This window comes from Bacillus rossius, chromosome 7 (assembly GCF_032445375.1).
Source record: "Bacillus rossius redtenbacheri isolate Brsri chromosome 7, Brsri_v3, whole genome shotgun sequence".
In the NCBI taxonomy this organism is placed as follows: Eukaryota; Metazoa; Arthropoda; class Insecta; order Phasmatodea; family Bacillidae; genus Bacillus; species Bacillus rossius.
Window position 1 is genome coordinate 72579770 of NC_086335.1, and position 114433 is coordinate 72694202.

The 114433-nt window shown below is 45.1% G+C and overlaps 2 protein-coding genes and 1 long non-coding RNA gene across 3 annotated transcripts; 1 reads left to right on the top strand and 2 right to left on the bottom strand.

The window, feature by feature from the left end:
* Positions 1 to 11158: 11158 nt before the first annotated feature.
* Positions 11159 to 43507, bottom strand: LOC134534504 (uncharacterized). The gene is made up of 7 exons (XM_063372982.1): positions 43430 to 43507; positions 42549 to 42738; positions 20032 to 20176; positions 19006 to 19119; positions 18147 to 18251; positions 14310 to 14391; positions 11159 to 11753 (listed from the first exon to the last, which is right to left on the bottom strand). Exons 2-7 carry the CDS (start codon positions 42686 to 42688, stop codon positions 11647 to 11649), a joined length of 693 nt encoding a protein of 230 aa, XP_063229052.1. The 5' UTR covers positions 42689 to 42738; positions 43430 to 43507; the 3' UTR covers positions 11159 to 11646.
* Positions 43508 to 46234: 2727 nt separating this feature from the next.
* LOC134534505 (uncharacterized) lies at positions 46235 to 51564 on the bottom strand. The gene is made up of 3 exons (XR_010075502.1): positions 51456 to 51564; positions 51077 to 51190; positions 46235 to 46300 (listed from the first exon to the last, which is right to left on the bottom strand). It is a non-coding gene; the product is annotated as an uncharacterized LOC134534505 (long non-coding RNA).
* A 2488-nt stretch (positions 51565 to 54052) lies between these two features.
* LOC134534506 (thrombospondin type-1 domain-containing protein 7B-like) lies at positions 54053 to 95111 on the top strand. Its single transcript, XM_063372983.1, has 12 exons — positions 54053 to 54167; positions 66826 to 67005; positions 69260 to 69427; positions 72345 to 72496; positions 75120 to 75338; positions 78932 to 79097; positions 80713 to 80851; positions 83794 to 83929; positions 86846 to 86976; positions 90937 to 91128; positions 92242 to 92384; positions 94137 to 95111. The coding sequence occupies exons 2-12, from the start codon at positions 66900 to 66902 to the stop codon at positions 94370 to 94372; spliced, it is 1788 nt and encodes a 595-aa protein (XP_063229053.1). The 5' UTR covers positions 54053 to 54167; positions 66826 to 66899; the 3' UTR covers positions 94373 to 95111.
* The last annotated feature ends 19322 nt before the right edge of the window (positions 95112 to 114433 follow it).

Consider the following 114433-nt stretch of genomic DNA (forward strand, 5'->3'; position numbering starts at 1 on the left):
CAATCCTTCCCCACACTAGGGGTGAACTTTCACAGTTGCCTCTATCACCAGCTGCCACGTCCGGGCCTTAATTGGCTATAAGCCCGCCAGGCCGAGATGCGGCATTTTGGAGGATCATCCAAAGAGACAAGGTCGATTCAGTGAAGGGACTCCGAAATACAGGTGGTTGGCTAGCTGTAGGCGAATAGTTTATGCCCAATATATACACCGAATTGGGTAGTAGTACGGGAAGGATCCGGGAAAGTGAAAGGATTCCTGTCGAGATTTCCTCAAAGGACCTGCATCTGTTTGGGTAGGACTCGTACTTGGTGGTGGTGCTTTGATAGCTTGGAGCAGTCTCTGTGGGTTCCCTAACCCTCTGATAATTCGATGCAGTGAGTGGCAACACAACTATGGTTACTAGCCTGGATATCTAGGAGAGGTTAGATAGGCCTTCACAAAACTATGGGTTCACTGAGTGATTGAAGGGTCTCAGTGTGATGTGGTGGATCGGGGTAGGCGCCAGCAGTACTGATAAAGTATAAGAGCCTAGGACACAGCCAACTGTATCGTTAGCTGTGTGAGTTAGGGGGCCGAGGTCGTGACTTGCTGGGATAGGTAGTCTCTGGTCATAGCCAAAGCCCTAACGTCTTTTTCGATGGCTTATATGGTGTTACCATATCCGCTCCCATGGGGGACCCGGGGCTGCACTTGCAGGGCTTTACGACTAAGAGCGCTGGGATAACAAAGTAAAGGGGGAGTAATCTCTGAATGGGTCTATGTCACCAGCAATCATCATTTGCGCTCATCGCCTTAGTTGTGTCACCCATTAGATAATAATATTCTACGTCTCCTCCACTAGGTGGTGGTAGGCCTCCCCTACACTGGTGCTGGGCTTTTCTCAGCTGCTGTACTTCAGCAACCACCAGTTCCGCTCTTGTTCTTCATTCACGGAGCGTAAGTTTGTAATATCTTTGTTGCTTCTTTCAGTGTGCTCTTGTTTTCGCATGAAACTCTAGATATTTAAAGATATTTCGTATAATTTGTAAATTCTTTTTATCAGTCTGCACTTTCAATATTTTATCAGGTGACCACTAAAAACAATATTTGCACAGTCGTCAACTATTCCTTAGTAAACTTGATAAATACTATGATGCAAGATGATTTCTTCCTCCTTGACACCAAGCTAAGCCCCTCTTCTTTTGAGAATGTGATAGAGCATTCCACATCCTGCATAAAACAGGGTATTCTAATACAGTCTGCTGTTACAACTGCTGCTGAGATTGTATTTGTATACTATTGTATCCCATAATATCCAATTGTTTTCCATAGTGTCCCATCGTATAACATTGATCGTATTCCCGTGATCGTATCCCATCGTAAGCCAATCCGAGCTGATTGTTTTCTTGGATGAACCAACCACTATAATAGTTCTGTAAAGTATTGGTTGATTCAACTATGAATAATATGTCGAGATAATTAAAAAAATGGAGTTTAATGTATTATGATGAAGAAATCAGAATTTTAAGTGGACGCTCGTTGATGTACTACGATGATCCCGAAGATGAATGATAATTTACGAAGATGCTTGGTAATATTTAGGTTTATGCTCGTTGATGTACTGTGAGGAGTTCGAAGATGACAAACCGTTTACAAAGATGCATGGAAGATTTGCAACGATTTGAGATTATGATTGTGAAGATTTCCATGGATGCTCATTAATGTATGTACTATGATGAGATCGAAGATTTACGAATATTTGCAAGAATTGTTGGGGTCGATTTACCAGATCGTCGTTGATGTACTATATAGCAAGGAAATATTTGGATGCTTATTGATGTAATATGATGTGTTTGAGATTAAATAAGATTTATGAAGATGATTATAAAGTTTTCATATATTTACAAGAATAATTACGAAGTTTTACATGGCCTTACAAAGATTATTGTAAAGCTTTGCATTTTTAAAATAAAGATGATTAAAAATATGAGCCACAATGACGGTTGATGCGCGTAGAAATGTTAGTCAAAATATGTATTTTTTTATGAATGTACATCCCAATGTGCATAATGTTTTATGAATGCATGTCGAAATCGGTATCCTAAATGATAAATATTCAAACGTTTGAGGAATTTGCGTCCAAATGTGTCCCATGTATTGAATGTACGTCCAATGCACATCCTTTATAGTGAATGTCCATCCAAATGTGCGTTTTTTTTATAAAAGTGTGTCTCAATATGTGTCCTAGGTGGTGATAGTGAGCCCAAATGTGAATCGTTTAGAATAGTGATTTTTATGAATTTTCATCCAGTATGCATCTTTTTTTATTAATGTGCGTTCAGTGCACATCATAAGTTATGAACGTGCATCTTTTTAATGGCTGTGCGTAAAAATGAGCCTTCTCTTAAATGCATATGCGTCGAATGTGCGTCCTATATGGTGCATGTGCATCCAAATGTGAGTCTTTCTATAAACTTTTTTGTCCCAATGTGTCTCTAAGATGGAGATTGTGAGTACAAATGTGAATATTTTTTATGAATATCCCAATGTGCGTTATTTGTAATCAAAATGCATACTAATGTGCAATATTTTTTTGTGAATGTGCATCCTACTATGCTGCCTTGTTAATGAATAAAATGAATTTGAGTAGCTAAGTCTGTAGTTATGACTGAATATTCGATAGTTTAGTTTCAATATCCTTTAGTAAACATTGTTGAGTATAATTACTGCAGGTTTGACAGTCTTACAAACTGGACATTGATCATAAAGCATTTCATGATCTGTGAGGAGATTTTCATGATTCAGAGATCCTAGTTTATATGTTTTTATTGGCAGTATGCATTGTGCGGTATACAAAGTGCGGTGTACAGAATGCAGTGTGCCGGGTGCAGGGAGTAGTGTGCATGGTGTAATGTGCAGGGTGTAATGTGAAGGATGTAGTGTGCAGGGTGTAGAGAGCAGGGTGCAGTGTGAATAGTACAGGGTGCAATGGGCAGTATGTAGGGTGCAGTGTGTAATATGAGGGGTACAGGTTGCATTGCGCGGTGTGTAATGTGCAGTAGGCACTGTACAGGATGTGTGTGCAGCGTACAGGGCTCAGTGTGCAATGCACATGGTGCTGTGTGTAGCATGCAGATATCAGGGTACAGGTTGCAGGGTAAAGTGTGCATTGTGAATTGAGTAGGTTGCAGGGTGAGGTGTGCAATATGTACTGTGCAGTGTGTAGTATGCAGGGTGCAGGGTGAAGTGTACGAGACGAATTGTGCAATGTTTAGAGTGCAGGTGTGTGGCGTACAGTGTGCAGGGTGCGGTGTGCAGGGTGAAATGTGCAGTGTGCACCATGCAGGGTGAAATGTGCAGCGTGAGGTGTGCAGGGTTCAGTGTCCAGGGTGCACTTTGCAAGTTGCAAGGCTTTAGTGTGCAGAGTGAAGTGTGCGGGTGTGCGGTGTAGTGTGTAGTGTGTGGTGTGCAGTGTGTGGTGTGCAGTGTGCAATGTGTAGTACGCAGTGTGCAATGTGCGGTGGTGGGCTCCAGCTCGTGGGACCCTGACCCACTTCGGAGGCGAACTTGAGCTGCGGTGAAAGTGAGGGTGGGCGAGGAGAAAACACCCTCAGCTGCTCCATCCTTTCCCCTCGGAGCCCCATGGCACACGAGGCGGTACCGGTACCGCTGAGGGCCGTGGTACATGTGGCGACAATACCTCTTCAAGCTCCTCGCAAGTAGTTTGCTAATTTTTATAAGTTCAAACGGAATTCTTAAGTAATAACAGACGATATTGATGTATCGATATGATATCCATTGTTTTTTTTCGCACAACAAGTAATCACAAAACTCAAATGGAAATTCATCCTTTGACGATTAGTTCTTATAAATTATATTAACTATAGTGAAGCTCATGTATAAACGGATTTATTGAGTGATAAATTACCAATTACGAAAATATTATTTTCAAAAAATATTAATTAAATATCTACAAGTTAAATAGTAATATATAAAAAAAATATTAACGAAATGTTTCAGAGTATTCAAATTAATAACTACGATAAAATCTATACGGAAAATTTAATGAAAGTTATAAAAATATAACTCAACTTTGACACAAGAGCGTGTGTGCTTCAGCAGGTGGAGTGTAGGTTCTTACCATTCGCAGCCTCATGCTCTTACCAACAGTTTAGTAAAACATCACTTTATAATCTCCGTCTTCAGGCAAGTAGCTTTTTGCAACACTTAAATAACTGTAATTGACATCTTCAGTCACTAGAAAAATAGTTTTTAAATTGTAACATAAACCAAATTGGTTGCAAAAGCTGGTCAACACCATCCAACTCACCGTTTCAGACTGCTGAGAAAAACGTTAGTGGACTTTTATAGGTCACTGCAACGCCAGCAGTGGCTGCAGTGGCACCTGAGTGGCACTGTGGCCCTACTGCCAAGCCACAAAAATACAGCAGTGGCTGCAGTGGCACCTGAGCCACACTATGGCCCCACTGCCACGCCACATAGTCACAGCTGTGGCTGCAGTGGCACCTGAGCGGCACTGTGGCTCTACTGCCGCTCCACATCGCCACAGCTGTGTCTGCAGTGACAACTGAGCAGGAAAGGTTTGTCGCCACCTTAGCTGACTGTCGCTCTGCTGGGAGCACGATATGAAATTTTACCATCATTGGTTTTTATACGTATATTATTATTCATCCGAATGTTTTATCTTCATTCATGTATATGCTGTAGCATTGATATTCCGATGTATCAGTTATAAAGAATCTGTATTATATAGTTATGTAAAATATTTCCGTGGATTTAGTTTGTAGAGTTAATGCGTTAACAAGTGAAAACTCAATTTGCTTTGGAAAATTAAGCACGAACAATTTTCTGGGAGGAGGAATGAAATGTTTCGAAAGAAATATTATTGTTAATGCTTTTTACCTTAGTAACTACATATTTATCACTACACCTTGAACATCTAACTTCTTCATATTGGAATGTGGGAGTCATGTTGTAGTATCTGTTCTAATGAGACGCCATGGCCTCGTGTGACTTGGGCTGCCTCAGTGTGCGTGTGGGTACGAGTGCTGTGTGAACCTTGTTCTCACCAACTCCAGACCTGCGAAGCGCTGAGCCGATGTACGACTCACACAGTCCGTGCGCCAATCACAGCCCAGGACACAGGCATATCTCTGCTTTGGAACATCTTAAACTGCAACAGCGATAAGAATAGCTTTGGTTTGTAATACCACGTACGCCCCAATATGCATCAGGCTGGCGGTCAGCATTATCTCATAATGGTAGAAGACCTAGCCTCACTTGTGCTGACGTCATTGTGGTTTAGTTACCAAGTGAAGCATGTGAGTGTCTTCCTTGCATGGACACGAGATATGGTGTTTCAGAGCAACTTACAAATACATCTTCAAAAGGAAGCATCTAGAATGTGTAAGGTGGGTTGAGCCATTGACTTAAAGTTGGATGAATTGAAGTGAATTATCTGAAATCCTAGCTGTGCTGCTGGAGTACAGTCAAGGGAAGGTGGAAGTGGAGCCCAGTTGCTGCACTTGGAGATGAAGTGACACTGGAGTTTGCAATTCAGTGACCTCGGAGGACTTGAGAGTGTACAAAGACTTTAAACAACAGCATTTTGTCTAACTATGCTTAAAAGTTCGTTACCAATTTTATTCAATCTGTCGAATGTCTGAAACTCAACCTAAACTAATTTTCTTTAAATGTAGGACATTGCCAACAAACTGTTTATAAAAAGAATAGAAAATTTATGTGTATGGCTTTTTATGAGTTTGTATATCTAGACATTAGTTACTGAATGATGTCGTTAATACTATAAAGATTTCGATGATGTTTTGAACAGAAGTAAAAAGTGAAAAATTGAAATATATAATTCCAAAATCCCGCCCCTAAGCGGGTTGAGTTAGTGTTTGTTGTGCCCTCCGGTCACAGGGTTTCCTTGAATTTTTAAATATTAAATTATGGGTAACTAAGAAATTTTAACTTCTGTTCATTTGCTGGCAACTTTAATAATTTAATTTTGTTTCTAAAATAGTTTCCATTCTATGATCTTTAGTATTGCAGTCAAATTCATTATCATTTCATTTATTTTTTAACTTAAAGCAGATAAATATTTAATAATTTGTATGATTCTTAAACTTTTTTTTTGCATTTTAAACCATTTATTTATTTTTGCCATGGGAAATATTTAAAAAAAAAAGAGGTTTGCAAAAGAAACACTGCTGTGAAAGTCGGCTGCAGCGAGGTTCGCACCACGGTGGTGCGGAATCGCGCTGAGATATATCAGAGGCTGAGAAAAGTCAAAAACAGGTTTTTTCCCCTTCATTTCAAAGTAATCAGCTGATAATGAGTGCAGTAAAATGCTTGCATTAGCTGAGCAAATGTTGAGCCTATCCGATCCCAGGCTCAAACCTGACTCAGAAAAAATTAATAATATGACTGTGTTATTAGAACCAGATTATCTGGTGTTACTCGAGTATTAAAAATAAAGTTTGAAGAAACTGAAGGGGGGAAAAACCTTGCTATATTGTTTCGGTTTATACGGTATTTTTTAAAAATCATTGAAGAGGAATAACGTAATCCAGTTTTAAATGAAATTTTTTTTCAAGGACGTATGAGTATACCAAGTTTTTTACAATTGTATTTTACATCAAGTATGGTAATTATAAACATGTCATATTTTACCATTAAAGTAACGTGTCTTAGATTTTGAAATATGTATTTGTATATATTATTGGCTGTGTAATAATTGTTGGTAATTTTTATAATTTTGTAATTTTATTAATTAATTGGGAATCAGGCTGTAAAGAAATGTTCTACAAAGAAAGCAAAGAAACAAAATTTACGTTTATTTTATGAGGTTTTTTTAGTTTTTTAGTTATCGTTTTCATGAAGTGTCTTATTTGCAACTATGTTTTTTCTTCAATAATATTGCAATTACATTGCAACTACAAGCTCTTATTAAAGGAATCGTTAATAATTATTTTCAATTTTTGAATGAGGGATTTACAGCATGTGACATAAAGTGTTGAAAAACCTATTGTTTCCATACAGAGACTTTGTAGCTACGCGTACTAATCCCTTTGAATGGTAAACATACATCTCCGGACATGTAAGAGATTTTCAGTGATTGTGATGGTGGTTGTCCGCAAAAAACCTTGCAAAATAAATGATATTTTATCTGACCCTTTAGCAGCTTTGAAATTTAAATTTACAACTATTAAGTGTAAAATAAAAATACAAATTTAGGGTTGATTTTACTGCAGTACTGTGCAGAGTACATAAAATACCTGCACATGAATACCTGCAACTGCCGAACTAAGAGATTTCGCAGAGTGATTTTATCTATCGCACATAGTCATTCTCGTTGAAATAAAGTCACTGACTTATCTTGCAATAATCCATAATATTTTATAAAATGTTTAAATGAATTCCGAGAAACAAACTGGTATGAGACAACAAGCGTGTCTTTCAAACGCGTGGATAAATGACTCGCCTCGCCTCAAGCAATGATGACTTCAACAAAGAGATAGACACTTTGTGATTAAATAGATTTAATTACTAAATTTTCTTTTAAAGTTATAAAATGTGGTGGTCTCTTCATTTGAATAAAATAAACGCGTGTTTTTAACCATATTTTTAAGTTCTAAGCGGTCTTCAAGTACAGTAGGTAAAAAAGAAATGTTCATGAACACCTAACTCTCACCAACACTAACGGAATAGTTCAATGCGGCGCGTGCATATTCATGATAACCCCACACTTTGCCTTTTAAATGAGCCTCAACCAGCCTTCGTTAGTTCCAGATGGAAGAACTGCCTGAACCAAAAGCCACTAAAGTGCAACCAGTTTCATATGAATCTCCCTCCGTGTGTGAGAGTGGAAAAGGCCGACTTTTTGTTCCAGCTCCTAACAATTGCATTTTAAGAGCATTCCAGTTTGGCAAAACGTTGATGGAGGAGGGACGACGAGAGTGTGGAGGTTATAAGACTTGTGCTTATTTTATTTAATGGCCAGTAATTTTGCTGTCTGAAAGTCTACTGTTGTAAAATAATATTGTATTTTTCACTAATGTTTCTGACACATTTTAACTCGGACATTTAGTGTATGTTATTTTATGGTACTCATAATACTAGTCTGTTTTCTCTCTGCACTTGTTTACACATTCTGTATCTACTGTGCTATTTACTTATGGTGGCAATATAATTGTTTCAGAGAAGTAAAAATAATTTAACACTTCAAAGCTTTGGAATTATTGTAATGTGTAAAATTTATTGTGTTAGTGTTCGGAGATAAAGAACTTATCACTCTCACCTCAAAACATTGGTTATAAAGTAAAAATGTGATATTAAAATGAAAGTGAACGTTGTTTTGAGATACATATTTTGTTTAGTAAAAAATAATAATTTCATTGTACCTGAAACTAGTTTTGTCTTGTTTATGTTCTTCCACCTTCTAAATTTTTCAGCATTTAGGTTATTTCCTCTGAAAGTTTTTCATTTAATATGCAGGTTAGGCCCCATCTGGGCAAGCAAGTGTTTACCTTGTGAGTTGGTAATAAAGATGGTGCTAGCAGCGAGTGTTTGGGACCAAAGGAGACCGGCTTCAAATTTACCAGAAAAATATAAATAAATACATTCATAAAAAGCTTTTTTTCTTTCCTCTTAAATAACACCTGAGACTTTTTATGCAAAAAAAAATTCGGAAGAGTAGCGATACTGCCCACTCTGATTTTGACGTGAAACGTCTTTCAGTTCGGTAAGAAGGAGGTCACTTGCTAAAACCGCATGCAACGAAAACATGTCGCCTCGGTGAAGACTATAGATCTGTGACTACATGCCAAGCGCTTTTCATTTATATATCGTTGAGTAGAGCAGTGTAGCCATTACTCACGGCTTCTGACTCATGCAATTAATGGTGCCAGTGCCGCGGGACACACGTCGCAGTTTAGGCTCAACATTGACGCTTACAAGGCTTCATTTGCCTAAACTAGACAGTATGTGTACAGATTAAGACGAAAGTGGTCGAGTTAGTTTGAATTCGTAAAATATAAAGATAATTAGTGATGTGCCCATCAATAGTAATAGTGGATTTTACTTTAATTTTATTGAAAATTTCAGATAACTTCAGCTATGGCGCCTCCTATACGTACCATAGTGCGTCAGAAACAGCGGGAAGCGACTAAGAAGAGAAGACAGGAGACCGAACAGTCCCGAAGACAGAGAGCTCGCCAGATGGAGGCAGCGCAGGAGCCACCAGAACTGAGTCAGCCGTGGCGCCTGCAGCTAGAGGTAGACGAGCCCTCCAGCCCACAGTGGCACCCCCTCTAGCCACACCTGCTACCGCCACCTGCCGCTGGCCACAGCGATAAGAATAGCTTTGGTTCGTAAAGACCCATGGCTTCGTGTTAACACTTGCGCCCCAAGATGCCACTAAAACAGGACATTTTTTCCTCGAAAAGTGTCGTTTTTAGTCTTTTGAGTGGCTGTTCAGCCATTTTGGGTGGCTTTTTAGACGACGTCTTCCTTCTCTTCGCTAATCAGCATAACCCTTACCCCGCACTCCTTCAAGTATATATTTTAAAGCTAATCAAGCACAAGTAAAGATAATAGGTATTAAAAATAAGCATACAAATCTACCTACGACAATTTTAGCAGATTTTGAAACTTAAACCCTAAGGTTGTAAGAAGGGTATGAATGATTTTAAAAAATGCACACTTCCGAATTTATTATAACTTAAGTTAAGAAACTAAGAAAATCAATATCAATTTATATTTACATATTGTCTGTTTATTTTAATTTATCTAAATTCATTTTACAATGTTGGGAAAGGGAGGAAAGTATGATTTTAAAAAAATGTATCACAACTTTACCATTATATAATAATAATCGAAAAATATACAAGTCATTATAACTGTATAATTTTGAGAGATTCAGTACTAAGGGGTGTAAAAGACGTAAGATAAGTTTAAGAAAATAAAATGCATACTTCTGAATAACCTACATCTAAAGTAAGAAACTTCGAATAACCAATATGAGTATAAAGTAACTAATTATGTTAAATCATTTTTTCAAAATTTGAACTTAAATGAGTTAAAATGGGGTAAATATGTTTTCAGATAGTTATAATATGTAGCCAGTGCGTACTGGCACACATTATAATTTACTATTTTGTTAATGATTTTCTGAGATTTTTTTAAATTGATACTATTTTTAGTTTTGTGTTTTCATTTAAATGGTTTCAATTTTGTTAATTTTTTAATTTTTCTATAAACTTCATTTTAATAATTCCAAGTGTTTATTTTCCGTGTATTATTTTAGCAGTTGTTTACAAAGTTTTTATATACTATATTTTAAAGGCTTAGTTTGAATAAAGTGGGCTTAAGAACTGAGACTTTTAACGTGAGATTGTTGGGTGGCGTCGAAAGAGCAGTGGAGTGCAACTGGTAGCTGTTTTAAACGACTGAGCGAGCAGGGCTAGAGCGAAGTGAGCGCCAGTGTTTGGTGCGTGTGTGTTCGCCTAGAGACCGTGAGTCAGGTGCCAATACACTTGCCATCGGTGTATTTACATTGCTGCATTAACACTTCGCCATTTATGTTGCTGAATTACAAGCCTAAATGTTTTAGGCATTTTGAGTGGACGCCTCTCCGGCTATACTAGTAAGTGACACAGAACCAAAATATTGAACCACTTATGCTCCACGGGTGGGAATTTTTTATCATGTTGGTGAAGAGTTTTTTATGGAACTTTTTAATAAAAACTTACAATCGGGCATTTTAAATGGGGTTTACTGCACAGGTACCTGCAATTAGTTAGGTGTACGGAATATAGATAAAATTTATTTATGCTCGGAAAGAGGTGTAAAAAGGACAAATTTAGCAGTTTAATTGGAGACTAGTTCCGAAATTTTTGAAATCACGGCTTTTAAACATAAAACGTTATGCCACGTCCCCAAATTAATACAATACAATATCAGCATTTTAGATAAAATGTAGTTTACTGAGCTCGGAAAGGCACTTGTAAAGAAACATTTAAGTATTTTTGTTTTATTTTGATTTACGAGTGGTTAAATAATTTGCAATCAATATTTTCGCTTTAAAATGTACATTTTATATCAGTATGTATTTTACGCTTTGTATTTTGTAAGATTTTATTTGATATCTCTTTAATTTGTAGTATTGTTATTTTAGTAGGTTTTTAGATTTATAGTAGTGTCAGTTCGCTGTTAGTAAATTTTTGGGCGAAAGAATTGAAGAATGTTTTAAAAAGAAAAAAATTTGTGTTATATAGTGTAGTGTATAGTATAGTGTGTAGTATTTGGAGCCCACTTTGGTATTTTATATGAAAATATGTGGAATGTCATTAACAAACATATAAAAATATCAACCATAATTTTGCCATTTTGCTCTACTCAAAACTAAGAAGTGTAAAATAGTAAGGAACAGTTTTATAAAGTTAATAGTTCCATGTATATTATAACTAGGGATAAAAATAAAGATAAACAACAAATAAACAAAATAAAAACAAGCAGTCTATACTACTAAGGCGACACACTGTGTAGCTGCGAGTGGCTACTGTGCAGACGCCACATCTTGAGATGAAGCAGTCCTTGCAGTATTAACTGCCGCATCGTGGTCACAGCTGCGTCACAGCTGCGTCACAGCTGCTGCAGTGCTGCGTCGGGCTGGGGCACCACCAGCGTCTTGCACGAGCGGAACAACAGCTCGTGGTCAAGTCGCCTTGCGCCGGCAGCCTGATGCTCTTCTGCACACATTTCAATTGGTTTCTTAATAGGCATATATCCTGTGAGAGCTTTGTGACATAAAGTTCTTAAAAAAAGGGGGTTGTCTGTAATGTTGGTTTACGGACGATAATTTTACGTGATAACGTCATAAGAAAACATTGATGAAAAATTGCATACTTTTTAATTTTCAAATATTATTTATAGTTTTTGCAAATTTAATTTAAATTAATTGTTTAAATATAATCATGAACAATTAGTTAAAAAGCCCGCCTTAACCTGTTTGATATTATAGAAGATTTTCTCGCACGGTGGCTGGCCGGTTCTTGCACGCTCGGCTCAGGCGGAACGTGACAAATGGGTCATGCTTTTTCGTGCGTGCAGCTAGCGTTCATCGATTTATAAGACGTTATCACGTAAAAAAAAATAATTTTTAGCTGCCTTATGTCTTTATTGAAGAAAAATTATTTTGATATTTGTATTTTCACAGGTATGGGGGGTTCTGTTATAATTAAGATTATTGACAGACTTGTGTTTTTATCTGGAAATAGTGTGAGTAATTTGATAGATATTAATACCTTAAATGTTTTTTTTGTTTCATACCGCTTTTTGTCTTTTATACTAATTGATGATTATTTGCCAATATTTTTTTTTGTTTTATTATCTGTTAAGGAATAACCCCCTGGCAGTTGTCTGCGATAAAAAAAATCAAATACACCATAATTTTTCCAATCGTTAAATTTTTGAAACTGTTACTGTCTTAGGGAAGGTGGTCAGCGATTTCCAAGTGTAAAATCAAATAAAAGTGAAAAGATCCCTGCATTCTAAGGTTACATGACACGAACACACATACCGGTTCAAACTGAATTCAACCAATGTACTTCGGCTACAGGTTGATCACGACAAAATAAGTGGAAAATCTCAGTTGAATATATTAGCCAGTGCGGCTACTGGGTGCTGGGTGAAGTTTGGAAATATTATCCGCAATCTTTGATTATGATGTCATTGTGACCAATGGGGCAGCAGCGAACTCTAGGAAACAAAAATAAAATTGCGGGTTCAAGATTGTTATCAAGTCATACTGGTTAGCATAATATAAATATCAATTGATATTAGTGGTGTGGGAAAGTATACTGGTAGCCTCTGTAGAGAAAGAACCCCTCACAATTATTTGCCCTCATCAGATTTGAACCGATGACTCTAAGCTCAATGATGTAAGTGCGTTTTTGTAAATTTTATTAATATTAACATTAAATAAAGTTTTATTAATTTTATTTTTTCTAATTTTTTGGATAGTAAGTAAGAAATTTCAAGATGGCAGATGTGACATACTATTTAAAGATGGCGGAATTCAAGATATCGTAAATTTCTTTTAATGGGGAAATGTTCTCGAAAACAAAAACAAGATTATGTCCTACAAGCCATAGAAAACTGCAACATTTGTGAGTGAGACACTCGATGGCGGTGCCATCTTAAAACAAAGTACAACACAAATGAGTGGATCACTCGATAACAATGTAACCATAACGAAAAGTGCATCATTCAGGAGTAGCACTCGTTAACAATGACAACTTATTGAAAAGTGCCACATTTTGGAGAAGAGCATTGGATTCTAAGATGACGGAATTCACATCGCGATTCAAAACGGTGGAGTGATCTAGAAAACTAAATGGCGGAATTTAACATGGCCGCCAAAGTTGATGTCTGGGTAAGTAGTAAAATATCCCAAATATATGTGGAAAATTAAGAAGTTATTACCCATTATTTCAATGAAATAATTAAGCTATAGCCACTAAATTCGTGGTTATTGTAGAATATCATTAAATTATAAATAATGAAGACGCCCGGTGTTTCATCTTAATTACTTTATCTATTATTTACAATAAATATGGGTTTCAACACCAACTTCAACTTGACCTTTGAACTTACCCATACTTTGACCCTGGCGGCCATATTGAAATTGAAATTGAAATTTTGAATCGCGATATCAAGTCAGCCATCTTAGAATCGAGTGCCCCATTCTGAAATTTAGCACTTTTCATTAAGATGTCATTGTTAACGAGTGCCCCACTCATTTACACTTTTCGTTATGGTGACATCGTTATCGAGTGTACCACAGGTTCGTATTAGGTTTTCAATTTATTTTATAATAATGAGCCTGCAACGGAGGTTTATTGGTCGATTTCCTATTTAGACTAGATATACATATATACATACACAAATTTATATTATATATTCAGTAACAAAAAAAAGATGGAGAATGAAGAAACATTCCATAGGTTCTTTAAAGAGAAATATTTTTTATGAGCATGTTGCTAGGATGTAGAACAATTCTTGTGTAACTAGTTTGCTAAGTAAGAATACCCTTAATGTTTCAAAGTTCAGTCTTAAAGTGGCATAAATTTAAACATGTATTTTTTTCTTTAAGTGTGCTTGTTATAGAGTTAATTGTGTGCATTTATTTAGGTTAAAAAAAGATAAGTATTAGTTCACTGAAGGCTTTGCACAATGGTTCAGAAGATAAACTATTAGATTACAATAGCCACGAATAAATCTATGCAATATATATCTAAACTAACTTTGTACATCGTCCATTGTTATACTGCCCAGTGACTTCCTCGATAACAACCTCTCGAACAGTTCCAGATCTCCTGGTGACATCTGGAAATGACATATGGACACTTTTTAGAATTAGCATTCGAAAGTTGCTATGTACAAATAATTTTACAAAAAAAACATTTTGTCATTTTTGTAATTAATTGTTTGACAGTAAAAATAGCATTAAGTGGATTTTTTATATGCGCCCCATTGTCGCATGTGTATATCCCGTTACCAACACACCACTGTAAAAAGTAAATTTTCTTCATTTTTAACCCTGAAAAAAAGTAATTCTGAAACACCCAGTACACAGCAGAGTTCCGCAGCACGCGGATTCAAAAGTAGGCAGTAACATTCTTCTGGTGATATGAAGACGAAGTCAAGGCCTTTAACCCATAGCGGGTAGTATCAAAATATTTACGTCCAACTCTCTCCAATTCTAACATTATAATTGCATATGAACAATCTGGATTGTTCTGCACAACTAGCTCCGAGCGTAAAGTAGGTTGTTGCAAAGTCTACAGCCCCTTTCCATTATTAATATTTGCTAAGTGTTGGAGTTATAGGTTTTTGAGAAAAAGCCTTGTTAGTACCTACTACCAAAACTAGTAAATTAATTTGCTATTGATAACTTTTGGTATTACAAATCTGAAAGGTTATTTTTTAAAATTATTTTTGAAATAAAATATATTACAATATATTAGAAAAGATAGGACTGCAACCAATTGTAATATATATAGTAATTTACAAAGTATATTAAATTAATATCATTTCTGTTCCAAATAAGAAAGTTTTAATCAGAGGATATATTATGGCTAAAAAAAAAAAAATAAAAAAAAAACTGTTTGGGTAGCAAGCCACAACGAGGCGCTGGAATCTGAGGTGTAAACTATTTAGAAAGAGAAACATAATACAACACAAAGAATAAGAGGAAAAACTGTGGTGCGGGTTAAAGAGGATGGATCCACAATCCTTAAGAAAAGGAGTAAGAGGTGAGACTGTGGAGCAGGCTAAAGAGGATGGAATCACATTCCTCCAGAAAGAGGATAAGAGGTTAAACTGTGGTGCGGGCTAACAAGGATGGATCCGCACTCCTTGAGTCAGAGCGTAAGAGGCGAGAGATTGGTGCGGGCTAAAGACAATGGATCCGCATTCCTTGAGTAAGAGCGTAAGAGGTGAGAGATTGGTGCGGGCTAAAGACAATGGATCCGCATTCCTTGAGTAAGAGCGTAAGAGGTGAGAGATTGGTGCGGGCTAACGACAATGGATCCGCACTCCTTGAGTAAGAGCGTAAGATGTGAGAGATTGGTGCGGGCTAAAGACAATGGATCCGCACTCCTTGAGTAAGAGCGTAAGAGGCGAGAGATTGGTGCGGGCTAAAGACAATGGATCCGCATTCCTTGAGTAAGAGCGTAAGAGGCGAGAGATTGGTGCGGGCTAAAGACAATGGATCCGCATTCCTTGAGTAAGAGCGTAAGAGGTGAGAGATTGGTGCGGGCTAAAGACAATGGATCCGCATTCCTTGAGTAAGAGCGTAAGAGGTGAGAGATTGGTGCGGGCTAACGACAATGGATCCGCACTCCTTGAGTAAGAGCGTAAGATGTGAGAGATTGGTGCGGGCTAAAGACAATGGATCCGCACTCCTTGAGAAAGAGGGTAGTGTAGTGCTGGATGAATAGGATTGAGCGGCACTTGTTGTTAAAGAGGCCTCGATGCGAGACTGGGGTGCGGAAAGTCGAGGGAGGAGTTTTACCGCCTGACAGAGAGACAGAGAAGGGAGTATTGATCGGAGTGGTGAGGAAGTAGTGACACCACCTGTGGCAAAGAGAAAGAGGAGTGTTCATAATGTCGACCGGCAAGGAAGTAGCTGCACCACCTAAGACAGAGAAGTGATATGAGATAAATGGTGTGGAACAGTGAGAAAGGAGTTATACACTCTGAAATAGAGAGTGGGATATGAGAGAGCTGTGTGGAGGGGCGAGGAAATAGCATCGCCCCCTGAGACAGAGAGTACGAGGTGGGACAGTTGTGTGAACCTGTTTGGAAGGTGTCTTACGATTTATTACGGATGCATGGAATCCCACATCCATGTTTGCGATGGACGATTGACGTAGCGATGACTGAGGCGAGGGCGGTGCCGATTTTTTGGCCACTATTTCAACATGAACTTCTGCAAGGGAGGAGCTAGTTAACCTCGACTGTAAACTATTTTGGGCTTTTATGGCACCCCTACCCTTTTACAGTTTTCAACATGATGTGCACAAAAATCTTTTTTAATTTTAACTAGCAATGTGTTGGAACCAATAGTTTACCATGAATTTAGGATATAGTACTGCGACTTTCGGAAAATTTTGAAACTACAATTTCGTAGTAGACTTTTTTGAGCTTGCTATAAATATAGTCCCATTTTTTGTGAACATCCATTAGCAAAAGTCTTCCTGGAAAATTTCTATTTTGTGTGGACAAGTAAATACAACCAGATAACTTTGGGTTTGCACTTAAAACTTTATTCTCTATTGCAAAACTTACATTCCAAGCAGAAAATTTTTCGAGCCAGACCCGTATTTTCCTGCACTGTTAATAATATATTTTTTCTTGCAGTTTCATATGAAATACTATTGTGAGAATTTTTCACAACAAAGGATCTTTACGACACTTTAAAGTAGTCTTACTGCATGACATTTACATGATGATTACAAAAATAAATGTTTAGGCTTAATTTTTTTTGTTAGTAAACTAAACTCTACTTAAAAGGACATTTCGGTAATTTGTGCCATTGGAAATATCAGTATTACAGAAATTAGATTTGTACAGCAATAACTTTAAACTTTATACAATTTTAGTGCAATATTCTTTCTTCGCAGTGAGTTTCATAACTATAAGTGACACCATGCAAAATGGCAGAATATATTATAAACACCTACCGAAGAACTATGGAACTATTGATTAGAGGTGGTGGTGATGTTGTGTGGTATCCAGTATACAATACTACCTACTGGCCAAGATAAACTGAACATTAATGTTAACACTAAAAATATCACAGGAAACAAGTCTCAAAATAATTCTACATAAAAATAATTTAAAATAAGATGTAGTAAAACCAATGACTCATAACAATAAAATAATATATATGTAAAGCGGGTAATATAACTCCAAAACATTTCATTAGCCTTACAACTGGTTATATTGTTAAAGGACAGCCCTAGAAAGTATTTTTAATGAACATACTCGTCACATTCAGGGAGGCATCACAACTAGCTCTAGAAATTATGCTCAGTGTAAAGAGCGGAATCAATAATTACAACGAAGCTATATATGATCTTAAACTGCGTTTTCCAAAATAATTTGTGTTGGAAAATATTATAAAGCATAGTAAAGTGTTATTCGAACCCATACTCGGCGAGCGAGTAATTACTCGCGAAAGAAACTGAATCATCCTGGAACTCTTAATATCATAATACTATTGGGTATAAAACTATATTGGCATTTGATTTTAAGCAACGTCGAATTGGTTGAAAGTAGTAATGTTTTATCCTACATTAAAACAAGCATATTCCGGGTTTAGAAATCAACTAACATTTAGAAGGTGGTAAGGCTATATTTATACATTCGTACGGTCTTTCTTTAGGCTGCGTATCACAAGAAAACTTTCTTTGTGGCTCAGGTGTCAGCTAATCGGCAGAAGGTATTCCGGCCACTGGCTTCAGTTGGTGGCAGGAAAAAACTAATGACATTTAAATAATTTAATGGCGATCGCTGTGTGTCCACTATATTAGTAAAATGTTTCCTCAGTCTTGTCTGGGCTTTATCTCACGCACCTGAGCCCTAATAAGCGCAAGCCTCAGGTGGTGGAGACGCTCAGCTAGGGAGACCAGCTGCGCCTGAGCCTCGCTCAGTGCCGGCATCAGGCTGGAGTCCACGGTCTGTGCAGAAAACATAACGATGCCTCATCACCTGACGCTCCTGCCGCCAACGTTAACTTCGGAACACCTGCTCTGTTTTGAGACGTGGTACTTTACTTTATCCTGATTTCTAATTTCGCCGCGGCCAATGCCATGGCCAACTATTTTCCTAATACTGCTTACTTAATTTAGTTACATTTTTGTATAAAACATGTTTATGAAATGTAAACAACAAATTTATGATAGCTTAATTTCACACTTGGTGATGTTTCTTCTTGCAGGGCAGAGCTGGGCCAATCACTTGTCTCCAAAAGAGAACAACTATGATGTTGTTTCAAATGGGTGACAATAACAATACTCTCACACTGACTACTAAATGTTCCTTGTAATCCATGACTTTCCACATGAAAGTCCCGCATGGCACTCTTTACGTAAAAACTGTGACATGTTGACATCATACTCAGTATAACTAATATCAACTGATATATTTACATGGAATAATTTTAATATAAATGCCACTTGTTAATCAAAAAACATATCTTGTAACTGTTTGCTATTCCATTGGTGTTTACATATGCATTGGTTTTAAAAGTAAAATACAAACTTACACTTTATTAAACCAAACAACTGATGTAACATTTATTTTTACTTTAAATTGTAACCAAACATATGTAGGTCTTAATTTTTAAACATTTTTTTTTTAAATGTTTCAACTCTTTAGTTGGTTATAAGCTAGTGTTCTGTGTTGCAAGAGGGATTTTGAGGCAGCTGTTACCTCATGGAGCCATTTGTGCAACAAGTTGGCGCTGTCGCGGTACGAGGAGAGAACACGTAGTGTCTGGTCGCTTCTCTCAGAGTCCTGCATGTCGGTCATCAGATACACCACCACCTGCGAACACCACCCAGTCATCAAGCACATACTTCAGAATAGCAAAGCTTACATTAACATATTAGACTAAAGTCTATTTCCACATTAATAAAGTTTTAACTTAGAATAGTTAGTTTAATATAAAACTGTATGTGCAACATTACACATATATAAAAAAGCTTAGCTTTGTTTGCCAACTATTTAATCAAACATGATAATATTATAACAATTAAAATCAACACTGCACACGTCTAACAATAAGTGAAAATAAACCTGATTAATTCAATAAACTCTATGCTCATAAATATAATTCCCAAAGCTCATATATTAAAAAGTTTACACCAAATGTAGAAATTTATTTTCATAACAATGATTCCAGACACAAATGTAGAAATATGTGGGTGTGGTCCAGGTAAGGTTGGAACCTAGGGGCGTTTGAGACCAAAAACAGAAAGACTTGTGAAGCTGGTTTCTAATCAGCTAAGGAATATTAAAGGTGGGGCATGGCAGCTTTTACAGTTCGCCTTTGAAGGTAACATACAAAGAAAATGTTACTTCCAAGGAAAACAAGATTGGGTTAAAAGCATATAGTTATACTTGTTATAACATTCTACATCTATAACCGCAGAATACCTACTAAAAAATGAGCTGGCTTTACATCACAAAGTTATTTTATTGTTAGGAAAAGGTTTCTTAAAACTGTATCATGTAGACTTTAATAATATACTTCGAATTACATTAAACTAAAAAGAAATAAAACATAATTTACTGAACGACAGTACAGCATAGATATAAATACAGAAAGAACATGTGAATAGACTAATGGCAAAATTATTCCGAGGACACAAGTCTTTTGATATACCTTATCGTGAATTGTTTAATGCGCCTGAATTGTGCATATACTCCCCAAGGACAACTATAATGTGGTCAAACCTGCAGCATCATGGTGGTCTGCCTGGCGGTGCAGTGAGGAAACTCGACACTAGGCAGCAGCACCTGAGCCAGTCGCACGTTTAGCGCCGCCTCTTGCATGCAGTTCCTCACCTCCGTCGCCAGATGGAACCGGCTGTCTCCTGTCCTGCACACACATCAGCTCAAAATGGCACGGTCCATCAGCTGCAGCGCCGAGTGAGCAAGAGAGGCCGCTCCCCTCCACTCCAGCTCGCTACTCGCCAGCTCAGCACAATGAGGAGTGAGTAATAAGCAGTGAGCAGGAAGGTGGAACAGGGAGTTACTCACTGGGACTGAGTCTTGTTCCAGCTCTGCACGGCACGGTCCATCAGCTGCAGCGCCAAATGAGCAAGAGAGGCCGCTCCCCTCCACTCCAGCTCGCTACACACCAGCTCAGCACAATGAGGAGTGAGTAATAAGCAGTGAGCAGGAAGGTGGAACAGGGAGTTACTCACTGGGACTGGGCCTTGTTCCAGCTCTGCACGGCACGGTCCATCAGCTGCAGCGCCGAGTGAGCAAGAGAGGCCGCTCCCCTACACTCCAGCTCGCTACACACCAGCTCAGCACAATGAGGAGTGAGTAATAAGCAGTGAGCAGGAAGGTGGAACAGGGAGTTACTCACTGGGACTGGGCCTTGTTCCAGCTCTGCACGGCACGGTCCATCAGCTGCAGCGCCGAGTGAGCAAGAGAGGCCGCTCCCCTACACTCCAGCTCGCTACACACCAGCTCAGCACAATGAGGAGTGAGTAATAAGCAGTGAGCAGGAAGGTGGAACAGGGAGTTACTCACTGGGACTGGGCCTTGTTCCAGCTCTGCACGGCACGGTCCATCAGCTGCAGCGACGAGTGAGCAAGAGAGGCCGCTCCCCTCCACTCCAGCTCGCTACACACCAGCTCAGCACAATGAGGAGTGAGTAATAAGCAGTGAGCAGGAAGGTGGAACAGGGAGTTACTCACTGGGACTGAGTCTTGTTCCAGCTCTGCACGGCACGGTCCATCAGCTGCAGTGCCGAGTGAGCAAGAGAGGCCCCTCCCCTCCACTCCAGCTCGCTACACACCAGCTCAGCACAATGAGGAGTGAGTAATAAGCAGTGAGCAGGAAGGTGGAACAGGGAGTTACTCACTGGGACTGAGTCTTGTTCCAGCTCTGCACGGCACGGTCCATCAGCTGCAGTGCCGAGTGAGCAAGAGAGGCCGCTCCCCTACACTCCAGCTCGCTACACACCAGCTCAGCACAATGAGGAATGAGTAATAAGCAGTGAGCAGGAAGGTGGAACAGTGAGTTACTCACTGGGACTGAGTCTTGTTCCAGCTCTGCACGGCACGGTCCATCAGCTGCAGCGCCGAGTGAGCAAGAGAGGCCGCTCCCCTCCACTCCAGCTCGCTACTCGCCAGCTCAGCACAATGAGGAGTGAGTAATAAGCAGTGAGCAGGAAGGTGGAACAGGGAGTTACTCACTGGGACTGGGCCTTGTTCCAGCTCTGCACGGCACGGTCCATCAGCTGCAGCGCCGAGTGAGCAAGAGAGGCCGCTCCCCTCCACTCCAGCTCGCTACACACCAGCTCAGCACAATGAGGAGTGAGTAATAAGCAGTGAGCAGGAAGGTGGAACAGGGAGTTACTCACTGGGACTGAGTCTTGTTCCAGCTCTGCACGGCACAGTCCATCAGCTGCAGCGCCGAGTGAGCAAGAGAGGCCGCTCCCCTCCACTCCAGCTCGCTACACACCAGCTCAGCACAATGAGGAGTGAGTAATAAGCAGTGAGCAGGAAGGTGGAACAGGGAGTTACTCACTGGGACTGGGCCTTGTTCCAGCTCTGCACGGCACAGTCCATCAGCTGCAGCGCCGAGTGAGCAAGAGAGGCCGCTCCCCTCCACTCCAGCTCGCTACTCGCCAGCTCAGCACAATGAGGAGTGAGTAATAAGCAGTGAGCAGGAAGGTGGAACAGGGAGTTACTCACTGGGACTGAGTCTTGTTCCAGCTCTGCACGGCACGGTCCATCAGCTGCAGCGCCGAGTGAGCAAGAGAGGCCGCTCCCCTCCACTCCAGCTCGCTACACACCAGCTCAGCACAATGAGGAGTGAGTAATAAGCAGTGAGCAGGAAGGTGGAACAGGGAGTTACTCACTGGGACTGAGTCTTGTTCCAGCTCTGCACGGCACGGTCCATCAGCTGCAGCGCCGAGTGAGCAAGAGAGGCCGCTCCCCTCCACTCCAGCTCGCTACACACCAGCTCAGCACAATGAGGAGTGAGTAATAAGCAGTGAGCAGGAAGGTGGAACAGGGAGTTACTCACTGGGACTGAGTCTTGTTCCAGCTCTGCACGGCACAGTCCATCAGCTGCAGCGCCGAGTGAGCAAGAGAGGCCGCTCCCCTCCACTCCAGCTCGCTACTCGCCAGCTCAGCACAATGAGGAGTGAGTAATAAGCAGTGAGCAGGAAGGTGGAACAGTGAGTTACTCACTGGGACTGGGCCTTGTTCCAGCTCTGCACGGCACGGTCCATCAGCTGCAGCGCCGAGTGAGCAAGAGAGGCCGCTCCCCTCCACTCCAGCTCGCTACACACCAGCTCAGCACAATGAGGAGTGAGTAATAAGCAGTGAGCAGGAAGGTGGAACAGGGAGTTACTCACTGGGACTGAGTCTTGTTCCAGCTCTGCACGGCACAGTCCATCAGCTGCAGCGCCGAGTGAGCAAGAGAGGCCGCTCCCCTCCACTCCAGCTCGCTACACACCAGCTCAGCACAATGAGGAGTGAGTAATAAGCAGTGAGCAGGAAGGTGGAACAGGGAGTTACTCACTGGGACTGAGTCTTGTTCCAGCTCTGCACGGCACAGTCCATCAGCTGCAGCGCCGAGTGAGCAAGAGAGGCCGCTCCCCTCCACTCCAGCTCGCTACACACCAGCTCAGCACAATGAGGAGTGAGTAATAAGCAGTGAGCAGGAAGGTGGAACAGTGAGTTACTCACTGGGACTGGGCCTTGTTCCAGCTCTGCACGGCACAGTCCATCAGCTGCAGCGCCGAGTGAGCAAGAGAGGCCGCTCCCCTCCACTCCAGCTCGCTACTCGCCAGCTCAGCACAATGAGGAGTGAGTAATAAGCAGTGAGCAGGAAGGTGGAACAGGGAGTTACTCACTGGGACTGAGTCTTGTTCCAGCTCTGCACGGCACAGTCCATCAGCTGCAGCGCCGAGTGAGCAAGAGAGGCCGCTCCCCTCCACTCCAGCTCGCTACACACCAGCTCAGCACAATGAGGAGTGAGTAATAAGCAGTGAGCAGGAAGGTGGAACAGGGAGTTACTCACTGGGACTGAGTCTTGTTCCAGCTCTGCACGGCACGGTCCATCAGCTGCAGCGCCGAGTGAGCAAGAGAGGCCGCTCCCCTCCACTCCAGCTCGCTACACACCAGCTCAGCACAATGAGGAGTGAGTAATAAGCAGTGAGCAGGAAGGTGGAACAGTGAGTTACTCACTGGGACTGGGCCTTGTTCCAGCTCTGCACGGCACGGTCCATCAGCTGCAGCGCCGAGTGAGCAAGAGAGGCCGCTCCCCTACACTCCAGCTCGCTACACACCAGCTCAGCACAATGAGGAGTGAGTAATAAGCAGTGAGCAGGAAGGTGGAACAGGGAGTTACTCACTGGGACTGAGTCTTGTTCCAGCTCTGCACGGCACGGTCCATCAGCTGCAGCGCCGAGTGAGCAAGAGAGGCCGCTCCCCTCCACTCCAGCTCGCTACACACCAGCTCAGCACAATGAGGAGTGATTAATAAGCAGTGAGCAGGAAGGTGGAACAGGGAGTTACTCACTGGGACTGAGTCTTGTTCCAGCTCTGCACGGCACGGTCCATCAGCTGCAGCGCCGAGTGAGCAAGAGAGGCCGCTCCCCTCCACTCCAGCTCGCTACACACCAGCTCAGCACAATGAGGAGTGAGTAATAAGCAGTGAGCAGGAAGGTGGAACAGGGAGTTACTCACTGGGACTGAGTCTTGTTCCAGCTCTGCACGGCACAGTCCATCAGCTGCAGCGCCGAGTGAGCAAGAGAGGCCGCTCCCCTCCACTCCAGCTCGCTACTCGCCAGCTCAGCACAATGAGGAGTGAGTAATAAGCAGTGAGCAGGAAGGTGGAACAGTGAGTTACTCACTGGGACTGGGCCTTGTTCCAGCTCTGCACGGCACGGTCCATCAGCTGCAGCGCCGAGTGAGCAAGAGAGGCCGCTCCCCTCCACTCCAGCTCGCTACACACCAGCTCAGCACAATGAGGAATGAGTAATAAGCAGTGAGCAGGAAGGTGGAACAGGGAGTTACTCACTGGGACTGGGCCTTGTTCCAGCTCTGCACGGCACGGTCCATCAGCTGCAGCGCCGAGTGAGCAAGAGAGGCCGCTCCCCTCCACTCCAGCTCGCTACACACCAGCTCAGCACAATGAGGAATGAGTAATAAGCAGTGAGCAGGAAGGTGGAACAGGGAGTTACTCACTGGGACTGGGCCTTGTTCCAGCTCTGCACGGCACGGTCCATCAGCTGCAGCGCCGAGTGAGCAAGAGAGGCCGCTCCCCTCCACTCCAGCTCGCTACACACCAGCTCAGCACAATGAGGAATGAGTAATAAGCAGTGAGCAGGAAGGTGGAACAGGGAGTTACTCACTGGGACTGGGCCTTGTTCCAGCTCTGCACGGCACGGTCCATCAGCTGCAGCGCCGAGTGAGCAAGAGAGGCCGCTCCCCTCCACTCCAGCTCGCTACACACCAGCTCAGCACAATGAGGAATGAGTAATAAGCAGTGAGCAGGAAGGTGGAACAGGGAGTTACTCACTGGGACTGGGCCTTGTTCCAGCTCTGCACGGCACGGTCAATCAGCTGCAGCGCCGAGTGAGCAAGAGAGGCCGCTCCCCTCCACTCCGGCTCGCTACACACCAGCTCAGCACAATGAGGAGTGAGTAATAAGCAGTGAGCAGGAAGGTGGAACAGTGAGTTACTCACTGGGACTGGGCCTTGTTCCAGCTCTGCACGGCACGGTCCATCAGCTGCAGCGCCGAGTGAGCAAGAGAGGCCGCTCCCCTCCACTCCAGCTCGCTACACACCAGCTCAGCACAATAAGGAGTGAGTAATAAGCAGTGAGCAGGAAGGTGGAACAGGGAGTTACTCACTGGGACTGAGTCTTGTTCCAGCTCTGCACGGCACAGTCCATCAGCTGCAGCGCCGAGTGAGCAAGAGAGGCCGCTCCCCTCCACTCCAGCTCGCTACACACCAGCTCAGCACAATGAGGAATGAGTAATAAGCAGTGAGCAGGAAGGTGGAACAGGGAGTTACTCACTGGGACTGAGTCTTGTTCCAGCTCTGCACGGCACGGTCCATCAGCTGCAGTGCCGAGTGAGCAAGAGAGGCCGCTCCCCTCCACTCCAGCTCGCTACACACCAGCTCAGCACAATGAGGAATGAGTAATAAGCAGTGAGCAGGAAGGTGGAACAGGGAGTTACTCACTGGGACTGAGTCTTGTTCCAGCTCTGCACGGCACAGTCCATCAGCTGCGGCGCCGAGTGAGCAAGAGAGGCCGCTCCCCTACACTCCAGCTCGCTACACACCAGCTCAGCACAATGAGGAGTGAGTAATAAGCAGTGAGCAGGAAGGTGGAACAGGGAGTTACTCACTGGGACTGAGTCTTGTTCCAGCTCTGCACGGCACAGTCCATCAGCTGCAGCGCCGAGTGAGCAAGAGAGGCCGCTCCCCTCCACTCCAGCTCGCTACACACCAGCTCAGCACAATGAGGAATGAGTAATAAGCAGTGAGCAGGAAGGTGGAACAGGGAGTTACTCACTGGGACTGAGTCTTGTTCCAGCTCTTCACGGCACAGTCCATCAGCTGCGGCGCCGAGTGAGCAAGAGAGGCCGCTCCCCTCCACTCCAGCTCGCTACACACCAGCTCAGCACAATGAGGAGTGAGTAATAAGCAGTGAGCAGGAAGGTGGAACAGGGAGTTACTCACTGGGACTGAGTCTTGTTCCAGCTCTGCACGGCACAGTCCATCAGCTGCAGCGCCGAGTGAGCAAGAGAGGCCGCTCCCCTCCACTCCAGCTCGCTACACACCAGCTCAGCACAATGAGGAATGAGTAATAAGCAGTGAGCAGGAAGGTGGAACAGGGAGTTACTCACTGGGACTGAGTCTTGTTCCAGCTCTGCACGGCACAGTCCATCAGCTGCGGCGCCGAGTGAGCAAGAGAGGCCGCTCCCCTCCACTCCAGCTCGCTACACACCAGCTCAGCACAATGAGGAGTGAGTAATAAGCAGTGAGCAGGAAGGTGGAACAGGGAGTTACTCACTGGGACTGAGTCTTGTTCCAGCTCTGCACGGCACGGTCCATCAGCTGCGGCGCCGAGTGAGCAAGAGAGGCAGCTCCCCTCCACTCCAGCTCGCTACACACCAGCTCAGCACAATGAGGAGTGAGTAATAAGCAGTGAGCAGGAAGGTGGAACAGGGAGTTACTCACTGGGACTGAGTCTTGTTCCAGCTCTGCACGGCACAGTCCATCAGCTGCAGCGCCGAGTGAGCAAGAGAGGCCGCTCCCCTCCACTCCAGCTCGCTACACACCAGCTCAGCACAATGAGGAGTGAGTAATAAGCAGTGAGCAGGAAGGTGGAACAGGGAGTTACTCACTGGGACTGAGTCTTGTTCCAGCTCTGCACGGCACGGTCCATCAGCTGCAGCGCCGAGTGAGCAAGAGAGGCCGCTCCCCTTAACTCCAGCTCGCTACACACCAGCTCAGCACAATGAGGAGTGAGTAATAAGCAGTGAGCAGGAAGGTGGAACAGTGAGTTACTCACTGGGACTGGGCCTTGTTCCAGCTCTGCACGGCACGGTCCATCAGCTGCAGCGCCGAGTGAGCAAGAGAGGCCGCTCCCCTACACTCCAGCTCGCTACACACCAGCTCAGCACAATGAGGAGTGAGTAATAAGCAGTGAGCAGGAAGGTGGAACAGGGAGTTACTCACTGGGACTGAGTCTTGTTCCAGCTCTGCACGGCACGGTCCATCAGCTGCAGCGCCGAGTGAGCAAGAGAGGCCGCTCCCCTCCACTCCAGCTCGCTACACACCAGCTCAGCACAATGAGGAGTGAGTAATAAGCAGTAAGCAGGAAGGTGGAACTGGGAGTTACTCACTGGGACTGAGTCTTGTTCCAGCTCTGCACGGCACGGTCCATCAGCTGCAGCGCCGAGTGAGCAAGAGAGGCCGCTCCCCTCCACTCCAGCTCGCTACACACCAGCTCAGCACAATGAGGAGTGAGTAATAAGCAGTGAGCAGGAAGGTGGAACAGGGAGTTACTCACTGGGACTGAGTCTTGTTCCAGCTCTGCACGGCACGGTCCATCAGCTGCAGCGCCGAGTGAGCAAGAGAGGCCGCTCCCCTCCACTCCAGCTCGCTACACACCAGCTCAGCACAATGAGGAGTGAGTAATAAGCAGTGAGCAGGAAGGTGGAACAGGGAGTTACTCACTGGGACTGAGTCTTGTTCCAGCTCTGCACGGCACGGTCCATCAGCTGCAGCGCCGAGTGAGCAAGAGAGGCCGCTCCCCTACACTCCAGCTCGCTACACACCAGCTCAGCACAATGAGGAGTGAGTAATAAGCAGTGAGCAGGAAGGTGGAACAGGGAGTTACTCACTGGGAATGAGTCTTGTTCCAGCTCTGCACGGCACGGTCCATCAGCTGCAGCGCCGAGTGAGCAAGAGAGGCCGCTCCCCTCCACTCCAGCTCGCTACACACCAGCTCAGCACAATGAGGAGTGAATAATAAGCAGTGAGCAGGAAGGTGGAACAGTGAGTTACTCACTGGGACTGGGACTTGTTCCAGCTCTGCACGGCACGGTCCATCAGCTGCAGCGCCGAGTGAGCAAGAGAGGCCGCTCCCCTCCACACCAGCTCGCTACACACCAGCTCAGCACAATGAGGAGTGAGTAATAAGCAGTGAGCAGGAAGGTGGAACAGGGATTTACTCACTGGGACTGGGCCTTGTTCCAGCTCTGCACGGCACGGTCCATCAGCTGCAGCGCCGAGTGAGCAAGAGAGGCCGCTCCCCTCCACTCCAGCTCGCTACACACCAGCTCAGCACAATGAGGAATGAGTAATAAGCAGTGAGCAGGAAGGTGGAACAGGGAGTTACTCACTGGGACTGGGCCTTGTTCCAGCTCTGCACGGCACGGTCCATCAGCTGCAGCGCCGAGTGAGCAAGAGAGGCCGCTCCCCTCCACTCCAGCTCGCTACACACCAGCTCAGCACAATGAGGAGTGAGTAATAAGCAGTGAGCAGGAAGGTGGAACAGTGAGTTACTCACTGGGACTGGGCCTTGTTCCAGCTCTGCACGGCACGGTCCATCAGCTGCAGCGCCGAGTGAGCAAGAGAGGCCGCTCCCCTCCACTCCAGCTCGCTACACACCAGCTCAGCACAATGAGGAGTGAGTAATAAGCAGTGAGCAGGAAGGTGGAACAGGGAGTTACTCACTGGGACTGAGTCTTGTTCCAGCTCTGCACGGCACAGTCCATCAGCTGCGGCGCCGAGTGAGCAAGAGAGGCCGCTCCCCTACACTCCAGCTCGCTACACACCAGCTCAGCACAATGAGGAGTGAGTAATAAGCAGTGAGCAGGAAGGTGGAACAGGGAGTTACTCACTGGGACTGGGCCTTGTTCCAGCTCTGCACGGCACGGTCCATCAGCTGCAGCGCCGAGTGAGCAAGAGAGGCCGCTCCCCTACACTCCAGCTCGCTACACACCAGCTCAGCACAATGAGGAGTGAGTAATAAGCAGTGAGCAGGAAGGTGGAACAGGGAGTTACTCACTGGGACTGAGTCTTGTTCCAGCTCTGCACGGCACAGTCCATCAGCTGCGGCGCCGAGTGAGCAAGAGAGGCCGCTCCCCTACACTCCAGCTCGCTACACACCAGCTCCGCACAATGAGGAGTGAGTAATAAGCAGTGAGCAGGAAGGTGGAACAGGGAGTTACTCACTGGGACTGAGTCTTGTTCCAGCTCTGCACGGCACAGTCCATCAGCTGCAGCGCCGAGTGAGCAAGAGAGGCCGCTCCCCTCCACTCCAGCTCGCTACACACCAGCTCAGCACAATGAGGAATGAGTAATAAGCAGTGAGCAGGAAGGTGGAACAGGGAGTTACTCACTGGGACTGAGTCTTGTTCCAGCTCTGCACGGCACAGTCCATCAGCTGCAGCGCCGAGTGAGCAAGAGAGGCCGCTCCCCTCCACTCCAGCTCGCTACACACCAGCTCAGCACAATGAGGAGTGAGTAATAAGCAGTGAGCAGGAAGGTGGAACAGGGAGTTACTCACTGGGACTGAGTCTTGTTCCAGCTCTGCACGGCACAGTCCATCAGCTGCAGCGCCGAGTGAGCAAGAGAGGCCGCTCCCCTCCACTCCAGCTCGCTACACACCAGCTCAGCACAATAATGAGTGAGTAATAAGCAGTGAGCAGGAAGGTGGAACAGGGAGTTACTCACTGGGACTGAGTCTTGTTCCAGCTCTGCACGGCACGGTCCATCAGCTGCAGCGCCGAGTGAGCAAGAGAGGCCGCTCCCCTCCACTCCAGCTCGCTACACACCAGCTCAGTACAATGAGGAGTGAGTAATAAGCAGTGAGCAGGAAGGTGGAACAGGGAGTTACTCACTGGGACTGAGTCTTGTTCCAGCTCTGCACGGCACGGTCCATCAGCTGCAGCGCCGAGTGAGCAAGAGAGGCCGCTCCCCTACACTCCAGCTCGCTACACACCAGCTCAGCACAATGAGGAGTGAGTAATAAGCAGTGAGCAGGAAGGTGGAACAGGGAGTTACTCACTGGGACTGAGTCTTGTTCCAGCTCTGCACGGCACGGTCCATCAGCTGCAGCGCCGAGTGAGCAAGAGAGGCCCCTCCCCTCCACTCCAGCTCGCTACACACCAGCTCAGCACAATGAGGAATGAGTAATAAGCAGTGAGCAGGAAGGTGGAACAGGGAGTTACTCACTGGGACTGAGTCTTGTTCCAGCTCTGCACGGCACGGTCCATCAGCTGCAGCGCCGAGTGAGCAAGAGAGGCCGCTCCCCTCCACTCCAGCTCGCTACTCACCAGCTCAGCACAATGAGGAGTGAGTAATAAGCAGTGAGCAGGAAGGTGAAACAGGGAGTTACTCACTGGGACTGAGTCTTGTTCCAGCTCTGCACGGCACAGTCCATCAGCTGCAGCGCCGAGTGAGCAAGAGAGGCCGCTCCCCTCCACTCCAGCTCGCTACACACCAGCTCAGCACAATGAGGAGTGAGTAATAAGCAGTGAGCAGGAAGGTGAAACAGGGAGTTACTCACTGGGACTGAGTCTTGTTCCAGCTCTGCACGGCACGGTCCATCAGCTGCAGCGCCGAGTGAGCAAGAGAGGCCGCTCCCCTCCACTCCAGCTCGCTACACACCAGCTCAGCACAATGAGGAGTGAGTAATAAGCAGTGAGCAGGAAGGTGGAACAGGGAGTTACTCACTGGGACTGAGTCTTGTTCCAGCTCTGCACGGCACGGTCCATCAGCTGCAGCGCCGAGTGAGCAAGAGAGGCCGCTCCCCTCCACTCCAGCTCGCTACACACCAGCTCAGCACAATGAGGAATGAGTAATAAGCAGTGAGCAGGAAGGTGGAACAGGGAGTTACTCACTGGGACTGAGTCTTGTTCCAGCTCTGCACGGCACGGTCCATCAGCTGCAGCGCCGAGTGAGCAAGAGAGGCCGCTCCCCTCCACTCCAGCTCGCTACACACCAGCTCAGCACAATGAGGAATGAGTAATAAGCAGTGAGCAGGAAGGTGGAACAGGGAGTTACTCACTGGGACTGAGTCTTGTTCCAGCTCTGCACGGCACGGTCCATCAGCTGCAGCGCCGAGTGAGCAAGAGAGGCCGCTCCCCTCCACTCCAGCTCGCTACACACCAGCTCAGCACAATGAGGAATGAGTAATAAGCAGTGAGCAGGAAGGTGGAACAGTGAGTTACTCACTGGGACTGAGTCTTGTTCCAGCTCTGCACGGCACGGTCCATCAGCTGCAGCGCCGAGTGAGCAAGAGAGGCCGCTCCCCTCCACTCCAGCTCGCTACACACCAGCTCAGCACAATGAGGAGTGAATAATAAGCAGTGAGCAGGAAGGTGGAACAGTGAGTTACTCACTGGGACTGGGACTTGTTCCAGCTCTGCACGGCACGGTCCATCAGCTGCAGCGCCGAGTGAGCAAGAGAGGCCGCTCCCCTCCACACCAGCTCGCTACACACCAGCTCAGCACAATGAGGAGTGAGTAATAAGCAGTGAGCAGGAAGGTGGAACAGGGAGTTACTCACTGGGACTGGGCCTTGTTCCAGCTCTGCACGGCACGGTCCATCAGCTGCAGCGCCGAGTGAGCAAGAGAGGCCGCTCCCCTCCACTCCAGCTCGCTACACACCAGCTCAGCACAATGAGGAATGAGTAATAAGCAGTGAGCAGGAAGGTGGAACAGGGAGTTACTCACTGGGACTGGGCCTTGTTCCAGCTCTGCACGGCACGGTCCATCAGCTGCAGCGCCGAGTGAGCAAGAGAGGCCGCTCCCCTCCACTCCAGCTCGCTACACACCAGCTCAGCACAATGAGGAGTGAGTAATAAGCAGTGAGCAGGAAGGTGGAACAGTGAGTTACTCACTGGGACTGGGCCTTGTTCCAGCTCTGCACGGCACGGTCCATCAGCTGCAGCGCCGAGTGAGCAAGAGAGGCCGCTCCCCTCCACTCCAGCTCGCTACACACCAGCTCAGCACAATGAGGAGTGAGTAATAAGCAGTGAGCAGGAAGGTGGAACAGGGAGTTACTCACTGGGACTGAGTCTTGTTCCAGCTCTGCACGGCACAGTCCATCAGCTGCGGCGCCGAGTGAGCAAGAGAGGCCGCTCCCCTACACTCCAGCTCGCTACACACCAGCTCAGCACAATGAGGAGTGAGTAATAAGCAGTGAGCAGGAAGGTGGAACAGGGAGTTACTCACTGGGACTGGGCCTTGTTCCAGCTCTGCACGGCACGGTCCATCAGCTGCAGCGCCGAGTGAGCAAGAGAGGCCGCTCCCCTACACTCCAGCTCGCTACACACCAGCTCAGCACAATGAGGAGTGAGTAATAAGCAGTGAGCAGGAAGGTGGAACAGGGAGTTACTCACTGGGACTGAGTCTTGTTCCAGCTCTGCACGGCACAGTCCATCAGCTGCGGCGCCGAGTGAGCAAGAGAGGCCGCTCCCCTACACTCCAGCTCGCTACACACCAGCTCCGCACAATGAGGAGTGAGTAATAAGCAGTGAGCAGGAAGGTGGAACAGGGAGTTACTCACTGGGACTGAGTCTTGTTCCAGCTCTGCACGGCACAGTCCATCAGCTGCAGCGCCGAGTGAGCAAGAGAGGCCGCTCCCCTCCACTCCAGCTCGCTACACACCAGCTCAGCACAATGAGGAATGAGTAATAAGCAGTGAGCAGGAAGGTGGAACAGGGAGTTACTCACTGGGACTGAGTCTTGTTCCAGCTCTGCACGGCACAGTCCATCAGCTGCAGCGCCGAGTGAGCAAGAGAGGCCGCTCCCCTCCACTCCAGCTCGCTACACACCAGCTCAGCACAATGAGGAGTGAGTAATAAGCAGTGAGCAGGAAGGTGGAACAGGGAGTTACTCACTGGGACTGAGTCTTGTTCCAGCTCTGCACAGCACAGTCCATCAGCTGCAGCGCCGAGTGAGCAAGAGAGGCCGCTCCCCTCCACTCCAGCTCGCTACACACCAGCTCAGCACAATAATGAGTGAGTAATAAGCAGTGAGCAGGAAGGTGGAACAGGGAGTTACTCACTGGGACTGAGTCTTGTTCCAGCTCTGCACGGCACGGTCCATCAGCTGCAGCGCCGAGTGAGCAAGAGAGGCCGCTCCCCTCCACTCCAGCTCGCTACACACCAGCTCAGTACAATGAGGAGTGAGTAATAAGCAGTGAGCAGGAAGGTGGAACAGGGAGTTACTCACTGGGACTGAGTCTTGTTCCAGCTCTGCACGGCACGGTCCATCAGCTGCAGCGCCGAGTGAGCAAGAGAGGCCGCTCCCCTACACTCCAGCTCGCTACACACCAGCTCAGCACAATGAGGAGTGAGTAATAAGCAGTGAGCAGGAAGGTGGAACAGGGAGTTACTCACTGGGACTGAGTCTTGTTCCAGCTCTGCACGGCACGGTCCATCAGCTGCAGCGCCGAGTGAGCAAGAGAGGCCCCTCCCCTCCACTCCAGCTCGCTACACACCAGCTCAGCACAATGAGGAATGAGTAATAAGCAGTGAGCAGGAAGGTGGAACAGGGAGTTACTCACTGGGACTGAGTCTTGTTCCAGCTCTGCACGGCACGGTCCATCAGCTGCAGCGCCGAGTGAGCAAGAGAGGCCGCTCCCCTCCACTCCAGCTCGCTACTCACCAGCTCAGCACAATGAGGAGTGAGTAATAAGCAGTGAGCAGGAAGGTGAAACAGGGAGTTACTCACTGGGACTGAGTCTTGTTCCAGCTCTGCACGGCACAGTCCATCAGCTGCAGCGCCGAGTGAGCAAGAGAGGCCGCTCCCCTCCACTCCAGCTCGCTACACACCAGCTCAGCACAATGAGGAGTGAGTAATAAGCAGTGAGCAGGAAGGTGAAACAGGGAGTTACTCACTGGGACTGAGTCTTGTTCCAGCTCTGCACGGCACGGTCCATCAGCTGCAGCGCCGAGTGAGCAAGAGAGGCCGCTCCCCTCCACTCCAGCTCGCTACACACCAGCTCAGCACAATGAGGAGTGAGTAATAAGCAGTGAGCAGGAAGGTGGAACAGGGAGTTACTCACTGGGACTGAGTCTTGTTCCAGCTCTGCACGGCACGGTCCATCAGCTGCAGCGCCGAGTGAGCAAGAGAGGCCGCTCCCCTCCACTCCAGCTCGCTACACACCAGCTCAGCACAATGAGGAATGAGTAATAAGCAGTGAGCAGGAAGGTGGAACAGGGAGTTACTCACTGGGACTGAGTCTTGTTCCAGCTCTGCACGGCACGGTCCATCAGCTGCAGCGCCGAGTGAGCAAGAGAGGCCGCTCCCCTCCACTCCAGCTCGCTACACACCAGCTCAGCACAATGAGGAATGAGTAATAAGCAGTGAGCAGGAAGGTGGAACAGGGAGTTACTCACTGGGACTGAGTCTTGTTCCAGCTCTGCACGGCACGGTCCATCAGCTGCAGCGCCGAGTGAGCAAGAGAGGCCGCTCCCCTCCACTCCAGCTCGCTACACACCAGCTCAGCACAATGAGGAATGAGTAATAAGCAGTGAGCAGGAAGGTGGAACAGTGAGTTACTCACTGGGACTGAGTCTTGTTCCAGCTCTGCACGGCACGGTCCATCAGCTGCAGCGCCGAGTGAGCAAGAGAGGCCGCTCCCCTCCACTCCAGCTCGCTACACACCAGCTCAGCACAATGAGGAGTGAGTAATAAGCAGTGAGCAGGAAGGTGGAACAGTGAGTTACTCACTGGGACTGGGCCTTGTTCCAGCTCTGCACGGCACAGTCCATCAGCTGCAGCGCCGAGTGAGCAAGAGAGGCCGCTCCCCTCCACTCCAGCTCGCTACACACCAGCTCAGCACAATGAGGAGTGAGTAATAAGCAGTGAGCAGGAAGGTGAAACAGGGAGTTACTCACTGGGACTGAGTCTTGTTCCAGCTCTGCACGGCACGGTCCATCAGCTGCAGCGCCGAGTGAGCAAGAGAGGCCGCTCCCCTCCACTCCAGCTCGCTACACACCAGCTCAGCACAATGAGGAGTGAGTAATAAGCAGTGAGCAGGAAGGTGGAACAGTGAGTTACTCACTGGGACTGAGTCTTGTTCCAGCTCTGCACGGCACGGTCCATCAGCTGCAGCGCCGAGTGAGCAAGAGAGGCCGCTACCCTCCACTCCAGCTCGCTACACACCAGCTCAGCACAATGAGGAGTGAGTAATAAGCAGTGAGCAGGAAGGTGGAACAGTGAGTTACTCACTGGGACTGGGCCTTGTTCCAGCTCTGCACGGCACAGTCCATCAGCTGCAGCGCCGAGTGAGCAAGAGAGGCCGCTCCCCTCCACTCCAGCTCGCTACACACCAGCTCAGCACAATGAGGAGTGAGTAATAAGCAGTGAGCAGGAAGGTGAAACAGTGAGTTACTCACTGGGACTGAGTCTTGTTCCAGCTCTGCACGGCACGGTCCATCAGCTGCAGCGCCGAGTGAGCAAGAGAGGCCGCTCCCCTCCACTCCAGCTCGCTACACACCAGCTCAGCACAATGAGGAGTGAGTAATAAGCAGTGAGCAGGAAGGTGGAACAGTGAGTTACTCACTGGGACTGGGCCTTGTTCCAGCTCTGCACGGCACAGTCCATCAGCTGCAGCGCCGAGTGAGCAAGAGAGGCCGCTCCCCTCCACTCCAGCTCGCTACACACCAGCTCAGCACAATGAGGAGTGAGTAATAAGCAGTGAGCAGGAAGGTGGAACAGTGAGTTATTCACTGGGACTGAGTCTTGTTCCAGCTCTGCACGGCACGGTCCATCAGCTGCAGCGCCGAGTGAGCAAGAGAGGCCGCTCCCCTCCACTCCAGCTCGCTACACACCAGCTCAGCACAATGAGGAATGAGTAATAAGCAGTGAGCAGGAAGGTGGAACAGTGAGTTACTCACTGGGACTGAGTCTTGTTCCAGCTCTGCACGGCACGGTCCATCAGCTGCAGCGCCGAGTGAGCAAGAGAGGCCGCTCCCCTCCACTCCAGCTCGCTACACACCAGCTCAGCACAATGAGGAGTGAGTAATAAGCAGTGAGCAGGAAGGTGGAACAGTGAGTTACTCACTGGGACTGGGCTTTGTTCCAGCTCTGCACGGCACAGTCCATCAGCTGCAGCGCCGAGTGAGCAAGAGAGGCCGCTCCCCTCCACTCCAGCTCGCTACACACCAGCTCAGCACAATGAGGAGTGAGTAATAAGCAGTGAGCAGGAAGGTGAAACAGGGAGTTACTCACTGGGACTGAGTCTTGTTCCAGCTCTGCACGGCACGGTCCATCAGCTGCAGCGCCGAGTGAGCAAGAGAGGCCGCTCCCCTCCACTCCAGCTCGCTACACACCAGCTCAGCACAATGAGGAGTGAGTAATAAGCAGTGAGCAGGAAGGTGGAACAGTGAGTTACTCACTGGGACTGAGTCTTGTTCCAGCTCTGCACGGCACGGTCCATCAGCTGCAGCGCCGAGTGAGCAAGAGAGGCCGCTCCCCTCCACTCCAGCTCGCTACACACCAGCTCAGCACAATGAGGAGTGAGTAATAAGCAGTGAGCAGGAAGGTGGAACAGTGAGTTACTCACTGGGACTGGGCCTTGTTCCAGCTCTGCACGGCACAGTCCATCAGCTGCAGCGCCGAGTGAGCAAGAGAGGCCGCTCCCCTCCACTCCAGCTCGCTACACACCAGCTCAGCACAATGAGGAGTGAGTAATAAGCAGTGAGCAGGAAGGTGAAACAGGGAGTTACTCACTGGGACTGAGTCTTGTTCCAGCTCTGCACGGCACGGTCCATCAGCTGCAGCGTCGAGTGAGCAAGAGAGGCCGCTCCCCTCCACTCCAGCTCGCTACACACCAGCTCAGCACAATGAGGAATGAGTAATAAGCAGTGAGCAGGAAGGTGGAACAGTGAGTTACTCACTGGGACTGAGTCTTGTTCCAGCTCTGCACGGCACGGTCCATCAGCTGCGGCGCCGAGTGAGCAAGAGAGGCCGCTCCCCTACACTCCAGCTCGCTACACACCAGCTCAGCACAATGAGGAATGAGTAATAAGCAGTGAGCAGGAAGGTGGAACAGGGAGTTACTCACTGGGACTGAGTCTTGTTCCAGCTCTGCACGGCACGGTCCATCAGCTGCAGCGCCGAGTGAGCAAGAGAGGCCGCTCCCCTCCACTCCAGCTCGCTACACACCAGCTCAGCACAATGAGGAGTGAGTAATAAGCAGTGAGCAGGAAGGTGAAACAGGGAGTTACTCACTGGGACTGAGTCTTGTTCCAGCTCTGCACGGCACGGTCCATCAGCTGCAGCGCCGAGTGAGCAAGAGAGGCCGCTCCCCTCCACTCCAGCTCGCTACACACCAGCTCAGCACAATGAGGAGTGAGTAATAAGCAGTGAGCAGGAAGGTGGAACAGGGAGTTACTCACTGGGACTGGGCCTTGTTCCAGCTCTGCACGGCACGGTCCATCAGCTGCAGCACCGAGTAAGCAAGAGAGGCCGCTCCCCTACACTCCAGCTCGCTACACACCAGCTCAGCACAATGAGGAATGAGTAATAAACAGTGAGCAGGAAGGTGGAACAGTGAGTTACTCACTGGGACTGAGTCTTGTTCCAGCTCTGCACGGCACGGTCCATCAGCTGCAGCGCCGAGTGAGCAAGAGAGGCCGCTCCCCTCCACTCCAGCTCGCTACACACCAGCTCAGCACAATGAGGAATGAGTAATAAGCAGTGAGCAGGAAGGTGGAACAGTGAGTTACTCACTGGGACTGAGTCTTGTTCCAGCTCTGCACGGCACGGTCCATCAGCTGCAGCGCCGAGTGAGCAAGAGAGGCCGCTCCCCTCCACTCCAGCTCGCTACACACCAGCTCAGCACAATGAGGAATGAGTAATAAGCAGTGAGCAGGAAGGTGGAACAGTGAGTTACTCACTGGGACTGAGTCTTGTTCCAGCTCTGCACAGCACGGTCCATCAGCTGCGGCGCCGAGTGAGCAAGAGAGGCCGCTCCCCTACACTCCAGCTCGCTACACACCAGCTCAGCACAATGAGGAATGAGTAATAAGCAGTGAGCAGGAAGGTGGAACAGGGAGTTACTCACTGGGACTGAGTCTTGTTCCAGCTCTGCACGGCACGGTCCATCAGCTGCAGCGCCGAGTGAGCAAGAGAGGCCGCTCCCCTCCACTCCAGCTCGCTACACACCAGCTCAGCACAATGAGGAATGAGTAATAAGCAGTGAGCAGGAAGGTGGAACAGGGAGTTACTCACTGGGACTGAGTCTTGTTCCAGCTCTGCACGGCACGGTCCATCAGCTGCGGCGCCGAGTGAGCAAGAGAGGCCGCTCCCCTACACTCCAGCTCGCTACACACCAGCTCAGCACAGTGAGGAATGAGTAATAAGCAGTGAGCAGGAAGGTGGAACAGGGAGTTACTCACTGGGACTGAGTCTTGTTCCAGCTCTGCACGGCACGGTCCATCAGCTGCAGCGCCGAGTGAGCAAGAGAGGCCGCTCCCCTCCACTCCAGCTCGCTACACACCAGCTCAGCACAATGAGGAATGAGTAATAAGCAGTGAGCAGGAAGGTGGAACAGTGAGTTACTCACTGGGACTGAGTCTTGTTCCAGCTCTGCACGGCACGGTCCATCAGCTGCGGCGCCGAGTGAGCAAGAGAGGCCGCTCCCCTACACTCCAGCTCGCTACACACCAGCTCAGCACAATGAGGAATGAGTAATAAGCAGTGAGCAGGAAGGTGAAACAGGGAGTTACTCACTGGGACTAAGTCTTGTTCCAGCTCTGCACGGCACGGTCCATCAGCTGCAGCGCCGAGTGAGCAAGAGAGGCCGCTCCCCTCCACTCCAGCTCGCTACACACCAGCTCAGCACAATGAGGAATGAGTAATAAGCAGTGAGCAGGAAGGTGGAACAGGGAGTTACTCACTGGGACTGAGTCTTGTTCCAGCTCTGCACGGCACGGTCCATCAGCTGCGGCGCCGAGTGAGCAAGAGAGGCCGCTCCCCTACACTCCAGCTCGCTACACACCAGCTCAGCACAATGAGGAATGAGTAATAAGCAGTGAGCAGGAAGGTGGAACAGGGAGTTACTCACTGGGACTGAGTCTTGTTCCAGCTCTGCACGGCACGGTCCATCAGCTGCAGCGCCGAGTGAGCAAGAGAGGCCGCTCCCCTCCACTCCAGCTCGCTACACACCAGCTTAGCACAATGAGGAGTGAGTAATAAGCAGTGAGCAGGAAGGTGGAACAGGGAGTTACTCACTGGGACTGGGTCTTGTTCCAGCTCTGCACGGCACGGTCCATCAGCTGCAGCGCCGAGTAAGCAAGAGAGGCCGCTCCCCTACACTCCAGCTCGCTACTCGCCAGCTCAGCACAATGAGGAATGAGTAATAAGCAGTGAGCAGGAAGGTGGAACAGTGAGTTACTCACTGGGACTGAGTCTTGTTCCAGCTCTGCACGGCACGGTCCATCAGCTGCAGCGCCGAGTGAGCAAGAGAGGCCGCTCCCCTCCACTCCAGCTCGCTACTCGCCAGCTCAGCACAATGAGGAGTGAGTAATAAGCAGTGAGCAGGAAGGTGGAACAGTGAGTTACTCACTGGGACTGGGCCTTGTTCCAGCTCTGCACGGCACGGTCCATCAGCTGCAGCGCCGAGTGAGCAAGAGAGGCCGCTCCCCTCCACTCCAGCTCGCTACTCGCCAGCTCAGCACAATGAGGAGTGAGTAATAAGCAGTGAGCAGGAAGGTGTAACAGTGAGTTACTCACTGGGACTGGGCCTTGTTCCAGCTCTGCACGGCACGGTCCATCAGCTGCAGCGCCGAGTGAGCAAGAGAGGCCGCTCCCCTCCACTCCAGCTCGCTACACACCAGCTCAGCACAATGAGGAGTGAGTAATAAGCAGTGAGCAGGAAGGTGGAACAGGGAGTTACTCACTGGGACTGGGCCTTGTTCCAGCTCTGCACGGCACAGTCCATCAGCTGCAGCGCCGAGTGAGCAAGAGAGGCCGCTCCCCTCCACTCCAGCTCGCTACACACCAGCTCAGCACAATGAGGAATGAGTAATAAGCAGTGAGCAGGAAGGTGGAACAGGGAGTTACTCACTGGGACTGGGCCTTGTTCCAGCTCTGCACGGCACGGTCCATCAGCTGCAGCGCCGAGTGAGCAAGAGAGGCCGCTCCCCTCCACTCCAGCTCGCTACACACCAGCTCAGCACAATGAGGAGTGAGTAATAAGCAGTGAGCAGGAAGGTGGAACAGTGAGTTACTCACTGGGACTGGGCCTTGTTCCAGCTCTGCACGGCACGGTCCATCAGCTGCAGTGCCGAGTGAGCAAGAGAGGCCGCTCCCCTCCACTCCAGCTCGCTACACACCAGCTCAGCACAATGAGGAGTGAGTAATAAGCAGTGAGCAGGAAGGTGGAACAGTGAGTTACTCACTGGGACTGGGCCTTGTTCCAGCTCTGCACGGCACGGTCCATCAGCTGCAGTGCCGAGTGAGCAAGAGAGGCCGCTCCCCTCCACTCCAGCTCGCTACACACCAGCTCAGCACAATGAGGAGTGAGTAATAAGCAGTGAGCAGGAAGGTGGAACAGTGAGTTACTCACTGGGACTGGGCCTTGTTCCAGCTCTGCACGGCACGGTCCATCAGCTGCAGCGCCGAGTGAGCAAGAGAGGCCGCTCCCCTCCACTCCAGCTCGCTACACACCAGCTCAGCACAATGAGGAGTGAGTAATAAGCAGTGAGCAGGAAGGTGGAACAGTGAGTTACTCACTGGGACTGGGCCTTGTTCCAGCTCTGCACGGCACAGTCCATCAGCTGCAGCGCCAAGTGAGCAAGAGAGGCCGCTCCCCTCCACTCCAGCTCGCTACTCGCCAGCTCAGCACAATGAGGAGTGAGTAATAAGCAGTGAGCAGGAAGGTGGAACAGTGAGTTACTCACTGGGACTGGGCCTTGTTCCAGCTCTGCACGGCACGGTCCATCAGCTGCAGCGCCGAGTGAGCAAGAGAGGCCGCTCCCCTCCACTCCAGCTTGCTACACACCAGCTCAGCACAATGAGGAGTGAGTAATAAGCAGTGAGCAGGAAGGTGGAACAGTGAGTTACTCACTGGGACTGAGTCTTGTTCCAGCTCTGCACGGCACGGTCCATCAGCTGCAGTGCCGTGTGAGCAAGAGAGGCCGCTCCCCTCCACTCCAGCTCGCTACACACCAGCTCAGCACAATGAGGAGTGAGTAATAAGCAGTGAGCAGGAAGGTGGAACAGTGAGTTACTCACTGGGACTGGGCCTTGTTCCAGCTCTGCACGGCACGGTCCATCAGCTGCAGTGCCGAGTGAGCAAGAGAGGCCGCTCCCCTCCACTCCAGCTCGCTACACACCAGCTCAGCACAATGAGGAGTGAGTAATAAGCAGTGAGCAGGAAGGTGGAACAGTGAGTTACTCACTGGGACTGAGTCTTGTTCCAGCTCTGCACGGCACGGTCCATCAGCTGCAGTGCCGAGTGAGCAAGAGAGGCCGCTCCCCTCCACTCCAGCTCGCTACTCGCCAGCTCAGCACAATGAGGAATGAGTAATAAGCAGTGAGCAGGAAGGTGGAACAGTGACTTACTCACTGGGACTGGGCCTTGTTCCAGCTCTGCACGGCACAGTCCATCAGCTGCAGCGCCGAGTGAGCAAGAGAGGCCGCTCCCCTCCACTCCAGCTCGCTACTCGCCAGCTCAGCACAATGAGGAGTGAGTAATAAGCAGTGAGCAGGAAGGTGGAACAGTGAGTTACTCACTGGGACTGGGCCTTGTTCCAGCTCTGCACGGCACAGTCCATCAGCTGCAGCGCCGAGTGAGCAAGAGAGGCCGCTCCCCTCCACTCCAGCTCGCTACTCGCCAGCTCAGCACAATGAGGAGTGAGTAATAAGCAGTGAGCAGGAAGGTGGAACAGTGAGTTACTCACTGGGACTGGGCCTTGTTCCAGCTCTGCACGGCACGGTCCATCAGCTGCAGCGCCGAGTGAGCAAGAGAGGCCGCTCCCCTCCACTCCAGCTCGCTACACACCAGCTCAGCACAATGAGGAGTGAGTAATAAGCAGTGAGCAGGAAGGTGGAACAGTGAGTTACTCACTGGGACTGGGCCTTGTTCCAGCTCTGCACGGCACGGTCCATCAGCTGCAGCGCCGAGTGAGCAAGAGAGGCCGCTCCCCTCCACTCCAGCTCGCTACACACCAGCTCAGCACAATGAGGAATGAGTAATAAGCAGTGAGCAGGAAGGTGGAACAGGGAGTTACTCACTGGGACTGGGCCTTGTTCCAGCTCTGCACGGCACGGTCCATCAGCTGCAGCGCCGAGTGAGCAAGAGAGGCCGCTCCCCTCCACTCCAGCTCGCTACACACCAGCTCAGCACAATGAGGAATGAGTAATAAGCAGTGAGCAGGAAGGTGGAACAGGGAGTTACTCACTGGGACTGAGTCTTGTTCCAGCTCTGCACGGCACAGTCCATCAGCTGCAGCGCCGAGTGAGCAAGAGAGGCCGCTCCCCTCCACTCCAGCTCGCTACACGCCAGCTCAGCACAATGAGGAGTGAGTAATAAGCAGTGAGCAGGAAGGTGGAACAGGGAGTTACTCACTGGGACTGGGCCTTGTTCCAGCTCTGCACGGCACGGTCCATCAGCTGCAGCGCCGAGTGAGCAAGAGAGGCCGCTCCCCTCCACTCCAGCTCGCTACACACCAGCTCAGCACAATGAGGAGTGAGTAATAAGCAGTGAGCAGGAAGGTGGAACAGTGAGTTACTCACTGGGACTGGGCCTTGTTCCAGCTCTGCACGGCACGGTCCATCAGCTGCAGTGCCGAGTGAGCAAGAGAGGCCCCTCCCCTCCACTCCAGCTCGCTACTCGCCAGGGCGTCCCGGTAGCCACGCATCTTGTCCAACTCCATCTCTAGTCGCCGCTCTTCCTCGCTACCGTACGAATCTCCCAGCGCCGCGCCTGCAACTCGCCAATACAAGTGCCGGAAAGTTTGGTTCAAAAGATACCAGGCGTGGCTTGGCCTGTGCGAACACATTAGGGATAAAGATTATAGTGACTCTTAATAAGCAGGTCGAGTGAAAGTGAAATAGGTAATATTAAGTAAGTATGGACTTTTTGAGTGAAAACGACCAATTTGTGTCGAAAAATGGAAATTTATTGTTGTAAATACTAGAATTACGAATGATTTTATGGTTTATAACTAAACATTTGTTGGGGTTAAGAAACAATTTTTTCGTTGAAATTTTTTGTTTTTTATTAACATTTTTTACATTTGAAATTAAATTTCAAGAGATTTTGCTTGTGGTTCAGAACTCTCACATATATACTACTTAGTTTTTAATTGACTCAGAAGACTTCATGCTTTAGTGGTGGTATATTAAGTACAAAGCCCACTGTGTTGAAACATACACTATAAAATATCCTGACTCCATGAAAAGATAGACCTGTTTAAGTTAGGTCATCAAAATAAATTAGGTTTAGCTCCAAATATTTGATATATTAAACAAAATCTTTCTCAAAAAAGTTGACTCGCCCGTAATCTCTTTCCCGAGCAACAATATCAAAATGTACTGATTGCTTTTATATTCGAAGACAGTTTTTTTAATATATTAGAAATATATTTGAAGCTGTGTAATACAAATAGACTCACCTAGAAGTTCGTCATGCTCCTGGTATAATCCTTGGAGAAACGACACCTTGGCTGTTGCTACTTTCACCTCTTCTTCAACTTCTTCTTGTAGACGTGTTAGGATAACAGCCTCGTTGGCTGCAAGACACTATATAGAAAAATGCATTGTTTCTATTTGTGATAAAATTCATCCAATAATTACACTTCAAAAATACATATTTAGGTGTTCGTTCTCTACGAGAATTTAATAAGTCATAAAACTGATTGGTTGATGTTGAGGATTTGACGTAAGTATTATTTGGTCAAAACCAGGAGTTGTGGAACAGTGCCAAATAGACTACTACCAGCATCTAGAGCCGGCGACTAAGACCTTCCTTCATCAGCCACTGCGCTCGGTGGCTAATATCTTCATCTTTAAAAGTTACTTGATAACTCTCCTTGAATGTACAAGTACGTTCTTTGGAATTTACGTATAAAATCAGTATATTTCAAGTTTTATTTGAAGATCTATAATTTAATAATTAAATTGGTTTCAGAAAACTTGTAAATAGTAATGTTAATATGAAGATAATGTATTATTTTATCTAAGAGTGTATTTTATTGATTAGTCATGACAATTTAAAATTTATTTCTTTGCAAAAAAATTCATAGAATTGTTATTTAGTTTTACATGGACAGAGTTTTGAACGCTTCATGCCTAGTATAGCCTATATATTTTTTATTTTATCAAAAATACAAAGGGAATAAAAAGTAAATCCCCTTCAGATATAGGTTATTAATAGTAACCATGTGAAATTTTCGCTGTTTCATTACCTCTTCGTACTTTAAATTTTCTGTTGCATAATCACAACATCTTGCCTATCTACAAAATTACAATTTTGACAACGGAGAAAGCTTTCCTAGCTACAAACTACATGAAAGGCAGAGAAGTAATCTTTCCTAGCTTTAAAGCTACAATGTTGTCAGAGAAGTAACCCTAAATAGCTACTATGAAAAAATTTCGTCAACAAAGTCAATTTGCCTAGCTAAAATACTACAAGGTAGTCATATAAAAATTAACCGGTGGTCCATAAGTAGTTTTCTCATTATAGAGGTCATTAGCATTGTATTATAAGTTAGCAACGCATCATAAATATAATTTCTCGTTCAATGTTTTATTTATTTTAGACAGCTATAGAAAAATACTTTACTATTTAGTACTGTAACATGTATTTTATATAACTTGCCTTATTACTCTACTTTTTCTAGAGACATTCTAAGCCCTTCTCAAATTCTTGCCAGCTCATTATTTCGCAGTTAATTAAAAAACTAAATGGGTTAACTTTTACTGTTGGTTGCAGGTACAGGAGAGAGTTTGAAAATTATATATTTTTTTCGCAATGTTTAAGTTCTTGAACTAGTTGTTCGAGGAACATACACACTGAACATAATTGACGACAGCGACGATCACTTTTGTGTTGCTGTCAAAGAACTTGTTGCGTCCCGATAAACATGTCTCCAGTAACCCCCCCCCCCCCCCTCCGACACCCCAAATCTCAGTAAGCCTAGAGTCAGTGGAATCGCTTCTGTCAAGTCTTCGGCAAGTACTTCACCACTGACGTCAACCAGTAGATGCAGAATACTTCTTGTGACATTAATAGCATCACATCATTTACAAAGCTAAGCCATACTAAATACCAGCATCTTTGTGAGGCACCAAGTAAAACAGATGTAAAATAAATGAAAAATATTAAATAAAAACATTACCAAGAAAAACATTTGCCACAATCTATTTGGATGAGAAGAGGAGAACACAGCTACTTTCAGATATATCTACTACTAAATAAAATATTTAAACGATTGATAAAGAAAAATATATTTTGGTTGAAACAAATATTAACGCAAAAATTAGCACGAATTACCATGGTTACAACAAAATTATGATATAAAAGATTTAAAAAAGATGCGATTACATACATGCAGCAAAACATAAAATAGACTAAATCATAGTTAATAAAGCTTTCAGAAACAAAAACGTAAGCATACAATACAAAGAGAAAAGTAGAATTTCCAGTAAGGTTTAGATTCTACAGGAGAAATTATGTAAATACAGGAACTGTGAAACCTCACCCTCCTGTTAATAGCCGCCACAAACTCTTCGTGCTCTATGGCAGCTTCGCGGTGCTCCACTCGCAAGTCGTGCATTACACGCCGCAGACTGTCGTCCCCAGAGGTGGGGCGGCCGATCAGCTCCTGTCGCTCCCTGGCCGCCTCCAGCTGCTGCAACACCGCCTCCAGCCGCCCCATGGCGTGCGACAGTGCGGCGGCGGGAGCGGTGGTCTCCTCGCGCCAGATGCTCGCCTCCAGCTGCAGGTAGCGCTGCATCAGCTCCGGACTCACAGACACTCCCTGCAACACCGTGCCAATGTATGAACACACCGGCGATTGTAGTAACTAGAGCCACATCTACTTGCGCCAGATGCTCGCCTCCAGCTGCAGGTAGCGCTGCATCAGCTCCGGACTCACAGACACTCCCTGCAACACCGTGCCAATGTATGAACACACCGGCGATTGTAGTAACTAGAGCCACATCTACTTGCGCCAGATGCTCGCCTCCAGCTGCAGGTAGCGCTGCATCAGCTCCGGACTCACAGACACTCCCTGCAACACCGTGCCAATGTATGAACACACCGGCGATTGTAGTAACTAGAGCCACATCTACTTGCGCCAGATGCTCGCCTCCAGCTGCAGGTAGCGCTGCATCAGCTCCGGACTCACAGACACTCCCTGCAACACCGTGCCAATGTATGAACACACCGGCGATTGTAGTAACTAGAGCCACATCTACTTGCGCCAGATGCTCGCCTCCAGCTGCAGGTAGCGCTGCATCAGCTCCGGACTCACAGACACTCCCTGCAACACCGTGCCAATGTATGAACACACCGGCGATTGTAGTAACTAGAGCCACATCTACTTGCGCCAGATGCTCGCCTCCAGCTGCAGGTAGCGCTGCATTAACTCCTTTCTTCTGTGTGGCCAGCTCTTCGAAACCGATTCCAATGGTCACACTTTACTTTAATGATGTAATTTTCATTCCTCAAGTCGTTTGGACTTGCTCCTAGAAACCCTTATTCCAAGTCCACAAATAAACAATATTTTTTAATAAACGAACCTGTTTATTCTTCAAAACTTTTTATTGCGAAACATTCTTTTGATCGTCCATATTCTGTTGTTACTGGTGGCTTGTAAAGAAGTTGCTTGACGAGGGGAGAGCAAGAAGTCGTCTGTTCTCTCGGCAATCTGATCCGATACTTCTGACTGTGAGCCATAGTTGTCTCAGTTCATGCCACAGTTCACAATCTGACTGTCCAATCGTCTGTTGGACGTAATGGTCGTGGCTTTATGCTTGTCGATTCCATAATATTCCAATTTTAATTTGTAACAGTTACATGCTGGCGAACACTTTTTTATTAACTTATTTTGTACCATTCCTGGACTTCTTCCAGTCAGTTTCTTGAAAGGCCACATCTCCCAAGAGTGGCATTTCTGGAATCGCATTCCAGCAACAGTACATCGGCGCTTGAAGGAGCCCCTTTGTGCTAAGTTTATTCACTTAATGGCACTGTACTTTGTCAGAATACTCTTATAAAATTCTGCGTGGTTACTTGTTTTATCTTCTATGAGTCTTGGTGTTTACTAGACTTTGAACCTGAGCAAATATTTTGGTGTCTTTAAAAGATTCAATGCGCTGATATTCTAGGAAGTTTTCAGAAGTTTAGTGCATAATCTGAGCTGCATATCAACAAAAACAGGATAATTTTAAGGGATATTTACTATGGTAAATACAACCTGCAAAATGTGTCAGTGTGGTTCTTTGAACACACTACTTTATTTGGTAGCGAGACATCAGCCAGTGAGTGTCTAAAATCGCCATACATAGTAGGAGTAAACATTTGTAATGTTTCGAGAAACATTTAGGCACGTAAGCCAATACAAACGCTTAATTATTTATATTTTTATGTAACCTTTACTGCACAGTTTAAAATTAATGAAAACTAAGCAGCAAATTTCATTTTCGAATTATCATGCTTTTCTTGTGATGTTTCCCCACCAAACTGTCAAAGCAATTTGGTACTATACCAAATTTTACAAGGCATTGGACATAGTAATACTTCACGAGTCACCAATTGTGTATTTAGAAAGTGAATAAAGTATTACTCCAGATGCTGCGTTGTAGTTATTCCCATAGCTCGGTTTGCACCATCCACCACCAACTATTATGGTAACAAAGGGGACATATGTTCATCCAGATCTTTTTCCACAGCTAGTTTACATTCCAGTGCACCTGCTTCTGTGGTGGTTGTTTCCAAGTAGTCTGCAATTTTAAGAAAATTATTGCCGATTGCAATTTTGAGTGTTTAAATTGTTTCCACATTAATTAAAGATCATTGTAAAAACAACTGAGTAAACTTTTCCAAGAAAAATATTTCATTTGTGAAGATTGTACTTTTGCTGAAAGCAGGTATTTCGAGGACATTCTGCACTTTTTCAAGCTACGTGTACCCAATTAAATTAGTAATAGCTGCCCAAACAACTGCACTATTAAGTGGTTCGTGCAAAGAGATTCAATTGCCAAGAAAAATGTTTTAAATTTGTGGTCTTTATCGTAAAAAATATTATATTTCCGGCGGGGTTTCGAACATATTTATGGTAATTTCGTGAATAATATTGCATGTAAATGTGTACAACTAGCTAATATTTATGACTGTTTACTTATTAACTGGTTACAAAAAATTAGGCATGCGAGTTAATATTAAAGTGCCATCGCCTACTCCCTTGCGTTACTTTCCTACTGGTCTTGTTTTTGACTTGCAACTCGCAGTAGGACATCGGAAAACAAGGGCGCAGAGAATCCTGGATGACCCCTCCATCCCCTTCCCAAAGGGTCATAAGCATCGACCGGCACTATTACCAACTGTGAACATATTCGATCGAACTCGCTGGATATGTTGAATTCGCTCTGACCGTTGGACAATTCGCAGGCCCGGTTTTAGGAGACTTAGCAATGTGTACTTTATATACTAGCCAGTTTGTGTAGACTTGCTAGTTTTTTTAGTACGCCTAAGAAATATTATATTCTCAAAAGACTATAGGGCATATATTTAAATCTACTTGTGGTTTTACTTTTAAGAGAGAAAATATTTTTGTTGTTGAAAATTAATTTACCTACACTGATTACAGAGTCAGTGAACTGGAAAACTTCTTGGGATGACTTAATGGAAAACAATATTTGCGACACCAAACCACAATAAAGTAGGCCTTTCGTTAACAAACCCGTGAATGTGTGGAAGACCGATATGGCACACATGTCACAGCTACTGGGAACTGGCTGAAGGGTGACCAGAGACCCTGAAGAAAGTGTGGGGGATATGTGGAAGACCGCTATGGCACACATGTCACAACTACTGGGAGCTGGTTGAAGGGTGACCAGAGACCCTGAAGAGTGTGGGGGATATGTGGAAGACCGCTATAGCACACATGTCACAGCTACTGGGAGCTGGCTGAAGGGTGACCAGAGACCCTGAAAAAAGTGTGGGGGATATGTGGAAGACCGCTATAGCACACATGTCACAGCTACTAAGAGCTGGCTGAAGGGTGACCAGAGACCCTGAAGAAAGTGTGGGGGATATGTGGAAGACCGCTATAGCACACATGTCACAGCTACTGGGAGCTGGCTGAAGGGTGATCAGAGATCCTGAAGAAAGTGTGGGGGGTATGTGGAAGACCGCTATGGCACACATGTCACAGCTACTGGGAGCTGGCTGAAGGGTGACCAGAGACCCTGAAGAAAGTGTGGGGGATATGTGGAAGACCGCTATAGCATACATGTCACAGCTACTGGGAGCTGGCTGAAGGGTGACCAGAGATCCTGATGAAAGTGTGGGGGATATGTGGAAGACCGCTATAGCATACATGTCACAGCTACTGGGAGCTGGCTGAAGGGTGACCAGAGCCCCTGAAGAGTGTGGGGGATATGTGGAAGACCGCTATGGCAAACATGTCACAGCTACTGGGAGCTGGCTGAAGGGTGACCAGAGATCCTGAAGAAAGTGTAAGGGATATGTGGAAGACCGCTATAGCACACATGTCACAGCTACTGGGAGCTGGCTGAAGGGTGACCAGAGATCCTGAAGAAAGTGTGGGGGATATGTGGAAGACCGCTATAGCACACATGTCACAGCTACTGGGAGCTGGCTGAAGGGTGACCAGAGACCCTGAAGAAAGTGTGGGGGATATGTGGAAGACCGCTATAGCACACATGTCACAGCTACTGGGAGCTGGCTGAAGGGTGACCAGATACCCTGAAGAAAGTGTGGGGGATATGTGGAAGACCGCTATGGCACACATGTCACAGCTACTGGGAGCTGGCTGAAGGGTGACCAGATACCCTGAAGAAAGTGTGGGGGATATGTGGAAGACCGCTATGGCACACATGTCACAGCTACTGGGAGCTGGCTGAAGGGTGACCAGAGACCCTGAAGAAAGTGTGGGGGATATGTGGAAGACCGCTATAGCACACATGTCACAGCTACTGGGAGCTGGCTGAAGGGTGATCAGAGATCCTGAAGAAAGTGTGGGGGGTATGTGGAAGACCGCTATGGCACACATGTCACAGCTACTGGGAGCTGGCTGAAGGGTGACCAGAGACCCTGAAGAAAGTGTGGGGGATATGTGGAAGACCGCTATAGCATACATGTCACAGCTACTGGGAGCTGGCTGAAGGGTGACCAGAGATCCTGATGAAAGTGTGGGGGATATGTGGAAGACCGCTATAGCATACATGTCACAGCTACTGGGTGCTGGCTGAAGGGTGACCAGAGACCCTGAAGAGTGTGGGGGATATGTGGAAGACCGCTATGGCACACATGTTACAGCTACTGGGAGCTGGCTGAAGGGTGACCAGAGATCCTGAAGAAAGTGTAAGGGATATGTGGAAGACCGCTATAGCACACATGTCACAGCTACTGGGAGCTGGCTGAAGGGTGACCAGAGATCCTGAAGAAAGTGTGGGGGATATGTGGAAGACCGCTATAGCACACATGTCACAGCTACTGGGAGCTGGCTGAAGGGTGACCAGAGATCCTGAAGAAAGTGTGGGGGATATGTGGAAGACCGCTATAGCACACATGTCACAGCTACTGGGAGCTGGCTGAAGGGTGACCAGAGATCCTGAAGAAAGTGTGGGGGATATGTGGAAGGCTGCTATAGCACACATGTCACAGCTACTGGGAGCTGGCTGAAGGGTGACCAGAGACCCTGAAGAAAGTGTGGGGGATATGTGGAAGACCGCTATGAGCACAACTTCCACGGGTGTGAAACCCGGCTACAGAAAGTGCCAATAGCTGCCGGGGCTCCATCCGGAAGTCTTAGTTAATGTTCTTAGTGAACAGATATATTTTTTAGTGATTATTTCATTTGGTGGAATTAATTTATAACATTTTAATGGGCGTTGACAGTAATGGTGTATCTGCAAGTGCTTGTTTTAAAGTCAAACTTTTGATGTTTAAAATAAGCATGATAGTTATAAAATAAATGCTAAACATATTAGCATATTTGCATCCAATCATTTGCTAGATAGAGAAGCTTATAATAGCAACTCTCTTCAGCTTGTCTTTTCAGAACACTTACTGTTTTACGTTTCCATAAGCTGATGCTAGGAGAGCATCCCATGATAATGCTGGACATGTTGGCCTCATTTGCGTGAGCAGTTTATATTCACACGCGCCGATTAAATATTTCTTCCTGTTGAAACAAAACCATGCACTCTATTATTTACGGATTTTTTAAAATATATCTGTACATATAAAAAATAACTATAATCCTTCTGGCAATAATATATGCTGCTATAGTATATATTGATCTGTTTGGAATGTCCTAGAATTCCGTGGCACAGAAGTAATTAAAGATATGAATATAAACTCTTAGAGCCACCAAACGAATACAGGGATATTATTTACTATTGTGTCTTTGACATACCTTGCGTTGTAGATGAAATCCTATGACTTACCTGACTCATAGTGTTTGTATACAGTCATGAGTACATAAAATATCCACACTTATTGTCTGGAAAAATTCACATCACTATAGTGAGTTATGGCTTTGGGAAGTAAAGTAATATGTAGTGATTGACACAGTGGAATTGGATATGAGTGGATATAGTATTACCCTTCAATAATACAGAGTTAGAAGAGCACGTAAAATACACGTATCCAAGTCATCCCAGTTTATGAAATCAGGCAATTGGAATATCTGACACACATTGCAAAGGTTTGGCGGTGGATCCCACAGTTGCTGGTGTGAAGTGAGCGGAGAGGCAACCACTGACCTCGCTAGGCGCCCGGCAGCTATTGACCACACCCGGGTCACCACAGCGCACACTTCCTGCGCACGCACCGCTGCTGCAGGAGCATCGACCCACTGGCGATACCGCCACACGCACTCCGCACATTCACGTGCCTCTCCTCGTCTTCACGAAACATTACACACACTTTCTTCCGAAATTGAGACATCCGTGTAGATGAATAAGATTAGAATCACAAAATGCGAGCATGTTAGCAGAGTACTGCTGGTTTTCGGTACGAGAAATTTCTATCTCAGCTTACTAAAGGAAATCAAGCACCAAATGATGCTACTTATCTTCTTTATTTTGTATTATTTACGTGTTTTATTTTGCATGTTATATTTATCATAACAAATAATGATATAATAATAAAAATTATTAATTATTCTTTAAAAGAGAAGAATAAAAAAAATGGAAAATCAATCATTTTTAATGATTGTATTTTTACAATTTAAGGGGGAAAACATCCTTATATCTACCTCCTTGCTACAAATGCTCATGTTTTAGAACGTTTCACCTCTTTATCCCCTCAGAAGAAAGGTAAAGGTTAAAACAATCCTTTTCATCGCTCCACATGATCAAATAGGAATAAAAAAAATAGGTATGGGGGCCTCCCCCGAAAACGGTGGGGGATGGGGGAAGAACATGGGTTGTGATAAGATCCAGGAGGTCTATTTACATAAGAATAAACAATAATGGTGTTATTTAAACACTCACTCTTTATCAAGAAATATGAATTCACAAATATCTGGTACAAATAAATATAAATATTACTAATTTTCCACAATCCTACCAAAACCACTATGCTCGCACGAAAACTTACTATTGTTTGTATGTATTATCACGCAGATATTAAATTTGACCCGATTTAGATTATATTGTTTATTTTATTTACTGGTTTTATCAATGGTATTGTGTTAATAAGTGATTAAATTTAAAAAAATATTTATTAATGTGTCAAAAGATAATAAGATAAAAGGTAAAATACTGTGTAAAAAAGAGTATTAAAAAATTTCGTCTTTGCCGGCAGGCGGCAGCACCGTGAAGCAAGCTTCCCCTGAACTATGCGTGCACACAAGGCGGCAGTGTTCCGTTGGTTGCGTCGTCTGTGCCGGCAGGCGGCAGCACCGTGAAGCGAGCTTCCCCTGAACTACGCGTGCACACAAGGCGGTAGTGTTCCGTTGGTTGCGTCGTCTGTGCCGGCAGGCGGCAGCACCGTGAAGCAAGCTTCCCCTGAACTACGCGTGCACACAAGGCGGCAGTGTTCCGTTGGTTGCGTCGTCTGTGCCGGCAGGCGGCAGCACCGTGAAGCAAGCTTCCCCTGAACTACGCGTGCACACAAGGCGGTAGTGTTCCGTTGGTTGCGTCGTCTGTGCCGGCAGGCGGCAGCACCGTGAAGCAAGCTTCCCCTGAACTACGCGTGCACACAAGGCGGCAGTGTTCCGTTGGTTGCGTCGTCTGTGCCGGCAGGCGGCAGCACCGTGAAGCGAGCTTCCCCTGAACTACGCGTGCACACAAGGCGGTAGTGTTCCGTTGGTTGCGTCGTCTGTGCCGGCAGGCGGCAGCACCGTGAAGCAAGCTTCCCCTGAACTACGCGTGCACACAAGGCGGCAGTGTTCCGTTGGTTGCGTCGTCTGTGCCGGCAGGCGGCAGCACCGTGAAGCGAGCTTCCCCTGAACTACGCGTGCACACAAGGCGGTAGTGTTCCGTTGGTTGCGTCGTCTGTGCCGGCAGGCGGCAGCACCGTGAAGCAAGCTTCCCCTGAACTACGCGTGCACACAAGGCGGCAGTGTTCCGTTGGTTGCGTCGTCTGTGCCGGCAGGCGGCAGCACCGTGAAGCAAGCTTCCCCTGAACTACGCGTGCACACAAGGCGGTAGTGTTCCGTTGGTTGCGTCGTCTGTGCCGGCAGGCGGCAGCACCGTGAAGCAAGCTTCCCCTGAACTACGCGTGCACACAAGGCGGTAGTGTTCCGTTGGTTGCGTCGTCTGTGCCGGCAGGCGGCAGCACCGTGAAGCGAGCTTCCCCTGAACTACGCGTGCACACAAGGCGGTAGTGTTCCGTTGGTTGCGTCGTCTGTGCCGGCAGGCGGCAGCACCGTGAAGCGAGCTTCCCCTGAACTACGCGTGCACACAAGGCGGCAGTGTTACGTTGGTTGCGTCGTCTCTGCCAGCAGGCGGCAGCACCGTGCAGCTCGCTGCCTTGGACGGCGCCGGCGCGGCGGACAGCGGTCACATAGTTTGCGTCAGCGCTGTCGTCAGGCGCCAGTTCCCGGGAAGGCTCGGGTTCGGTCGACATACAGTTCCGCGCCATTGTTGTCTCAGTGCAGCCGAGCTGACCTGCGTGCTTTTTCCTTCACTAGGTCACTCGGTGAGCGCAGGGTGAGTGGCTGCAAGCTATCTCTCTCTGGTTAATATACTCGCCTACGTCCTGCATGGACATGCACAGTTGTTTGAACCTGGTGTGAGGACCGATGTTAGCTTGTTAGCACGCTATTAAGTCTACTAAATTAATATAATATTTCCCAATTTTAAATATATAAAATTTTATTTAAGTGCTAGAAAAATTTCTATTTTAATAATATGTTTTAGTATCAGGAAATTAATTTAATATAAGTAAATAATAGTTATAATTTATTCAAAATAATTTGGAGTTATAACCTACTAGTTATAGTGCAAAGTAAACCTAAAAATTGTCTTATATTTAGTGTGAAATACTATTTAATTATACAGTAATGACACAATAATACTCACAATACTTTATTTTATAAAACACTCATTAAACATATTTTTAAAATACTATATATTATAATTGGATAAAGCTCTTATATAACTGTGATATGAACTTATAATGAATGATATAAAATTAAAAACCTTTATTTTTGTTTTATAAAATGAATACGTATATTAATGGAGGTAAATATATGTCATCCAATGAATGTAATGACATTTTTACCTTGTAAATTACATAAATTTATTTCAGTCCTTGTACGTTTGATATCAGTCACGGCATCTTAACGTAAATGGCTGCTTCGTCCATGACTTTACAATAATAATATCTGTACCACATTATGTACTTTAGAACGTTTGTTACATTCGATAGCATAGAATAATTTTATGGTATAAATATTTGGTTTTGATATTTTACGATTTAAAAACTACAAATAAAAAATCTTTATTAAAAATACATAAAATATTTGGAAAAATATACATTATGTATGAAATAAAAAATATATTAATCAATTCCTCCCGAATTTTTTTAGGTAGAAACTTTTAGAGCGATGAGTACAAAACCGAGGTCTAAATTATATGGTAACGAAGTAAATAAACATAAGTGACAAAAGCAGTAAATAATACTTAATTTCATTATTTAATGTAGTAGTATGGTTACCAAAATGCATTAGATAATTTTTTTTGCGTGATGATGTAAATAATTATAGAAACGTAAAAAGACAGATGGTTTTTATTTTGTATCTTAATAAATTATTATAGATTTCCAAAATTAATTTCATGGACGAACACAGTTCAATTCCAGCATTATAGTGTATAAAATGTGTTTACATGAATAAAAACAAAGCGTATTATAAATAATATTACTAATATACTTTGGTGGTTACTGCAAACACCAGACGTTTTCTTTCAGCGTTTTTCTAAAATTTCAGCAAAAAAAAATATTTACACTTTATCCATATAAATTGTTTCACATACTATTTGAGGTGTAGTGACTTCAAGAAATGGATGTGTTTTAATATATACAACATGAGAAAATAAGTATAAAAACATAAGCAAAATTTAGTTTTTATTACGGTTTGTACATAACTAAAAATGGTCAGTATCATTTCCATTTCTACATACATATACACGCTCATCACTGACTCATTGAATGATTTTGTAACGTTGTAGGAATTATTATGTTTTCATGTGTTTAAAATGTAAAATTGGCATTGCCCTTTGCTAACCTGTTCCTTCTAGCATTGCTGCCGAGTCCGTGGTACAAAGATAATATTGTCACGGTCGGGTTTAAATAAATAATAAATTAATACTTAAGACAAAAATAAATAAGTTGGAATCTATAAAGATTTGTTTTAAACATTATCGGGGGGAAACTGTAGCTCTGAGAACATTCGCTTGGCGTTAAGTTATTAAAAAACTTTTATTCTAGGATAGAAACAACTATGTTCTGAATCCCGTACGGGAAGTCTGGTGAAATATTAGCCCAATGGAGTTACTTAAAAATAACTTAACATTAATTCATAACCAATGTACATTTATTAAAAAAATATGATGTTTAAAATCACCTAACGAACTATCTACAAGTAAAAATTGTATTAATAAAAACTTGCCGTTCATCTCGCATAGCAACCCACTTGATAAACTTTTTGTCTAACCTAACTCAAATATTCTTTCTAAACTATTTTTTTATTTTAATAATCACGAAATATGTTTAAGAAAATATAGCACAAAATCAAAAAAAATAAAACCATGGCTAAGAGTACCTCAATTACTTTTACTGTCAAAGCTACGAAGTTCAAGTGTCTTTGAAGAGTGCAGGTTTCATTAAATTGATGGATTCTAAACTCTTATCTACAATAAAGTGTTTATAAATCCTCAATACATAATAAATTACAAAATACTGGCGATTTCTTGCAGCCATGTTGATATCTGTACTACACGATGCTTGAAGTTTGATTATGAATGGTGAGAGTACATGCTGTTTAAAAGATTTTTTAAACAGAGAGTTTTAATTGGTAAATATTTATATTTATTTTTATATTATATAATTATATTTTATATTATTAAGTCTTTAAATTTGATCACTAAAGGCTTTATTTTTCAGGCCTTGATTTTTGCCTCCTTTCCTTTTTCTCTAAAAATATTTGAATTAAACGTAACTGAAATGCAACATGCATATGTTATATCTAATACCTAAGTGCTTAAATTTCAATGCTTTTTGAATTAAGACTTTATTTAATCCCTTGTTACTACCTATTACCTGCCCAAGTAATAAATTTAATTTGGGATTAGGCCAATCACAATTCGGCTTTTTTAAAATGTAACATGATATTAGTTCCCCGATATTATGCTGCAGAGCCAAGTACGAAGTAGCTTGCATGCTCAATGAACCAAAAACACACCAATAATCAAAGTCTGAGAATTACAAATACAACATGGCAACTAAAACCAGCTTGCATGTGACAATCAATTTACTTTACGAACACTTTCCAGGATTCACATAAACAATCAGTCAATTGTGAGTAATAAACGGTGCTGCTTTAGTTTTAATTTTCTGTCAGGCTTTTATTTTCCTGAAATCTCACGACAGAATTAGGCCGAAGTATATTATATGACTGAAAATTGTGATTTTTATCTTGATAATAAAGCATTACCTTAAAAAAACATAAGGCATTAAGTCCTCTTCGTATGTTTCTAAAAATACATACCATGGCAGGGAAGTTTGGATAATTTTGAGATACTTCTGCACAGTTTTTATGAGTTTGAGAGATAATATATTGAATATGGCATACCTTATCTATTATTTCATTTAGTTCTAATGTAATTCGTGGATCAGTGCTTAAGTTTGATAAATAAATTAATATTATTCAGAACAATCTTGATAAATAACAGTAATTTTTTGCTCTTGCTTCATAAAAATGACTAAAAATGCTGTTAATCACTGACCAATACATTTAAAGCTTATTTACATGAAAATATTAAAAAAAAAGTTGACTGTTTTCATGAGCAGAAACCTGTTTTCTTAAAAAAAAAAAATACTTACGGTTATATTTGAGTCCCTTACAAAAAAGTTTTACAAATATTAAAAAAATACGTTGCTGGTATTTTTTTTTTTTGTAAATTGTCACAATAAAAAATGTAACCAAGCATTTATTGTAGTACGTAACTGAAATTTCTTCCACGGTATTCTGCAATAAATTAACATTGGAATTACGTAACAATTAAAAAAGCTCCAAGTAACTTTCATACTCTCTGTAAATAGTAATAGGAAGCTTACATAACGACTCAAGTGTACGGCTTTAACAAAGTCTGTGTAGTTTTATTTCGTACTGAAATCAATCTGCAAGTATTTGGAAAGCCAATGCTTAGCTTACAAGCCACAAATATTCGTAAAAAAGATTTTATTATTTTTATAATTGTCCTTGCATGGTTGATTAATAAGTAACACACTTTGAGTCTCAAAATATTTTTCTCGATATAAAATTTTTTTATCTTGCTATTTAAAATTAAAAAAAATTCTTAGAAGAAAACTAAGGAAAACATCAAATGTAAAGTTTAGACGCTGATATACAAGCAATATACAAGCAATCATCCACAAAAAAAATTGAAACGTGACTACAGTTAAAATGAAATAACTAATAAAAATACTACAACTTTTACTAGTAAGGAATAGGTTACACAAAATAATCCACCATCAGTTCACATAAAGTACATAAAGTCATAAGACATCATGTATGGCTATTAATAATTGATATGACTAAAAGTGAAGTGCAAGACCTCGGAAAGGCCTCTGCAGCAAGTGGTCTCGTGGTGACGTCACGCCCGCCGAATAGTGCCCCCCCCCCCCCTTGCCCTAGCGACGGCGAGACGAAGCTATGGATCCAAGTCCCGACCACGGCTCTGACTGCTTGGGGCGAAAGACTGGCCCCAGCCCTCTTCCGCAATTCGTAGGATGTTCACAAATGTTACACTCGTTCCAAGTTGTTTATCAATACGATGACACATACACACATAACTAGTGCTGCAGATACTTTAGAGACGGAATACTTTCGTCACTTTCGACGACAGAACCTTATATTTCACCTTGTCATTTACAGCCTACTGATTCCCTTCTTGCTTCAAGATCATTTCCTTATCGCTCACTCATGATGCTAACTCAGCGAGTAAATTCGGTAATGTCGATGGCGAGTGTTTTCTGGTGACAGGTTATGTCAGTTTTTACTAAATACTCACTCGGAGAGTCCCAACTCGTCGCACGAGTTGTCTCCACTGGTCTTTAAACGCGTTAACTTACTTCCTCTGAGCACTATCACCACAACTACAGCAACAGGTTCCTCGGCGTTGACTGTGCTAAGTACGAACTCAGGAAAAAGATTAAAAGTCCTTCTTACCAATTTCTGAGGCTAAGTCCGGTTTGATGTCCGCGCTCGGTAGGGCAGAGTGACGTTGTAGCAGTGGTTTCAGTCAGGACGACGGCAGGAGAACGGTTTTCTTTGATAGCTTCCCTCACTCTGATCTCACTAGGCCAGGACAGCCCTATTTATACCCCTTTGGCTCGTTATCCACTCCATTCTTGAATGGCCGAGAAGACCTGAGAAACTTCCCATTCCACGAGGGGGAAAGGAGGAGTGGAATGGTCATGTGACCGATGACCACTCACCTGACTCTAGCAGACACATTGTAGCAATACGCAAGTGTTGCTGGAATGTTAGGCCACCGGGAATACGTCAAACTCCGGATGTAGGACGACAATCAGGTGTACATATTGTACTCTTCCGAGAATTCCTCGACTCGTTGCGAACAGAAAATAACAACCGCAACCCACAAGAGAGAGGGGTGGACATGTTCCGTATTGGGCCGGACTAGGCCTAAAGGCTGCAAGTGCTAGTAAACTGGTGGGTATGCCCCAGCTACATCCAATGCTAACCCTTGTACCGTAGATGGAGTTGGCGAGAGTGCTGCGGCGTGCACCAGTTGACAGTCCATTAACTGGGTCGATGGAGTACATAAGGGTGAAGACATGCCCTGCATGGCTGTGGTTCACCTAGCTCCACGCCATCCGAAGGTTATGAGCTTTGACGAGGTGTGTTGGATGGTTTGGGCCATAATGGCACTACGTTTTTAACGGGAGTATCTAAGCCAGGGTGACGCATTTTTGACATAAAATAGCCCACATACAGTAGCTCTTATCATCAGAGCTCTTAATTCAAAGTGATACTTGGTCATTCAAAAGCTTACAACCCAGAAAGGCCTGCATGTGCCAAGAAATATTAGAAGTACCATAGAATAATCCAATGTAAAATATAAAATATTAATTTAAAAGTTAGACTTTTTCCGGCAGTAGTTTGTTTCATTGTTTGGAATAAGCACAACATCCAGGAATTCTCTAGATGGACCAACATTCTATGTGGCAAAACATCTCGGGCCTGAATGTGTTGAGTTAGGAGGGGTGCAATAGGCCCCGAAAGAACCAAAAATTTTGTGGGTGACTGGGGAACCTCAGAGGGACTTAAGGAGATGGCTGAGATTAAAACCTGCTAAGGGAGGGGAAGAAACCTTAATAACTATCTTGCTTGGAAAAACATCCCAAAATTATAAGTAACATATTTTATACTATAGCAAACAACTCGGTAGTAATTATGCAAAGAGAAGACACTGTTACATTAAGTATGTTCTACAACAATATATAATGTGGCTGAGGGCAGCATATCTAATAAGAATTATGCTGTTGCAAAGGGCAGCATGTGGCAGGAGCATGTATGCTGTTGCAAATGGCAGCATGTGACAGGAGCTTGTATGCTGTTGCAGAGGAAAGCATGTGTCAGGAGCATGAATGCTGTTGCAAAGGAAGGCATGAGGCAGGAGCATGTATGCTGTTGCAAAGGACAGCATGAGGCAGAAGCATGTATGCTGTTGCAAAGGAAAGCATGAGGCAGGAGCATGTATGCTGTTGCAGAGGAAAGCATGTGTCATGAGCATGTATGCTGTTGCAAAGGAAAGCATGAGGCAGGAGCATGTATGCTATTGGAAAGGAAAGTATGAGGCAGGAGCATGTATGCTGTTGCAAAGGGCAGCATGAGGCAGAATCATGTACGCTGTTGCAGAGGAAAGCAGTCAGGAGCATGTATGCTGTTGCAAAGGAAAGCATGAGGCAGGAGCATGTATGCTGTTGCAAAGGGCAGCATGAGGCAGGAGCATGTATGCTGTTGCAAAGGGCAGCATGAGGTAGGAGCATGTATGCTGTTGCAAAGGGCAGCATGAGGCAGAAGCATGTACGCTGTTGCAGAGGAAAGCAGTCAGGAGCATGTATGCTGTTGCAAAGGGCAGCATGAGGCAGGAGCATGTATGCTGTTGCAAAGGGCAGCATGAGGCAGAATCATGTACGCTGTTGCAGAGGAAAGCATGTGTCAGGAGCATGTATGCTGTTGCAAAGGAAAGCATGAGGCAGGAGCATGTATGCTGTTGCAAAGGAAAGCATGAGGCAGGAGCATGTATGCTGTTGCAAAGGGCAGCATGAGGCAGGAGAATGTATGCTGTTGCAAAGGGCAGCATGAGGCAGGAGCATGTACGCTGTTGCAAAGGGCAGCATGAGGCAGGAGCATGTATGCTGTTGCAAAGGAAAGCATGAGGCAGGAGCATGTATGCTGTTGCAGAGGAAAGCATGTGTCAGGAGCATGAATGCTGTTGCAAAGGAAGGCATGAGGCAGGAGCATGTATGCTGTTGCAAAGGACAGCATGAGGCAGAAGCATGTATGCTGTTGCAAATGGCAGCATGTGACAGGAGCTTGTATGCTGTTGCAGAGGAAAGCATGTGTCAGGAGCATGAATGCTGTTGCAAAGGAAGGCATGAGGCAGGAGCATGTATGCTGTTGCAAAGGACAGCATGAGGCAGAAGCATGTATGCTGTTGCAAAGGAAAGCATGAGGCAGGAGCATGTATGCTGTTGCAGAGGAAAGCATGTGTCATGAACATGTATGCTGTTGCAAAGGAAAGCATGAGGCAGGAGCATGTATGCTATTGGAAAGGAAAGTATGAGGCAGGAGCATGTATGCTGTTGCAAAGGGCAGCATGAGGCAGAATCATGTACGCTGTTGCAGAGGAAAGCAGTCAGGAGCATGTATGCTGTTGCAAAGGAAAGCATGAGGCAGGAGCATGTATGCTGTTGCAAAGGGCAGCATGAGGCAGGAGCATGTATGCTGTTGCAAAGGGCAGCATGAGGTAGGAGCATGTGTGCTGTTGCAAAGGGCAGCATGAGGCAGAAGCATGTACGCTGTTGCAGAGGAAAGCAGTCAGGAGCATGTATGCTGTTGCAAAGGGCAGCATGAGGCAGGAGCATGTATGCTGTTGCAAAGGGCAGCATGAGGCAGAATCATGTACGCTGTTGCAGAGGAAAGCATGTGTCAGGAGCATGTATGCTGTTGCAAAGGAAAGCATGAGGCAGGAGCATGTATGCTGTTGCAAAGGAAAGCATGTGTCAGGAGCATGTATGCTGTTGCAAAGGGCAGCATGAGGCAGGAGCATGTATGCTGTTGCAAAGGGCAGCATGAGGCAGGAGAATGTACGCTGTTGCAAAGGGCAGCATGAGGCAGGAGCATGTATGCTGTTGCAAAGGAAAGCATGAGGCAGGAGCATGTATGCTGTTGCAAAGGGCAGCATGAGGCAGGAGCATGTATGCTGTTGCAAAGGGCAGCATGTGGATGGAGCATGTATGCTGTTGCAAAGGGCAGCATGAGGCAGAATCATGTACGCTGTTGCAGAGGAAAGCAGTCAGGAGCATGTATGCTGTTGCAAAGGAAAGCATGAGGCAGGAGCATGTATGCTGTTGCAAAGGGCAGCATGAAGCAGGAGCATGTATGCTGTTGCAAAGGGCAGCATGAGGCAGGAGCATGTATGCTGTTGCAAAGGGCAGCATGAGGCAGAAGCATGTACGCTGTTGCAGAGGAAAGCAGTCAGGAGCATGTATGCTGTTGCAAAGGGCAGCATGAGGCAGGAGCATGTATGCTGTTGCAAAGGGCAGCATGAGGCAGAATCATGTACGCTGTTGCAGAGGAAAGCATGTGTCAGGAGCATGTATGCTGTTGCAAAGGAAAGCATGAGGCAGGAGCATGTATGCTGTTGCAAAGGAAAGCATGAGGCAGGAGCATGTATGCTGTTGCAAAGGGCAGCATGAGGCAGGAGCATGTATGCTGTTGCAAAGGGCAATGTGCCTGCTGGTGAATAACGCGTGGCACGGTCGCCAGGGGCGCGCCGCGGCTGGCTAACGTCGATAACGAACCGGGCGTCGCCATGGCAACCAGCAGCGCTCCAGGGCCGCGTCATGCCCTAGTCCCGCCTACTGCGCACGTGCTTTCCTTCGCAATTCTTTATAACTGGCTGCAGCGTACAGTAGGCCTTTTTGTAAGCCGTGACGCTTAATACCTCGCAGCGCTGTGAGTCATGCTCACGTCAGTAGTGATATCCTTGCTGCTTGCAGTGATATTAGTTTTGTTGCAAGCCATCTCGCTAGCTGTGTTTTTAGCCTAACTTAAAGCAGCACTGTGGGGTTTGCTGCAAGCTGTTCTGATGCAGTGATGTTAGGCTTGTTGAACATATGTGTATGATGCTAATAAATGCTTTAGGCCTAACATATGTATAGATTATAGGTTTAATGCTTATGCATACGATATTTATATGATAGGCTACAAAAATACTACGTCATGTGTTTGCAAAGTAGTCGGTTGGTTTTTCTCAAAGTGCTTCCTAACTTTCTTGAGGTTATTGACCTGTAATGAGGAATAGTCGTTTGGTGGGTTACCAATAAATATCTATACTAATATTATAAAGCTGAAGAGTTTGTTTGTTTGTTTGAACGCGCTATAATCTCAGGAACCACTAGTCCGATTTGAAAAATTCTTTCAGTGTTGGATAGTAAATTTATCGAGGAAGGCTATAGGCTATATTATATTATCAATAAAATTAGGGATCCTTACTAAAAGTCCAATTTAGAATCAAATGCGTTGGAGGGGGTTAGATACAACATGCAGTACACGTACGAAGTGTGTGTTGACAATGCCGCAGGCGCTAGAAGTTTATTTCCTATTGACTATTAACATTGTTGCCACGCACTAGATGCCTTATCATTCTTAATTTTCCCATACAAGTAAAAAACTCCCGTGTGATATTAACAACGAAGCAATCAGTACCCTCATATAGAATACATAGAGATAGTGTGAGGTATATATGTAGATATAAAGAGATAAATACAGATAGAGAGATATAGGACTATAGATGTAGATAGAGATAAATATATATTTAGAGACATGGATAGATTAGTTGTATATGTGTAACTACTTCAAACATATTACAAAACAAAACTGAATGAGGCATTGCAATGAATGCCGAGCATTAGCTAGATAATGGAATCTTTTCAATATTAGTAATCCCTTATTTTTCAGTTTTTTTTCTATATTGCTTTATAGAGTCTAGATTACATACAGACCAGGTAAATAACTATAAACAGGCAGAACAACGTCTGTTGGGATCTAAAAGCGATATAAATTATTTTGCACACTTTACATTCAAATTAAGAAGACAATTACTAACTACATCTGATCTCTAAACAGTTCCCCTTTACTCTGTGTTCAGCCCGGGCAACGCTGGGCACTGCAGCTAGTATATTATAAATTTTTAACATAAGTTATAAAAAACCTTAAATAATCATTGTTAATGTGATAAATACTATTTATTACAGCTTATAAATACTATAATGCAGTACGATTTCTCTACTCCTTGAGGCCTAGCGAAGCCATACTTTTCTCGCGTTATCGAGGGAGCATACAGAATCCTCCGTAAAACAGAGGCTGCTTAAACGTCATGTTTGTAACAACTTCTATAATACTGCTGCAAACACGTTATTAGATTATCATAATATGCTCTATGATTTAGAATGGGATGTCAGTTAAAACAAGTTAGCTAGAACTTATAGTTACTGTACCTGAACATATAAATTATGATTTTTTTTTAGTTGTTAATGCTTATTACTATGAATAATTAATTAAAGTTTAGGTGAACTGTAATATAATATTGTACAGTCTCAATGACTTATTCGAGGAATATTGTAAAAAAGTAACATTAAAGAAAAGGCCTTAATTTTATTGTCAGAAAAGTCCTGTACGAATAATTAAAAAAATGCCTTATAATAATTTGTGTTAAATCTTATATCTGCAGGTGTATAATTACGTATTGTTTTTTGTGCGCAGATAATCAGTCGTTTATGAGTACAACTTTACTACAAGACCAAGTGTTTGAACCAGAGAACATGTTCAATGTCAATTTTTTTTCTGAGATTAAATTTGCAAATAAAACTTTATTTGTGCATAGCACTTCTCTCGCTCTTAATTAAAACTACCACCAAGTGTTTCAACTCCCGGGGTACAGCACTTTAACTAGCAAGCCAGATACTCAAAAATGTGCCATGATTAATTTAGATGCGTCGACAGGTCGTGGAACGCACTGGGCAACATACACAACGTCTGGAAAAATGGCCAAGTACTACGACAGTATCGATGATTTGAGACCGCCATAACTTAGACGGTACCTGCGTGGGACAACGCTGTGCTACAAATACGAAACCGAACAGTTGCCTAACCAAACAGTGTTTGCTTGTGCCTTGGATTTTTAACTAAAAACAATTTAGCTAAAAAACTTTTTTTGCTTATAAAATAATTGTCTGTACATTTATGAAAATAGGTCAGTCATGTCGATAACACGTTGACAGGTCAGACTTCGGAGCTGCGGGCAGTCTATTTCCAGTTTTTGATTTAGATGGTGAATGGCGTATTGAACCCGCAGATTTTCAAACGTATAGTGCCATACCGAATATCGATGAAGATAACTGCAAGACCCGCTTCCAGAAAAGTGAAAGGACTTTTCAAGACATAGAGTTACCTGTTAGCTCTTACGAAATTGACGACATTGCAAATTACACCAAGATAAATTAACCATAGGATGTAGAATTTATACTGCATGGATATACAAATACCCCCAAAAAAAAAAAACATTCTAACATGCAGTGAAAATGTTGACCTTACAAACCCAGGACCATACGCACGATGCTAGGATTCGAACCAAAGATGAACGATGCAGAAAAGTAAATGTACGAATCCACACGATCTGCGGTAGCTGAAGTGCACTGGGTGACTAGCGAAGGTCGTCGTGTGCATTTGGTTAAAGTCGCACTGTGCTGCATAACTTTGCCTGGCCTGTTGCCTTTATACTATATTATTGTTTCTGGTGATTGGGTCAAATGATATGCTCAGCGTGGCTGCGGTGGAAGTCATATTTAGTTAAAGGTGCTCTGTGCAGATGGTGCCACGAGATGACAGTCCCTGTCGCGCGAAGGTGTACTGCCACCCGGATGAGAGTGTCTGTCAATACGAAGGCGGAGGGACTCTGAAAATAGCTCATCAGTCAACAAAGAGTGGAGTTTGTGGGCGTTCGCGGTCATGTTGTGCTAATACTCAAGGCAAAAGTCGCGTTTGTATACACCTGTATTCCCCGCTACGAAAAGTACGGCCTTTGAGCCTCTTGCGAGATAAATGACCAATTAATGACTATTTTATTCCTTCCATGGTAATTTCCTAATGGCCGGAAAGAATATCGTAATTGTTTTTAGGCTTTGCAACAAGATAATTTCTAGATAAATGGTGCATAAAAAAGAATGCTCTTCATTGAAAGAGTCTCTTTTCGGATGTAAATGTGGAGTGAGTATTTATAGTACGAATATATTGACCAAATACAAATTAAAACAAAGTCAAATGGAAGTTTATAATGAAATAAACAAGCGAAGTTTGCATGAGGGAAAAACATTTTTGTTCAGGCTTAGTGTATAAGTGTATCTTCTATAACATAATATGGATTAAAAATTTTTCTGCGATAGAATCAAAATAAGGAAATATTTTAAGGAAGTAAAGAGTAAATCTACAATTCTTTTTTTATTTTTGCAATCGATTTCATCGACAAAATAAAAGTCATCGTCATAATAAAAATTATTAAAATTATTATACACATCGTCATCAAAATAACTATAAAAAATACAATTATTTTAAAAATCACTTACATTATTATCATCATAAAATGTAATTACTGAAAGACTTTTGTGTTCAATTTTTTTTAACATGTATACAATTTTCATTTAAAATTTAAGACATGTAGTAAATGTTTTCCTATAAATAATATTGAGTGAGCTTTACATTTGATGCAACCTTCCCGCCGCATGTTTACAGCGAAGTGTTTGGCGGTGGTGTAGATAGCTGTGTGCTGCTTGCAGACACGTGCGAAGATGGGCAGAGACGGCGCTCCACGGCCACTCTAGGGGAGGCTAGGAGCTCCTCTGACCGCAGCATGGCTGCCATCTTGTGGACGACACTGGCGCTGGTGCTGCTCTTGGCGGAAGCACGCATAACTGATGACAACGAGCTGAAGAATCAGACCTACCAGTGGAAGACAGGTAGGGTTGTGTTTTCCTTTTCAGCAAAATTTCATTTATTGTGGCGATATTTCTTCCTCTACGTCTTTTACAGTTTGAGCTGCTAGGCTCTTCAAAGCCTGGACATTATCATCCGCCATTGCTGGTCCAATGTGAGGAAGGTAGGTCAGTAAGGTCACGGTAAAATACACTAGGCTCTCTTTACAATCCTGACATTCCTAGGCACGGAGATTATATAACATTTTTTTAAGTGTTTACTTAATGTTTTACTTTTTAACAGGTGTAATACAGTGTAATGGATAGCAAAATGCCTCACAATGACGCGCGAAAGTTATACTTATCTCGTTAAAGAGATAGACACAATAGAGAGTTCTAAAATAATGCATTTTTTGATGTGTAAACATATGAGCCCTCGGTATACCACTTTTAACCTGTGTAATCTCGCGAAAATGGAACGTAAATGCGGGACAACGGTGCTGCGTCTGCGCAGAAGTCTCAGAAACCTCGAAAATATGGCGGACGCACGTTTAGTAACATAAACCCGTACATCGTCACTTTGGTAAATATAAGGGTACATACCAAATGTATCAGTGTGCCAAAATAAATTTATGATAGATAATTATGACAGACAATTATTACCCTGGAAACTAAAGTAGTCACAGTGAAAAGTAATCCCAAGTTTTAAATTACCTAAAAACACAGGTTTTGCCATGATTATAATAAGACTTGCATTCCTTCATTGTTCTCTAATGGTCTTGGTAGCATGGCGGTAATGTGTGCGCCTATCAGCTGGCTTCAGTTGCACTGTTCATATTTTTAAGGTCACACTGTGTTGCAGTATTCCTCCTGGCAGGTTTCTTTAATACTACAGTTATGTTGCAGGGAACTGGGAATCTTGATTTTTAACAGATATATGTAATGGGTTTGTCATCAGACGCAAGTGAGCATGGCAGATGATTGTTCACTGTAATAGTACTTTGTCGGGAGGGTAGCGACAGAAATAAAGTTATGCTGCAGGGAACTGGGAGGCTGCATTTCACCAGGTGGCTGTAATGATAGTCATCCTCAGAGGCAGGTGTGCAGTGCACATGTTGACAGTCGTACTGTGCTGCATTACTCTTCATGGTGTGTTGCCTTCAGAAATATATTATTTTTGCAGATGATTGGGGAAGATAATACGCACCAGGTGGCTGAGGTGAAGGTCCTAAACAGAGTAAGGTGGGCTGAACACTTGGTAACGCACACACTGTGATTCAGTTCTCTGCCTGGTGTGTTTCTTCGATACTAGTTATGTTGCAGGGAAATAGTTGTGATGAAGGTCAGGTGCATTGTACAGAGTGTAACATTCGCACAGTGCTGCAGAACTATACCTGGCGGGTAGCTTCAGAAATGAAGTTAAATAGCAATGAACTTGTAGGATTGCGTTTAATCAGGAGATCATGGTAAAACGTGTTGTCAGAGACAAGTCAGTGTAAAGATGGTTATGATCGCACTGTGCTGCAGTATCCGGACGTGTTGCTTCAGAACTAGAGTAATGCTGCAGGGTACTGGGGCAGATGCTATGCACTTGGTGGCTTTGGTAAAGTTCGTCGTCACTTTCTGGTGTGTTGTGCAGTTCGGGCTGGTCGTACTAAGCTGCAGTACTTTGCCTGGCAGTGGCTTTAGATCTAGAGTAATTTTGCAGGAAACTGCGGTAGCTCATGTGCACTGGGTGGCTGTAGCGAAGGTTGTCATTTTAGGCCAGTATGATGTGCATTTGGTTATGGCCAAACTGTACTACATAAATTTACCTGGCCTGTTTTCTTATACAAGATTAGTGTTCTAGGTGATTGGGGCACATTATATGGACAGGGTGGCTGTGGTGAAAGTCATATTTAGTTAAAGGTGGCTTTGTTGTATTTCGTAGTAATAGGCATGTGTGCTGTAGATATAGTTATTTTCACACTGTGCTACTGTACTCTGCCTGGCAGGTTTTTGTATAACTAGAGTACAAATGCAGTGAATTTAGGCAGCTGCATTTCACCAGGTGTCTGTAGTGAAGGGTGTAGTCAAAAGCAGGTGCGCTGTACATATGGTAACAGTCTCAATGAGCTGCACTATCATGTCTGATGTGTTGCTTCATAATTAATATAATGTTGTAGTGAACTAGTAGAGTTGCATTTCACCGGGTGGCCGTGGTGAAGGTCGTCTTCAGAGTCAGGTTCTCTGTGAAAATTGTGACTGTGTTGCAGTATCCCGCCTGGTGTGTTGTTTCAGAACTGTAGTAATGTTGCAGGGAACTGGGGCAGCTGCTATGCACCAGGTGGCTGTGGCGAAGGTCGTCGTCAAAGGCAGGTGCGCTGTACAGACGGTGACGGTCGCACTGTGCTGCAGTACCTGTGCGAGGTACAAAAGACACCAACACACAGCAAGTCCTGCTTTACAGCATGTCGACATCACAAAGGTCAGTACCACACATGCTGCATATTTGATTGTTGCATTGGTATTTGGTACTTATTAGCTGATTAACTTTTTGAATTATTACTATTTGACAGCACGAACCATTTTTTTTGTTTTGAAAAGCTATTATTTTTTCTTTAATTGTGTGAGGCTTATTACTACTTTTATAGTATCAAATATAAGTATAACTACTATAGAGTAAACTATGAACGCTGATAATCTGTAACCAGTCTGGATTTTGCACGGATACCATCCCGCAACACACCACCACCCGCGGCGCTCAGTGAGCACCCGAGCCTAGGCGCGGCCGTTTCGACCACCGCGGAAACGGAAGCTTCGTGGAAGCCTCGAAGCTAGTGTGTTGAAGAGTGGCAAAGACATGTCTGTTCAGCAAGAGGGGTACATATACCTCGCCAGCGAAGCCATCGAAGAGAGACCTCCGAAGACAGTCCAACAAGAAACATCTTTTCGCCGTCACTGCCTCGCCTCGTCAATGGCATCAGCTGTCCACATCTAGACTTAAACTATGGTAACCCTGCTAAATTTGAAAAGTAAAAAGTTAAAGTGGAGTCCGTGTCAGAGGACAGGTTCAAGTTTGGAACAAAGTATTACCTTATTTTCAGTCTCGTTACACGATTTAAGTTAAAGTGGAGGTACACGAGTGCAAGTAAAAAGCGAGTAGTATTGGAAACGCGTTCTACTAAAATAATTACCGACCAGTTTAAGTACGAGTAGTCTGCAGGCCTGAGGCAGGCAGGTGTGCGCGTTAGAGGCATTCATTATTTTGACAAACAACATTTCAGGAGACTTTGTTTACAAACTTAACAGTAACAAAAAGAGAATATTTAAAATTAACATGACGAGTTTTTGCAACAAGTTTGTGTTTGCTGATGTTCACCACCATAGTAACAGTCAGTGCCTGGAAGAGATGCTGCAAACGTAGCGAGTTCCTCGTACCTTGGTAGTTGTTCGACCTTGGTAATGTCTGCTTAGTAACAAGTCGTGGTAAAGAGAAGTTGTTCAGGTCCGGCATATGCTGGAATGTTAAGACCCCGACTTGGAAATATTGGAGACATCAGAGGTTACCGGCGGAACGAGACTGATACTTGCGGTGACCGTTGGCGGTGTGCTCGTTAACCAGTCGGCGAGTCCATTCCACGACGAGCGTCTTCCAAACTAGCGCCCAGGACGAGTGGAACTACTCGTGCGGTGCAGCCAACGATATAAGACTGTTTAAGGCGAGTTACGATGGTGATTGTATCTACATCTGTTGGTGGTGTAGTTACTCAAGGTTTCTTTTATTTTGACATAATTATTTGAATAAGCCAGTCGTTGACAATGCATAGTAATTAATGCCACTGTAAAATTGTAGAAACTTTTATATTTGGTAGCCAAGATTAAGTTAAGGATTATCCATATTGAGGTCTTAGCACATTTATAAAATTTCTAGTATTTGTATATAAATTCATATAATTAGCTTTACATTACTGTGATATTTATCTCAAAGCTTTAAAAGTTTTAAATATGTAAAATTTTTGAATCATTGGGCTGTATCTTGTAAATATTATATATGATATATTTTCTATATTATTCCCAGTGAATAAACATTTTTTTATTAGAAGTTGGTAATGATTCTACAATTCAAGGCTTGTCATATCAAATATTTTAAATGGCAGATAAGTGGAAATTCTTAAATTTTAAATTCAACATTTGTGACAGTCTTTTGTGATTTTCATTCAGCTGGCTATTACTGAGTTGTCATGTGCTTCCAGAGAGGGTGATCGACATGTATGAAACGTACTCTTATCGATGTTCAGATTGTTTATTGATGATTGCCAGCCAATTTTAATTTGTGTGAATAACTGTATGTTCATATCACGAAACATTTTTTTTTCCGCTTAAACTTGAAGGTATTACTATCCCCCTCTTAGGTAAATTTGGGAGAGGGGGCTAACAGGACAATAAGGTTCAATGATATTATAAACTAATTAAATGAAACTTTTCTAACTTATAAAATATTACTGTGTGAAAAAAGTATTACATTTAGATGAAGCAACATGGAATGCTATAAGTGGGACAAGTTTAGTACATTTAGAAAACCATTATTTTTTCGTTATCTCTGCCAAGATTTCAGTTTGCAAACTATCAATCGTTAGCATTATTACGGGTGAGTTTCACCCTCCTTTAGTAACGCATTGCAGAGATATATGTCTTCCCTTTCTTGCTTTGATTAACTGTTTTCGGCATGCCTTCCAACAATACATCGACAGAGCACCGCCAACACGCCTGATAGTTATTCCACCAGTTAAATTTTCAACATGGCTGGAGGGGTATATAAACACCCGGCTTGGAGTCGAAGGAGAACAAGCAGCCCGACCAGGAACTAATTAAGGTTGGCAACAGAAATAAAATAATAAAAGCCTTTATTTTCCAAAGAAAGAATATGAAATGGTTTTATTTCAAGAAGCCACCAAGAATGCCGCAAGCACAGCAAAATACAGACAACACAAGTATTGATCACATGAACTGTACATATTTCTTAGAATCCATACTTACAAAAAATTCTCAACATGATATTTTACAATCATAAATTAATAATATAAAACATATTTTAAAACTTTACCACATAAAACATTACCCACACTACTTGTGTTAAGCATACAGTACATAAAATGCAGCATGTGCTACAATTTAAAAAAATGACACGCAGTTTTCTACAAACTAGATTGTCAATAACATCGTGGGTGGTACTCCAGAAAAATACAAACACACATTGACAGACAGTTACCTATCTGTGCACACACACATTTAGTGCCGGATAGGTAGGTACACACCTGCAATCTATGGTGATCAATGATCAGGCTGTTTTTTTGTGAAATACATCGGGCAGACAGGCTGATGGGAGGCACTACTGGTTGCAGACAAGTTGCAGTGGCAGCCAGGAGAGTGGGGTCCTTGCCTGCCTGTGGCAGCTGGAGGCATCTCTTCCTCGCCGCTGGACCCTGATCGCGAGAGCCTGGGCGTCAAGCAGAGGAATGTGACTTGCGTGCTGGTGGCGCACGATTCTAACAAGGTTAGTCTTTTTTTTGTGAGGTACATATCTAATATTAGATATGCATTTTTCGTTTAGGTTTTGACCAATTTAGAGTTTATGAATTCTTCGTAATTTTTTTAAAATATTTATTTATTAACCATTTATGCTTCAAAACATTTGACAAACTTTGCTATGAAATCTAAAGTTCACAACGCAATGGTGTATGTGATAATGCAGACTTGTCTCTTAACATACAATAAATCACCCACAAAAAATTCAATTTTAGTTTTCTTTAGCTATTCTTTAATATTTTCTATGTTAAAATAATACTTGATGAACTATTTAAATAAGCATTTTTTTTGTAATAATGTAAACTCTCTTAACACAAACTTTTGAAATTGAATAAGAATAACACTTTTAGGAATTAATTATTCAATTTCTGAATATTTAGAAGCAGCCTAATACAGTGCTCTGCTGAACTTCAATGTCGCCCCACGCACATCTACTACAGTAACACCAGGCAGCTCTCCTCGTGGGCAGTAAGAGCTGTGAGAAGTTATATCACGAAAATTAATTAACAAAGCAAAACATAGTTAAGAAATATATTTTAACAGTGACAAATCTCTTCAGAATAGCAACTGAAGGTCAAATCACTATTAAAACTATATGAAGTAAAAATTTAGTGATGTATCAATAGAGCTTTCAATTTTTTAGAAAAAAAAGGGGGGGGGGATTAAAATCAATGAAGGGCACATAAACGTATGCATGTATCATATGTTAGGAAAATATACCACAATGAAACACTTTTTTTAATGTACCACATTTATGCTATGCCTTACTATTATTATTTTATAAAATAATGGTACAGAAATAATTGCGAAAACGTGTTTACACCATAGGCTAGCTAAGTATGAGGGGTGAAGGATTTTTTTTTTAATTAGAAGGGGCTTGCCCTTGCTTCAATACAATAGGTCAACTAACCCAACCATAATTGTCTATCGCGAAGATGATTAAGAATACGTGTGCTGTAGTCGAGACTTAATTAGTATGGTGCCTTTTTTCATGACGAGTATAGCAAATATTTTCCAATAGGTAGTAACTTTTTGTTTCAGAGTGTTAAAATTGTTATGCATATATTTGTCGTACTAATTATGTATTTTTCTGTAGTTAACCTCAGGGTCTGTTTGCGAGTTTGTCAATAAAATTATAATATTTGCAAAATATGCCAAATATTTCACTGGAAGGTCTTGAATATTAAGTGACATCTTATTACGAAATTTACTTGAACTCTGTGGAAGTTGGTCCTATAGTGCCTATAGTGGTATAGTGCTTACAGAGGAATGCATTATCAGCTACTTGATTTGGACTTACAAAAACCAGACAAGTAATCAAAGAATATTACTTTTGTGTACAGATAATAAAACATGTAGGTTCTGAGTTGTTATGGTAGCTGTGTGGCTGAATTTGAAGTGTTGCGCTAATAAAGTGATGGAGATGGTTTCGAACTAACCTTCGCCCGAGGAAAATTTAAATTAATTATAATATTTTAATTAATTCCACACAAGTTCTCATACAAACATAATCATGCAATAAGAATTAAAAGTAGTGTAAAACCATAAACATTGTTGCCAGTAGTAGTGCCCCCCGCAGACGACATCAATGCACTCTGGTGCACAACCACTCTAATATTGAGAGAAGATTACATTTGGTGTAGAAACCGAAGGTTATAAATAATTTACAACGAGCGGATCTGGTCAACTCACGAAAAGCAAGTCATAAAATGCTTTGCCCAAGAGCAATTTTTTTTCTTAAAATCTATTGTACATGATTATAAATGTTTTTGTATTAAACAAAATATAGTTTAAAATTTATTCAAGCAATTAATATTAAAGACTAAACACCTTGTAATCTTTGGATGCTTAGGTAATGTTCATTATGTTTACTGTACCTGGCATGATGCAGCTTGACTTAACTTCGTGATAAAAATAATCCGACGAGAGAGTTGAAATATTTCGTGACTTACAAGGTAATCCACACAGCAAAGCGTTTATCATAATTATTTTTCCATTAAATGAAATTTTTACTTAGTTCCGATCATAAAATAGTTCGTAAATATTTTTAAAAGAAATTTTAAACTAACAATAGTGGTTAAAAATATGTTTGTTATATAGTAAAATAATTTATATATTTCTTATTTACATAATAATTATTAAGAATAGATTAAAAAGTATTTTTTTATTAATAACGGCTTCCTATAACGTACAATCTGTGTTATTTACATATATTAATTTTAATTAATTTTACAAATAAAATGAGACTTCATTAATAATTAGGACTTAAAAAAAATAATTAATTTAAGAATGGTTTAAAAATCATTACTCAAAATAAAGTACAGACAAAACAAAAAAATAAATATGAAATTATAACAATTTGAATGTACATGCAAAAAATTATTATATTTTGAACAATTCATTAAATTAAAAGAGTTTAATTAAACAATGAGTGAAACGTTGTGTACCACCCTGTGATAGAAAGAAAGAGATAGAGAGAGAAATGGGATAAAATAATTGCGAATTATCAACAAGTGTGAAAACCCGGCTGTTTCAAGAGGTTGAATCATTGACAATACCGTGTACCGTTCAGCCCTTGGTGTCGTGTGCAGGTGCATCGACCCGTGGATGAGGACAACTGTTTCACGGTAGCGCGCAAGCCTGACCCAGTCCGCTTCTGTCGGCTGCCACGGCCACAAGACTGTGTGACCAGCCAGTTCTCAGAGTGGAGCTCCTGCGACCACTGTGGCGAGGGCGGCCATCCCTCCAACCAGACACGAGTGCGCACCGTGCTTGTGGCGCCCATGTTCGGCGGCAAGCCTTGTCCGCAGGTCAATACAACACTTAACACAAGTATTCATGCCCAGTCTAGGTCAGTTCAACACACAGTTCTCCGAGCGGCCCTATGTGATGAGTCTGCGATCTCCAGCAGTGTCCAGGGTCAATGCACATTCAGGACATTCGTAATGTCTGAATTGCAAATAACATGTCTTTAAGTATTTCTGTTACAAGGTCGGGTGATTCAGCAAAAACACATACTTCCAGTTTTAACACTCCAAGAAGATATTTGGGTCTGGGTGACTGATTAGCTGGCTGATTTTACTTTCCTCGCATTTGTTACACATCAAAATCAAAGGTCTCTAGCTGAAGAATCCATCAGGTAAATTTTTATTTTCTGCTTCGTACCATCAGACACAAAAACACTTACTGTCAGTGCACATCGTTCACATAAGCATCACGTGTGGTGAGAGTTGAGAGTTAATGCTAAACCCATCACATAGCTCTCCACTTTTTTATCTGGTAGCTTCTCTCTGCAGGAATGATCTTGTTACACTGAATTCGATGATTCTCCATTTAGTGGACTCAAACAACTAGTACATCATCGGCCCCATTCTCTGTGGCATGGATCAGTCTGAACATACATGTGCAGTCAGGTCGCAGCCAGGACAGTAGGTGGCAATTATGAAACAAAAGCTTAGTTTGCCTGAATGATGCCTGCACCTCCTCAGTATAGCAGTAATGTCATTTCGGAGAGAGCATGTCATTTATTGGTGCCATTAATGTAGCAAGGTTGGGTATGAAGGTACGCGACCAGTTCTCGAGACCCATAGAGTTTTGCAGAAGTTTCATGGTCTTGGGAATTAACATCTGCTGAATTAGCTCTAGTTGCTCCAGACTGGGACAGCTGCACTCAGCACTTAAGTTCCCCAAGCACTTGAGCTCAACAGCCCTAGTTGTGCACTTCTTTGGGTTACAAGTGAGGTCATGTGGCGAGTCACTCGAATAGTAACACCAAGTGATGAGCTTACTTTTCCCAAGTGCAGGAGAAGGCTGTCTTGTCGTCCATGTTTACAGCAGTGAAAGGTCCAATGCATTCATCCAGGATCCAAAATCCACACCATAAAGGCATGGAATATGGCCGGGGAGTTCTTCAGCCCAAATTGCATGCCCATGAATTGGAAATGCCTCCCAATCAAAGTAATTAAAACTGGCTTGCTTCTTTCTGTCTTCTGGCTGCACCATGAACTGCCAATACTCCGAATTAAAATCGAGGGATAAGAACATCTTGGTGTATCCCAGCTTGGCAAATTTGTCGGTAATGCTGATCGTATGAGGAGGAACAGAAATGGTTCAATCATTTTTATTTATTAGAAATGGACCTAGAATAGAATTGAGCCATCCTGTCCCACTAATACTTTTTGGGAATTTTAAGGACTCTCGCTCAGTTAGATCATTCCATCTTTGAGAATCTCAACCACCTGCTTCCGGATATTTTGCTTCTTCATCTATCAAACCCAAGCAGCTTATAATACAAATGTTTGTGTGGGATGTAGTAAATTCCTTACTTGGCTATCTTAGTGTGAATGTTCGTGGTCACTAAAATAAAGGGCTGCTGCCAGAGAACTGCATTTATTTGTACCTTAGCTGTCTGGGGAATATTGTGTCCTAACTGTCTCAAGGTGACCACATTAACAGGAATGTGGGGTCGAGGAGAGCTTATTCTGTACATCGGCTGTTAGTACCAATGTTTACCTTACATACTCGAACTTTAATTAATGTATCCTCTTTATCCAGCCACGGAAGTACAAGCACTACAAGAGTAGTTGATGTAACTCAATGATCCTTGTATCTGGTTCATATATTCTGAATGACCCACTTAGGTACTGACTCCATCCAGCTGGGCTAGCTGCAGGGCCATTCATCATATACCAGGTCCCCATCCGGCACCAGATGTTCTGACGGTGGTGTCATCCAGAGCGAGGACAGGTTGCCTGCTGAGCAGCATTAAAATGCAAATGAGGTTCATTGCCTCAGAACTCAGACAGCTCTGATGTAGCACACACTACTTAGCAGCTTCCACTTCATGAGGGCTTAGTGTGGGTCATAGCACTGGTGCCATCAATGACACTCCTGGGACTATCGTCAGCTGCACTGGCAGTGTGTAGGTTGCTTTCTCAGGGGGTCCCTGGGTAGCTGGCAGGATACAGTAGTTGGGGAACCACCAGCTGGTTACCCCTGTTACACATTTATCGATTGCTGTCCATTGGATTATTCTCCCCACTCGGGCTGCTGTTTTTAATTTGGAAAATCCTTGTGCCAATTATGCTTGATTTTGGGGCAATGATGATACCTGGGTGTTCGGATGTCTGGTCTCTGATGGAATCCACCCTTCCAAAAGATGGTATGTGCCTGGCTTAGTGGTCTGGTCATAATGCTGGCCCTAATCCCCTAATGGGCCCTTCCTGCTTTTTAAAACCACAATCGGAGTTATTCATCATGCAGGAGAGGTGTTGAATTGCAGTATGAGTTCCATCTGCTGGTATATATTGGTAGTGACCTTGATCCAAACTGCATGTAAGTCCCACTCGATGTCGCATGAACATGAGTAAAAACAGTCAGTCCCAAGTGTGGCCCCATTCAGGAATGGGCGGATCTCTAGAAGCAGAAGCTCTATAGTGAAAGGTATTAATTCGATACATGTCATATTAGGATTGAGAAATTAGAAAAACTGATTTATTCTTTATGATATATATTTCGATGTTTTGACCATTTGTCTGTCCATAACAGTACAGTTCCCTCTGACACTGCACTCGCAATATCGCATGGTTATACCTGAAATCCAGTCTATGAGCAAAAATTTCCCAGTTCAAGTCATTTGACCCTAAATTCTCTCAGTATGACAAGGTATCTAATTGTAAATAGTTCACCTATTCATCCATAACCACCCCTAGTGGCATTGGAATTACACATGCTGGGCCTGGTCATGACATGGTTAAAATATTGCTTCCATCTACCACAATTATTGTGGTAGATGGAAGCCAGTGTGTATAGTTGTCACCACTATCATGGGCAATATTCTGACAATAAGCACTGAAACATCTCATGGTTTATAATACCGTTTGGTATGTGGCCCCTGCACCATGCTGAAATTATAATTCCTTTTCAGGAAATTCGCTTACTTTTATTTACTGAGGCATGTATGCACTTCTAGAATTATTATCCTTTTTTAAGCACTAGTCTCCAATAACCATAGAAATCTCCTAATAAAATATTTACGATCATATCATTCCTCAATTTAGTGATATAACACATAACACACCGCAGATACTCCATAAGTAAGCCTACCTTGACAATTCAGAAATCGCAGCTGTAGCATCATCGGCCAGACACCTGGCACTGGGTGTCTGCGCATGCGGGTGACATGTTGCCAATCCCTTCTTGTCTAACATGTAAGGCAAGGCAGCCAATCTGCACGCCGTCAGAACTCATGTGGACACTTGGTCTTGATGCTGGGTGCGGGAAAGCAGGGCAGGCGATTAGTAAGTCACGGGCCAGGTGATGAAGGGAGAAATGCACCTCCTGTATGCATGTCATAATGGCTGCGGGCAGGTGGTAGAGGCAGTGGTCGCCCGGCATGTTGCAGCTGACGGAGATGCGGCCCTGCTGGCCAAGGCCAGACTGCGCCAGGCGTGTAGATGGCGGAGATCAGCCCGAGTACAAACTGAAGGTGGGCGAGTGGCGGCGCTGTGAGGCGCCCAGTGCAGTTGTCTCCGCTGACTCGCTGGAGGCCGGTGTCGTCGCGCATATCGGTAACACCCTTCTCACCCTCATCATGCCACCATTACAAACCTACATTATTTTCTGTGGCATTTACAGTTTTGTAATAATATATTTGTGTATCTGTACTATAAAAGATATTTAATCCAACTTTATAGATAATTTAATTTAATTTCCAATGCATATATAAACCCTAAAAACAAGAGGAAGTCTGTAGGTGTGTTTTGTTACACATATACTAAATGACTATGTAATTTTTTTTTACTATAAACCTGTACTTGTCTTGAAATATTGTAATATATTTCAGTAAAATGAACTAAAGCACATTATATATGTACAAAAATGAAAATAAATAAATTATAAATTTATTAAAATACAATTTTTCAATTTGTATCAAAGAAATATTTACTTTAAGTATTAAGTGAATCTAGAAGTGGCTATGCGAGAGGGGGTGGGAGAATATATGGCAGAGTAAGTGAGGTAGGATATTCGAGTTATGGTAATGGAGGCTGTGTGAATTTTGGGTGAGTAAGGTGAGAGGGCCTATGATTATGGTGATAAGGGGGATTTTGAATAATGTGGTAAGGTTGGCAATTCGAGTTTTAGTGAGTGAGGCAATGCAAATTGTGGTGAGGTTGACAATGGGAAATTTGGTGAGGGAGGCAATATAGTTACTGGTTTGTATGGCAATACGAAATGTGATATAGGACACAAGTTCTAGTAAGCTAAAACCTGCTACAATTGTTTAACATGCCGGATTTAATGGAGTACATGCTCCCTTAAGGGTTCAGTCTCCACCGAAATGAACTCCCAAGAGCCATAGGGAAATCGATATGCCATTTTATCGTAACTTGGTTTCGAGAAGAGCTGCAACGAATGGCCGAGGCAACCCATCCCAATGTTACCACCGCCCACTTCTCCTTAACCTAATTATGCTAACTGTGCTTGACTCAAAGAATGCCCTAATACGAAACCTACATCAATTTAATCCTTGGCTGATAGAGAAAACATAAGTGGAGATACATTCACATCAAAGATCAGTCAAAAATGCTACCAATTTTTAGTAGCACTTACCAGTTCCAGACTGTTCGCTTTGGCTAGAAATATTCGTCACTGCCGTTGTCAGATACTCTGGAGTACAGCGTCATGCCTGGCAGTTTCCTTAGACCCCCTGTACCCAAGGGGTTTACAGCTGATAAAGACTCGTGTGTTGACCCCGCCAACTGCATTCTTATCCCACTCATTTACCCATTAACCTTTAGTGAGACAGGCCTTTGGGATCCAAGGGCCACCAGGGCTCAGCATTAGAACCCCCTAGAAAGGTCTCAATCGTATCTGCTGTTGCCTGTATATTCAGATTGGTCACAATTTCTGGTATCTCATTTATGAGAATGCCAGAAGCAGGGTTACGCCCGGAAGAGTCCTTTGGTAAATACCACTGTTATCACGAGATGGCAGAGTATTGTCATGTGTGACGAGAGGCTGTATTTTCGCATCATGCACCATTTACGTGGACCTGTTGGATCGTGTCTCGGATAACTAGAGTCGGTATCGGTTCATACAGCTCAGCTGCAGTCTCCTCCCGCAGCAGGGAGACACTGGTGGTCGTGGTGAGTGAGGCTTCGCTGTGCACATCACTTGTCGCAGCTGGCGAGAGCGCGGGCCCCGATCTGCACACCTCCCGATGGGACGACGCTGAGAGGCGCCTAACCTTCCAGCCGCAGGTGGGCTACCGGACCCGCGAGGCTTCGTGCCGAGACGCCCGAGGAACCCGCGTCGACATCAGGTAACATGGCCTGGCCCGGACCTTGCTAGAGATGCCTGAGTCCACATCAGGTGACATGGCCTGGCAATACATTGAGTAGAGACATAAGAGATATCCGAGAGGATATAAGATAATTTTGTCGGGTGGAAGATCATGTGGATGTTTGGCAAAGTGGAGAAAATGTTTTTGTTGAGTATTTCATTAGTTTATTAGGAATAGTTAAGCACAAAGTTTACAAGCTCATATCTCCCCTCTTGTGGCTCCTCTCACAGAAATTTAAAATAGTGTTAAATAACATTGAACGAATAGCAGGTCATTAATCTTAAAACTCCTTAAAATGGCAAAAAAAAAAAACCTGAATAGAATTTCAGCTTCATATAAGTAGGCATGTTTTGTATGTATGGGGACACCGGGTCGAGGGTCAGGATCCAGGGATACGCAGCGGCCACTTTGTATTACTTCATTACAGGCGGCCATTTTAGATTACATCACTTCTGGTGGCTATCTTGGATGAACTTGACCTTGAACCTGGCGGCCATCCTGGATTCCGACCACCATTTTGTTTTATAGAACATTCTGCCAATTTGTTTTCTATAACATTACACAATTTTTATTATGATTTCATGTCCGCCATATTGCACCCCGTCAATCGAATGAATAATATCAAATATGAAAATCAAGCTTACAAGCTCTGTATCCTTAGCCACGTGGCCCTGCAAAGCTATCTGTAAGTATGGCCAAAAAAGGAATTCGCTAGTTATGCAACATCAGCGAACACTACCATCAAATCCAGAACAATAAACATTTTTGGTAATTACTGAACATAATTTTCTTAGATCGGTGAAAGAAAGGAATTTTGAAGAACATCAAATGCAACAAATGACGAACTTGATATTCCGATTTACTCGAACAAATGCCATTCCTCTGTCATGATGAAAGTATAACCTAAGATGAACAAAGTTACATACTGAACTGTTGGTGGTTAGACGTGAAAGAAGATTAATTCCAGTCCCAGTAAGCATAAGATTAGATAATATATAAATGCATATAAAAATTAACAAAAAGAGCTTCCACCACGTAGTTTTGTCGCCAACTACCAAACGTCTAAAAATTCTCAGAAAGATAGATTAATCACTAAACTAGAGAGTAATTGAAACCGCCCTAACGACCGGCAGCCGAAGCTGATAGGCGGGGCCGATGGTTCCATTCGTGGCCACGTATCAACATGGCAGAACCATGTATATTCGCTCAAAAAAATATAGAAAGTAAAGGCGAAAATTTATCAACAAAACATACTAACATAATTTCATTATTTTAGAGTAGCTTGACTTCTGGGTTGTAGCCGCGTACTTGGCGAATAATTTGCCGACGTTTACGAACTCGACCGAAATTTTTGTTTTATTTCTTAATTTTATGTACCTTTTTGAAAAATATCTATAAAATTACGGAAGTTATCGTGTTCTTAAAAAACGAATGTGTAAGTATATATTTACTTTATATGTTTATATGTTATATATTTACTTTATACATTATACACACATATATAAGATTCTGATGGTTTTGAGGTATATCGACCATGAAGGAAAAAAAAAACGTCTGTAGCAATTATTGGAAGTTGTGTGGTGGTAACAACTAAAACCGTAGTTTTTCGTTGAAATGTACCTAATACCAAATATATTAACGAGAAAAAATAGAAAATAATAAGATTACTAGTTTAAGAACAAGCAAAAGGTATATTTTACGAATATGTTTTAGCTAATACATTATTTTATTATTAAGTTAGGAGGTTTTTGTGACTTTGTGCTTGTCTCTACTATTTACGCCATGTATTTTTAATGTTGAGGTCATTTCAAAATCCCTTTATAATTGCATTATTATTTTTTTACATATTGTCCTGTGGGCCTTTTATTCACGACTACCGTTCATGTTTTTTGTTGACACGCGTATGAAAATGAAAAACTATTTTTTTTTTAATTCCAAATAGCATGACAAAGATCTGGTAACATTTTGTGACCAATCTTCAATGTGAAAAAAGAAATTTGCACAATCATAGGATATAGTTCACTTCCACCAAGATGCATGGTTGATAGTGGAATGCCACCGTAATCCCAATGGCACAAAGTCATGGAGAATTTGCTCACCAGTGTTATTCGCAAGGCTATCAGTGCGATGAAACCACAAGTGATCTAAAATATTTAAAGTCTAGACTGAGCGCGCCACGGTTGCAGTCGAAGGGGAAGTAGAGAGGGTGGCCATGTTGCAGTCTGTGCCTGGGCGAGAGCGCTGGTTCCGTCATGCCCGCCTCGACTCAGCCCTGTGTAGTGCCCCAGGACTGCGTGGTCAGCCAGTGGTCTGCCTGGGCGCTGGTCCAGGTAGTCTATACTGGGCGCGACACGGTTGCAGTCGAAGGGGAAGTAGAGAGGGTGGCCATGTTACAGTCTGTGCCTGGGCGAGAGCGCTGGTTCCGTCATGCCCGCCTCGACTCAGCCCTGTGTAGTGCCCCAGGACTGCGTGGTCAGCCAGTGGTCTGCCTGGGCGCTGGTCCAGGTAGTCTATACTGGGCGCCACACGGTTGCAGTCGAAGGGGAAGTAGAGAGGGTGGCCATGTTGCAGTCTGTGCCTGGGCGAGAGCGCTGGTTCCGTCATGCCCACCTCGACTCAGCTCTGTGTAGTGCCCCAGGACTGCGTGGTCAGCCAGTGGTCTGCCTGGGTGCTGGTCCAGGTAGTCTATACTGGGCGCGACACGGTTGCAGTCGAAGGGGAAGTAGAGAGGGTGGCCATGTTGCAGTCTGTGCCTGGGCGAAAGCGCTGGTTCCGTCATGCCCGCCTCGACTCAGCCCTGTGTAGTGCCCCAGGACTGCGTGGTCAGCCAGTGGTCTGCCTGGGCGCTGGTCCAGGTAGTCTATACTGGGCGCGACACGGTTGCAGTCGAAGGGGAAGTAGAGAGGGTGGCCATGTTGCAGTCTGTGCCTGGGCGAGAGCGCTGGTTCCGTCATGCCCGCCTCGACTCAGCCCTGTGTAGTGCCCCAGGACTGCGTGGTCAACCAGTGGTCTGCCTGGGCGCTGGTCCAGGAAGGCTGCGTCGCTGCTAATGGAAAGGTTTGCAAATCATATATTGGGCCAAGATTGCTAAGAATACATCTCTATGGCTCAGCTTATGATTTCAAATGCAAAATAATTTTTTTTGAAGTGAAAACTTCTATAGGAAGGTTTGGATAGGTAGTAAATTCATGTAAGTCGTCATCGACATGGTCACGTGACGTATTTTTTTCATATTTCAAAGGATAAAACTTAATTTATTTTTTTTAAGATACAAATTTTTTAATTTTATCTTTATTTTCCAAGGAAATTTTAACGTTATTGTGTGGTACATATTGCAAGTATTGGATATTTTTTAGTAGGTAGTTAATTTGAAGTTGTGTTTTTCCTTTTGTTTATTTATTTATGATGTGAATGTCTTCAAATGTCTGGTTATTGATTTATTAGATATAATGTTGATTATTTGTAGATTTAAGTTAATAACTTTTATTCTTTCAATGAAAAACTTAATTTCTTCTAGTTTTAAAGTTATTATTGGTAGGGGCAAAACTTATGGGTTTGCGTCACCGACATGCTAGTGATATAAAACCAAAATCATTTTCTTACGTACATTTGACGTCGAAATGATTTCATATAACACTTTTAAAAACAAAATTTTAAGTGTTCACTTCTCTCGACAGTCCCCATGACTGACTTTTTTTTCTGTATGTATTAGTGTACGTAACACTAAACTAAAATTGCACTACAACATAATAACTAAATCGATCGAGTCAAAACAGTTGCAAAAAAATGGACTCGCATGTGTAAAAATGTAAGTTGTAATCTCGATCAAGCTATTCTGATTTCGTTTCTTCGCAGTTTCCCGAAACACTTCCCACAACATCAGTGGGGTATTATTTACCGAATTCCTTTCGCTTGAGTGGTTTTTTGCACGTGTTCTTATTGAACTTGCTGTCAGTGCGGCGAACAGAAAGAAAATTGGTAATTATACTTATTAACCATAAATTCGTTAGTCAAATAATATACTGTAAACCATCTAAATTAAATTTAATTAACCACGCACACACACTGCCATTCACTATGTTTCAGAATATTTTTCAGTAATTACAGAATAATATTTGAATCTCCTGTTCTTCGTCCCAATTATAAAGGCCATGTTCTCGCGCAAGCTGCTTTACATTTCCAGTTGGTCCCTACGTATGGGAAAATGAATCTGCACAGTTAAACTTTGCATACATTTTTGTGAGCAAGTTTTTTTAGACGTAACAACGTCTAATAAATCGATGAACGCCGGCTGCACGCACGAAAAAGTGTCCCGTTACGCACATTGTCCCGTTACGCTGTGTTCCTTTACGCTCATTGTACGCTTGCGCCGCATCTATCTCTCTTCCACTCGATTGGAACAACCATCGATTTGACTTTTTCGAGGCACATTAAACTTGAAACACTCCCATTCGTTTCCTACTTTTCCTATCATCGTCCTATCCTTAACAGAATAACACAGATTGGAAGAAGTTAAATAGCAAACATGTATAAAAGTTATAGTTAAAATAATCTCCTCGTTAAAGTAATGAACATATTTGAATTAATGAGTGCAAATAAAAGTAAATTTATCAAATAAATTGTAGATTCCATTTCACTCCTTCTTTGTATCCATACAAAATAGTGATAATTCAATAAACATTATTCAATTTTATTCATAAAAGTATGCAATCTTTTCAGCAATGTTTTGTTATGACGTTGTCACGTTAAACTATCGTCCGTAAACCTACTTTACAGACAACCAATTTTTTTTTTGTTTCTTAAATTTCTGTTTGAAACCTTCAGGGCTTTTCTAGCAAAATGCGTAGAAAGAAAAGTTGATATCTGTCCCACGTATTTTATCTGAGAAAACATAACCAGTGAATTTCTCGCACATCAAAGCAGGTGAGATATGCTACAAAAAAACTCCACAAGTGATTCCCTGTAATTCTGAAGATGTTTTGATAACCGAAAGAAGAAATTACAACACCCAGGTAAAATAAAAATTATAATTGTAGTAAGTTCTGGTCTTATAAATGTGTCTTATATTTAAGTACTAATTTATAATATACATGAACTGAATCTTAAAATTAAAGATTTTACTTGCGATCTCACAAAGAAGTTCTATACAACCCACTAAAACGTACAAATACCCATTACAAAACCCAAAATTTACAATAATTTTAAACAATAATTACAATAAATCCACTGTCCTTGATATCATTTAAACAAAATAAATTAGGACATTTCATAACGTAACATAAATATTTTAAAACTTATAAAACAAAAACTAGTTTTATGTTTATTCAACATCTTATTTGCCTACACAAGTGAAACAATCTTTAAAAGTAGCCCCCCAATTTCCCCCCCCCCCCCCCCAAAAAAAAAGTGTTCGTATGATTGGTCGCTTGTCGCTCGTGGAGTTTAAAATAAATAGTCAGGCTCATATAATTTCTATAATAGCTACAATTGTTACTATACCCGAAAGGTTAAAAGACGCACGGAATACCGTGACGTTACCTATATTTTACGGGAGGGCGGCTGACGCCATGAAAATCCTACGGTGCAGCCCGCTGCAATAATTTTGATAAATATTTTTTTTCCCCTGTGGTTTAGTGGTATTGTATTATTTGCATTAACTCTTTCAGTCTATTCGTAAACTGAAGTGGAATATTTATATCACTATTATACATGAAGTTTATCAAATCTAGTGGATGTCATGCTTTATGGCTATGAAAAAAATAACTTTACTTTTATTAATTATTATAAAATATTTCTACAATAATATTATACTTAATGCATAAGATAATTACCACATAAAAACAAAACAATAATTTAGATACATTATAAAAAATAAAATAGGTTATGTTAGGAATTGGCAAAGGGAAAGTGAATGGGTAAAGTAACTTGAGGAATCGAGAGCCTGGCGCAGAACTAAAGGAAACATCTGGGCAGGTGCGGCCGGAAGTGCACGAGCGGAAGAGGGAAGTGGTGCGCCTGCAGCAGGGCGAAGGTCAGCCGTGTCCTCATCTGGCGGAGAAGCGGCAGGTTTCCGACAAGGACCAACTGCAGCTCTGCAGTCACAGGTGAGGCGGCATCTTCACTCTTTCACCAATATATTGAAACTAACCTGCTAGTATGTGTTGTTTCAGTTATAATTAAAGTGTACTGTTCGTACACATTACCATTTAAAGACCTAACCCATGACAAACAATGAAAGACCATCTGAAGTTGGTGGTCACTCCTTGCAAATTCACCCCTTGCCATCGGATTACCTATTCGACTGACATTTTTCTCAACATAGCAATAAGAGAAAGTTATATTACAAGCAATGATAATTTGAAACACATAAAACATATAAAAATATTCAAGAAACAAATTTTAATTTTGAAGTGAAATTTCTTTGCTGAGGAGGTAAAATTTTTCGAGAGTTACGAAATTTCCGGTCGTATGAGGGAAACTTTCTAGGTACGTGGTGGAGGAAACGGCAGAGGAGACGGCACGGCATAAACTTTATCTCACACATGCACACACTTATACACACACTTGCACACACTTGCATACTTGCACACTGGCCATCCTGCGCACTCGCCCACTCGCGCCCTCGCTCTCTTGCGCACTTGCATATGGTGGTTGTTTCTTGGGGGTGGCGCGTCGTGCTATCCCCTCTCCGGGGCCACTGGCGCGGTCGGGGATCGCTGGAGCAGCCTTGAGCGAGCCCACGTGGCGGCGTGCTCAGGTTGAACCCCGCCATGCTGCAGGGATAGGGACCCGCCTGCGCCTGACGCTATCCCCACTCCGGGGCCACTGGCGCGGTCGGGGATCGCTGGAGCAGCCTTGAGCGAGCCCACGTGGCGGCGTGCTCAGGTTGAACCCCGCCATGCTGCAGGGATAGGGACCCGCCTGCGCCTGACGCTATCCCCACTCCGGGGCCACTGGCGCGGTCGGGGATCGCTGGAGCAGCCTTGAGCGAGCCCACGTGGCGGCGTGCTCAGGTTGAACCCCGCCATGCTGCAGGGATAGGGACCCGCCTGCGCCTGACGCTATCCCCACTCCGGGGCCACTGGCGCGGTCGGGGATCGCTGGAGCAGCCTTGAGCGAGCCCACGTGGCGGCGTGCTCAGGTTGAACCCCGCCATGCTGCAGGGATAGGGACCCGCCTGCGCCTGACGCTATCCCCACTCCGGGGCCACTGGCGCGGTCGGGGATCGCTGGAGCAGCCTTGAGCGAGCCCACGTGGCGGCGGGCTCAGGTTGAACCCCGCCATGCTGCAGGGATAGGGACCCGCCTGCGCCTGACGCTATCCCCACTCCGGGGCCACTGGCGCGGTCGGGGATCGCTGGAGCAGCCTTGAGCGAGCCCACGTGGCGGCGTGCTCAGGTTGAACCCCGCCATGCTGCAGGGATAGGGACCAGCCTGCGCCTGACGCTATCCCCACTCCGGGGCCACTGGCGCGGTCGGGGATCGCTGGAGCAGCCTTGAGCGAGCCCACGTGGCGGCGTGCTCAGGTTGAACCCCGCCATGCTGCAGGGATAGGGACCCGCCTGCGCCTGACGCTATCCCCACTCCGGGGCCACTGGCGCGGTCGGGGATCGCTGGAGCAGCCTTGAGCGAGCCCACGTGGCGGCGTGCTCAGGTTGAACCCCGCCATGCTGCAGGGATAGGGACCCGCTTGCGCCTGACGCTATCCCCACTCCGGGGCCACTGGCGCGGTCGGGGATCGCTGGAGCAGCCTTGAGCGAGCCCACGTGGCGGCGTGCTCAGGTTGAACCCCGCCATGCTGCAGGGATAGGGACCCGCCTGCGCCTGACGCTATCCCCACTCCGGGGCCACTGGCGCGGTCGGGGATCGCTGGAGCAGCCTTGAGCGAGCCCACGTGGCGGCGGGCTCAGGTTGAACCCCGCCATGCTGCAGGGATAGGGACCCGCCTGCGCCTGACGCTATCCCCACTCCGGGGCCACTGGCGCGGTCGGGGATCGCTGGAGCAGCCTTGAGCGAGCCCACGTGGCGGCGTGCTCAGGTTGAACCCCGCCATGCTGCAGGGATAGGGACCCGCCTGCGCCTGACGCTATCCCCACTCCGGGGCCACTGGCGCGGTCGGGGATCGCTGGAGCAGCCTTGAGCGAGCCCACGTGGCGGCGTGCTCAGGTTGAACCCCGCCATGCTGCAGGGATAGGGACCCGCCTGCGCCTGACGCTATCCCCACTCCGGGGCCACTGGCACGGTCGGGGATCGCTGGAGCAGCCTTGAGCGAGCCCACGTGGCGGCGGGCTCAGGTTGAACCCCGCCATGCTGCAGGGATAGGGACCCGCCTGCGCCTGACGCTATCCCCACTCCGGGGCCACTGGCGCGGTCGGGGATCGCTGGAGCAGCCTTGAGCGAGCCCACGTGGCGGCGTGCTCAGGTTGAACCCCGCCATGCTGCAGGGATAGGGACCCGCCTGCGCCTGACGCTATCCCCACTCCGGGGCCACTGGCGCGGTCGGGGATCGCTGGAGCAGCCTTGAGCGAGCCCACGTGGCGGCGGGCTCAGGTTGAACCCCGCCATGCTGCAGGGATAGGGACCCGCCTGCGCCTGACGCTATCCCCACTCCGGGGCCACTGGCGCGGTCGGGGATCGCTGGAGCAGCCTTGAGCGAGCCCACGTGGCGGCGGGCTCAGGTTGAACCCCGCCATGCTGCAGGGATAGGGACCCGCCTGCGCCTGACGCTATCCCCACTCCGGGGCCACTGGCGCGGTCGGGGATCGCTGGAGCAGCCTTGAGCGAGCCCACGTGGCGGCGTGCTCAGGTTGAACCCCGCCATGCTGCAGGGATAGGGACCCGCCTGCGCCTGACGCTATCCCCACTCCGGGGCCACTGGCGCGGTCGGGGTTCGCTGGAGCAGCCTTGAGCGAGCCCACGTGGCGGCGTGCTCAGGTTGAACCCCGCCATGCTGCAGGGATAGGGACCCGCCTGCGCCTGACGCTATCCCCACTCCGGGGCCACTGGCGCGGTCGGGGATCGCTGGAGCAGCCTTGAGCGAGCCCACGTGGCGGCGTGCTCAGGTTGAACCCCGCCATGCTGCAGGGATAGGGACCCGCCTGCGCCTGACGCTATCCCCACTCCGGGGCCACTGGCGCGGTCGGGGATCGCTGGAGCAGCCTTGAGCGAGCCCACGTGGCGGCGTGCTCAGGTTGAACCCCGCCATGCTGCAGGGATAGGGACCCGCCTGCGCCTGACGCTATCCCCACTCCGGGGCCACTGGCGCGGTCGGGGATCGCTGGAGCAGCCTTGAGCGAGCCCACGTGGCGGCGTGCTCAGGTTGAACCCCGCCATGCTGCAGGGATAGGGACCCGCCTGCGCCTGACGCTATCCCCACTCCGGGGCCACTGGCGCGGTCGGGGATCGCTGGAGCAGCCTTGAGCGAGCCCACGTGGCGGCGGGCTCAGGTTGAACCCCGCCATGCTGCAGGGATAGGGACCCGCCTGCGCCTGTCGCCATCCTACTTGCTGGCGACACAGCGGGGTTTGAGCTTATTGTTGCGCACCGTGCCACAAGCCACATGTGCAAGAAACCTATAGTTTTTTAAAGTATGTATTATTAATTTATTACTTGTTTAACAGTATTTTGTGAGTATTTGTTTTTATTATTTGAAATCATGCCCGCATCCGTACTATTCTCAATTATTATATTTTGTTCAAATAAAAAAGTACTAATAATTTATTTCTATCTATAGGCTACATAATAAACAAGAAGTTTCGCTTCTGTCGTGTGTGGACTACACGCGCACGTATTTGTTTTTTATTGAACAGTTCACCTGTGGAACACTCAATAGTTATAAATGGGGTAGTTTTTCTGTCAAATGTATAATTACTTTAGAAATGTCACTGTCCTATTAACTGGATCCAAAATAGACAACTTAATGATCTGGTTAAGTTCACCCTTCACATACACTAATATGGTATTCAATTTTTTAAATAATTTAAGATGGGGATAGAGCGGGATAGAAACAATCCACAGCTACATTACTCGCCAGAAGTATCAGTACCAAGTGCGCCCACTGCCCAGGTACCGCCGGCTGGCGTCCAAGTGGAGTCCCTGCGTGGTGACCTCCGACCAGCCAGCAGGACCCAGGCTGCTGGAGGTGGGCTGTGGAGGCGGCGTGCAGCTGCGTGACGTCACGTGCGTGTCCGTGGACTCTGGTCAGCCCGTGCTGGAGGAGCTGTGCGAGTCTCTCGAGCCTCTGCCCACAGTGCAGAGGTGAGAGACCGCACCGTCTTTAAACCCTCACCAACATCAACTGAAAAACTTACCTTACACCAGGGTTGAATGTTACTTCCAAAAACTTTCATACAACGAGCACAAGAGCCCAAGTAACACTTTTCTCGTCCCAGAGTTGATGACATTATGTAAACACATTTAAACTGGATCAATTACTTTAAGTCTGTATTTCAGAGAACTGCTGGGCCAGCTAGAAGATATTATTTTAATGAATATAACTTGCTGGTGTACATATATCTATATTTCAATTTTTACATAATACATTCTGTGCATACATACAAATCACAATTTTTTTTCGCCAATCGGATAGCCATTGATTACATCTTCTCGAGGAGTCAGCCAGAACATGACACACACATTACCTACAAAAATATAGCTGCTGCTTGTGAAAAAATGTTTCGCTCATAACAGATACGCAATTTATCTGCAATGATATCTGTACTGAACTGACATAGACAAAATTTCATCTCATATAGGCAATGGAAGAATTTTTCCAGAAAAGAAAAATGTAATTCGTGCCAGGGAGCTAAGATCCATTCCACCCGTCAAATGTGAATATGATTATGCGGTGCACACTGCATCCTAACATTATAAAACATCTAGGTGATCAAAGAAATAAATTTTTATTTTTCAGAAATGATAATGCCACATTTTTTTTGTGAAAAAATGGCATATCACATTAACAAATTTCGCTTGATATCACATTCAAAGTTTATCAAAGGCAATCCTGTGAGAGTAAGATGAGGTCATATATGCAGCACTACTTGTCTATCTTTGTCGTTCTGAGGATTAAATGCTTAAATTCAATGCTAGGAGTGCTAAATAGAAAAGTCTGGCACAGGCATCAGGATGTGGTGACTCATTGGTGTAAGATGGCGATCGTCCAGTGTGCAGATAAACACTACTTAGGCTGTTTATCGGGCAATTGGTTTCTAAGTGTTGTGATGTACAGGTGCAAAGTGGCGATGGCTGTGTGTTTAGAGAGGCAGTAGTGAGGCTATAGGGCAGGTAACGGGTTGTGATGTGGCGATAGAGAAGCTATAGTGAGGCTGTTGTGTAGGTCACGGGGGCTGTAAGTGTTGTGCCTCACAGGTGCGAAGTGGCGTGTCCCAGGGATTGTGAGGTAGGCCCTTGGAGCTCCTGGGGCCCTTGCAAGCCCGTGGACTGTCCAGAGTACAGCGACACCATGCTGCCGGCCACGTCCACCCATGCCGCGTCCTGGACAGCAGTTACTGGTGAGTGTGATACCATCTTGATGTATGTTTTGGCTGCAGCTTATTGTTTCAAAATTTTCATTAATAAATACATCATATTTGTTGGAGGTTTATAGAGTTACATACTATTATTTAAGCAGTTCTATAACATGGTCATATTCTTACATATTACTTTCAACATTAAATTGACATTATTAAATAAAAACATGTTTAGAAACAAAAAGTCATGGTAATTTTATAAAATTTTGCCTTAGTGAATATGTTATTCCTGCATAGTTATAAAATTCATTGAGTGATCTGAAATAGGTATTTTGGGTGCAAGTAGCTGTCAATATTGTATTTTTATGATTTTAACCCTGCTCATAAGAGTCGAAGTGTACATCACCACAAAATACGTCATAAATAAATACATTCATAACACATTTATTGAAGGGTAGTTTGAACATTGAGTGTTTGATTAAACATGTCAAAATTCCCATGTAATATATTAATTCTTCCAATCGCATTTATATATTTATCAAGAAACTTAAACAACAATACCAATCGTTGAGATATTTAACAAATATTATTTAAAAATTTAATTAATTTTTTAATTTACTTGAAATCATAAATATAAGATTTTTCTTTTGAAAAATGTATTTTTTTTTTTAATTTCTTAGTGAGGTTTTATTTAAAATAAATATTCTTGAATCAAATATTTTAATTTTTTTGATGATCAGATGGGTCATCGAAGTTAATTTCTTTAATCTGCAAAATCTGGGAAGATAAAAAGCATAAAAAATTAGTAAACATTTTTTTAAATTTTTTTGGACTTTTTTGTTGTTCAACATTCCATTGATACTGAGGTAATTGGAGACAATTTTTTAATTTATTTATGGAGAGAGTAAACATTTGTCTTGAATGTTTCCAGAAAACCACTCACTCTATGCTTAACTATCTGGACAAATATTCTAACCAAAGTATATCTGATTGCGAGTTTAGAATTATAAAGTTGCGCCTTCTCTGTAGAGAATAATCAAAAGCCTGTTGTAATAGAGACAAACTATAATAAATTTGGCATTAATATCTGACGAGTTAATCTAATATTATTCGTTAAAATTTTTGAAAAGTGTTCTAAAGCTTTAATCTTCATTAATATAAAATTAATTATAGCCACATATTTTAAGAAATAAAATTTTTCGTTTATACAAAAGCATAACTAGACGTTAATTGTATTTTATATGCGAAAAATATTTACTAAAAAACTTTAAAAAATAGTAAACAATTGGTTAAGAATGCATCACAAATAATTTACATTAAAATTTATTTAAATATGTCAAATATCAAAGCGTTTATATTTGTGTGCTCTAACAAAACATGCATTGGAAAAGGGGAAACAGCACATTTTATACGGTTATACATACTTTACGAAAGATGGTGCAACGAAGAATGAGAGACACATGTTCCCTGCTCGCAAACAAAATTCTAGTTCAGGGTAAAGGTACTAGCAGGAAACCCCAGTCTTCAGGAAAAAGGTATGCAAAGTTTAGGCAATGTCAAGAGAAAAGAAATGTATTGAATCTGCAACAAGGAGTTAGTGGGATTTGTGCACACCCAACTAGCTACATAACAAATGGTGGCGTGTGCTTCCAGGCTACAGGGAGCGGAGACGCAGCATACAGGTGATTTCGAGCGAGGAGGGGGTGGACTGCCCCAGCACCAAGGAGTTGATACTTGATACAGGGAGTAGATACTGTCACTAGCTACATAACAAATGGTGGCGTGTGCTTCCAGGCTACAGGGAGAGGAGACGCAGCATACAGGTGATGTCGAGCGAGGAGGGGGTGGACTGCCCCAGCACCAAGGAGGTGCAGCCTTGCCCTCAGCCCACGTGCTACAGCTGGGTGCAGGGCTTGTGGTCGTCGTGTTACCTGGATCCGGGCGCTAAGCGTTGTGGCGAGGGGCGCCGCACTCGGCTCGTCACCTGTCGTTCCACGCTCTATGGAGTCAGTTCTTTCAGAATATGCTAAATATATCATAGTGGAATAAATAGTTTTATATGCTTACATTATTTACACTATTGTGGCTTACAAGGCATGTTTGTTTTCAGATTACATGAACATTTTAATTATTTTTTTTTGCTCCGCAGATTCTTTAGCAATAACTTTTTGTGGTAAGGAAATTGTTGTTGATCGTTAATTTTCAGGTGAAATGCATTTAATTATACTGCACAATTTATTTGGTAACAGTTCGAGTATAATCTTCGTTCAATAGTCGTTGTAAATTATATTCAAGAATATAATAATCCATATTTATATAAAAAGAGTTTTCAAAATCTCAATTCATCAAGTAGCTTTTGGCAGTGTTTAAAATGGCACGAAAAGATTTGACAATATTAGAAAATTACATGCAATGTATAGTTTTTGTTCTAGTTATCAAGCACTAAGTGGTGAGAGTTAAGATATGTTCAGAATATGCTGAAATATAAAAGGCTATCTAGCCCGAAGAAGTGTGTGCATAGAACGACGGTTACTTAAGCCCGACCCGGTGCGAAAAAGAGGGACCTCGTTTAACCCAAATTAACTATAAATATTGACAAAAAACTGAATCATGCCAATGAAACGGGCTATGCCCTTCAAATCAAATGTGTTCTGCTCGACCATGTAGAAGCACCATTTAGCGGCGTGCAGAAAAATCATAATTGTACAATGTCGTAACTTCTTCCAGCTGTTATAATAGTCACAAAGGAAAAATTAATTAAAAAAAAAATATTTTTTAAAGTTCATCAAAGATCAAGAAATATATTATTTAATTTGCAAAAATATTGCAATTTTTTTTGGATAAAATGTAGCAGTGCTGCATCCAAACAAAAATTATTCCAAATATTTAATAAAAGTAAAATTCACTTGCCAATACTACAGGAATATACATTTAAGATTTATATAAATCAAGTAATGAAAAAATCCCTAGCATATAATTATCTAATCTATACTAATATTATAAAGCTGAAGAGTTTGTTTGTTTGTTTGTTTGTTTGAACGCGTTAATCTCAGAAACCACTGGTCCGATTTGAAAAATTCTTTCAGTGTTGGAAAGTACAGTTATTGAGGAAGGTTATAGGCTATATTATATACTAAAAGTCCAATTTAGAATCAAATGCGTTGGAGGGGGTTAGATACAACATGCAGTACACGTACGAAGTGTGTGTTGACAATGCCGCAGGCGCATAGAAGTTTGTTTCCTATTGCCTATTAACATTGTTACCACGCACTAGATTCCTTATCATTCTTAATTTTCCCATACAAGTAAAAAACACCCATGTGATATTAACAACGAAGCAATCAGTACCTTCATAAGAGTTCAATTAGTATTTAAATACTTTTTATCACTTTAAATCGCAAACCTAAACTATTGTTTTTTTCCTCTCTCTGTGTTTAATTTGTTTTTTTATTGCACTTTTTTTCAAGTATATATATATTTTACAGACTTGAAAATTCACAGTAATGTTCCTTATGTTACGCAGGATGACATTTTCCGAAAATTAGATCCCATGGGTGGTTAAAACCAGGCAACAGTGGGTACTTTGTCTGCATGAGAACAGGATTTTGCATTGTTCATGCCTTCTGCGTCTCCATGGCAACGGGCATCGCGCGGCAGTGGCGTATCCACAAGGAGGGGCATGTATAATGAGCGGCGCAAGAGTGATCTGCCTGTAGACTGCCGTAGCGAAGTACGGGTACATAAGTTGTACGTTGCGTGCACGAGTCGGGAAACCATCGGTGCTATTCATTTTCTCTCCGGTACATTATACAGCATTGTAATAAATTTTCACTGACTTTTTTTATTTACCATTATTGTAAATGGGAGATGTGGCTTAATTTTTTTCCTTAGTATAACCGTGCGAAGCCGGGTCGGGTAGCTAGTATTATATAAATCAGTTAAATTGTGTTTTTATCAAATTTACCTATTAAAAAATTAAGAGAAAAATTAATTGCAGCCATTTTATTTGTGTGCTAACAGAACGTGGTGGATGAATCGCTGTGTCTAAGGCGACAAGTCAAGCCTCCCAACGAAGAGCCATGTCTACTACCTTGTCCCTACGACTGTGTGCTCAGCCCGTGGTCAGACTGGAGTCCCTGCAGCCACAGCTGCTCCTCTGCTAGCCAAGTGGCTCTCCGCCAGCGTAATAGGACCATCGTGGCTCCACCTGGCCCAGGTACGTCATTACCTTACCACTGTGTCGTGATCTGGTCCCACATACTGCTACATGCACATACCTGACACAGAGTGCTCAGCCCGTGGTCAGACTGGAGTCCCTGCAGCCACAGCTGCTCCTCTGCTAGCCAAGTGGCTCTCCGCCAGCGTAATAGGACCATCGTGGCTCCACCTGGCCCAGGTACGTCATTACCTTACCACTGTGTCGTGATCTGGTCCCACATACTGCTACATGCACATACCTGACACAGAGTGCTCAGCCCGTGGTCAGACTGGAGTCCCTGCAGCCACAGCTGCTCCTCTGCTAGCCAAGTGGCTCTCCGCCAGCGTAATAGGACCATCGTGGCTCCACCTGGCCCAGGTACGTCATTACCTTACCACTGTGTCGTGATCTGGTCCCACATACTGCTACATGCACATACCTGACACAGAGTGCTCAGCCCGTGGTCAGACTGGAGTCCCTGCAGCCACAGCTGCTCCTCTGCTAGCCAAGTGGCTCTCCGCCAGCGTAATAGGACCATCGTGGCTCCACCTGGCCCAGGTACGTCATTACCTTACCACTGTGTCGTGATCTGGTCCCACATACTGCTACATGCACATACCTGACACAGAGTGCTCAGCCCGTGGTCAGACTGGAGTCCCTGCAGCCACAGCTGCTCCTCTGCTAGCCAAGTGGCTCTCCGCCAGCGTAATAGGACCATCGTGGCTCCACCTGGCCCAGGTACGTCATTACCTTACCACTGTGTCGTGATCTGGTCCCACATACTGCTACATGCACATACCTGACACAGAGTGCTCAGCCCGTGGTCAGACTGGAGTCCCTGCAGCCACAGCTGCTCCTCTGCTAGCCAAGTGGCTCTCCGCCAGCGTAATAGGACCATCGTGGCTCCACCTGGCCCAGGTACGTCATTACCTTACCACTGTGTCGTGATCTGGTCCCACATACTGCTACATGCACATACCTGACACAGAGTGCTCAGCCCGTGGTCAGACTGGAGTCCCTGCAGCCACAGCTGCTCCTCTGCTAGCCAAGTGGCTCTCCGCCAGCGTAACAGGACCATCGTGGCTCCACCTGGCCCAGGTACGTCATTACCTTACCACTGTGTCGTGACCTGGTCCCACATACTGCTACATGCACATACCTGACACAGAGTGCTCAGCCCGTGGTCAGACTGGAGTCCCTGCAGCCACAGCTGCTCCTCTGCTAGCCAAGTGGCTCTCCGCCAGCGTAACAGGACCATCGTGGCTCCACCTGGCCCAGGTACGTCATTACCTTACCACTGTGTCGTGATCTGGTCCCACATACTGCTACATGCACATACCTGACACAGGAGTCCCTGCAGCCACAGCTGCTCCTCTGCTAGCCAAGTGGCTCTCCGCCAGCGTAACAGGACCATCGTGGCTCCACCTGGCCCAGGTACGTCATTACCTTACCACTGTGTCGTGACCTGGTCCCACATACTGCTACATGCACATACCTGACACAGGAGTCCCTGCAGCCACAGCTGCTCCTCTGCTAGCCAAGTGGCTCTCCGCCAGCGTAATAGGACCATCGTGGCTCCACCTGGCCCAGGTACGTCATTACCTTACCACTGTGTCGTGACCTGGTCCCACATACTGCTACATGCACATACCTGACACAGGAGTCCCTGCAGCCACAGATGCGTGCTAATTGTTGGCCTGTGGTGGGGGAGAGTGGTAATAGGCAACATACGAGGGAATGAAGAGGATGGGAAGGGGTAGGAAAAGTGCACAATGTTGTTGGTGTTGCGTTAACATATGCCCGCCGTTGACAGTCGAACGTGTTCCAGAGTAATAAGTAGCGCGTGGACAGGGCTGACATTTACACAGTTTATTTAACTTTAAAATGTAGTTATGTTAATATAATAATTAACTTAATTAACTCTGGTCCAATTATTGATAATACTGTTATTAATTTTATTTTATTGTTATTAAGGTTTTGCGCAGTGCAACCCCTTCATCGGATAGTAAGTGCCTTAGGCCCTGAACCCCGTAGCTGAGCTATGTGCCTGCACTCGTGAATCTAGGAACTGTGGCTATTTATCGGCCTCGTGGCACAAAGAATATAGGACTATCTTGATCAAGTACCTACCTAATAAAAAATTTATTTCTAATTATTTTATTAATTAAATTAATATATAAAATAAAAAGAGAGATGTGGGAAACAATTTAGAGCCACAAATAAAAATATTTTGTAAGCTTTCGTTCCTTTTCCCAAAAATAAATCGAATTGCCACTTTCCTGACACTTGCTTTAAGTTCAATTTAAAGTCTGTGATATATTTAAAAAAATTAAATGTAACTTTGCTCCCCAATGTTTAAGAGTGACTGAAATATGCGGGAAGTAGGTATATGTGTGTAGGGCTTAAGACAAATCGTAAAATATTAGTACAGATGAATAAAAGAAATAAACTAGAGGTTTTGGTTTGCTTTAAACATGATGTTTATATTCTTCATTAATAAATAATATACAGCGCACTATTAACGTGATAACATTCAATATTAATTAAGTATGCCATTTACCTGAATCTCAGTAAATTTATCACACATGAAACTTAATACAATATGAGTACTATATAGGAAAATACATAACTGTACGCCTAACAGATTATCAATCGTATAAAACTATAATTAATTATTAAAGTCCATTAGTTTTGGCCAAACTCTATTTCAGTTTACATCGAAGTTCTTTGGGGGGAGGGGACCTTAATAATAATTGTAACAAATGCATAAATAGTTCGATGCCTAAAGATGATATAAAGGCGGGTGAAATTCCTAACAGTGGTTATGCGGTAAGTCTGGTGCGTAGTCGTCGCATTGAGTTACCCACACCACAATGTTCCAGTTCAAAAGGGGCAACGCCCAACTATGTTCAATCGCTGTGGCGCAAAATCTTTCTTTTTCCTGACATAAATTTACCAATGTGAAAGGCCGTGTAACTATTTCAGTTGATGTATCGTGAACTATGCAGAAAACTTTGGTAAATTTTTCTGCTTCCTTAGCTTGTAGCCTCGGCAAGGAAAGTAAATCACGCACTGCAATGTTACGGGAACACTGCTTCAAAACCATTACTAAAGTCAAAGAACTGGATGGCTACCACAAAGTTTTACAAAACTGGACAGTTTAAGTCAATGTGCGTAATACAAAATTCGATAATTTTTCAACCGGTACAATGGTCATGAACTGGTATCATTTATGTACATTGCATTTTCATAAAACAAATATGTTTGAGAGCATAACAATAAAACCCTAAAAAATATCCGTCACACTAAACGAGAATTTTTGCTAAAATAAAAACACTTATAGCTTAATATTAAACCCACTTACATAGAGATAGCAATATATATATATATATATATATATATATATATATATATAAATAATTTTGAGAAGTTAAAAAGAACTCGAAAAGATCTTAAAATTATACTCAGTAAGGTTTTTTGCCTGTACCATTTATATTTCGGTGTACAAGACTCGTGTAAACTAACGCTCATTTGTTCGAAACTTTCAAACATAAATTTAATATATTTTTTTTAAACCTAGAGTGGTAAATAATTTAAATTTATTTGTGCAAGCGACAATGATCCTGCGACACTTGACATGTTTTTAAGTCGTTGTGTGTTGGGCAGGTGGGCACAGCTGTCCAGACCCAGACGAAATGCTGCAGATAGAGCCGTGCAATGCACACAGCTGCCAAGGCTACAGCTGGTTCACACTGCCTTGGCAGTCCTGCCACGTGGTCGCAGACTCCAACACCACAGCCGCAGCGCCCGTCCTGCCAGCCGGACTGGGTGAGTCCACCCTCGCTGGTTTCGTAGCTCATTCTCACTCATTTATAGCTCTCCTGATATCGTAGGTCTCCCTCTCTAAAGTCATAGCTCCTCTCTAATTTCATAGCCCCTATCGATATTTTTATAGCTCCCCCTCGCTGATTATGATCGCTTCTTCTATTATTTAAAAGCTTCTTGCATAGCTCTACAATCCCATACCCTCCCCCTAATTGTATAGATCCTTCTCCCTGATTACCTAACTCTTCGTCCATCCATTCCTAGTTGCAAAGCTTTTCAACAGTTTCTTTACGGATGACATGCATGGATTCATCTCTCCTGCATGGTTTCTCTTCACAGCAAATGTTTTCCGCGCCAGGCTAGTAACATCCTGCCCGCAAGCTGCTCTCACAAGCGTAGTTCTCAGCCAGCCCAGTTCCCCCCCCCCCCTGCATATCTCCTTAGACCTGCCTATATATTACACTGTTGCATAGCTCCTACCTTCCTGTGTTATCATTCTAGTATCTACAATGAAACGGGATTGAAGGGTGAGAGTACACTTTACTTATGCTCCCACTTGGGACTCACTCTGTAAACACTTTATACTTTCTTTTTCAGATTAAAATTCTTAAAACTAACTCTTTAAAATAAAATAATATCTTTCTGAATTGACTGTGAAGGGTATGGTTTAACACATAATAACAAAGAACATGTATGTAAATAGAAAAATGGCAAAATGTATTATTAGTTAGTTGAAAAATATCGTTTGAATTGACAACAGACCATTCCAACACTGCTCCGTGAAATAAAATGTTGAAATGGAAACATTAAAAAAAATAAAAATAACAAATATTGTTGCCAGATATGTCGAACACAACCTACAAAAAAGTCAGTATGTTATTCAGTAATATTCTAAAAATTTATTAGAATTTATAACCGTTAATTCTAAGCGTAATTTTAAAATAGCGTCTGGCTAATTCAGAGCGATACATCAAGACTACTGGCCTTGGCTGCCTAAGTTCATCTGATCATGCTTGTATTATTTCACTTCAGGCCTCGGGGAACATCAAGCAGTAACAGATGTCGCCGCGTGTTGGGTTGAGGTAAATACCCCGAGGAAATGGGTGGATACAACAAGAGTACTCCGAGTGAATTCGTGGATGGGAACAAGCGTACCCTGATGAAATGCATCAAATCACTTACAAAAGATCCGGGTCTTCCTTCACCAGAAATCCAATCGGAATCAGCTTGGTAGGCGGCGAGTGATCTGACCACTGTCTGTGCTGGGAAGTGAAGTGCTGGTGTTGTTGCAGACTCGGACATGGACATGAGCGAGGCGGCCAGCAGCAGCGAGGAAGACAACGCCACGTACAACAGTTCAGTGAGCACGTGTGGGGACGGAGAGCAACAGAGAGAGGTGTGGTGTCTGTGCTGGGGAAGTGAAGTGCTGGTGTTGTTGCAGACTCGGACATGGACATGAGCGAGGCGGCCAGCAGCAGCGAGGAAGACAACGCCACGTACAACAGTTCAGTGAGCACGTGTGGGGACGGAGAGCAACAGAGAGAGGTGTGGTGTCTGTGCTGGGGAAGTGAAGTGCTGGTGTTGTTGCAGACTCGGACATGGACATGAGTGAGGCGGCCAGCAGCAGCGAGGAAGACAACGCCACGTACAACAGTTCAGTGAGCACGTGTGGGGACGGAGAGCAACAGAGAGAGGTGTGGTGTCTGTGCTGGGGAAATGAAGTGCTGGTGTTGTTGCAGACTCGGACATGGACATGAGTGAGGCGGCCAGCAGCAGCGAGGAAGACAACGCCACGTACAACAGTTCAGTGAGCACGTGTGGGGACGGAGAGCAACAGAGAGAGGTGTGGTGTCTGTGCTGGGGAAGTTAAGTGCTGGTGTTGTTGCAGACTCGGACATGGACATGAGCGAGGCGGCCAGCAGCAGCGAGGAAGACAACGCCACGTACAACAGTTCAGTGAGCACGTGTGGGGACGGAGAGCAACAGAGAGAGGTGTGGTGTCTGTGCTGGGGAAGTGAAGTGCTGGTGTTGTTGCAGACTCGGACATGGACATGAGCGAGGCGGCCAGCAGCAGCGAGGAAGACAACGCCACGTACAACAGTTCAGTGAGCACGTGTGGGGACGGAGAGCAACAGAGAGAGGTGTGGTGTCTGTGCTGGGAAGTGAAGTGCTGGTGTTGTTGCAGACTCGGACATGGACATGAGTGAGGCGGCCAGCAGCAGCGAGGAAGACAACGCCACGTACAACAGTTCTGTGAGCACGTGTGGGGACGGAGAGCAACAGAGAGAGGTGTGGTGTCTGTGCTGGGGAAGTGAAGTGCTGGTGTTGTTGCAGACTCGGACATGGACATGAGTGAGGCGGCCAGCAGCAGCGAGGAAGACAACGCCACGTACAACAGTTCAGTGAGCACGTGTGGGGACGGAGAGCAACAGAGAGAGGTGTGGTGTCTGTGCTGGGAAGTGAAGTGCTGGTGTTGTTGCAGACTCGGACATGGACATGAGTGAGGCGGCCAGCAGCAGCGAGGAAGACAACGCCACGTACAACAGTTCAGTGAGCACGTGTGGGGACGGAGAGCAACAGAGAGAGGTGTGGTGTCTGTGCTGGGAAGTGAAGTGCTGGTGTTGTTGCAGACTCGGACATGGACATGAGTGAGGCGGCCAGCAGCAGCGAGGAAGTCAACGCCACGTACAACAGTTCAGTGAGCACGTGTGGGGACGGAGAGCAACAGAGAGAGGTGTGGTGTCTGTGCTGGGGAAGTGAAGTGCTGGTGTTGTTGCAGACTCGGACATGGACATGAGTGAGGCGGCCAGCAGCAGCGAGGAAGACAACGCCACGTACAACAGTTCAGTGAGCACGTGTGGGGACGGAGAGCAACAGAGAGAGGTGTGGTGTCTGTGCTGGGGAAGTGAAGTGCTGGTGTTGTTGCAGACTCGAACATGGACATGAGTGAGGCGGCCAGCAGCAGCGAGGAAGACAACGCCACGTACAACAGTTCAGTGAGCACGTGTGGGGACGGAGAGCAACAGAGAGAGGTGTGGTGTCTGTGCTGGGAAGTGAAGTGCTGGTGTTATTGCAGACTCGGACATGGACATGAGTGAGGCGGCCAGCAGCAGCGAGGAAGACGGCGCCACGTACAACAGTTCAGTGAGCACGTGTGGGGACGGAGAGCAACAGAGAGAGGTGTGGTGTCTGTGCTGGGGAAGTGAAGTGCTGGTGTTGTTGCAGACTCGGACATGGACATGAGTGAGGCGGCCAGCAGCAGCGAGGAAGACAACGCCACGTACAACAGTTCAGTGAGCACGTGTGGGGACGGAGAGCAACAGAGAGAGGTGTGGTGTCTGTGCTGGGAAGTGAAGTGCTGGTGTTGTTGCAGACTCGGACATGGACATGAGTGAGGCGGCCAGCAGCAGCGAGGAAGACAACGCCACGTACAACAGTTCAGTGAGCACGTGTGGGGACGGAGAGAAACAGAGAGAGGTGTGGTGTCTGTGCTGGGGAAGTGAAGTGCTGGTGTTGTTGCAGACTCGGACATGGACATGAGTGAGGCGGCCAGCAGCAGCGAGGAAGACAACGCCACGTACAACAGTTCAGTGAGCACGTGTGGGGACGGAGAGCAACAGAGAGAGGTGTGGTGTCTGTGCTGGGAAGTGAAGTGCTGGTGTTGTTGCAGACTCGGACATGGACATGAGTGAGGCGGCCAGCAGCAGCGAGGAAGACAACGCCACGTACAACAGTTCAGTGAGCACGTGTGGGGACGGAGAGCAACAGAGAGAGGTGTGGTGTCTGGAGGACCACGACCGCAAGGTGTCTGACTGGCAGTGAGTCCAACTACACACATGTCTTCATTACCACCCTTACTTTACTAAATATATATATTCTTGCGCTTCCACAACTGAACGTCGTGTTTTCTTAATGTAGCTAGGAAATGTTTATTTGCATGTAATTCGACTTGCTTGCTTATTTTGCCTTTGCCTTTTGCCTTTGTTCAATACATGCTACTTAATTAGTTCCATTCACTTTTTACAGATACAGTTGTCTTTAATATTTATTTATTAATATCTCCATGTAATCAAGATCGTAATGTGTTTTATTATCAGTTTAATTTGGGCTGATTGTATTACGCACCCAACCTAAGCACCTAATGTGACTTTATATGTCCATGGTTGATTGCTTCATATTTCTAGCATTCGTTTTGTTTTAATACTAAATTAATTTTCTAAGTCATATTGGTTTGAAAATATTAATTTATAAATTCTTGTAGACCAGTGTAATTGATCCTAAATAGGGCTGTGGCCTCTAGTTAAGAGGTAAGGGTGTGTTCAATAAATTGTAAAATTAACAATTTATATTGCCATAGTATTTATTTTTGTATGTTATATAACCTGATGAATGATTACTCTCCGGCGTATTAAATATATATTATTTCGTAAGATATTGCGTGTTGTCTGGCACACTTATTAGCCAGAAATAAAGAATTGTTGTTACACATTTATCTTAACTTATAAATCCAGAGTCCCGTGACATATCTTACGAGAATGAGTTCAACAAATTAGAATATATTTTTCAAATTGCTTTATTTGTAAATATAATTTTAACTGGAGCATCCTAAGAGGCTACAAACGTGCCCCTAAATAATCCCAGTAAACACGAGGTGATGGGGGCCCCGAGAAAGCAGTCAGTATACTGTGTACGCAACGGCTCTGCGACACGCGAGGACAACGGACCGCACATAACAAACACAGTACGTCATCTGCTCCATATGTGATACGCGCAAGTCACCCGCACCGTGTTATCATGCCGCTGGTCACGTTAGTTCTGTGACATCTCTAACACCCACGTGGGGCTTCCGCGATGTGTTGCGTATTTTAAATTTTGTCCCTAAAATGTATAGTTTTATTTTAATGCATTGATATGTTTGGAATCAATGTTAACAATCTTTGTATGTATTCAAAGATGCTGGTCAATGTGGTTTTAAAATAAATTATTAACACCGAAACGTGCTGCAGATATATTAGAATAGTTCTGTAAAACACAGTGTTTCAAATACAGTGGAGCAACAAATAGAAAATACGGGCCTTCTTCATGCGGGTGACGAGCAATATAAACCTTTGCATGTATTAAATATTTATTTTAAAAAGTTAAACATTCAAAAATAGGTTCAATGCTGATAGTGTGCTGTAATGTGTGTTAAAACTGCTCAGGTGCCATCCACTGCCCAAGCCAGTGACCTCGCGACCATGCAGTCGACAATGTCCAGTCAGCTGCCACATGTCCCCTTGGTCAGAGTGGTCGCCGTGCCCTCACCAGTGTCTGCCAGGTGCGGTACCACACTGTACCCACCTGCCCGGTGTTGTACCCTTCCAGATACTGTAGCAATGTGTACTTGACTGCTAGAAGTTGTGCTAAACTGTATCCACCCCACCAGATTCAGAACCACTTTGTATATAATCTTTTGTGTACCATACTTCCCTGTACTATCTAGTTTAGTTGCTTTCCCATCCTGTACCCATCTTAGCATGTGTTGTACCATCATGTACCAAACTTACCAGCCTGTACCACCTCTCATATGTTTTACTACACTGTACTCAACCTTCTATACGTTGAACTACCGTGTATTCACCCTGCCATGTATTGTACCCACTATATTCTCCCTGGCAGGTGTTTTTAATTATAATGATCGTATAGAATTCAGATAAAGAACTGGCTTCTCTAATGTTATAAGTAAATATTTACTAATTTTCCATGTGGCCACCATTTTCAGTGGTCTTCGCCACCTTCACACCAACAAACCGGTTTCATTCCTCATTCACCATTGAACCTTCATTCATATTGTTACGAACTGGAGAGGTAAAGCTGCGACGCGTGCCAGTATGAGGGCTGGCGACCCGCACGGCCACTGACGTCACGGACTATCGGGGATTCCTCCCTCCTCCCCCCGCCACAGTGCACCCGCTCCCTCCTTCCTCGGCGCTGCCATCTATCCCTTCATGCCGGCTTCAGAGGCCGCCGCCTGGAGTGGCGTGAATAAGCGCCGCAGTTCTGAATATTTCGAGCATCAGGTCGACCCGGGATGACGTGACATGTAACAAAAACCATAATATAGAAATAATAACATACATTCTAAAGTATTAGAACTCGTAGAAGTAATACCAAAATCTTTGCCTAAATAAGTATTTGATACGACCAACCATAACAGCAAGAGGTTAAAAAAAAAAACAAGGGTTGGAGGACAAAAAATAACCATAACTCCCTTCGTAGGAACAAGATCGAATTCGTATGCATTGTGTGTTAATTTTATAATTTTTGTCTAATCATTTTGTCTGAAACAATTTTTGATAAGGCGAGCCATTTTTGCAGGGGTTAAAAAAATAACGGGGTAGAATTAAAAAAAATAATCATAAAATCAGTAGCTTACCCTATCAAATCCGTTCTCTTTCATTGTAAACCCTTAAAATATTATTTACCTACAACTTTCGTCTTAAAATATTTTTTTATACTTCCAGCTATAACTTTCAGGGGAAGAATAAATAGGTGTAGAATGTAAAATTAATCATAACTTCTTTAGTCCTGAAGTCCGTACACCGGAACCTGTGAAAGAAGAGTATAGAATGCTGCACAACCTTCCAGAAGACAGCGATGAGGTGCGGGACCGGGAGAGCGTGCCGAAGCAGTATCGTCGCCGCGTGGTGATCCAGTGGCCGGCGAGTGGCGGGGCTCCATGCGGGTCTCTGGAGGAGCGCCGGCCCTGCCCTCTGTCGGCTGCGAGGTGCCGCCGCCACACCTGGGCGGTGGGCGCGTGGTCCGGCTGCCAGCTGCCCAGCAGCGTCAAGTGCGGCGTGGGCTTCAGGACGAGAGGTCGGTCACTGGGGACTGTGCTTATTGCCAGGGAAGATTATACCTGGGTATTATGTGTGTTTGGTGTGGATTCCGGGGTCAAAGGTCGGCCTTATGGTGACGTAACTACACCTGGGTACTGTGCAGCTAGCTAGTTGCATGGATTTAAGTCTGGGCTTCAGGACAAGAGAAATCCCCCATAATATGTTAATACCTGGGTGATGTGCTTATTTTCAGGCAGCCAGCTTATTACTGGCATGGAATTTAATATATGGTTTTCAGGACAAGAGTTCAGCCTCATCGTGACGCAATCACACCTGGGTACTGTGCAAGTTTCAGTACCGCGGTTCTCTTCGTAGTATAAGCACGCGTTCTCAAATTAATTAATTTTTCTTTGCTCATTCCCTGACACAAGACAGCTGCATACTCAAAATCTTTTTCTGTGGCTATGTGCACTACCTAAGTCCATCAGACTTCAAAATTCCGTTTCCGTGTTTAAAAAAATATTTATTCAGGTACTTGCTTAACTCCGATGATCAGATCTATATGTGGTATCAGGTATGTGTGACTGAATGTGTGTAAGAATGTGTACGATTTATTATAATACAATGTCTTAGAATTTTTTAAACTATTTATGTCTTGTTAGTTTTTATTTAAATATTTATATCATAAAATATTTTAAAACTGTAAAAAAGCTATAGCAGTAGGTAATTAGATATTTTTTTTAAATAAATCTGTAATAGTTGATACTTGAGGTAAATTATGTTTACCTTATGTGAGGCAAAACATTTTTTGTTGTTGTTTTATGTGTACTAGGGATATGTTAATATAGTTTTATTTTATTCTGCTGGAAGTACTTTTATTTTTTTCTTGGTTAATGTTTTCATCAAGCTTACCTTGCATGTACCTACATAATAAATATGTAGGCTATGTTGTTAATATAAGACAAGGCGGCTCGCCTTAAAATCGCCACTTAAAATAAGACAGTAAAAATAAAATAAAAATTAGGCTTTAGGATAAGCTGTCAGCTACATGGTGTACACCAAAGCTTTGTGATTTCATTTTATGTTTGGATGCAACTCGTAATAAATATATATATTATATCAGTGGGTTACGTGGCATGTTGCCATGAACATATGAATGTTTTCAGATACCTCCAACTACCCAGAAAAATTTTCAATGCAATTCTTATAAGCTGCATTTTACTAACTCATCAAAAATCGTTTTTAATGGTCTTTTTTTTTAATAAGGCATATGTGTATAAGTTTTATTCCGGCCATTGCCTTATACAATGGGTGTTCAATGCATGTAACAATTCAGATATGGGACTATTAACTCAGTGTGTGCTAGTATTTTTTCAAACAATTAATAATAAATATCAAAAAACGCAAACACATTTACGAACGTCAGCGCTGGTTCCATCATGACATACATTACAATTTAAGCCACAGGAGAAACTTATATTTATGTTATTGAGGCTGACAGATTTTCCAAAGGGATTTGTTAAACAATTTTCGAAAAAGTTACAAAAAAATTCTAGTATGTTACTAAGCAGGTTATGTAAAATTATAGAACTTATAATGATTGTCAGTAACTGATGAAAATTAAAAGAAAAAAAAAACTTTGTATTGTTTTAAACAAGAGGATTGCAAAATTCAAAACTTTCTAACTATTTGCACACCCTTAATGAAACGCAAACGTACCAATGCCTGCAAGCAAATGTTTCCTATGTGTGCAGCCGTGTGGTGCTTCCGCAATCAGCGCAGCAACAAGGTGGAACCCAGCTTGTGCATCGAGGGCAACAGCTCCATCCCTGAGCAGTCGGAGCCGTGTCTGGTGAGCTGCGAGCTGCCGTGCGTGGTGTCGCAGTGGTCTCGCTGGTCGGCCTGCGACCACGCGTGTTCAGCGAGGACGAGGACTAGAGAGCTCATTGGTAAGTCATGCTAGCTGCTCATTGCCAGTCACTGAGGGCAACAGCTCCATCCCTGAGCAGTCGGAGCCCTGTCTGGTGAGCTGCGAGCTGCCGTGCGTGGTGTCGCAGTGGTCTCGCTGGTCGGCCTGCGACCACGCGTGTTCTGCAAGGACGAGGACCAGTGAGCTCATTGGTAAGTCATGCTAGCTGCTCATTGCCAGTCACTGAGGGCAACAGCTCCATCCCTGAGCAGTCGGAGCCCTGTCTGGTGAGCTGCGAGCTGCCGTGCGTGGTGTCGCAGTGGTCTCGCTGGTCGGCCTGCGACCACGCGTGTTCTGCGAGGACGAGGACCAGAGAGCTCATTGGTAAGTCATGCTAACTGCTCATTGCCACCGAGGTAACAGCTCCATCCCTGAGCAGTCGGAGCCGTGTCTGGTGAGCTGCGAGCTGCCGTGCGTGGTGTCGCAGTGGTCTCGCTGGTCGGCCTGCGACCACGCGTGTTCTGCGAGGACGAGGACCAGAGAGCTCATTGGTAAGTCATGCTAGCTGCTCATTGCCAGTCACTGAGGGCAACAGCTCCATCCCTGAGCAGTCGGAGCCCTGTCTGGTGAGCTGCGAGCTGCCGTGCGTGGTGTCGCAGTGGTCTCGCTGGTCGGCCTGCGACCACGCGTGTTCTGCGAGGACGAGGACTAGAGAGCTCATTGGTAAGTCATGCTAGCTGCTCATTGCCAGTCACTGAGGGCAACAGCTCAATCCCTGAGCAGTCGGAGCCCTGTCTGGTGAGCTGCGAGCTGCCGTGCGTGGTGTCGCAGTGGTCTCGCTGGTCGGCCTGCGACCACGCGTGTTCTGCGAGGACGAGGACCAGAGAGCTCATTGGTAAGTCATGCTAACTGCTCATTGCCACCGAGGTAACAGCTCCATCCCTGAGCAGTCGGAGCCGTGTCTGGTGAGCTGCGAGCTCCCGTGCGTGGTGTCGCAGTGGTCTCGCTGGTCGGCCTGCGACCACGCGAGTTCTGCGAGGACGAGGACCAGAGAGCTCATTGGTAAGTCATGCTAGCTGCTCATTGCCAGTCACTGAGGGCAACAGCTCCATCCCTGAGCAGTCGGAGCCCTGTCTGGTAAGCTGCGAGCTGCCGTGCGTGGTGTCGCAGTGGTCTCGCTGGTCGGCCTGCGACCACGCGTGTTCTGCGAGGACGAGGACTAGAGAGCTCATTGGTAAGTCATGCTAGCTGCTCATTGCCAGTCACTGAGGGCAACAGCTCCATCCCTGAGCAGTCGGAGCCCTGTCTGGTGAGCTGCGAACTGCCGTGCGTGGTGTCGCAGTGGTCTCGCTGGTCGGCTTGCGACCACGCGTGTTCTGCGAGGACGAGGACTAGAGAGCTCATTGGTAAGTCATGCTAGCTGCTCATTGCCAGTCACTGAGGGCAACAGCTCCATCCCTGAGCAGTCGGAGCCCTGTCTGGTGAGCTGCGAGCTGCCGTGCGTGGTGTCGCAGTGGTCTCGCTGGTCGGCCTGCGACCACGCGTGTTCTGCGAGGACGAGGACCAGAGAGCTCATTGGTAAGTCATGCTAACTGCTCATTGCCACCGAGGTAACAGCTCCATCCCTGAGCAGTCGGAGCCGTGTCTGGTGAGCTGCGAGCTCCCGTGCGTGGTGTCGCAGTGGTCTCGCTGGTCGGCCTGCGACCACGCGTGTTCTGCGAGGACGAGGACCAGAGAGCTCATTGGTAAGTCATGCTAGCTGCTCATTGCCACCGAGGTAACAGCTCCATCCCTGAGCAGTCGGAGCCCTGTCTGGTGAGCTGCGAGCTGCCGTGCGTGGTGTCGCAATGGTCTCGCTGGTCGGCCTGCGACCACGCTTGTTCAGCTAGGACGAGGACCAGAGAGCTCATTGGTAAGTCATGCTAACTGCTCATTGCCACCGAGGTAACAGCTCCATCCCTGAGCAGTCGGAGCCGTGTCTGGTGAGCTGTGAGCTCCCGTGCGTGGTGTCGCAGTGGTCTCGCTGGTCGGCCTGCGACCACGCGTGTTCTGCGAGGACGAGGACCAGAGAGCTCATTGGTAAGTCATGCTAGCTGCTCATTGCCAGTCACTGAGGGCAACAGCTCCATCCCTGAGCAGTCGGAGCCCTGTCTGGTGAGCTGCGAGCTGCCGTGCGTGGTGTCGCAGTGGTCTCGCTGGTCGGCCTGCGACCACGCGCGTTCTGCGAGGACGAGGACCAGAGAGCTCATTGGTAAGTCATGCTAGCTGCTCATTGCCACCGAGGTAACAGCTCCATCCCTGAGCAGTCGGAGCCCTGTCTGGTGAGCTGCGAGCTGCCGTGCGTGGTGTCGCAGTGGTCTCGCTAGTCGGCCTGCGACCACGCTTGTTCAGCTAGGACGAGGACTAGAGAGCTCATTGGTAAGTCATGCTAGCTGCTCATTGCCAGTCACTGAGGGCAACAGCTCCATCCCTGAGCAGTCGGAGCCGTGTCTGGTGAGCTGCGAGCTGCCGTGCGTGGTGTCGCAGTGGTCTCGCTGGTCGGCCTGCGACCACGCGTGTTCTGCGAGGACGAGGACCAGAGAGCTCATTGGTAAGTCATGCTAGCTGCTCATTGCCAGTCACTGAGGGCAACAGCTCCATCCCTGAGCAGTCAGAGCCCTGTCTGGTGAGCTGCGAGCTTCCGTGCGTGGTGTCGCAGTGGTCTCGCTGGTCGGCCTGCGACCACGCGTGTTCTGCGAGGACGAGGACCAGAGAGCTCATTGGTAAGTCATGCTAGCTGCTCATTGCCACCGAGGTAACAGCTCCATCCCTGAGCAGTCGGAGCCGTGTCTGGTGAGCTGCGAGCTTCCGTGCGTGGTGTCGCAGTGGTCTCGCTGGTCGGCCTGCGACCACGCGTGTTCTGCGAGGACGAGGACCAGAGAGCTCATTGGTAAGTCATGCTAGCTGATCATTGCCACCGAGGTAACAGCTCCATCCCTAAGCAGTCGGAGCCCTGTCTGATGAGCTGCGAGCTCCCGTGCGTGGTGTCGCAGTGGTCTCGCTGGTCGGCCTGCGACCACGCGTGTTCTGCGAGGACGAGGACCAGAGAGCTCATTGGTAAGTCATGCTAGCTGCTCATTGCCACCGAGGTAACAGCTCCATCCCTGAGCAGTCGGAGCCGTGTCTGGTGAGCTGCGAGCTGCCGTGCGTGGTGTCGCAGTGGTCTCGCTGGTCGGCCTGCGACCACGCGTGTTCTGCGAGGACGAGGATCAGAGAGCTCATTGGTAAGTCATGCTAGCTGCTCATTGCCAGTCACTGAGGGCAACAGCTCCATCCCTGAGCAGTCGGAGCCGTGTCTGGTGAGCTGCGAGCTGCCGAGCGTGGTGTCGCAGTGGTCTCGCTGGTCGGCCTGCGACCACGCGTGTTCTGCGAGGACGAGGACCAGAGAGCTCATTGGTAAGTCATGCTAGCTGCTCATTGCCACCGAGGTAACAGCTCCATCCCTGAGCAGTTGGAGCCCTGTCTGGTGAGCTGCGAGCTGCCGTGCGTGGTGTCGCAGTGGTCGCGCTGGTCGGCCTGCGACCACGCGTGTTCTGCGAGGACGAGGACCAGAGAGCTCATTGGTAAGTCATGCTAGCTGCTCATTGCCAGTCACTGAGGGCAACAGCTCCATCCCTGAGCAGTCGGAGCCGTGTCTGGTGAGCTGCGAGCTGCCGTGCGTGGTGTCGCAGTGGTCTCGCTGGTCGGCCTGCGACCACGCGTGTTCTGCGAGGACGAGGACCAGAGAGCTCATTGGTAAGTCATGCTAGCTGCTCATTGCCAGTCACTGAGGGCAACAGCTCCATCCCTGAGCAGTCGGAGCCGTGTCTGGTGAGCTGCGAGCTGCCGAGCGTGGTGTCGCAGTGGTCTCGCTGGTCGGCCTGCGACCACGCGTGTTCTGCGAGGACGAGGACCAGAGAGCTCATTGGTAAGTCATGCTAGCTGCTCATTGCCACCGAGGTAACAGCTCCATCCCTGAGCAGTCGGAGCCCTGTCTGGTGAGCTGCGAGCTGCCGTGCGTGGTGTCGCAGTGGTCTCGCTGGTCGGCCTGCGACCACGCGCGTTCTGCGAGGACGAGGACCAGAGAGCTCATTGGTAAGTCATGCTAGCTGCTCATTGCCACCGAGGTAACAGCTCCATCCCTGAGCAGTCGGAGCCCTGTCTGGTGAGCTGCGAGCTGCCGTGCGTGGTGTCGCAGTGGTCTCGCTAGTCGGCCTGCGACCACGCTTGTTCAGCTAGGACGAGGACTAGAGAGCTCATTGGTAAGTCATGCTAGCTGCTCATTGCCAGTCACTGAGGGCAACAGCTCCATCCCTGAGCAGTCGGAGCCGTGTCTGGTGAGCTGCGAGCTGCCGTGCGTGGTGTCGCAGTGGTCTCGCTGGTCGGCCTGCGACCACGCGTGTTCTGCGAGGACGAGGACCAGAGAGCTCATTGGTAAGTCATGCTAGCTGCTCATTGCCAGTCACTGAGGGCAACAGCTCCATCCCTGAGCAGTCGGAGCCCTGTCTGGTGAGCTGCGAGCTGCCGTGCGTGGTGTCGCAGTGGTCTCGCTGGTCGGCCTGCGACCACGCGTGTTCTGCGAGGACGAGGACCAGAGAGCTCATTGGTAAGTCATGCTAGCTGCTCATTGCCAGTCACTGAGGGCAACAGCTCCATCCCTGAGCAGTCAGAGCCCTGTCTGGTGAGCTGCGAGCTTCCGTGCGTGGTGTCGCAGTGGTCTCGCTGGTCGGCCTGCGACCACGCGTGTTCTGCGAGGACGAGGACCAGAGAGCTCATTGGTAAGTCATGCTAGCTGCTCATTGCCACCGAGGTAACAGCTCCATCCCTGAGCAGTCGGAGCCGTGTCTGGTGAGCTGCGAGCTTCCGTGCGTGGTGTCGCAGTGGTCTCGCTGGTCGGCCTGCGACCACGCGTGTTCTGCGAGGACGAGGACCAGAGAGCTCATTGGTAAGTCATGCTAGCTGATCATTGCCACCGAGGTAACAGCTCCATCCCTAAGCAGTCGGAGCCCTGTCTGATGAGCTGCGAGCTCCCGTGCGTGGTGTCGCAGTGGTCTCGCTGGTCGGCCTGCGACCACGCGTGTTCTGCGAGGACGAGGACCAGAGAGCTCATTGGTAAGTCATGCTAGCTGCTCATTGCCACCGAGGTAACAGCTCCATCCCTGAGCAGTCGGAGCCGTGTCTGGTGAGCTGCGAGCTGCCGTGCGTGGTGTCGCAGTGGTCTCGCTGGTCGGCCTGCGACCACGCGTGTTCTGCGAGGACGAGGATCAGAGAGCTCATTGGTAAGTCATGCTAGCTGCTCATTGCCAGTCACTGAGGGCAACAG

What these genes read in the sequence shown, in the direction of transcription:
- LOC134534504 (XM_063372982.1), bottom strand. Translation starts at nt 42,688, where the DNA reads ATGGAGTTGGACAAGATGCGTGGCTACCGGGACGCCCTGGCGAGTAGC. An exon ending in TGCACAAATGGCTCCATGAG is followed by an intron (nt 18,252 to 19,005) that starts GTAACAGCTGCC and finishes TTTTCTGCACAG; the next exon opens with ACCGTGGACTCCAGCCTGAT. An exon ending in TTGCGCTTATTAGGGCTCAG is followed by an intron (nt 14,392 to 18,146) that starts GTGCGTGAGATA and finishes TGTCATTTCCAG; the next exon opens with ATGTCACCAGGAGATCTGGA.
- LOC134534506 (XM_063372983.1), top strand. Translation starts at nt 66,900, where the DNA reads ATGGCTGCCATCTTGTGGACGACACTGGCGCTGGTGCTGCTCTTGGCG. An exon ending in GACCTACCAGTGGAAGACAG is followed by an intron (nt 67,006 to 69,259) that starts GTAGGGTTGTGT and finishes GTAATGTTGCAG; the next exon opens with GGAACTGGGGCAGCTGCTAT. An exon ending in GGAACCCGCGTCGACATCAG is followed by an intron (nt 80,852 to 83,793) that starts GTAACATGGCCT and finishes GCCATGTTGCAG; the next exon opens with TCTGTGCCTGGGCGAGAGCG.